Source organism: Cricetulus griseus, chromosome 2 (assembly GCF_003668045.3).
Source record: "Cricetulus griseus strain 17A/GY chromosome 2, alternate assembly CriGri-PICRH-1.0, whole genome shotgun sequence".
NCBI lineage: Eukaryota > Metazoa > Chordata > Mammalia > Rodentia > Cricetidae > Cricetulus > Cricetulus griseus.
In genome coordinates, this window is record NC_048595.1 from 121,846,555 (window position 1) to 121,990,733 (window position 144,179).

At 37.9% G+C, this 144,179-nt stretch overlaps 2 pseudogenes; one reads left to right on the forward strand and one right to left on the reverse strand.

The window, feature by feature from the left end:
• The first annotated feature begins 32,397 nt into the window (after nt 1-32,397).
• Nucleotides 32,398-89,113, forward strand: LOC100754428 (annotated as a pseudogene).
• A 39,106-nt stretch (nt 89,114-128,219) lies between these two features.
• Nucleotides 128,220-129,372, reverse strand: LOC113834374 (annotated as a pseudogene).
• Between the last annotated feature and the right edge of the window lie 14,807 nt (nt 129,373-144,179).

Below are 144,179 nucleotides of genomic sequence, written 5' to 3' on the forward strand. Positions count from 1 at the left end.
CAGTAAAGCATATTAATGATAAATGTCATTTAGCCCAAGGTAGACAAAAATATTTTCATTTCAAACTATAGTCAATAAAATTGCTAATGAGACATTTTACACATTTTCATTTTAATTTGCAAAATGTAGCATGAAGATCCTCCTCACAGCACATCCACTTTGGATTGCTTTTTTTCAATCACTAGATACGTGGTATAGTTCTTTGAAAAATGTTATTGATCTCCAACTCTATGCATTTCAGGATTTCTTTCCCAAAATTCTGATTAATATTTTCAGTTTTGTAATTTACCTTTAATTTCAGAGATGTAATACTTAATGAGATTCTTCTCTCCCCTTGCTAAAATCTCTGTGCTTCAGTTTTGCTGATTTTGATCAACAGAATAAATAGCTCTATTTTAATAGTCATTCAAATTAGAATTCAGAAAGATGTCTGCTGCTCTTTATGCTCTGTCATTCATCTTCTGATGAATATAGGTCAAAACCATCCTGAATCCGTTACCCTCTTGTTTCTCAACTATTGTAGAGGTGTTTACAATTTTAAGTATTATATCTGAATTATTAAGAACATCCTAATGATTTGATCCATGTCCATTAATTTATACAGCCTCACTTTGTCTAATCATTATGTACACTGAAAGAAGTGGTTTGTAGACACAGTATGATGAATTAACTTGGTAAACCCAAAAGGATATGCTATAAGGATATAAGGACATAACTATTATAATTATATAAGTATATAAGGGTATAAGGGTACAAGGATATAAGGGCATAAGGTTATAAGAGTATAAAGGTATAAGGGCAAAAGGATATAAGGATATAATGGAATAAGGATATAAGAATATAATGATGTAAGGATGAAAGGGTAAGTGTTTAGAATACAATTAGAAATCATAACAGATTAGGAAAGTGTTTGTAGCAGGTTCTGTTCTGTCCATTATGTCCACAGGTAATAGGCTAAATTTATGGTACCAGGAATTAATTCTTTATTATTAAGTGGGTTTTATGACCCACTAAATAGTTGTTTAGTTGTCTTCAGGACATGAGTACCATTAAGGCACCTTTAAGGATATCTTGTTATTCTAGTCATTTTTGTGGTTTGTAGACATTACTGCTAGGTAGGACTATCAATTGCTTTTTGCTCTTGGCAACTTGCATAGATCCTACTGGTACTATGAGAGCTGTTCCCCAGGGAGGAGGATTCCATCTCTGTTCTTTTAAGTCAGAAGTGTGTAGTATACTCAGTAATAGGATCTTATCATTAATTTTTCATATGCAACCAAGATGAATGACAATATCCTGTATTGTTTTGGGGTATTCTTGGATTCCTGTGATCAAAATCCTGAAAGGACGATTCTCATATTTGGCACCAGGGTTTTTGTCAAATAATCTGTCTTTTGGGGAAGCATTATCAACATGAGTGTAATAACTTCATTTAATCTGTGTGTATGTGTATACATGTACATTTATATGCATGCAATCTTAAGTACACATAGAATAATAAGATTTCTTATGGCTTTTTAAAACATCCTTAGTGTTATTTATCCTTTCTTTAAGGTTTTACTTGTGTGTGTGTGTGTGTGTGTGTGTGTGTGTGTGTGTGTGTGTGTATGCTCATGCATGTGCGTGTACAAGAATTTGTGTACATGCATGTGAAGAACAGATGTTGACCTAAGGTGTCTCCCTAAATTATGCTTTATCTTACATTTGGAGGTAAAATCTCTCAGTGAACCTGGAACTTATTGATTATTGATTCAACAATACTAGCCAGAGGGAGGGATCCAGAGATTTTGCCTTCTACACCCACCTTGTCTACCACCCACTGAGTGCCAATGTCAAAAGCTTCTGCTTCTGTACTTTGCTTTCCATGTGGGTGGTGGGAAACCAAACTCAGGTCCTTAGCAGAAAACTTTTACTGATTGAGCCATTGCTCCCATTTCCTCAAGTTTTGGTAATGTTTCATCGCTATGGAGTTAACTATTGGAGATGAAGAAAGAAGTGGGGATGTTGGGGAGGCCCGAGGAAAGGCTCTGTGCCTTCTCCTTGGTCACAGGAGTGTTTTTTTTGGGGGGAGATTTCTCAAAACTATACACTTAACAATTTTGTGTTGTGTTTCCATATGTGTTATATTTCCATAAAAATGTAATAGAAGCAGCTTTGTTTGTATTTCTTTACTCTCTCAACACGGTACATTATCTTTGTGCTTTGCTTCACTGCCAAATGTCTGCAAGGAATAAATAATCTATGCCTGTTGTCTCTCTTGTGTTTTTCATTCCACTCCTTCCCAGCCCATTACAATCTAGCATCTGCCTTACTGCTCTGGAAGTGCTTTTGCCAAAGTAGCCAGTGACCTCCTAATTGCTAATTGTCTGTCTCCAGGGCACATTGTACTTGACCTCTCCAAGCCGTCTGACACTGCTGACCACCCCTTATTTGTAATCTACTCCTCCCCTGACCCATTCTCACTCTTTTCCTTTCCCTGGACCATTTCAATTAAGTCTTCCTCCTCCCTTACTTGACCCCCCAAACACTAGTGCTTTCCAGTTCTTCTTGTGGCTGTTATAAAATCAGAACTAAAACCTGCATGCCTGAAGATGAAGTTTCCATATTTCTTTCTTTCTTTCTTTCTTTCTTTCTTTCTTTCTTTCTTTCTTTTTTGGTTTTTCAAGACAGGGTTTCTCTGTGGCTTTGGAGGCTGTCCTGGAACTAGCTGTTGTAGACCAGGCTGGTCTGGAACTCACAGAGATCCACCTGCTTCTGCCTTCCGAGTGCTGGGATTAAAGGCGAACGCCACCACTGCCCAGCGATTTCCATATTTCAAAGATTTTTTTTTACTATAAATGATGTCCACTGTATAAAGTAAGCATATTTCACATACATATAAATTCATATGTCTGGCATTGGACAGTAGGGAAATTTGGTAACTATGAATAAAATTTATGGTTATAGTTTGCTTATGATCTAACAAATAAAGCTTGCCTGGAGATCGGATTGCAAAGTTAGCCACATTAGTTATCAGGCAGTGGTGGCCACACCTTTATTCCCAGAACACAGGAGACAGAGACAGACCCATCTCTGTTAATTCAAAGCCACCCTGGGCCACACAAGATTGAATCTGTCTAAAAGAGAAACAGAGCTCACACAAAGGTGATCCTAGCAGTTAGGATAACATGCCTTTAATCCCAGCACTAAGGAGGTGGAGACAGGAGTGATATGGCTGTATAGAGAAAGGAATATAAGGTGGGAGGAGACAAAAAAGAGATTCAGTAGAAGAGCAGTGCAGTCTGAGGAGCAGTACAGTCTGAAGATTCTGTCTGAGGACACAATTTCCTTTGGTCTGAACATTGGTAGAGGTAAGAACTCTTTAGTGGCTGGCCACTATGTTTTGTTCTTCATCATTAACCCCAATGTCTGACTCTGAGGTTTTATTACTAATATCAGTTATAATTCATTCTACAAAAATTGAATTGGACTTTTTGAGGTAGCACCAATTTTCTAAAACCAAATTTTTGTGTGGGTTTTTTTCTTTTTTTCAGTAGAAGAAAAGTCTCACTTACAGCTGAATTTACAGTCTTCTTGGAAGTCCTGACATTCTTGAATCTCATGTACTATGTCTTTAGAGATGGGCTGCCCAGTAGTATATACAATCACTCAGGAAACTTACCTAAATTCTTCTGCCCCACATCAGGGAAAGTAATACTACTGGCATTAAGTCGGGTCATGAAGTGCACTTAAAATAGTCAAAATCCTATGTAAACCCAAGTCAGATCAAAACTCAGCATGGAAATGGAGATTGTGCACACAACCCCGTCCCTAGCTATAGGGTAAATGGTGGTTTTAGCTGATAGAAAATAGAAAGATGGTTTTAGTTTGCCATATGCTAGTAGAAGACAAGACATCCAAAAATGTATGGGCAGCACAAATCAATCTTGAAAGGTCTTTTTAAAAGGCAAAATGATTCTTATGTGTACTGTCTACAGAAAATAACATTTGGAGGGTTATTAGTGTGTGTGTGTGTGTGTGTGTGTGTGTGTGTGTGTGTGTGTGTGCATTTAGTCAGAGTTTGACATCAGGTATTTTGCTTACTTTCTCTCCAGTTCATCAATATGTTTAATACTGGGTACAGTCATGTCTACCCATGGTTATTAAACTGGATCACAGTCTTGATTCAATACCGGTAATGTGCTTGATGTCTCGGGAAGAAAGAAAATAAAGCAAATTCTTAAAAGAAAAAGGTGAGTGGCATACGAGATTGAGCTTAGGTTCATTGGTAATATACTCAGCATGAAAGGGCCAGAGAAAAGAGGAATTGAAAAACAGTGTAGGATAAGAAAAAATAAAGACTGAGATAGAGAAGGTATACTAAAAGACAGAGTTTTAGAGATTCATATCTGATAAATCAATCTATTTAGTACAGAAACATTTCAGATTTGAGTGTGGGAAGATGGTGTTGGAGCTTAAGAGTTCAAAGCACTTACAGTTGAGAAGATAAACAACAAGAAAGGAGAACTATGTGTGCACAGACACTTTTTAAGTACAAATGTCAGAAACAAGAGACTGTTATTTATTACTCTCGTTTTCATAAGATTTATCTCTGCTGTTGAGTTAATATATCTACACTTTTGGGGTCACAGGTTATTAATGTGATGAAAGCACTTGGTACCACAAAAGTGTAAATACTTCTGGTAAAAAAATCCCTTTAACCAATCATATCTTGTGCAAAGCAGGTCAGTTAGTAATAAATACTTAAACAGCAGAAACATATGGAAGCAGCATATAGCTTTCACAACAAGTTTTATACATGTATAACCTAACAAAACAGTTCATAAAGTAGAGTGGGAAGAAATTATCATCTTGTTTTAATATGTAAGACTTAGGCAAGACTAATCTAAACTAATAAATTAATAAAACAGGAGCGGTTCATGAACTCACGTTGCTCCACTTTGTCTAATCTTCAGCACATTCTATAAATTGATGGAGATAATGGGACAGCAGTATCAGTGCCTTTAATATTATATCAATAATTGTTTGCTAAGTATGATTTGAGCTTAGAATGTACTTTTCCTATTAATGCTCCGCTTTGCAGGATGTAGTTTCTTACTGGCATTTCTTGGTATCTTTTCATTCTTTCCTTCTCTCTGCATGTGTGAAGTACATGTCTATGCATATGAGCTCATATATAGACATAGGCTATAGGGGAAAAGAGGCTGTATCTTTATTCTGAAGGGGTTCCAGTGTCATGCCAAGCATGTCTTTGCCATATAGCCCCAACAAGTGTGTAAAAAGCAGAAGCATCCCTAATCTCTAAACATTAATTGCTCATTGGCAAAGTTTAGACTGAACAAAACAGTTTGTTTCCATAAGTGTTGTCTAAAAATTCATGCATGTGTAGAATCCGTGTTTTCAATTATAAATGATGACTGTGAACCTGGAGAACAAGATAAAAAAAAACACCTGGAAGTTTCTGAGTTCTGTTGTAGATTAATACATATTTCATTTCATAACAGAATCTAACAAAAGAGTATCTACTACCACTGTATTTCTTTAAAATGTGCAATCATATGAACACTAATGTATAATATTTGACTGAACATGTTTGAGATTTATGAAGGCCTCATCAGGTTTCTTATCTCGTATGTTTATAGTTTTTCTCTTTAATTAAATGTCTGATTTCATTTTCAAGACAACATACATTTCTTCTCAATCAACACGTGGATTCACTAGAATTGGACTTCGAAATGGAAATTTCTTTCATTCAGCACAATCAGAGAAGATCATTAAGACTTTGCATGGTTCTAAATGGAGAAGAAAATCAAAAATTTTCCAAGTTTATGATTATGTTTTAGACTCAACAGTGGGGCCCACAAGTTTTTAACTCTACTACTTAATTCAATTCTGCTCCTGCTTACTGTCTAAAGTCTTTCTTTTTTTCAGCCCATTCTCCATGTTGCTATCTGATGATTTCCTCTGTCTCTCAATGGCATTCTGGATAACATTCATATTTCAATGTCTCCCCTTTACTTTCATCTCCTCTTAGGATTCTATTAATGCTTCTCCAGGCACAGTAGCCAGTGATTTAATACACCTTTATTTTTTACTTGATTATTTCTGTTGAAATTCATTTTATTTTTTACCTTCTCATAATAACATCATTGTAATTGTGCAGATGATCTTGGCATACCTCACTCGTTAGCTAATTCATCTGAAAGAACACAGGTGTCTTGAATTCAGGAAGCTGAGTCCCTTTACATAAGCTTAAGATGGTATTTGGAGAATACACCTCTAATGACACTGTGCCACTAACTAAGAACAAAGCTGTCACATTATTGATAGAGTCTGATTGTTGATCACTCTGGATTAACAAAATTCTAATTCACACTTTGGATGCCCAAAGAATGAGTACAATGTTTCTTTTGTTGAAAGGACTTTAAAAAATGACTGGGGAAAAATAGCCAATGTTCTTATTTTTACACTTTGTTCAAAATTAGCAGGGTATAAATGTGGTGTAAAGGCCAGCCTTGGCTTTATAGTGGAGAAGAGACAACCTGAGTGAAGTTTCCCAAAAGTCCCTTTTATCAGCTTATAGGTCTTCCTTCCAAGGTAATTGCCAAATCCCGATACTGAAGTGAGCACCTAATCGCTCCAATAGAAACCCACGAGGAGGAGATGAGTGTAGATTTTCTAAAACAGATGATGCATCTTCTCAAGCTTACCCATTTGTAAGCTTATAACCTACCCCACAGACACATAGGCAGTATTGAGGAACACAGAGCAATAATAAACACGAAAGTTTATGGAGTCACCTTCTCAAGACCAAATTTGAGAAACAGAGGTAGATGCTCTCTTCATGCCCTTTCCTTTCCTATCATGCCTCTCTCATTTTTGCCCATTTCTGAACACACAAATTGTAAAGGACAAATGAGAAGAGTAGAATGTTGACATTGGGGTTTTCTCTTTAGGACTACCCTTTGATACTATGGCTAAATCACATATATTATCCATGCAAGGATGTTTTCTGAGCATCAACCTCACTAACTCTACAGGCATGCAAGCCATATAAAAAGCACATGTGCTAATAATCTTAAGGAGCACTTGTAGACTGAAGTACCCATGATAACCCTTGTAGCAGAGGACACCAGAACCATTCCACTTTTGTTCTGAACTAGAATGAACTGTTAGAGACAGAGTTTAGAAATCTGGCTTTTTCTTATAAAGAAGACAGTGGGGAAACAACCTCTGTTTCACTCTAGCACTGAACCAAATCTTTTCCTCAAATATCCACTTGTTTTAGTTGTTTGGGGTTCTGCTTCATCGTGTTGTTGCATAGGTACACATTGGAGATTGTTATCATCCACATTGTTTTATTAAGCTAATTGATGATAGTAACCATACAATATGAATATAAAAAAGAAATTCATATAAAAATGAACAGCAATGTCTGATTAACATGGTGGAAAATGTGTTTCAAATGATGAATTTAAACATCATAATTAGTGAAGGGCTCTAACAGGTCTAAGCATGGCAAACATGGTGCTAGCAGACCTGCTTTCCTTCCTTCCTTCCATGTTCCTTGCTAAACCATTGGATTTCTCTATTTAGCACTTCCACATTCCTAAAGCTGGTCATCAAAGGCTATTCCCTTATTTGGCCTCTTCCTTATGCCTGACTCATTCCTGAGGCTGACCAAGGTCCAGCTATCAGAATTTCCTATTTGTCTACAATGACTAACATGCTCAATCAGAACCTACCAACTCATCCTAGCTTACCCTGACACAGACTTCCCCCTTTTTCCCTTTACATGTCACTCCTGAAAAGCCATTTGACTGCTGTTTCTGTCTGATTGAAATGCAGCCCCCTTGTCTCTCTATTTTGCTTAACAAAGAATCTCTGTTTTTGGAAATTGAGTTTTCCTCTGAGTTTGAGTGTGTGCTGTGCCTAATCCAGGGTCCAGAAGGGAGCACCCAGTGGTATGTGGGTCCCTTCACTAGAGTGGTTTAAAAAGACACAGTAACTATGACAACTATGAACAATCTCATTTATAGGTGAATATTAGAAGGCAAAATAAGAATTCTGATAAGGCCTTGGAAAGTTACAAAAATAATTCAGAAAACAAAAAATATTTAGAAGTGTTTTGTTAAATGATTCAGAGATTTTTTCTTTGAAAATATATTTATTCAATAACTCACACTTTTTTCTGAAATTGGAAAACAGTAAATATCTAATATAACTGGGTGACATACACTTTTTCTAGAGAGACTTCACACCTTTACTAATGAAACCCCAATTCTGTCTAATATTTCTGAACACATACTAGGTCTTTTAACTTCTTCCTTGTGAGTTACATGTTTCCTGGACTTCATTTCAGTTGCTTGGCTGTAAATTAAGTAAAACTTGGAATAATTTCATATTTATATTCATGGTACTCTGAGTATCTTATCAATAAACCCTTATTTAAGCTGTCTTGGGCTTAACAGGACAGCTCGTTTCATGGAATTAAAGTCTATCAGTGTCATCTCATGAGCTGAAAAGCTAATAGTCGATTTGGACTTGTGCATTTCTTGCTTCAGTCTAACGTGTTTCCTTCAGGATTCTGTAATCTGTCTTGTAAAGTGTATAAATGTATCTTCTTTCACTGATTATCCTGCTTCAGAGGATTTTAACAACACATTCACATTCTCCAAATTTTGGGAAACATGTTTTATACTTCTTTCCCTTTCCTATTATTGTGACATAGAGTCTCATTACTTTTCTATTTGTTTCCAGTGTAGTAATTTTACTACTTTTGTAGATAATTCCGTCTTTCAATTTCACAGAAATTGTTTTGAACTTCAGGGTTGTTTTAGAAGCAGCAGTTGGTCCGTTTTCAAGTCTTTTGATGGCTTGATCTGAAAACAAAAGTGGGCATGCTCTGTATTTTCTGGGGGCAAATGTATACTTACATTTTATAACAGTATTTCTGCCTTTGATTTACAATATTTTGTTTTTAGTGACTTTACTTGGTATCTCTGCAATTCCATGTTGAGCTAAAGGCTAAATGGATACAATTTTTGCAGCAACTTCTCAAATGTGTTTCTAATCTGCATGCAGCAGCACCTCTCCATTAAGCAGATCTTCCAATTTTATATTCTTTACTCAAAGCTCATTATTTTGCATTTACCAGTGGTGAACTACATTTGCCATATATTAGTGTAGACACTTAGGTGTTCTCCACTATGATGCATGCCCTAGAATGTTGCTCTGGCTTGCTTTTCTAGTCATTTAAAAATGATCTGCAAAAACGCAGGTTAAAGGTAAACCTCTCTGTCCTGGTTTATCTATTTTTTTTCAAATAAAGATAAATTATGAAGAAACTTAACAGTAGGAAAAGAAATAATAAGGGGTAGACTTATTGCCTTGTCCCTAGCTTTCACATCAACTCCACTGTAATAATAACAGAAGCTACCTAAAGGTCTCAAATGAATGAATATGACTTTCTCATAGCTCCCACCCAATAAATGTGATCTGTGTTTCACTGCCTCTGTGCTTCAGCTGAGACATATTCATCGGTTTCACTGAATGGGCTCACAGGTAGCCTTACACTGATTGGAGTAGTGTGAAAAGCACTGATAATATGATTAACTGATTCAAATACAATTACTGGAATCATATATGAATGAAAAGGCATTTATGAATTTTGAGTTGATAATTCTAATTTATTCAGATAAATTGGTAAATACAATAGTAAAATTCTGTAGAGTGAGTACTATAATCATGGCTATTTGTTGCTATTATATTCTAGTATAACCAGGGAACCAGAATTCGCTCAATCTTCCATATCAATGATCTTCCTGGCAGAATTATTCCCACAAAATGAATGAATGGATTGTCCAGACAGCTTTCTTTGTTTTATATGTATTTACCAGACTTACAAGTGTAGGGGAAGCTGTAGCTATGCCTACTTAGGGGCTGGCTACAGGTGTGCCTGACCACGCTTGTGAGGGCGTGGTCAGAGTGACGTAGTGTGACTGCGTTTGCTCTTTCGATTTCACTTTGGTACTTGCTGTACAGACTGCTGCCACGCCGGCTGGCTACAGCTTCCCCTACATAGAAGCGCTGCCTTTAAAATGGAATTGGAGAATATTTCTTAGGACCAAGGATTTAAGTATTAGGATCTAAAAGTAAAGAGATTGTCTTAGATTGGGATTCTCTTAGATTTGCATTCTGAATCTTGGAGATAATCCCAGGAAACAAACAAACAAAAAAAGGGAGGACCAAAGAGATAGCTCAGAGGGTGAAGGGATTGCTGCATGGGTATGAGAACCAGTATTCAGATCCTCAGAACTACACAAAAATACAACATCAAGGCAATGCTCAGTGTTGACTTCTGGCATACATATACACGTGCACACACAAACACAGAAGAGGGAAAGCTTTATATTCATTTTTGTCATGTAATAGAGAAGATTTTCCTGGACTAGTCTCAGAAACTGGGCTCTTTTAGGTGAAATACATCACAGTTGAGTAGGAAAATGGTAATTTCAAAGAAGAGTAAAGTCCATTAATTATAGCTTTGCATATTGAAAGCCTTGGTGTTCTCATGCCTTTCAGTGATGTTTCTTCTTTCCTTAAGGAGAGCTGTATGATAATGGACAGAAGAAGAAGATAAAAGTTCCTGCTGCATGCTAGTGTTAGCATTCCCAGATGATTGACATGTGGTCGATGGAAATTTATGCTGGTTCTGAGATATTAAGACATTTAGAAGGAATGAGAGCTGAGTTTTATTAAAAGCTTGGTAAGTACTTGTCAGATGATGTAAAGAAGGAGAGGGAATTATAGAACAAGGGGATATCTGCAACTGACCACAGTTTTATCTTTGTTTTGTTTTCTACTTTGGAACTTTGATTTTGTTAAATCACATAATGCAATAACTAAGTGGCAATTGTCCGTATATCAGTTGTAGCCAGCTTCCTCCTGCTGTGAGCATACCTGTGGTAATCAGCATGTAAAGAGACAATCTTTACTTTGGCTCATGGTTTCAGAGGTATGAGTTCATAATCAATTGATTCTGTTTCTTTAAGGTAACACAGTGCTTTATAGTAGGTATATGATGATGAAAAAAATGCCCCCAATCAAAAGTGCAAGAGGTTCCCACAGTTCCCTTCAAAATCAAACTCTAATAACCTGGGACTAGGCCCTACCTGGGAAGGGTCCTAGTACCTCTTACTAATGCCAAACTGGAGGTCAAGCTTTACCACATAGGCTTTGGGTTCAAGATGCAAACTTACAATTTTCCTCTCAATATGTCTTGAGTAGCCTCCTTATTGTTCTTTTTGTGAGAAGAGTGGTTTTGTTTGTTTGTTTTATCTTGGATAGACTTTGGAAAGCACACTGCAATCCTTGTATTTTAGCTTAAAAATACATGGACAAGGTCAACAACCAAAATACTCTACAGGGTGGATATACAAAGTCAGGCATAAAAAATATTCTGTAATTTGGAAAGCCAAATTAAAAAAATCACTTACTAAACTGATAAGATTTCTGCCATGTATTATATTTTATTCCATAACAAAACCAAAATCAAACACTCAAACACAATATTCAATGGACTCAAAGATTTATCTCATTTTATGCAACTAGGTTTTGTACAGTTTAACTTAATCAAAGTAATTATATTTAAGAGAAGCTTAAGGCACAGATACTAAACACGTGGTATATATGATATAATTCTTTATTCACTTTCATAAGGCAGACTTAGTAACTCAAAATCAGATTTCTTCCCAAGCAGTGAAAAACCAATATGCAAGGGCTGACTCCAGGAACCTGCTATTATTTCCTTTTTTCCAAGTGGAATCTTTATTGGATTATAACCAGAATTGAACCAAAGTCACTTTTTTTTCTCCCAAGTGCCATCACTATAAACAACTCTTTTAATGCTGAGAAGAAAAACTCTAGACATCCCTAAGAATGATAATGTGAGGTGCATGGGTTGTAAATGGAGCTCTCTTAACAATGTGATAAGAAATATAGTTGAAGAAATTCTATTGCTTCTGGTATTTCAGACACTGATTACTTAATTTCCTTCAAAACCTGACATGGGTTTAATATCAGTTGCGGAAGTTTTAAAGTGATGACTATGAAATGACTAGGTTTGCATTAAATAATAAATAAAATTTCAAGTCAAAGTACCCTAAGTACATCCAAACAACTTTGTGAATGGAATCTAAAATATAGGCAGATGCATTAAAATGCTGCGGCCATGTCCACTAAGCCACTGCTAGACAGTATTTTCCAGCATCATTTTGAAGCTACTTAATGCAGACTATGTTGAAAAGCTGTTATTTGGCTTTTTCGAAAGTACCCAGTAAATAACCTTCAGTCCAATTGTGTTTTCCCTCAAGATAAAAATGTTAGGCCTTTAAGATTTACAATGGTGTTCTTCTGACTGAATATCAAAGTATACAAAATTCCTTTTCATTTTCATAAACCAGTAAGTACTTGATGGCAGATATATGTAGAATGGATAACTATGATGAGAAACAAGACACAGGGCAAGAAGAAAAGTTCTCAGCTTTATATCAAGGTTCTGTTACAGAGGATATAAATATAAAGGGTTGAAAACAATTATGTATTTTTACTCATTCTGACTTGAAGATCTCATCCTTTAAATTCAGCATGCATGTGCCAGGAACCCAATGACTGGGCATGGCCACTCCCTCAGTCTTTAGACCTGGCACAAAGCAGCTTAATCAACCCCCAGCCATTTGTCCACACAGGAATAAGACCTCAAAGTACACTGTTTCATTAGGGGTGGTGACTTTAGGTAAGTCAGGTGACAGGATTTGGAACTAACATGTAAAGGAAGTGAATTGTTCTAAAAACAAAACTTTCTTGTCTTATCTAATACATACATACAGTTTGATGCGAAACTATGTTTACATCACAGTGTGGCAGGGACTGCTCCATCTGTGAATCAATATGTATTTAATACTGGAGTCAGATATACCACATAATGAAGCACACACTTGAGAATTCCCTTGATCTGTGGTCCAATAAATGGATTCACTTGCTCAAAAGCTCCAATCCTTTCTGTTTTACTCATTTTATGTCTTCAGTCCTGATAGTTAAAGACAATCCAGTACCAGATTTCCTGAAGTAAACATTAAGAGTTAGACAGAGGATTGATAGCCCTGCACACTCAGACATTCTTGGGAGGAGATGTAAGGTCATATCCGATCCAATGTGCAACCCAACCAAAATGGAAGAGAAAAAATCCTTATGTCTGCCTCCTTCAAGCTTCATGGGTTCAACTTGTTTTTCATACAGTCATGTATGTTGAACATGTAAGAAGTAAAGAATGAATAGGGATAGAGCTTCAAATACAACTTACTAGGAAATGACTTCAATGTTTTTGAGAAATGGTTTTAATCTTATTTGAAAGAGTAGAGCGATTCCAACTAAATACTGTATGCCAGACATCACACACACTTGATCATGTATCATTTATTCCATTTATTAGGTCATGTACCAAGTTCTTGATCTGAATATATTGAGAATTAGAAAACAAAGCAAGACAATTGTAAGAGTGTATTGTGCTTCTTTCTGGTGCATTTTATGCAAATTTCTTGTGAGAATTCACAGCATGTTGACTAGCACTTATCTTGTAAACATCCAATCTGTGTCTATGATGTCCTAGGTGAAGGTTTATAAAAACAAGAAGAGATTTTACAACACTCTGAGGCTTCTGAACTAAGACATCCTTCACTACTTGGAAGCCATTATAATGTTAGTATACTGGTCTTCAATAGATAAAGAGTAATGGACATGACACAGACACCAGGCACTGACACCATTACAGTTAGGCAACTTAGAACTTCACAGCAAACATCCAGATGGGTCTAGCATTCAAGGAGAGAGTCTGTTTCCTCTGTGTTAGCTTCTCAAGGCTGCTGTTCCAAACAAGGTCACTGTCTACAGTAATGGGAGCAGTTGGGAATCTCTTCCATTCTCTTGCCTGAAGGTCAGCAGCCATATTGTCTAATAATGCTGGATTTCCAATTGAGAATGATAGAAAATCTATCAAATATCCAAAAACAAAGGGCATGACTGAATCATGGAAAATGTAGGTGACAGAGTTGCCTTAATCCATGAGGGTGTGTATGTTAATTTTCTATAACTGAACTCTTCATCAAAGTGTCCTGTAATGGGAAGAGTGAAATATTTGGTTCATTAGAAAGAGGGGAAAGATGAGCAGCGCATGATTTCCTTTTGAAATGAGAAAAAACTACAAAAATGAAAAGGGTTTTCTTGAATAATAAATCCAAGTACTATCTTTCCAATATAGGAATGAAATCCACCAGCCAAGATTCTTTCTACTCTTGGAAATTAATGAAACACAAGTTACCCACTTCATCGTTATGCACTTTGAACTATTTCCCCACATTTTCATTGAAGTAATCTTACATTATGAACAGGGCACCAACCAACAGACTAAAATAACTGGTGATGAGTGTTCTTTCATATTCTTGGCAGGCCACATGCTGATCTAGCAGCCACGCATATTTTCTGGTTTCCCAGGCATTGATTAACAAATATTACTTGATTATAAACCCTCCATTGTTTCATAACAAAAATTTACACAATAGAAAACAATCCCTCTTAAACATAGTGCTGAACTTGAGTAAGATGTCTGTATCAATTTTTTCAGCCACATCACACAGTGTGTGTGTGTGTGTGTGTGTGTGTGTGTGTGTGTGTGTGTGTGTGTGTGTGTTTGCGTGTTCCTGCTTGGTGAAATACTTAAAATAAATATCCGAGTACTAAGTGACTTGTTTTTCCTTATTTGATATATATAAACTATGTTACAATTAATTATGTACACCGTGTTAAGACATTCCACTTATAGGCTCAGAGACAAGGGTCTTCATAACAGCACTAAGTAATTCCATTTTGCAGTATGAGGAGCTTTAGTAATGTTCAAAAAATTGGAAAATATACCCTTTTGATCTTTGTTCCTTATTTAAAGACAGAAATCAGATACTAGGAATGGATTTCTCTTCAAATAGTTGATGTCTTCTTGAGGAGGATATGATTAAACAGAATATGCTAGTTGTAACAGGACAACAAAAGAAGTGAAAATTTCTTTGCTGACTTTCTTCTAGCATCTCTAAGCTGTTTGCCTTGGGATTTAGAAATTGAAAGAACAAGTTGCTGACCCTAAAACTGATCAGTCACACTAGTTATTTTGGCAATTCCAGCATTAAAATGAAACATGTGCCAGAGACCGGGTACACATTTCTGGATAGGCATTTTGTATTGCTTATTTTAATTGACAGTTCAGCATTGGGCATCAGCACAGACATTTAAAAAATAAAAGGAATTACTAGGTGCATGGAAGTTCTATAACTGGAGATGTAGAAAGAAAAATAGCTTTCTCTGATATTACAGCATGTTTCTGAGAGTCTCTCATTTGAAATCATCCTTTGGATGCTTCCATTTATTTAGAAAATATTTATTAATAGAACATCATTAGCAAATGTGGTGATAAGCAATAAAGTTTTGCTTATGTTCACATCATTCTTTAGTGGATACTATAGTTTGCCAGTAAAATCTTGTTGCTAGGCATTTGGAGCCCCAAGGAGAAATATCAAGCCTTCTCTTTTTCTTTTTCAAATAAGCTACTGAAAGTTCCTGAGCATAGTCATAAGAATGCTTCTAAATAGTAAAAATGAAAGCATCAGCTTAAGATGGCAGATCTGTCTCTCAAACTCTATTGTAGTTTGGTAGATGAGTGCTCAGCCTCTCTCAGCTCAGCAGGAATAGATCATCTGAGGACAGTGGGAAGGCATCCATCTGTAAGTATAGAAAGAGGGCTCATGAGAAACCAGACCCACCAGCACCTTGGTCCTGGAGCCTTAGCATCTGGAACTGCGGGGGAATAAATTTCTGCTCAAAATACCCAGTCCGTGATAGTTTATCATGGCAATTCCAGCAAAGTGGGAGGAACGAAATATGGTGACTATGTTCTTGAAGTCATAAATTGCAGTAAAATCCATGCTTTCTGAGACTCTGAGTTCCAAAGTAAGTGACATATACTATGAGAAAACAGAAAGTCATTTACTGTATGACAAAGTGATAAATGTTATGAAAAAAAGTTGAGTTAGTGGCTCAGCAGGTCTTCACACAGAGGGTGAGAGGGCTCAGTAGGACAGTGGGGATATTATGCTTAAGAAGGTACCTGTGATTGAGTACTGATGATGACAATGTGGATGTCAGTCAGAAGTGATTATTTTCATCTCCATCATTAGTGCCTCAGATATGAGAAATAAAAGAAAAATGATTTCAATCAACTGTTTCTTTTCAGCTTTAAAGATTTATCCTCAAAAACAACAACAACAAAAAACAACAAAAAAAGATTTATCCTCACTTTTACACTTTGGGTTAGATGTTACTGACTTCATTCTTGTTTTATTAAAAAAAGCCACACATAAACCCAATTATTTATTTAAATTAGCATATCTGTATATGTGCATTGTTTGATCAATGGAAAAACACAATTTATAACGATAAGTCAGTGAATCAATGTACCATTTTTATACTGGTGATTCCATAAAATGTTAACAGGATTAAACCATGTTATGGTATTAAAACTCATTACCTAAGTTTTTTTTAGCACATCTAATAAAACTAGCTAAGATTATTAACACATCTTAGCCATTGAGGCACAATAAGACATCCCTGAAGTTCTTGTGGTGATATGATATGGACATAAACAAACCTTCTGTACTTCCATCACATTAAAAGTACAGGTCAGGTAACACTTGCCATCATAATAATATCTGTTTTCCATACTCACTGCATTATACTTGGTACTTTTATTTTAATGTGTCCTATTATTTATAAAAACATATTCTTATATAATATACTGTGCCTAAACCCTGAGCAGTTTCAAATATTTCACTTGTATCACCTTTCTTGATCATACAAACAGTTCACTGTAGAGCCATCGACCTATAGAAAGGTTGATGTATAGTGCACTTGATGTTTACACAATAAAATTGTCTCACTGCACACTTCTCAGAATGGAGACACATCACTAAGAGACATTGACTGTATCCTCACACATACATAATTTCTATAGGGAAATATACACTTGTGGATAACTACTGTTCAAGTGGGGACACCCTCTTCAAGTTGGATATAACCTTTTCATCTTCTACTCTTACTTTGTCACATTATTACAGAATGCAGAGGTGAACAATAAGAAAGAATTTGGGTTTTGGAGTCCCAGAAGTCAGTTCTCACACCCCTCTGCTCTAGACTACTTTATGATTCCACACCCAAAACCTGTATTCAGACCTCAACACCATTACTCACTCATTTGCCAGAACATTGAGTAATATCTCTTTATAGGCTATTTTCTCACCTCCGAAGTAAAGGTCCCAGTGGTTGCTATTTTTAGCTAATTTTCCAATGACCATAAATTTTCCTGTCCCAATATATTCACTTCTTCAAAGTGACCTTGCTAATACTCTCCAAGAGAGGTGTAATCCCTTTGGATCTGACTGGTCCTGTGACACCAGACAGAAATAAGAAAGGCAAGAAAGGCAATAGCACAATAAATAGTTGTTATGACTTTATGACTCTGGTTTGCAGCTTTAGACAGATGGTTATTATTTAGCACTTTGCATAAAATTGGTTTTGATAATTAAATATACTAATGCAGGGCTGGCAAGGAAACTCAGTGTGTAAATGTACATGTTGCCAAGTCTGTTAATATAGGGTCAATCCTTGGAACTCATATACTAAATGTAAAGGACTGTAGTGACTGACATAAACATTTTAGGAGTAAATAACCACTCTCTTATTGGATTTAAGGCCCACTCCATGAGATAGAATCCATGACACTGTTTGGGTGGCCAAGAATTCCAGACTAGATAGGTCATAAGCCTGGGGGTGGGGAACAAAATACTTCTGCTCTGCTGAAGGAATGTAGTAACAAAATGAATCCTCCTGACATTCTGATACACCCATAGATCATTGCCTTACTCCAGGCGTTATAATGAGATGTGAGATTCTATCTCAAAAAATATTATGGGACATTTCCTTTGTATGTTCAGAAAAAGGCTGTATCCAGGGACTAGGTGAAGATGCTCCAAATGATATGACAGACTTTGTAGATTCCCCCATGGAAGGCCTCACCCTCTCTGGGGAGCAGAAAGGGGTTGAGAGAGGGGGTCAGTGGGGACAGGGGAGGAGGGAAGGAAGGGAGAGAGAACTGGGATTGACATGTAAAGGAAGCTTGTTTCTAATTTAAAATTGGTCTAATTACAATTATAAAAATTAAAAAGATTCATACCTGTGGAACACTGTTTCATTGCTGGTGGGAGTACAAGCTTGTACAGTTACTTTGAAAATCAGTATGACAGTTTCTCAGAACACTGGGAATCAGTATTCCTCAAGATCCAGATAGACCATTCTTGGGCAGTACCCAAAGGATGTTACATTCTACCACAAGGACACTGGCTCATTTATGTTCAAGAAACACACACACCACACACACCACACAACACACACACACACACACACACATGCACACACACACACACACACACACAAAACTGCAAAATTGAAAGCCTTAATATACAAGCAAAAGATCAATAAGAAAAAAATATTGCTTATATAGTAAAGACTCCAGTCAATTGAGCTCTCATTGATTAGCACATTGGTTTTTTATTTTGTTTATTTATTTATTTATTTATTTTTGGTCAGCAGAAGATCAGCCAGGCCAGGCTCCGATCTCACACTAACATGGTTGCCTTCACTGTTACTGCTTTCTGAAATCTTGAGAGTTCATTCCACTAATTGGCACATGACTCTCTGATATTGATCACTACAATTAATCTCATATCTTTATCCTTCTTTTGAGCCTTTTGAAATCAAATTAAACTTGAACTATTATATTATTTGCCATTAATGTTGTAGTTTGAGTAAGCACAAAGTTGGAAGATATGGATGCCTATGTCTCCTCAGTAAAAATTTCCTGGCCCCACATTGTAGGGCAACCATTTTAAGTTCAAAGGGAGCTATGCTTCTGCAAAGGACAGTGTGGGGTTAATCAACTGTGAGTATCCACATGTATGTGCAAATGCTCACACTAATCCATACAAACTTGACAGGTCAACAGCCTTCCCCTGAAGACAGATGCTGCTTCCTTTCCATAGTTCTGTGTCTGAGGTCTTTACCCTGGAATCTGCTCATGCTTGGTGGGAAATTGGGCTTAATGACAGGACAACACATAAACAAAAGCAGAAAGAAAAGAAATGGAGTCCCAGAGCTGACAAAATGAATGTAAACTAAGTCTGAAACCACACAGCATGGAAATTTTCCCATGTAGCATATGCCCAGTTTTATTTCTACAATAAGCACAACAATTTCTATCTACTGGAAAATTCATGTTCCAGTAGTCGGAGAATATTGATGGAGAATACTGGCCATTGCTACATTTGAAGTCAAGCACTTTCACTCTGCCTTGTAGGGAGTAAATCCTATAGTTCTTTCCCCTTTAAAACCAAAGCATTTCCATAAGGAAAAGATATTCCTGAATTTCTCAGTTCTGTAGCAATAAAATGAAATTTTATCTTTTGTCAGAGGTAATGCTCCCCTCCTCCATTGCTGCTGTAATTTCAACCATTTGAACATTAGACAGACATAAATTATCTACAAGCCTAAAAAAAAAATCTTTGATTAACAAGCCACAGAATTGCAGGTATTAAAATTGCCCCCCAGAGGGAGCCCGTATCGTTCCATGAATGCATTAGACATCTACTTTGAATTACAAAGAAAAATTAATTAAAAAGTATATGTTTATATGTAATGTGTGTCCCCCCGACTTAATTCTAAAAATTACATATATGCAGAATCTCATAAAAATGAAATTGTTAGCTGCATATTTTATTTAAGCAATCTGAGTAAAAAGATGAAAGCAGGTGCTACTTAATGTTTCCTTCATGGGAGCTTCCTTGGTGACCCAAGAGTTCAGAATGGATTTTAGTACACTGTGCCCACTGGAGACTTCTGCATTACTAAAACTCTTGTTTTGTCATCATTGCTTCAGAAAGTAGTAATGGTGAAGGTTACAAGGTTACTGTGAGTGGGAGCCTGGCCTGGCTATTCTTTGAGCTGGCCAAACAAAAACACCATGTGCTAATCAGTGAAAACTCTGTTGACTGGACTCCTCACTACGTAAGCGACTATTGTTCCTGGAGTGTGGTATCCAGCTTGGATGCCACATTGGTTTCTATTTGTCATCCAAGCCACAGCTAGCTCACAAAGCAGTGATTTGAGACTGCTGTGAGCAGCTCTGCTTCCATTCTAGCTGTGAGATTCTGAATTATTTTAGTCATGTCCTCAGAGGTTGTGCAGAGCTGGTGGTGAGAGGAGGATTCAGCAGGCTCCATTATGAAGGGATCATAGATGCTGGAAAATGCAGGCAGCCTCAGGTCTGATCTTTTAGATGGCATGGCCCTCATATCCCTAGATATACAACAGTCTAGAGACAAAAAGGTTCTGACATCCAACACTTCCCCATATCTTGTTTATTCCATAGATAATTCATTTCATTAGCTTTTATGCCGTTTTTGTCCCTCCCTGTTCCCCCCTTTGGTTACCATGGAAACAATTTCCCTGGTAGGGGAGGAGCCTAATGGCACCTAGGAGTGTGAAGTAAAGTCAATTTATATCATGGTTTGTGAAATATTGAGAGTTTGTAATGGTTGTTATTGCCACATATGGTAAATCAATCTCTCTCTAGAGCAAATTTCTAAATATTGATATGAGTGCAGGAGTGATGGAATTACAGACAGTCATGCATTTCAGGAACTTGCTTGGCTGCCTTGAAGATCTCTGTTTTGCTTGCTTGAATAGAAAATAAAGTATGAAAGAAAAATATTGTATTTTAGTCTATTTCAAGCTATGCCAAAGTAGCAACTAATCTCTAAAATAAAGTATATGGTTGTTTTAATAATGCAAACTAAGAGGCCTTATTTCATCACTTAGCTTACATAGATGTGTTTATTCATGCATAGCTCTTTACACACACCTTATGCATAGCTCATGTGCTATACCATCTTCTTTCTTGGTACCATCATTCCCACTTTAAAACAGCTCGGCAACTGTGCTAATCCAGAACATGCAGGCTTTAAACACTTGTCACAATACGTGTGCTTCACACAATTATCAAGGTGATTACATTTCCAGGTTTTAAAATAGCCTGGTTTTGTCCCTCTTGTCGAAACTCAAATTTGTTTATTTGGTTTCACTTGCAGCTCATTCTGTTCTCTGTTTTCTCTCCAAGAGCTGTGAATGATGAGACGACAAAATATTGGGTTATTTGTGCACTTGAAAACAGATGCCACCTGAATGGTGACAGGTATTTTTAAGTAAAATCTTCTGTGTTCTCTTAACACTTGCATTTAAAATATTTCAGGCCTTGGGCATATATATTCTTGTTCATTTCCCACTGAAATGAGTTACTTACTGTATGTGGAAAGAGCAGGTGTGAGGGGATTGGGACAATAGAGTTAGAACTATTGGGAGAGTGTGGCTGATTCAACTGATGCAGTCTAAGGAATGACAGGGAATCTCAAGTTTGTTTCTGAAGGACTACCATACTACCACATTGCCCTTATTTTGCTGTGTTTAATGAGTTGATCTACAATGGATTCCTACTAAAAATGTAATTTGGAAACATAATTGCTGTAACACTAGGAAATCTTTTTTTCAGACTTTAGACTTTCATGTTTTTTAGTTCCTTTTTAAAATTATTTTCACATTTCAAACTCAGTTCTGCCTCCCTCCTCTTCTCCCCCCTCCACATCTCCCATCCCACCTCCCATAGCCTCCTCAGAGAGGATAAGGCCTACCTTTGGGAGTTACCAAAGTCTTGGATACCAAGTTGAGGCCGGACCAAGCCCCTTCCCCATGAATATGGATAGGCAAGGTATCCCACCATATGTAATGGACTCCAAAAGCCCATGTTCCCAGAATATGTCCTGGTCCCACTGCTAGGCCCTAAGCAGATCAAGCCACATAACTGTCACCCACATTCAGAGGGCCTAGTTTGGTCCCATGCAGGTTCCCCAGGTGTCAGTCAAGAGTCTGTGAACTACCCTAGCTCAGGTCAGTTGTCTCCATAATTTTCCCCATCATGATCTCTCTTTTCTCTCTTCAAATGAACTCCAGGAGCTAAGCCCAGTGCTTGATTGTGGGTCACTGCATCTGCTTCTTTCAGTTACTGGATGACCATTCTATGATGGGATTTAGGGTGGTCACTAATTTGTTTATAGGGGCATGCCAGTTCTGACATCCTCTCCACTGTTGCTAGAAGTCTTAGCTGGGGTCATCCTTGTTGATTCCTAGGAGTTTCCCTAACACCAGGTTTCTCCCTAACCTTATAATTGTTCCCTCTATCAAGATATCTCTTTCATTGTTCTCCCTCTCAGTCCCTCCACCAACTCAGCAATCTTGATCTCTCATGTTGGCATCCCCCACCCCTTCCTTCTATCCCTGCCCCAGTTTTCCCAAGAGATATTAACTATTTCCCCTTCCTGGAGCCCTTCTTGTATGTCCCTCTTAGGGCCCTCCTTTTTACCTAGTTTCTCTGGGGCTGTGGATTGTAGCCTGTTTATCCTTTGCTTTATGTCTAATATCCACTTATGAGTAAGTATATACTGTATTTGTCTTTCTGGGTCTGGGCTCCCTCCCTCACGATGGTTTTTTTCTAGATCCATCCATTTGCCTGAAATGTCAACATGTCATTTTTTCCTGCTGAGTAATACTCCATTAACACTAGGGAATCTTGTCAAGTCTGCAGAGATGCTTAGTTCAACATGTGCCACCTCACCACCCTGGGGAAGAAAATTTCTGCCTAGAGAATGTCTCAAGCTGGTGCATAACACAGACCACATTGTAGCCACACTGAGCAATAGGATCTGCCTTGGTGTCCCAGATTGGTTCTTATGAAACTGGAAGATAATTGATCTGCTTCTTCCTGAGAAACACATACTGTGTGAACTTCTCCAGTACAGATGGATTTCCAGCCCTGTCCTTCACAGAGTTTTCAATTCCTATTATAAAAACAAAAAAGCTACTTGCTCCATTGACCTTCACTGTGTGCCTATTTTCCCTGTTTGTGTTAATAAAATATATATTTAATGCATAACTTCTTTAATTTACTCTTCATAATTGACAAGCTTGTGGGCTTGGGTCTTGGTTGGGCAGCCACATAGCACTAAAGTTCCAATCTGGAGACAAAGGCAAGAAATATGTTGTTGTCTTGTGTCTCTTCTCTGACACAACACAGGCCGTCTGGGAAACTCCAGGAGATCTAGGACATTTGTTCAGATATCTCCAGTGAACCCATGTTAGGATCTGCTGAGATGAAAACATAGTTACTATTGCTTTATATATTATTACTGCTTTAAATTTATCCTGTGAAACCAGGATGTTTCCTCTTCAGTACTTTAGTGAATGTTATGTATGTCAGACAACAATTAAAGAAGCCAATTTAGGGATTATGAAGCCTGAAAGTTTATTGAAGGATTGTAGGTGATCCTCAATCTTTCTTTTCCTTCCTTCTTTCCTTCCTTCCTTTCTTTCTTTCTTCCTATCTTCCTTCCTTCCTTTCTTTCTTTGTATTTCCTCACTTTTCTTTTCTTTTTTTTAAGGAATGACACATTTTTTATTCTGTTGATGGCAAGGTAAGTGGAAATTAATGGCCTGGATTACTGGAACTTGAGCCCAGATCTGGGGGAGAGTAGGGCTACTGAGCAAGGACCTGGATGGTATTGGCCACAGCCCAACCTTCAATACTCTCTCTACAGAGCATCATCTGAAAAGGGTCCACCCCATAGGCTTCCTGGCTTTTCAGGACTGGATGGTGGCATTCAAGAAATTCCTGAAAAGGACAGGATGATGGTAGTCAGGAAGCTTGGGGTACTGTATGGCTAAGTGATTCACTATATGGGCAAGGTGCACGCTTATCTCATATTCACATATTCTCATATTGCCACAGCTAATTCATGTATTTCAAGGTAATGGACATCTTTCCAGGCTTCTGTTGTTTGGAACATGGTGTGCCCATATATATGGGACCATGTACAAGAGAACTAGCATCCCTGGACTCCTTTTAGTTATCACCCACTGACAACAACTTGGAGTCTGTCTCTGGGACCAGAAAACTGCACAGGCCATGGTACATGTCTGCAATAGAAGGTCCAGTATTGAACAGATGTCATGAGAACACAGCACTTCTCACCACAGCCCCCATGAACATCAGCTACCATAGTGGACATTGCTGGCATCCCCTCTCTGAAGTTCAGAGAATTTCAAGTACTTCAGTATATCAAGAGCAAGGAGAGGAAAAGGTGACCAAATGTGAGAGACATTGAGGATTTCCTCGCTTTTCAATTGAGCAGGAAAAATTGTAAATGATCTAATGTTCTCTATGGTGTTTTTGTTCTTACTGTTAATTGTGGGTTTTTTTTGGGGGGGCTGTGATTTTTATCAGAGGAAGGTGAAAATCATGAGAGGAGAAAGAGATGTTCAGAAGCCTGAATATGGTAAAGTCTTCCAGTTTGTTCAAGCATGGAGTACAGACTCTGTGGATGCAAAGACTCTCTCCCAAGGAGGGGAGAGATGCTTCATTTTTAAACAGTTTTAGTTCTGGAGTCTGACGGTGAGTGGTTATAATGAGTTCACCAGACCCAAGATAAATGATAAATAGGTGTTTACTGGGGATGAACTTCCACAAGTAACTGTAAGTAACTGTCATGGCATTCATGCTCCAAAGATGCAGACCCTGCCTCTCTGATGCTCTCTGCAACGCCAAAACAGGGATTCCATCATCTGTTCCTCTACCTTAAATGTATCACCTCTGAGCCTGAAACCATGATCAAAGGGCTTTGTCCACTGTTACAGGTTCACAGGCAAGATGTTGCTACAGGAGTCTTGGTGACCTATATCTGCATCACTTTATGTGAATCCTCTATCTTGGACATCTGTCAGCACTGGTTAGATGAAGCAGCAGAGATCTGACTTTATTTTACAGAAAGAGGGACAGAAATAACCTTGCTATGGTAGTGAGAGGAGGAACATTGTTTTGAAAGGTGGTAAAAAGATAAAAGTGTAGGTAGAATTTAGTGTCTTGTATAGAGAAAGGAGTTTAGATTACAAACAAAAAGAATCCAAGACAAGAAGCAGGCTAATCCGGGCATGTAGACTAACAGTATTGCAGTCGGCTGTGTAGATGTGATGTTGAAGCCTCAAAAGCATCCTTACAGTTGTATTGCTTGGGGTGTGGTGTGTGACTCAGAGGAAGACCAAAAATAAAGTTGTCAAGCAGAGAGGCCAAGGCTGCACCTTGGTTTTCACAATGTGTTCTCATAATTAGATTGGATCAGATTTTTAAATATACATTTTAGGTTTACACATTATGAAATAATGCTGAACGAGTTCCCATACCTATTACCCTATTTTCCTCATGATAACATCTTACAAAACTGTAGAATAGTATTCTAACCTAGACATCAGCATTGGAAGAGTCAAGGTACTGCACACTTCTAGCACATGAAGCAGATCAGGTTGTCATTTTATAGACATATTCACTCCTTCCCATCTCTATTCCTTTTATACCCATATGATGTCAGTCAGTTCCCTGTTGCTATAATTTCAGTACAAGAATGCTACATAATGAAATTATACAGTGGGGATGCCTTGAGAGCTGCCTTTTGCCTGTCAGCATAACTTTACATAACTTCATCAAAGTTACTAGGTATAGTGGCCATCATTCCCTTTTACTGTCACATACTAATTCTTTGTATGTATGCACTTACAGACTCATTCCTCATTGGTTAATTTCCACTAAAGTGAATTTAGTCTAGTTCCTGTTTGGGGAAATTTTGAATTACTGATCAAAGTAATTCACATTTTACAAGTAAGCTTCTATCAACTTTTGCATAGGAAAATTGTTAGGTTTTACAATAGCTACATCTTGAGATTTTAAAGAAACTGTTAAACTATTTTTCAAGTGGCTGCATCATTTTCTTTCCTAGTAGTTATGTCAGAGTGATTCAGTTTCTGTGGATCCCCACCATCTTCTTGTGTCTATGATTTTATATTTTAGCAGTTATGGTATTACATTAATAAATGTCTGTTCACCCCAGATAAGGCATTGATGATAGATCAAAGTAAGAATTCAGCCAAAGTTCAACTCGGTGAACTGATTAAGTTATTGCACTTACTACCAAGTATGGTTGAGGTCGTACTTCCAAGAGTATTTGTGACCCCCCAAATAGCGATCAGTTGACTCACTATTGTGTCCCACCCTACTGTGTATCAAGAGTTCACAGAAAGTGTAATATGTAGCTCTACTTTCAGTTAGCTTTCAACTTCCTGTATATTCTATTATCTGAGATCATTTGCAGCTAGCAACAGCAGTAAGAATAAGCAATGACCAGAATCCCAAATAAGATCCAATGATTCTCTTTCCCTCTTTTATTAGGGAATGACAGTAACTCCATTTTCATTACTGCAGGCCACCCATTACTATATTACTCAGTTTATTATGTTACCATGGCTACTGGTCAATGTTATATCTACTCCAAGATGGCAATAAGATGATTTTGTTATGCCAAGGGGGGTGTAGTACAATAGATATGTAATAATGTTGCATGGCTTTAATTTGTTTTCCCTACTGGATAATGATGTTGGTCATCTTAGCATGTGCTAATTTGAGCTAAATATTTCTTCCTTCATTCATCTTCTAACTTGTTTATTTTTACTGATGAGTTTTAATATTCACTAAATACTAGTGTGTTATCACATATATAACTTTCAAATATTTTCTCCTACTGGGTAACTTACCTTTTTATTCATTTAATATCCACACCTTTGTTGCTAATATGTGCAAACACAGTTGGATTTTGTATTTTTATCAGGTGTTATTTGAAGTTAGAAAAGTTAATACTTTAATTTTAGGGCATCATACAAAGTAATGGGTTTCATTATTGCATATATACTGAAATATATGTTTCATAATACCTTGATTTTAACCCTATGTTTTCTAGTATGCTAATTATTGATTTGCTTATCAATCTGAAAAAATGAGCTTATCTTAGTTACGAAGAGCTACCTTATCTCTCATCCTATGAAGGTGTTATGCTTTTATATTTTGCATTTTAAAATTTGGATGAGAAGTATAATTTCAGGAGTACTTTGCTTGTGTGAGTATCTGATTGTTCCAGTTTAAGTTAAAAGTTCACCTTTTCTCCAAAGGATTGGCATTTTTATCAATACTCAGGTGGGAATATTTGTGAAGGCCATGGATCTTTAATCTATTCCACTGATTTATCTGCACTCTCACTTCCTACACCATATAGTTTTGACTACTGTAGCAATATAAGTCTTGAAATCAGATAGACTTTTTTTTTCTCTTTTACAAAATTGTATTATTTCCTATTCTAGTTTCTATACCTCTGATATATATGTTAGGAAGATTCTGGTTGTGTTTTTGCTGGGTTTTGTTAGGAATTGTATTAAACCTATATGATTCTCATCCAAAGTTAATGTGTATCTCTCAATTGATTTAAATCTTTAAAAAATTGTTTTATCCTTTTTCCTGCTGTTCCCCATGGGCAGACAGGACTTCTCCTGTCTCCCTCTTCTCTTGTGTCCTTTCTCTATCTCTGTGTCTCTTTATCTCTTTTCTTTTTCCTTCCCCCTTCCATTTCTAATAAAACTCACTTAAAAATTGTTTTATCACATATAATTACATATTTTAATTATGGAAGTTATACATATTTTATGCATTATATTTAATTGTTATAATTATTTTAATAATTACAAATGTATGTTTTACATTTTTCTTTCCACATTTCATAACTCTCATACACAAAATAATTTTTATCATGTAACATTTGAATATGCTAAATTTCTTGCTAAACTCCAGTTTCTTTATATATTCCTTTGAATTGTCTACATAGACATTCACATTATACAAATAGTAAGAAATGTCATCATTGTCAATTTCTTTTATTGCTTTATTTGCTAGAATTTTCAGTATTATCTTTTAAAAATGTTAGTGGCAAAACAACAGTTACTCTGTAGGTGACCAGAATTGGAAAGCAATAAATGTCCAATCGTAACCATAATACTAAGGATAATTTTTTGAAATACTATTTGTCACATTAAAGATGTTTTCTTCTAGTCCTCCTACTTGGATTTTGTTTCTATCAAGAACTGGCATCAGGCTTTATCAAATGCTTTTACTGCCTAAATTGATGTAATCACACAATTTTTCTGTTACCGTCTCTTAATATAGTAGATAATGATTTATTTTCAACTACTAAACTGCCTTTAGTAGTCTTTGAAATTACACTCATATGATCACAATTCTTATTTTTTTAAGCTAATAATTTTAAATAGCTTTTTTGTTTGTTTGTTTTCTGAGACATGGTTTCTCTGTGTAGCTTTGGAGCCTTTCCATGGCATAATAAGATGCAATATGACTAGGCACAAAGCCACATATCAAGGCTGGATGAGGCAACCCAGTAAGAGGAAAACAGCCCCATGAGTAAGTAAAAAGTCCAAAACTCCTGCACTCCCACTGTTAGGAGTCAAACAAAAACTCCAACCTAAACAACTACAGCATGTATGCAGATGGTCTAGTGTAGACCCATGAAAGCTCCAAGGTTTCTGCTTCAGTCCCTGTGAGCCTTGCTTAGTTGATCCTCTGAACCTTGTTTTCCAGGTGTTCTCTATTCCTTTGGCTCTTGCAATCCTTCTTCCCCTTCTGCAGGATTGGCCCAGCTTTGACTAAGGTTTGGATGTGGGTCTCTGTATATGATCCCATCAGTTGTTGAATGAAGCCCCTGTGATGATGATTGGACTACTGTCTGATCTACAAATAGAGCAGACTATCATTGATAGTCATTCCATTCACTTTTTTCTTGCCAGTCATGCTTGGTTCTGTCCTAGGTCTTTGGGCCATCCATCCTATGATTCCTGGCCTTTTAGCCAGTGTCAGGCATGGGATCCCTGTCATAGCATGAGCCTCATGTTTTATCAGTTATTGGGAAGCCAGGCCCACAAGTTCTGAGCCACCATTTCCCCAGCAAATCTTGCAGGAAGGTAGATTGTGGGTCATAGGTTTTCTGACTGGGTTGGTGTCCCATTCCCACCAATGGAGAGTCTAGCCTGGTTACAGAAAATGGCAATTTCAGGATGCATATCCTCCTTTATTAGAAGTTCTTGTTAGGGTCGTGGTCATAGATCCCTGGAAGTTTCCATTGCACTAAGTTTCCACATCACCCTTAAATAGCCACCTATTAGAGTTGTAGATCTCCAAACTCTATCTATTTCTTTCCCATCTGATTCCCTTGGTTTCTCATGCCCACCTTCCCCCAGTCCACCCACAAAATCTATTATATTTACCTTTCCCATTAATACACATGTGATTTCCCTTAGTCCTCTCCTCTTTATCTAACTTTCCTCTTATGTTTCTCTTAAAAACACATTCACATTGTCTGATAAGTTTGGGTATGCTGTGCAATCATTTTCACTGAAATATATGAAGTCTTTGATTACTTATTTCTGTCTTTGTAGCACAAATAATAAAAACCCAGAGAAAAATACTGGGGTTCAAGCTAAAGATCAGAAAAGCAAAGCAACCATCCTACTAGAGAGGTCTTACCTCTACCAAAACTTAGACCAAAGGGGGAGGTTATCCTGTCCTTAGCATGAATACAGACTGCAATGCTCTCCACCAAATCTCATACTGCCCTGAGACTACACTGAGCTCTTGCCTGGTATTCCTCTCTAGTACTGAGACTAAATGTGTGTCGTTCCAATGGCTGGGATCAAAAGTGTGAGCTCTGTTTCTCTTTTAGACTGATTCACACTCATGTAGCACAGAATGGACTTGAACTCACAGAGATCCATCTGTGTCTGTCTCCGGAGTGCTGAGATTAAAGGTGTGGCCACCACTGTCTGTCCTGTATGGCTAACTAGTGGCTTAGGTGTTTTTGTGGCTAAATATTGGCTTAGCTCTTAACTAGGTATGTGGCTTAGCTTTGCACTCTGATCTTCAGGCAAGCTTCATTTGTTAGATCACTACAGTCTTGACCCAGTAGTTATTCAATAGAGAGTTGTTAAGTTTCCATGAGTTTATGGGCTTTCTGCTGTTTCTGTTATTGTTGAAATCCAGCTTTAATCCATGGTGGTCTGATAGGATGCAGGGGGCTATTTTAATTTTCTTGTGTCTGTTGAGACTTATTTTGTGATGGCTTTTATGGTCAATTTTGGAGAAAATTCAGAGAGGTGCTGAGAAGAAGGTATTTTCTTTTGTTTTTGGGTGAAAGGTTCTTTAGGTATCTGTTAGGTCCATTTGGTTCATAACACCTCTTAGCTCCAGTATTTCTCTGATTAGTTTTTTGTCTGTATGTCTTGTCCATTTGTGAGAGTGGGGTATTAAAATCTCCTACTCTCAATGTTTAAGGGTGAATGTGTTCTTTAGGATTTACTAATATTTCCTTTAATAAATCTCAAGCATGGTTGTGCTTGAGCTTTGAGCAGGGATGTTAAGAATTGAAATGTTATCTTATTGGATTTTTCCTTTGATGAGTACTTCCCTGTCTCTTTGAATGATTTGGTTTGAAGTCTATTTTGTTACATATTAGAATGGCTACAAGAACTTGTTTCTTAGGTTCATTTGCTTGGAAAATATTTTCCCAACCCTTTACTCTGAGGTAATGTCTTTCTCTGATGTTGAGGTGTGTTTCTAATATTCAGCAGAAGGATGGATCCTGTTTTCACATCCATTCTGTTAGTCTTTGTCTTTTTACTAGGGAATTGATCCAATCAAGACTGAGAGCTATCAATGACCAAAGAACGTTAACTTCTGTTATTTTATTGTTGCTTTTGTTGGTGTGTGTGTGTGTGTGTGTGTGTGTGTGTGTGTGTGTGTACACGATCATGTGCACATGCATGTGTGCTCTCACTTCCTTTCTTTTGGTTTTGCTGGTGTGAGATTATTTCCTGTGTTTTCATGGGTGTAGTTTACTTCCCTGGACTGGAAATTTCCTTCTAGTACCTTTTGTAGGGCTACATAGATATTGTTGAAATTTGATTTTATCATGAAATATTTTATCTGACTATGGTTATTGAAAGTTTTGCTGGATATAGTTGTAGTGTCTGTAAGACATTTGTCCAGGACCTTTTGGATTTTTAGAGCCTCCACTGAGAACTCCAGAGTAATTTTGATTAGTCTACCTTTATATATTACTTGCTCTTTTTATCTTGCAACTTTTAATAGTCTTTCCTTGTTCTGTATGTTTAGTGTTTTGAATATTATGTGGGGAGGGGGCTTTTCTTTCTGAGCCAATCTATGCGGTGTTTTCTATGCTTCTTGTACTTTTGGAGGAATCTACTTGATTAGGTTAGGAAAAATGTTCTATTCTATGATCTTTTGGAAAATGTTTTCTGTGCCTTCAACTTGGGTTTCTTCTCTTTATTGTATCCCTATTATTCTTAGTTTGGTCTTTCCATGGTATCCCAACTTTTCTCTGTGCTTTGTGTTAAGATTTATTTTATTTAACATTTTTTTGACTGATGTATCTATTTCTTTAATAGTATCTTCAATGCCTGAGATTCTCTTCTCCATCTCTTGTGTTCTGTTTGGGGTTCTTGCATATGTAATTCCTGTTTGCTTACTTAGATTTTCAATTTCCAGAGTTCCCTTAATTTATGTTCTTTATTGTTTGTATTTCCATTTTGAGGTCTCAAACAGTTTTATTTCTTTCCTTCAACTGCATTAGTTTGTGCTTTCTTGGTTTTCTTTGAAGGATTTACTAATTTTTCCTTAGTTTTTTGCTGGTCTTTTCCTCAATTTATTTAAGGCATTTCTTTCTTTCTTCTTTAAGGACCTCTATCATTAAGTTGATTTTAAACCCCCTTTTCTGTTCTTCAGTTGTGTTGGAATATTTATGACTTGCTTTAGTAGGATAGCTGATATTTGGTGGTAACATATTGCCCTGGCTGCTGTTATGCTCGTATAGGGGCATCTAAGCATTTTGGTTTAGGGTGATTATAGATCTAGTTGCTGATTTCTGGATTTTTCTTTGATAGATGGGTATTTTGCTCCTCAATTTCTGTTCCCTCTTTGGTCTTTTGACTTGTGTGGCCTGTGGTTGAGCAGAGGGTCTCTATCCAATTTGGACTTCTGGTGGCCATCATGGTCTCTTGTCAAACAGGGGGTCTCAGCCCAAGTTTGTGAAAGGAGTTCTGGTGGACTGCTTTGCTGTTGATACAGCAGAAAAGTTGCAGGCTGGATTTCTGGTTCCTGTGTGGCCTCTATCATGGAATGTCAGCATGAAGTGGGAGCTGGGATTTGGCAATGAGGAGGGAAGTGGGACTGGCAATTGGGGTCACAGCTCTTCTGGTAAGCATGGCCTGTGGTTGTACAGGGGGTCTTTGCCTGAGAGATCTGAGTGGGGGTGTCTGTGGGCTAGCAACCCACCTGGTCTTTTCGCAGGTGTGGCCTGTGGTTGAGCAGGGGTGTCTGCCCGAGGAAGGAAAGAGTGTGGATGGAGTACATGAGTGACTGGCTTGTCTGGTCTTCTTGCAGTCATGATCTGTGGTTTTAATTTTCCTTTAGACATTAAGTAGTTTCTCCTTTTTCTTGTCATTTTTGAGAGTTTTAAAATTAGGACTTAAATTTCTTCTAAGTTATCTGGATAAGCAAATTGTGTATTTCATATTGTGGGAAACTGTTTCTCATTGTTTTAGGAACTCATCCTACCTCATCTAAGTTGTCAAATTCATGTCTTGGGGGTGAGCATAGGGTTTCCTGTAACACTTTTTCAATCTTCTGGTTTAGGATGGTATTTCCAATTTCATTTGTGATATTAGCAACTTATTTTATGTCTTTTTTTTTGTCTTTTTCCCCTTTTTGTCCTGTGAGAACATTGTTAAAATTCTAGGTTTTTCCAATACAGTCAGCTTTTATTTTTTTTAAAAAGGTTCTTTATTGTACATACATGAAAGTTTATGTGTTAGTACCATCTATTTCTGCTTCTGTATTTATTATTTGAACCACTGTTCTTGCTTTGTGCTAAGTTGAATCTTACATTTTTGATTTAAGAGTTTTTTAAATGTACAAATTTAGAGTGTTTCATTTCTCTCCTAGTCTTGCTTTATTTAAATGCATTTGTTTCTTCAGTTTCTCATGTAACTACTCTCTTTGACCAGTGGATTTAAAGTAGTGTTGTTTCCAAATTTTAGGGATTTTCTTGTTATGGGTATATTACTAGTCTCCAGCTTGAGGTCTGGTATCACATAACAAACTTTGTAACATCTCAACAATTCCAATCCTGAGTTTTGTTTTATAGACCATATTCTGCTCTTATTTGGCATATATCTTGTGGGCATCTGAAAAGAGAATGCATTGTTACATCACATAGTTATTCTATGAACACAGATTTCCTCCTTGTAGTTGCTCATGTATTTATTCTGTATACTTTCTGTTTTTAATCTGTTTATTTTATCAGTTGTCAAGAAAGTAGTATTGAAATCTCCAAGTGTAACTGATGAGATGTTCGTGTCTCTGCCATGTAAAGTAAAAGTCCAGATTTTGCCAAGAGGTTACATCAATATCTATTACACTAATATCTAAGTTCCTTGGCTGCTCTTGGGTAGATGGAGTAGTTCTGCTTTTCTAAGTGGTCCCACTGATATGGTATTGGGAGTGGCCTGTTGATGGTATAATTTCAGGATATTCTGTCTTCTCCAGCAACGCTGTTGAAACCAGGAGTATTTGGAAGAGTCTTTCCTTTTTTTTTTGCCACAGTGAGTATAGAAGTTCCAATCGGGTGGATTTGTCTTCAACATTATCTTGTTGGAGGTTGCTTTGTAATACACTTGATTTCAAGGTGCATTATATAGATATAGTATTGATATAAATTGATCATTAGAATTGAATTGAAGATCCAGAGAAGAAAGGTCCACAAGCATAAAGACACCCAATTTTGACACAGAAACTACAAAACAAAAATACACACTGAAAAAAAGGAACACATCTTCAGTGAATGGTAGTAGTCAAATTGAATAGCTACATGTAGAAGAATGAAAATAGACTCACTACCCTGAGCAAAACTCAACTCTAAATGGATCAAAGACCTTCCCATAATGAATATCCTAAACCTGATAAGAAAAATGTAGGGAATCCATTGGCATAGTAAAGGACTAATTGAAAGGGAAACAAACAGCATAGAAATAAAAACCCACAATTAATAAGACTTCACAAAATAGAAAAACACTTGCACGCCAAAGAACACCATCATTTGGGCAAAGTGGTAACCTATAGAGTGGGAAAATATGTTTATGAATTATTCACCTGACAGAGGATTATTATTTATAATATATAAAAAACTAAAAACTAGAACATCAAGAAACCAAACAGTTAAAAATGGGATACAATACAAAGCTTCTCTTTCTATTTTTGTGAGGAATGAATGGGGATTTTTATTGGAAGTGCATTTAGTCTGTGAATAGCTTTTGTTGGAATGTTCATATTTCACAATGTTAATTCTACCAAACCACGAGAATCTTATGCCTTCCCATTTTCCAGTCTTTTTCTCTTTCTTTAGAAGTTTAAACCTTTCATTGTAAATGTCCTTCACTTCATTGGTCATGTTTGTTTGTAGATATTTTATTTTCTTTGAGGCTATTGTGTATGGGAGCATCATAACCCACACCCCAAAGAAATAAACAGAAAAAGACGTAACTAGACTATGAGGGTTAATGAGGAAGGGATTAGAGGAGGGACCTTGAAGAGAATGATAAAATATGGAATATGGAGAGACGGTTTTAAGAGAAGAATAATGTAGGGAATATGAAGAGAACAGTTAACTAAAGATCTTTGGAAAAGCCATATGGAAATCTACAACTTTAGAAGCTTTCCTAAAATATGTACATACATGAAAAGCATATAATGGTGTCTCTATATAACAACGGAGATAATTACCCTCCTAGATATCTTATGCCACCAAAAACCTCCTGCTGAGTCACTGATCAAAGCAGAGCCTTGGGAGATTCCCTGCAAACACCAGAGGTTATTGTTAAGGCTACTGGTTACTCATCGCAAGCTGATGGTAAGGTACTATTACTAAAGACACCATTTACTCATGTTCTTGAACATGGAGAAATCAAGCTGTTGCCCAACTAAAAGCTTCACCCATACTGACCTGCATACATGATGTTTGACAGTACTTTTCACACTACCAAAAGAGAAAATGAATCATTAACCTGACTATGCTACAAACCATGACCTATAACAGCAACCGGCCCACAAGAAATATTAGTGCAATAGTGATGCAGATATTACAGGAGTAACCAATCACTTTTTGATTGGATTTAAGGTCCATTCCATGAGACAGATCTGTTTCAAAACTCCTAAACCAGCCAAGTACCTGAGATTTGCTAACTCAGGTACCCTAGGTAAAACATAATACTGTTACTCTTCTAAAGGAGCACAGTAACAAAATAATTCCTAATGACAACTGCTGTATCTATACAGCAGAGCATCACTTAGCTCTTTTTTAAATTTTATTTTATTTAAATTAGTAACAAGCTTGCTTCACATGTCAATCCCAGCTCCCTCTCGCTCCCCTCCGCTCCAGTCCCACACTAGCCTCCCCCAACCCCCATCCCATCCCCCTTTCTTACTCAGGGAGGTTGAGGCCCTCAATGGGGAAATCTCCGAAGTCTGTCATATCATTCCAGGCAAGGCCTAGGCCCTCCCCCACGTGTCCAGGCTGAGAGAGCATCCCTACATGTGAAATGGGCTCCCAAAATCCATTCGTGTGCCAGGGATAGATACTGATCTACTACCCAAGGCCCCATAGATTGCTGAGGCCTCCTCACTGACATCCACATTCAGGGGATCCGGATCTGTCCCATGCTGGCCTCTCAGCTACCAGTCTGGGGACCATGAGCTCCCCCTTGTTCAGGTCAGCTGTTTCTGTGGGTTTCATCAGCCTGCTCTTGACCCCTTTGCTCATCACCTCTCTCTCTCCCTGCAACTGGGTTCTAGGAGTTCAGTTCAGTGTTTAGCTGTGGGTGTCTGCCTCTGCTTCAATCAGCCACTGGATGAAGGCTCTAGGATGGCATATAAGGCAATCATCAATATCATTATAGGGGAAGGACATTTAAGGTAGCCTCTCCACTATTGACAGTTGATGTAGAGAAAATTATTCTTAAAGTAGATATCAATTAACACAGAAAACTGCAATTGGTATTATGTGGAGAATGGGAGACTGAAGCATCAATCTTAAATGGGATATCTTTATCAAATTCCTCTCCTCAGAGTTCAAAAATATAAGTAGAAGAGGAGACAGAAAGATAGCAAAAGCCAGAGGTGGCAGATGATTCCATGGAAACAGTATATTCAGACACAATACTGTCACTGCAGAGCAGGGCCCATGCCCAAGAGTAGGTGTCCAAAACAAAGCAGGCTCCATGTTTTGTTCCCATGCTTTTTGTTATGATTATTCTCTTACTTATTTTTATGTGTTCATATATTTTTTCTTGTTTGTTTTGTTTTGAGAGAGAGGGTTGAAAATTGAGAACATACAGTCAGGGAGGATCAAGGAAAAATTGCTAGAGGGGGAAGAACAAGATCAAAATATATGAAAAAGAATTTAATAAAATGGTATTTTAAGACTTGAGCATAGATGATACCCAGAAGAGCTTAACACCTCTAATAGTTTATAACCTAAAGTAGATATTCAGTATGTTTTCTTAAGTGTTATTAATATATGACTTTGCCTTGTAATAATTTGCAACTTTTGTTGATGTCATTTAAAATAATCAGTAATTTAAGGCAAGATGTATGTGTTCAGAACAATCAAGGCACCTGTGTTCATAGAGACTGACATGAAGGTATAGCATAAGTACATGCTGGGAAAATGTGTGTTTTAGGATGCTCTACACACTGGGACAGCAGCCTTTACAGTGGGGATTTAAGCCCAGATTGTATTCTTATGGAAGTAAAGAAATAGATGGCTTAATTTCTTCATAATTTTCATTGAGGGATTGGTGTCAAGGCAGTTTTTCTGGAAAGTACCTTTGGCATATTTGTTCCCTACAATCTACTGTTGTCTTCTAGACTCATCATTTCTTTCAACTATGAGGAGTAATTATTCACTTAAAAAACCATACCATTGCATTAGAGCTTCCATTGGTGTGTACAAAATAAAAATTCAACAATTATGTTACATTAAATTAAATTAACTCTAGTAGCTGTAATTTCCCTTTTAAAAAGCATAACTGCATATTGGGCATGAAAGAATGCCATGTGAAGGTCATTATTTTCTCTGATGGTTTAATTATTTAATGTTTTGATTCCCATAAGAATTAGGATGCTCAAATATATTTTCACATGATTATAACCTTTCCTGTCAAGCACAGTTGTTTGGTATAGCTGGACTTTTTTTCTGACAGTGGATTTCTATATTAATAACTTGTCTATCTCAACTGAACCACTAAAATGTAATCAGTGCCTTAGAGTCACACAACAATGTGGTTACTATCAACACCAACTGATCAATGCTCATTGCACAGACAAATGGCTTACATGATATTGGCTATAGAAAGTTTAAAATGTGCATATTTTATGAGTATTAGCTAAGACTCAGTTCATGCTCTGATTATCTTGTAATCAGTAACGTTCACTGTTTTTCCATATCATAAGCATAGTTTGAATTCAGGTGAATACACACATTGTACTTGGGATGCATTTTTCTTGCCCTGTGGTTTGAATATATTGAGACATAATTCGTAATAAGGTTGTTACTCTTTTTTTGGGGGGGGAGTACTTCATTTATCTGGACTTTTGTATTTGGTTTGAATAGTCCCAGTGTTGGATGCCTTCAATTACAAGAACTAAATACTGCCAAGAACCACTGAAGTTATAATTAGAAATGATTTTCCATGGCCTGTGTCACTGCTCATATCAACATCTTCATTAACTTTGCCAGTTTGTTTGAATAATGAGAATAAAAACTACTGTAGTCAGGCAATCTGGGTCGTGACACTGCTTTCTAAACTTGGGACATTTATCTATTGTTTTTCCCATTTAGTCTTCTCATTTGTAAATCAGGGATCATATGACTTAAAAGTGACCAAGTTTTCAATTTATTTTATTCATCAGGTTACAATATGTAAATCAGTAATACACTACTGCATCTTTAGGTTTGAAGCATTAAAACTTATTTTTGATGTAAGGATTGCCACTTACCTTCTACAAACATAACAACATGAAGGAAGGATGGTTTCATGCACATCATATCTATGATGCAATGCCTAAAGGATATCTGTGATATTCAACTTGAACCAGCTGTTTCCACAGGTCTCCAGAAGTGAGAATTCAGCAGTCCCTTAAAGCAAGCCTTCTTTCGGGCACAAAGAATTCTGCATGTCATTAGGTCAGTGAGGAAGACTTCCTACCCATTTAAGTTGTATAAACTTAAATCATTTGGAAGTAAGTTTAGTTTCATGTGGAGAAAATCTGTTAAGTTTTCCTTTTAACTGTGTGTGTGTGTGTGTGTGTGTGTGTGTGTGTGTGTGTGTGTGTGTGTTTGAGAGAGTTATTGAGACTAACATCTAATTATTTTATTTTATGTATTTCCCCTATTATGCATGAGAACTTTGTGCTAGTTTGTTAAAGTAGAATGGGTGTCATCTCAGTTTGGGGGACAAAGTATACTTTACAGGTACTCTAGGGAGAAAAGTATAACACTGATTAGTTATGTTGACTGGCATCTATGCTGGATTTATGAAGACTTTTCTGCAGGGAATTCTGCATTATATCCATGCTTACTATGTTCTGCAATGACAAAGGGATAACAGTAAAATCTCACTTTCCTGATATGTATTGTATTTGTTTGCTCATGTGGTGACCATGCTTTGAACATATCTCTGGCTGAGAGGGCAGAAACAATATGGTGAAGAAAATTTCAATAGAATCAACAATTGTTTTTTCCTGGTAACAAGTCTGACATTGCTCAGGTGCTAAAACAAACACCTCATCTACTCTCTTTTGATATGATGAGGTGTATTTTAGGAACAAAAAGAGGAAGGGATCAGATCTGAAAGGTACAGTGATGAACATCTTCAGGATAGCAGGATAGTCTGCACCCAATAGCTGCTTTATAGAATTACTTTTCAATTCTCAGATTACATTCACAAATATGAAAGAAAATATGTATTATGTTCAAGTGTATAAAACTACAGTGGTACAAAATACAAAACTTAGTAGCATCATCCTAGATGAGGAAATCTCAAATTTGGGGTTTCTTCAACCCCTTGGTCACAGTCACAAGAATCGGAAAGAATGCCCCACTGTTCATGTAAGCCTGTTTGGGGTCCGAAAATCACAGAATGGGCATCTCCATGGCCTGTAAATTCTAAAGGCAAGGAATCATAGTTTAGCTGGAGTATCATGGTGTTCTTAGACAATTAGATACCTAATAACCACCTGGAAACCTTGCAATGACTCACTTTCCTATTCTCATCCACAGAGAGGTAAAGTTAGTATTCCAGATGTGAAGTCCAATCTCTATGAAGCTCATAGTTATTACGATAAATCTTTCCGCCACTGGCTTGAGTCCTGCCTGCCACATGGGTGGCCAAAATAATAACCAGAGACTTATATCAGATACAAATGCTGCTTGGCCAATGACTAGAATTTCTCATCTGCTAGCTCAGTCTTAATTATCATAAATCTATAAATTTTATAAGACTTATCTTATTGGATGCCAGTAGCAAGCATCCTATCTTGCCAGGCTCACATGGTGACTCGTACGGGGAAGAGAGAGGGGGCCCACTTCTTCTCTTCCTTGTTTAATTATGAGTCTCCTTGCTATGTCACTTCCTGCCTGGATCACCCCTTCTTTACTACATTTCCCAGAGTCCCCCTAGACTACTAGTCCCGCCTAACTTGCTGCCTCATTGGCCAAACAGTACTTTATTTATCATCCAATATGACAAACACATACATAGAAGCACTTCCCCCATCACATAGTGATGCCAGTGACTTTGGTCTATGAACCACACTTCAGAGCAGGTGAGGTTCAAGTGCGCAGAATTTTGGGAACCATCTATCTTACCCAAAGAAAACCTTCCTCCATTAAAAAGCAAGAAAGGGGAGCAGTATAAAGAGGAACATTAAACACTGGCTCCTGGGTCCTTCCAGGTAATCTTTGAGGCAATCTTTGAGAAAGAAATCACTGTCCTGCTACTCTTGGGATGCTCCAAGCAGGCACCGTAGATTGGTGATTATAGAGGGCCGAGGTCTGTTTCTTACAGAGATCAGTGCTGGAAAACCAAGATCAAGGTGTCTGAGGACTCTGTCTTGTGAGTGGCTACTTTCTGGTTCATAGAGCAGTACTGCTCAGGAATCCTCACCCGGCAGAAGGATAAGCATCTTTGACCATGAAGGATCTTTCTTCCACCTAAAATTACTCTCCAAATGCCTACCAGTGCTGGTGAGACTTGGTATATTAGTTTCTTGTCTTTGTTTTCTGAGACAAAATATTGTTACAAAAGAAACTTAGAGACAACAGTTACATAGGCTCATAATTAGAGAATACATTTAACCATGGTAGTGAAAGAATAGGAGTGGTGAAGGAGGTAGCTGATTTCACATCCTCAATCAAACCAATAGAGTTGAAAGCCTGTGAACAGCAAAATTTCTCCTTGTTATTTGTTCTCAGGCTCCAGTTCATGGAGTGATACCACTCATATTTGGGGTCTCTTCCCATGTATAATCAAGATAATCCCTTGTGGACTTCCCCAGAAATTTGGTTTTGTTCTGACTCCAAATTTCATTAAGTTGACAAAATTAATCATTGTTCTATGTTTTTGCATAAGAATGGTGAAATTGCAAGCACTGGAACACAGATATATTGTTCACCCCAAATGTCAGCTGTATTTCTGGTGCTTCTAACTACTGTTGTATCTAGTGCCCACATCAGAGCCCCATTAGAATAAGTCCAGAGACTTTTAGGTTTAAATTTCCATAACATGGTATAGTATACAGGCATTGTGGATCTTTATAGTTTTTGAATTGGCAAATAAATAATTCAGAAATTTTCAAATAAAGACTTTGAGGAAAGATGGAGTTTGTAAATATTTCTTGAGAGCAACAAACATGTTCACCAGTAAACTGTAAACACATAAAGCAAGCTTCAGAATCTGCTATATACTCCATAAATAATTCTTGAAGAAATAAAGGTAATAGATGGAAAGATGGATGTACTGATGTTGTGAAAAAAAAAACATTGCTATAAAACTTGATTTTAGGGAATGAAAATAAGGTGGAACAGCTATGAGAGCATGCTGTTAGTTCCTAGCACCAGGATCAGGCCACAAACCTCTAGTAAAGCTATCTCTTTGGTACCCAATTTTTCCCTTCTGGTCTCTGCATGAACATATAATTGTGTACACTTGACACATATACACAATTGAAGGTAAATAAATCTTTACAAATCTTTTGATTCCCTACTTTATAATGACATTATCTGCTTATGCCTGTTGCTTTTGTCTTCCTTCCTTAAAACTGGGTGTGCTGATGGAATGCTGGACCATGCCTGTGCTAGTCAAGGTGGGAATGACAGAGACATAAGTTAAAACAGTTTTTCTAATTGTAATCTGTTTAAATTTAATTTTATTTATTACTAAGGTATAGTGCAAGGGCAGTTAGTTCCTTGGATGCATTGCAGAAGCCTCATGTGAGCACAGTACATTTAGAAGGTTCTTCATATTATCTTCTATCAGAAGATGTACTATCAGAGAAGAAGGCCCCATTCTTGGATTAGACAGACTGCCTTAACACACTGGAGTTATTCCTTTCATGCTCCTCTAAATATCATACCATGAAATTGGTCCTATTTCTGAGTTACATGAATTATCACCTACTCTTTGATGTCTAATGTTAATCTGTACATCCTGATTTTTACCTCCTTGAAGTCCTAACTTTCAACATATTCATACATGATAGGATTCACTTGAAATCTTTTTAGTAACATGTACTAGTTATATATAACATTACGTTTAATTTTTAGATGTTCTTATGTGTGTATAATGATTTTAGTAATTTTAACCTACAATTACTATCCCCTTCTTCACCAGGTGATACACTTCCTCTTCTCAAGTAGTCCTTCTTCTACTCTGCAAGTTTCTGTGTGGTGTGTGTGTGTGTGTGTGTGTGTGTGTGTGTGTGTGTGTGTGTGTGGAGAGAGAGAGAGAGAGAGAGAGAGAGAGAGAGAGAGAGAGAGAGAGAGAGCATGATTCCAATTAGCATTAATTACAGGAACTTGTGGGGAGGAGCATGGACTGTTGTTCTATTATATCCATTCAGAGAAATCTGGCAGTCACTAATGTGGTCTTGGTCCAACATTTTTATTTATCTAATGAGCTAATCATAATGAGAATATGTTCAACTGTGTTTTCCAGGGTGTATCATTCTTATTCAAGATTTGTTAATGTTGTCACACATGATTTCAGGAGCCACTCTCTCTTATACATTATGCATAAAATAAATAAATATCCACAAGTTGATACTGATACATGTAAATAATAAAACAAATAAAGGAGAAAATAAAGCATTCTTCTCAAGTAGAAACTGAATAAATTAACAAAAATAGAAATGAAGGAAACTGAAAATTTGCCAACAATTAACTATTCTAGTAACAATTACAGTAGGATGTTTGAGGAGAAATATTGTTTGCATGGCCTTAGTGTGTCTCCCCTCAATTTGTAAATTGCTGCAAGAAAAGAAGTTACTATGGAGAAAACTACAAGATATAATATTGCCAAATAAGCAAAATGAATATGGTTATTTCATTAGAATAACTGAAAGCTGCTCATCACCTTTACTACACTATTACAAAACTTGAATATTCTTTAATTATTGTGTCATATCATCTGGGAAAATCCTACAGTTAGATGGCAGTTCAGAAAATTTCTGCCTGGTATTATTTGATGTATTAAATCATGAAAAACAATGAATGACTGACCCAATCTGTATACAGGAAGACAAGAATTGTCACAGAAGTAAAAGGAAGACCAAGAAAGGACTAGGATGTAACTCAGTTATAGAGTGGTATAGCATTTCACATGAAAATTTCTGGGTTCTGGATTTGAACTTTAGCAAGACAAAAAGGCATAAGAAGAAAGAGATACAACAATTCAGTGCAGAACAAAAGAAAGAAAATTATTATAAAAACCAATAAAATTTGAATATTTAATAGGTTGTAGTTGTCAATAAGTAATATGCCTATATTGATAATTAATAGTGAAAACCACATTGTTATTAAGCAAGATGTTATAGAAAATTAAGTAAAAGATAGGTTAAAAGCCTATATTATTTCAGATAAGTCAATATTTATTTCACACTAATTCACTTTAGCTAAGGAATGCATAGTATCAGCCTTAGCGCCACCTCACCCACAGACCAAATTCTTAGCACAAAGAAGATTTTTTTTTTTTTTTTTGCCACAGAGGGACAAAAAGGGCATGGAATAGGAGACAAAGACAGGAGACAGGGGACAAAGAAGAAGGGGGATAGAAGAACTAAGAGAGGGCAGGGTTATTTGTCCTGGTGGTGAGTGGGGAGACTATAAACTACTGCCTCTGGATAGAGGAGACAGATGTGCCCTGTAGGCAAATGGTGGTTTATAAAAGCAAAAGGAAAAACCGGGTGTTAGGAGGATGAGGTGTTCAACTTTAATTGGGAATGTTAATTAGGTGAGCCAAAGGAGGCTTTTGATTGCTGGACTGCAATACTTTGATAGCTTCATGGTCAGCTAAGGAGGAGGAAGTAGCCAAAAAAGGGAATAGATCTTGGAGGATAGCTTTAGGCATGTAGTCTAACAGTTCTTACCAAGGTGGAGGCAATGGCGTACAAGGGAAAGTCCTACCACAGCCATATTTGCCAAGTTTGTGCTGGCTAGAGCCCCTTCAAAATGATAGTGTCTTAAGATAAAAGTCAACACGGAGTAAACAGATAATAAAGTCTAGTCTGCCTTCGATAATGTACCTTCTGTCTCCTCAGCGTGCCTTGCCATGCCACACTTAGTAATGGACTCTTGGGTTGAACATACGTGACCTTTGCCCAGAATTAGAGTTCTGTGTAAATTTTAGAAGGCTATTATTAGCAGGTGGTCCTCCTCCAACAATGCTTGGATAAATTGAACTGTAGTTTCGTTGTCTTCAGTCACAGCAAGTAATAAAACTCACTGTCCATCCAATATCTAGTATGAGAGATAGCTTGTTCTTCTCTGAATTTAGATATAGAATCCTAGGAAGCTGGCTTAGAGATAGTTAAGGGTGTACATGGAAGGCCATATTTCTCTGTTCTTCTGGACCTCTTAGACAGCACTATTGCCTTGATAGATAAGAAAAAAATGTTTTCAAAAAGAGTGAAAAGTTTTGACATTTAAGATTTATATCTAAAGCAGACTCAGGGAATAGAAGTTAAAATAGGATAGTGCCAGAAAACTAATTTAACAGCAGTAGACAAAAAACAGCCATAGAGGACAAGCTCAGCTTCCAGGGAGGGTTAGTAATAGCATGTTTTCATAGCTCTGAGAATAAGACCTATATATTTTAGGACATGTGTGGAAGAGCGAAGATCATTGAATTTGCTGGTGATACTGAAACTGAAGTTGGAAAATAATAAGATGAAATATTATCAGATTGAAAAGGATTTGAATCACAGGTAATTAAGCCAGAAGATGCCAAACACAATCCAGGCATATAGATACAAACTAATAATATAGGATCAAGCAGCCAATTATGCAGAACATACACCCAGGGAAGGATTTGGAGGATATTGTGGGAAAATCTGTAAAACCAATTGCACAGAGCACAAGTGAATTAGGAAAAGCAACCTGGATTCACCAGGATATCTTGTCAAGGAGGAAGAAGACAAGAACAGAAAGTGGAGTTACACCTATGTTAGGTATTCTCTTGAGTTCTATGTGAATATAGTGTCCAGCCTTCAACTAAACAGAAAATGAAAGCAACTAGGCTTGGGAATAGAGGATGTGGTAAAGGGAAACATTTAATTGGGAAGCAATTTACATTTAATTTCACTGGGAAATGAGGGTTTTGATAGAAGAGATTTTGAAAATTGGGTGTTATCCAGGAAAGTCCTGATATACAGAAAATGATGAACACATTATTGTTTATATGTATACACTGTTGTAGTGAGAACTCAAATGTCCTTTAAAGAGTACAACTAAGCATGTCCTATTCTTTTCTTTCTTTTTTTTTTTCACTGTTGTGAAGGCAAGATTACAGAAAGGCAAAATTCAGCCCCAGGGTTGATACTGTGGAACCAGAGCTGAACCATTTAATGCAAGAAAATTCTCCAAGTAAAGCTGGTGAAGTAAAAGTGCAAATGAGTTGAAGTGACACTTAAACTTATTTTTGGTGAAGGTGGCAATTAAAAAGCATTGCTAAAAAAAGAAAATCACAGTGAATGGAAAGTGATAATGTGTTTTAAATGGCCAGTTTTGACATGCAAAGTTTTCCAAATTGCAACATCTTCCTGTTTGAACTAGGATGTATCTGTATAAACAAACCTTGAAGTTTCCCATTTATTTATATTTGTGTGTCTTGCTGTTCTGATTCTGCTGCAGGGAACATGGATCACTTTAATGAAAGTACAACGGATGCCAATTTTACATAGCCCAATGTAGCATTCTGCTCAACTTGGTTTACTAGATTCACGATGTATGAGGACGTATGGCGTTCTGGCTGGCACACAGAGTAAAATATGAACATGGACAATTTTCCTGGTGACTTAGGATTAAAGAATAATTTTCATTTGAAATATGCAGAGAAATAGAGCAAAGTATTGAGCCTTGTTTATCCTTTGCTACTTCTGAGTGGTTATCTCACTTCTCCACTTTATTTTGCATGATAAAGAATCACAGGAATTTCTCCCTGGAAGGGACTTTAAGAATCATCTAGCAAAATCCTCTTAAATTTCAGATAAGGAAAATTAGAAAGAGGGGTTAAGAAATGTACCAAAACCTTCAAAAAGTACCTAAAAGAAGGCTTAGGATTAGACTCGATTCCTATTTCATCACTTTAACATTCAGAGTTGTAGGCTGCTAAAATGGTAAGACAATATGGTTGAGTTTTTGTAATTATGCTTAATTATCTCTGTTTTTGTCCATGCTTTCATTTTCAAATCTATATTTTCATTTTTCAGTGTAAGAAACCAAGATCATTTGCACAATTATAGAATATGATCTGGGTGGGGATATGAGGGCACTCCAGAAGAACAGAAAATATCTGGGACAGCAAAAACAACAGCTGCCCTCAGCTGCAAAGGGATGTATCAGGCCTGGAGAAACCTAATGTCCTTCAGCATACCCACGGACATCAGGAACACATGGACTAGTAGACCAACTAGTTTGTGACTACTTATATTACAACAATGCAATACTACTTTGACCAGTTTGTCTTCTTCGGTTTTCCATCTTCTTGGATGAGATGGATTTACCAATTAGACAAAGTCTTTAACCAGTTATGAATATAACACAGAGTCATCTTTATGACACTAATGATGGGGAAGAGAGTGTACATGACCTTGGAATATGGTCAAATTTACCTTAAGGTATTTTTTTAGCAGGGTGTTTAATTAAAAAGCAATAACCTATTTCAAAATAAAGCTAGTATATTCCTTCAAATATTTTAGGGGCTAGGTTCAAAAAGGGTCTCCATTTAGAGACAGCCTATAAGAAATGAGCAATAAACCATTAAAATATAATTATGCTTAGCACATAAAATGCTCAGATTGCTAGAGAATTTCATGACCTTAGGGTCAAATGAATGAAAGACTTGTGGTTTTCATAAAAATATATCTAGTAGATGGAAATCTAGAAATTAATGTACCTTACAGAGAGTGAAATATTCTTAGATATTCCTCTTTGGAAAATGTTTACTTTATACATCCTTCAGTATTCTCTCAGTTGTCCTAAATATGTAACTTTATAGTATTTTTTTAAATGGCCACAAATTCTCTAGATATAAATATTGGCACAGCATAGTAACACATGTAAATTCACATTGTTATTTTCTGTTGGATGTCTTTTCCTAGAGAGACATGAATAGATGTCTCTTCTTTCCAGAGGGTATTTATGACATCCCAAGAAATTATTCCACCTTTTCTAGCATCATGAATCAATGAATTTATTTGGGGTTATTTATAGGAATATGAGTGACTCAGGAAACTACACTGCAAAACATGTCCACCGCTGGGTGACAGTTCTTAAGTCTATATCCCCTGAGTTAACTGTTATCTTACCAATTCTACCTAAGAGAGTTTCCTTTTTCCAAATATACATATATATATATATATAATATATATTATATATATATATATGTCATTAAATGTCAATGTCATTAAAGCTTAGTACAACTTTTACTATTCAAATAAACCTAACATTAGGTTGTATATCCAAAGCAAAAAAAAAAAAAAAAAAAAGAGTAGAAGGTATAAACAATGTTTCATTATTTGACTCTACAGTACAGATGCCAAAATCTAGGCCTGACTCTCTCTGAACTTTATCCTTAAAATAAAGTGAATTCAGTAAATTATTCTTAGAAGTGGAGCTTACCAAAATTTCCTGTATTCGAAGTGACATTTGAAAGATAAACATATTGTACACATTATTATATACAAATAGTTAATAGACAGTTTGGAGTATGTTTACTATGAAGTACATGAGAGTAGGACTGGTAACTTATTCTGTAATAATAGGCAAGTCTGTTAAAAGTTATGTAAAATGTTTGGTTCTATGTATTTTCTAAGTAACATGTGAAAAATTTAAATATATGCTATATGAAGTTCTGAAGGAAACACTTTTGTTTTCCTTTGTTTCTATTTCAAGAATTCAGAAACCAACCATTGTTAGACTCAAGTTCTATCAACCACAGAGCTTTATTGGTTTCCTTGGTAGTTTTGGTTTTCTATTTTGTTCTGAAGAGGTGATGTTTTGATATTGACTAGGGGAGATTGCTGTCCATTTGCATGTAGCTAGATTCGACTACATAGTCTATACTGTTTAATTAAACCCATAAGTATTTTTGTAGTTTTAATTAAACAGTATTTAATAAGAAGATTAGAAATTATCACTTGACTATGTGACTATAAAGTTTCTCTGTGTTTATATACAATATTTAGTATAGAGTATGTCTTTATTTCTGGGGTTAGTATCATTATATCTTATGAAAAAACAGTATCTTTAAAGAGCTAAATATCTAAATTTCCATTTTAATTAAGAATAATGAATATACATAACAGACATTTGGATAGCACCGCACAGATGCTTAGATAGTCTGTTACCAAGTGGATTACTAATGTGGAAGAATGAATTTGAAGACACTGAAGGTGCTGGAGTGCCTTACTGCATTTATACTTTAGCAATAGTCAAAGATTTTTGGAATTTTATATTGATATATAAAAGATAATGTGATATATACATTTTTTTTTTATTTAAAGCTTAATCAACCATCCATCTCCAGGACCATTAGTTGTAGGACTCCACTGAGTCTCTGATTACTGGGTAAATGCTGAAAGTAAGTAGCAGATGGGCTTTAAGTGAAGAATATAATTTAAGCCTCATATGTGTTTTAAAATATGTATCAGGCACACAAAGTGAGTGCTTAATGATTAGGGATATTCAAACTGATAAGGAAGAAAAGAGATGATGAAACTTCCTGCCACTAACTTTCCCTGATCTAGGCACCTCACACATTTCACTCCATATTACTTTTACTAGAAACGACCAAACCAAATATAGCCCACAAAAATAATAGTTTTGCTTCACTTACTTCGCCTACAGTGCCAGGGGGATAGATTTAATGATCTATGGGTCTTTTCAGTCTCTCTAATATTTGTGATATGGCAACTGTCAATGTTGAACAAGAAATTGCTGAAATAGCACAACTTCTGGAAATGGATAATATCTCATAGGACAAGAGCCCAGAAATGGAGAGCACAGACACACACTGGCTAAAACTCATCTCACCAGGTTGCCAACTTCACTCTTTAGCTAATAAAAACAACCAACTTTAAGAATATGACCTGTCACTATGGCAATACCAGCCTTTTTCAGAATTTCTCTATGAACTATTGTGCAGGTCAATGAAATAGATGATTCCTTATTCTCTGTATTTTCTGTTTGGCTTTTTGCTAGCACCTGACCATTCGGTCATTATACGTTTTGTCTCAAAAAGTTGGGCCAATTGTGTTAGGACTTGGTATCACTGTGACTGTTTTTATTTACAAAACTTTGATTTTTGTGATAACAAGGAATTAAACTAAACCATACTCAAGTTCTGACAAATTATGTAATTAAAATCTAATCTCTTATATTCCAACACTGAGTCTGAATTACTAGTTGTTAATGATTGCTTTTCTCCCTGTGGTGCTGAATACCAAACTTGGGTTTGATACAGGTTCAACAAGTGATTGGCCACTGTGCTTCATCCCAGGCTCTCTAGTTAAATCTAAAAGGGTGAATCTGAAGTGTCAGGGCAGATAGCACACAGGTGAGAGAAACATTATTTCCTCACTTCTACTTTAGATATTTGAAATTTTTATGCTGTAAGAGAGACAAACATTGAAATCATGTAGCCACGCAAAAGAAGGTTTTCCTATGTATTCTAGTGCCAAGTGTTCAGTGCCTATCAAGGAGAAAGGATTCTGACCCTCAGTTAAGGCTCAAGAAATTCAAACCTGATATAAAAAAAGCACCACTTAGGAGGGGAGGTGTCTATGAAGGTTCAGTAACTTGATCAGTCCCTTATTGATTAAGATGATAAATAAATGACCACCTTGATTTTTCTTTGTAATATTTGTTACCCACGGGAAGTGTTATGAGAATGTTAAAGGTCAAGGCGGGGGAAAAAGCTGCTTAAAAACTCAGCAGAAACCCATTTATTAGTATAATTGGATACCAACTTAAAATAACACCCAAAAAATCTGTGATTATTGTGATCAAAATATAAAATGGCACATTTTATTTGATAAGTAAACCCAAAGAAATAACCAAAAAGGAGTTAAAGAACCACAAAACATTATAAAAAGTTAAATCTTGTAGGTGTATTTGAACACAAAATCTGTGCAACAAAAAAGAAGTAACTGTAATCATAAAGATATACTAGGAAACACCCAAGGAAAACACAAGGAACAAAAATGATGGAAAATGTATGTAAGACATACTAGAAACATGTAAAAGGATATTTGTGACATATCAAAAAGGCAGGAAAGAGGATACAATATTTGAAAAGACAATTATAAAAATATTATTTATCAAATAAGTCAACTCACAAATTCAAGAGGAAATATGTACCCAAGAAGAATAAATATAAATATACCACATATAACCATAAAAATACTGAAAAATGATGAGAAATCAAAAAATTAAAATAAGTTAGGCAGTGATTCTTTTTTTGTCATCCTGATTTCTCTTCGTTATTTTTTGATGCTTTAGTAGAAGTCACCAGTGAACTATGGGCACTGCATTTTTTTTTAATGCAAGGTTTCTCTATGTAGCCCAGGCTGGCCTCAAATTCCCAATTTTCCTGCCTTGTTTCACCCCCAAGGTTTAAAGAGAAATCTGGCATTAGGAAAATGTCCAGAAATCTATAAGAAGGACACCAGCTAACAATCTAAACAACAGTGGAGAGGCTACCTTAAATGCTGTACCCTGATAATGAGATTGATGACTACCTCATATGCCCAAGAGCCTTCATCCAGTAGTTGATGGAAGCAGAAGTAGACACCCACAGCAGAAGTAGACACCCAAAGAAGTAGACCAGAACTTCTGGAATCCAGTTGTAGAGAGGGAGGAGTGATGAGTAAAGGGGTCAATACCAGGCTGGAGAAACCCACAGAAACAGCTGACCTGAACAAGGGGGAACTCATGGACCACATACTGATAACTGGGAAACCAGCACAGGACTGATCCTGATCCCCTGAACATGGGTGTCAGTTAGGCCTGGTCAATCTATGGGGCCTCTGGCAGTGGATCATTATTTATCCCTAGTACATGAATGGACTTAGGGAGCTTATTCCACATAGAGGGATACTCTCTCAGCCTAGACACATGGGGGAGGGCAACCTACCAAGTAAGCGTCCCTCACTCTACGTCACCCTGACCATGCCCTTGCAGGCATGGTCAGGCACACCTGTAGCCAGCCATAAGCAGGCGTGGCTACAGCATCTCTTATGTTGTACTTTCATTTCAACCACATTACAGTATTCTCCTTTCTTAAAGGCATTCCCCTTAAAAATGGCCATTTACTATTTTCCTGGTTTCCATGTATACTATATGTTAAATACACAAAAGTCTTGAAACAGGGACAGTCATACAAGAAAGAGCCTGTGACATCTATCTTTTGCAGCTTTGGGTGACTACTGTTAGTCCTGTAATTTTTCAAGTCCCATCAATTTACCAGCAAACTTTATGGATAGCCCTACTGACATTTTTGTGGTGGCTTGGATGAAAATGGCTCCCATAGGCTCATACATTAAAATTATTTATTCATAATTGTTGGACTATTTGAATATGATTAGGAGGTGTGGTCTTGTTGGAGGAGGTGTGTCACAGGGGCAAGGGTTTTGAGGTTTCAAAAGCCAACATCATTCCCAGTTAACTTTCTCTCTACCTTGTGCTTATAGATCATGTGTAAGCTGTTAGCTACTACTCCATAGCCATGCCTTCTTACATGTTGCCATTCTCCCTACTATGATGGTCATGGACTCCAATCCCCTGGAACCATTGATCCTAAATTAAATGCTTTCTTTTAGAAGTTGCCTTGGTCATGGCACTTTGTTATGGCAATAAAAAACTAGCTAAGACATTTTTCCAAGTAGTCACATTGTCAAACTACCTTCTAAATATCAATGCTCATATTGATAGATTTGTGCTGTTTCCAACTTTGGCTAGAGAAGCTTATTATAGTTGTAGTGATTAATGCAGAGACAAATTACTATTTGAAGTACTGAGAATAAACAATTGTGAGTTCTCAGCCGTAGTTTAGACATCTATATAAACCTCCTCCTGCTAGGTTCAGGAAATATAATGGAGGAGCAGGCAGAAATAATAAAAGAGCTGGAGGATGGACAGGAGTGATATGAAAAGCTAGTCTTAGGGCCTGAGATGGCTGATGGACACATGGACTTACAGAAACTGTCGTTACCTATACAAGACATGCTCAAGATCCAGCCAGTTAGAGATTCTACCATGAAGTATGGAAAGATTCCTGAGGCCCTACTTCTGACTGAGGAGTTTTTGGCAGTTACTGGCTGCTGGGGAAGATAGTCATCTTTCTTTAGTTGTGGGACACTTATACTTTCCCTGCTTCCCAGTGAAAGAAGCTATACTCATGTTGAAGGTAGTAAAACTGAACTCAGTGTTCTATATAAATAAAAGAGGAATAATAAATATTATAAGAAGAATACATGAAGTTGGGAGGGAGATATAATGAAGGAGTTGTAGGGGGAAGTGTAGAGTGGATATGCTCAACATAACATTGTATACATGACATGTATAAATTATCAAAACTGGAATAAAATAAGATTTAAAAATGAGTGGCAAACTAAAATATACCATAAAAATTCTACAATGGTGCTAAAATATTGACATCTTTCAGTCAAACATATCCTGGTTGATTAATGGCTAGATAGACCTTCTGCCTGAATATAGGAGCTCTGGCTCAGGCATAAAAAATATTGTAAATAGAAACAGAATCCCATAGAAATTATATAACAAACAAATAATTAAAAGACAATTATGTGAAAAATTTTAAGAATGGAACCTTAAGATGTCTAAAATATACACAAAATTTAAAAGCATGGCAATAATATAAAATGTGATAATATAGACAGATACATACATATGCCAAATTCTTATATAAACCAACCTCATTTTAGGCAAAGATTCATCTCAAAATTTTAAAAGCATAAAAACTCAGAATATTTTCTGGTATCAGTAAACTTGATCTGAAATGATAGGAAAAACCTAAAATACCCATATTGTAGAGATTATGGAAATTAAGAGCAACAACTGGTATGGCAGGAGAATTCTCAGTGAATGATAGAAAATCTTCTTATAGAAGTGCTAAGATAGACAAGCTGAGATTTGTCCGCAGCAGCTGCTCTGTCATTGGAAGGAAATGCATGGTTTTATATCTGAACAGTACGAAGGATGGATATGGCAACATCTGTATACTCAGAAAGTTGGAAAAAATACATCCAAAAAATGAAGGGCATAAAGTCAGCACCCAAGTAGATAAAATAGAAAACAAGTAGAAAAAATATGACCACAGCACAAATGAATAACAGACCTGATACATTCATGGCAGGGTTTATCAAGAAGAAAAGAAGCTACATTCTCAGGAATTAAAACAGACATTACAGCAAGTTTTTCAGATCTTAAGAAAATATAGAATAACTTTATTCCAAGAAATCTGGAGATTTAAATTAAAGATAAAAATTCCCAGGAGAGTAAAATTTACCAAAATGAGCACAAGAAATAACCAAATTCAAAATACTTTAATTAATAGAATCCCTAAATAAAAACATTAGCAGAAAGAAAATTCTAGATGATTTGATTAGTTCATCCTTTCAACGTTGGGTTAAGGGATAAATGAAGCTCCTAACAGCAGCTATTTCAGAGCCACAGAGACAATTTCCTAGATTAAATTAGGAGGTCAATGTAATCATAATGCCACAACCTGAAAGGTCAATGAAATCTATGAAATCACATTTCCAGCTCATTTCTGAATGTGGACATAAAATTCCTAAATCACATTAGTAAATTTAACCCCAAACATGTAGACTGAATAATAGATGACGTTCTAGTTAAACTCATTTCAGTGTGTAAGATTGATTAACAGTTAAAACTCAGCCATTATAAAATACCATGTTAGTGAAGCTACAGAAAAACAAACAGTATGTTCATTAAATGCAGCAAAATAGTTGGTAAAATTTACTAGTTAATAAATTTAACAATATATTAGAAATAAAAGCAGTAATTTATTTATTTATTTATTTTGAGACGGGGTTTCTCTGTAGCTCTGGAGGTTGTCCTGGAACTCACTTTGTAGATCAGGCTAGCCTTGAACTCAGAGATCTACATGTCTCTGCCTCACAAGTGCTGGGATCAAAGACTTGCACCACCACTACCTGGCTACAAAAGGAGTAATTTCTTAATCATATACAAGATGTCTACCAAACCAAGAAAAAAAAACTTCAGCATATATTACATCTGAAGCTGCCCTGAGGCTCACTTAATTACCTTTGCTTATTCTTTATACCCTTCCATCTTAAAGCTTGTAGGTTGAGAGCATCCTCATTATCTGGACATGTGATAGCTAGCAAATATTGGTTGCCAATTTGACACATTTTGGAAGAGACAGCCTCAACTGAGCAATTGCCTCCATGGGATAGGCTCATAGACATGTTTGTAGAACATTTTCTTGGTTAATGATAGATGTGGGAAGTCTGAGTTTACTGTGGGCAGTGCCATTCCTGGGCCGGTGGTACTGGGTTCCATTAGAAAATAGGCTGTGATGGTTACATATAATATTTTACATGTATATTATATAGTGTATATATGTGTATGTGTAATAAATAGCTTTCTACTTGGACTTAAGACCTGCTCAAAAAAGGGAAAATCATGCATGATACTGTAAACCTAATCAACTAGTGAAGTTATGGATCTTGGAGGAAAAACTAATAATCCCTTTACTAAACCAATATCATATTTAACTATCCTCTAAATATTTGTCTTTGTACACAGAGACTAATGTAGCCCTCAACCCTATTTGGGTAAATTTCTATTTGCAGACAGAAGCCATTAAAGAAAATCACAGCCAATCAACTGTGGAACCCATTTCCAAAGGATACATCTACAAAACAACCCTGTACCTAAGGCTCAGGGAACATTGTGTAAGATGGCATAGGAAGGCTGTAAGGGACAGAGTTTGCTGTGAGACTGTGTCTACTGGTAATGTCAGAAGCTACACCCATTAAAATTTCACCAACATGATTGCCTAAATGTGAGCTGAACAAGGACAACAATATCAGACATGCCAAAGTGCACAGGGAAAGACCATGAAGGGGGAAAACACTACACAAAGAACTATGGCCAACTAAGAAATACTTAGAGTGGGAGGAACAGTCTTCCCCAGGGAAGAAAGAGCACAGCAACTGATTATACAGTACCAAATATTTAGTCCTGAAAACATACACATATAAGTAAAAACATATGTATACAAGTAAACAATACAGACTGAACAGGTTATATCTAGGAATATATATGCATATGCATATAGCAATAATTGATGAAGAAAAGAGGCTTTGAAATTCAAGGAGGAAGAAGGGCTATGTGGGAGGGCTTGAGAGAGGAAAATGAAGGAGGAAAAATTAAAATCAAACCTAAAAATTCTTTACTATTTTTACAAAGTTCAAGATTTTTCAAAATGAAGCTAATTTTCTATTTATTTTAATTGTTTAATTTACTTTTTAGATTATGACACAAGTATATAATTTCCACCTGCCCTTTCCTGTTTCCAAAATCTCCCAAGTTTCATATCAATTCAGCACAAACTAGAGTTATTTTGAGGCAGGGAGGCTCAGTTGGTAAAATGCTCCTACTACAATGCCTGTGAACAAGCCTGCGGTGCACCTTCTTGATAGAAGGTTAATGTGTGAGGACCCAGCTCAGTTTAGGTGGTGCCACCCCTGGACTAGTGGTCCTGGGTTCTATAAAAAAAGCAGGCTGAGCAAGCCATGGGAACAAGTCAGTAAGCAGCACTTCTCCAGGGCTTATGAATCAGCTCCTGTTTCCAAGTTCCTCAGTGATAGACTGTTACCTATGAAAGAAACAAGTCCTTTCCTCCCCAAGTTGCTTTTGGTTACAGTGTTTTGTTGTATTGATAGAAACCCTGACTAAGACACAAGCTCAGTAAGCCATGGGAAGCAAGCCTGTGAACAGTGCTGCCATGACCTCTCTGCTTCTGTCTTGCCTCCAGGTTTTGATCTTGAGTTCCTGCCTTGGCTTACTTGATTACGGGCTGTAGTCTTCAAGCAGAATCTTACAAATCTCACAGCCCTTGTGGGCATGGTGTTTATTGCACAAATAGAAATAAATCTAGGGCAGGGGGGTTGTTGATGGAGTAGAATTCCATGTCCTCTTCCTAACATATTTTCAGCTGAAGAATTCCACAGTTCATTCTCACCTTGCAGGAAGGACTTCTTTACATGGAATTAATTCATAACTGTACAGGACATTTTAATAATTGAAATGAGACAAGAGAAAGAGATGCTATTTGCAAAGGCTGGGAAACAACAAGTGAGACATAACATCTCAGGACAATCCAATGACAGATGAAGCTAAGGACTTGATAAGCTATTAAAATTATTATGAGGACTTAGTAAAGCTGCTATGTCCAAGTTTAATGTATAAAAATAGGATGTGTTTTATGTGTTTGAAATAAGCAATAATACTTGTGAAATTTAAAATGATACTTAGGAAAGATTAAGGAAAACATTTTCTTGGCTAAAACTTATAAAACACCATTGAAAGAAGAGGAAAATGTTAAAACAATGAAAACTTGCAGTGCTGTACATTCAGAAGTCTTAGAGCACAGTGGCTCAAAACATGGTGATTATTTCTTTTCCAAGGACCTGTGCTGAACAGTCTCCTTCCTTCCTCAACTTACATGGAAAGGATGTACTGGAAGTTTAGGACACGCTATTTTCTTCTAAATAAATGGAGCTTATAAACTAACTTCATACCCTTTACTAGTTGAAAGGCAGCCTGGAAAAAAGTAGCTTCTATCCAGACTGCCATAAATGAGCTTTAATTCACTTTTCGTACACTAATGGAAGAAGGGAGAAGTGGTTTTGGCAGATAAGTGGTAGACTTTCACCATTTGTGAATAGTACAGTGGCTTTTCAGCCAACCACTGTAGACTGTTATGAAGGGTGTATAGAACTCAGTTGTGGTGCTATCGGCTTTACAGCAAGCCTGCCATCCATGCAATCCTTATCATCCTTAATTCTCTGGAACACGCAAAGAATTCTCCAGCATTGAGTTTTAGTTTCCTCATAGACTTTCTCCCTTCCTCCCCACAATGGTGTCAGTCATGAGTTGAACAAATCATGAGCTAATATTAAAGTACAGTAGAATTTCCTTAATAAAATAGTAAGGTAAATATCTTTGTGCTCAAAAATTTTCTATAATGTGACTAAATACTCTAATATAGGTGACTGCAAACACCAAAATTCCTCTATTGGTTTTACTTTAGTTAACACAGACTTTATTGTGAAATAACCATTGAATATTAACTATAGCAACCCAGAAGGCCAGTGGGGTGCTTTTAATGAGTTCACATGCAGAGATAATAATTGGATGGAGATTATGAACTCAATCTATTTACTGGTTAAAGTTAGGTTCTCTTGGTAATAACAATAACTCCAAATAACTTCACCTTTTGTAATATAGAATTTTGTTTACTTTTATAACCCCCAAAATGTCTGCACCATGTTTCAGGGGTGTGTCTAGTGCTTACAGTATCACAGGAAACATGTTCAAACTCTGATAATCCTTAAAGGTAGATAGAAAGGAACAAGGGGGATAAATGAACGAAGTGTTCTCATATTCAAAATGGCTTAGGATTCCTGTGGAGTTAACTTGGGCTTCATGAGATACTGACACAAAATACATCTATTGAGATAACAGTACAAATGAGGTTACTCTCAACTTCCTTTCATTTTTCTTCTCTTGTGTGAGTAATAAAACCCAGGCTACATTTTCTAACCATTTGTTCAACCAGGTCATGTCTCCCTTTAAGAACTGGTGTGTCCCCCAGGTCTGGGTCCCTAACTCAACACCCATGCTCACCTGCATGACTCTTGTTGAACTTGGTGAGTCACAAAAGAGAAACAAAGGAGACATGAAAGTGTGTTAGAGGGTGCAGCAAATAGCTGGGTTAATAAAGTGTGATAAGAATGAATTATGTAAATTTATGAAATTATTAGATGGCTCTGCTGGTAAAGGTACTTGTTACTGAGCATTTGATAAACTAAGTCTGTTTCTCAGAATCCATATTAGAGAATAAAAGAACCAATTCCTCAGAGCTGTTCATTGATATCTACATGCCACAGTGGCATACAGATAAGTACATGTGCACACATACATAATCTTTTAAATTGTAAAGAAAAGAAGAGAGAGGGGACATTTCCCTTTGCCTGGAAGGAAGAAATAAATTTGTCTTCGAGGACACAGAGCCAAAGAGCATACCTGTGACACATGAGCTTTGCTAATTACCATATAAAATCATATCTAATCACACCTACAAAACTATGGAATTTACCTATTCTGACATAAAATCAGTGTGTTACCATTTCTTTATATCTTTATTTCTTTATGGAAGCTCTCTTGTCAAGAAAAACTTGTTTTGGGCAAAACTCCGTGACTTTTTAATAAAGGACTCAACTGTTGTGCCCAGAGTCAGGACCCCCAAAGATCAGCAAGAGACCAGATCTGAAGCAAAAGCAAAGAGCCATTTTTATTATTCCAGCATGTTGGGTCCGACCATCCTTCACAAAGACAAGATGGCTACAATCCAGTGAAGGAGATGGGGGTCTTCTTTTAAGCCTCACTGAGGGTAATGTCTAAGGAAATGCAATTTTATTGTGATTAAAAAGATATCCATAGTAATTAAAAAGAAAAGACAGAAATAGGGGAAATCCCCAGCAAAGAAAGATACCTAATGACTCCCTTTGATACCATTTATTTTTTTATTTTTAAAAGAATTTTATTTTATATAGCAATCCAAGATCCCTCTCCCACCTGTCCTCTAGTTCTACCCACCTTCTTCCCACCTGCCTCAAATGATGTGACAGACTTTGTTGTTTCCCCATGCAAGTGGCAATCATATTAGTACATTCTTATTGGCTGGGGCTAGTCAGGGACTCATCAGGGCTGCTGTTATGGGGTTTCCTGCCCAGTTCTGCAACCTCCTTGACCCAAATGAACACTCAGATGCTATATTAATTATGAAACTGTTGGCTGGTGGCTTGGGTTTCTTATTGGCCATTTCTGTCTTAATTATTAACCCACAACTACTAATTTACATATTTCTACATGGTCTTATCCTACTGGAGAACACCTGACTCGAATCCTCTCTTCCAGAATTCACATGACCACTCCTACCCTTACCAGAATTCTCTTCATCTGATAGTCCACCTATCTTTCTTGCCTGGCCACTAGCCAAACAGTGCTTTATTCATCAACCAATAAGAAAAACATATATAAAGAAGGACATCTCCATTTTTTCTGCAGGCATGGACAAGTCCCAGGCCCTGCCCTTGAGCTGCTATGGAGGCTGGCTAAGTCCTGGTTCTGACCTAGCACTGCATGTTCCTTGGGGCTGTTGGAGACTGATTGTCCTTTATTCTTGACTTTTCATCAAAACTGCTTGTTCAGTGTCAGAAACTGAATTGAGGCCTGGTTTCTGAGAGAAGAGTGGGCAGCCTATTATGGCATCTGCTCGGTCCTTTCATCAGCCATGAACACAGTACGAGTGTTGAAATCATATTTCCCTGCAACTGCACTGGCTAATATATGTGTAAGGCAAATGTGAAAAGTGCATATATTTTAGCCTGGTATACAGTGATGTATAACAGATCTGCTGTTAAGAGATAAAGGAAAATGACCAGGAATTCAACCGTCTCTCTTTATTGGAGAGAACACTGGGTTTCTTCCAATTAGTTATTCAAGAATGACAGCAAAAAGAGTGCGTTGGACAGGAATTCCAGGGTTTGTTTCAGCCTAATATTGATACTGGTAAAACTGCCTTGTCCTCATGGGTACTTAGTCTCACTAATAAAAGAATTAGATACCAGATTCAAATGGAAACTCAAGGATAGTTACAATCTAATTTTATAAAGTTTAAAAAGGAAAACCACAGGGAAGGCAAATTCTAAAGCTTTAGAGTTTCCTGGAGGAGAACAGAGGAAAGGAGGAAGAGAAAAGCCATGTCACTGAAAGAAAGCTGACATGGAGATTAGTGTTACTGTCTGTATAATGTCTGGTCCTGGGTCTCTACATTTGTTCCCACCTGCTGCAGAAGGAAGCTTTTCTGATGTTGAAGGAAGGAATTGACACCTGAACCATTAGAAGCCATTTTATTGTTACATTTCTTTAGTAGAACAGTAGCAATTGGTTTTACCCTAGGTCCTTTGGCCATCTAGTCTCAGATTCTTAATCACCCAAGCAGTGCTGGGTATGGGTTCCATTTTGTGGAATGGGCCTTAAATCAAATCAGATATTGTTTGATTAATCGTGAAAGCTTTGTGTCATTATTGTACTAATGCATCTTACAGTAGAATTATATCACTTTCCCTTGTCCCTTTCCTCCCTCTAGCCCCAACTCTCAAATCAATAGCCTAGTTTTTTTTAATAATATTGCTATGTTCACATTTGTTTGTGTATGTATGCAAAGCTATATAAATATAACCTGTTGAGCCGATTTTGACTAGTTTTTATTGGATAACCAATAAAGGTATGCATCCCTGGGAGACACTAATTCTCCTAGCCTCTCTTTACAGGAAATGGAGACCATCACAGGAAACCACAACTAGACACAATGCAGAATAGAGTCCACCCCCAGTGGATATGTCTACATCACAGCTCCCTCATCTATGGATTGGGGAACATGCAGAAGAGGTGGCAGAAGGATTGTAAGAGACAGAATACCAGGACATCAGCTGTGACACCCTTTCCCCTAGAAATGGTTGCACGAAGGAGTCCTAAACAATAGCAATATCAAAAGACATGCTAATGTGGAAACTCAACAATTTCCCAGGGTCCTGACCCTACACAAAGCACCAAGAGCAACTCCTGACTTCTGGGATAGAATTAGATTCTACCTTTTCATTGAACAGTTTTGCAAGATAATCCTAAGCTTCTATCATGTTTTGGTTCAGAAACTTCACTCATTCATTACATTTAGTCTACACTAAAGGAAAGATTAACTTAAGAGCAATTTTTTAAATGAATGAGAACCAAAGAATTTGTAGATATGCATTTATTTAATACAGTATTTTGCGCATGCCCACTATGTTACATAATTTAAAATATGTCACCTGTTTTGAAAACGGTTTGAATGATGCATGCTGGAAAGAACCTCTGTTCTCCCTAGAAATCCTAATCTCTTTCTTGAGCTTGTCAGGTTTCCTGAGTGTCCCAGAAATGGTCTATGAAATTACAGGCAAATCTTCCCAAGGATTAGCCCCTGGACATCTCTGCAGTGACTGCATTCTGACCATGTGCTTAGCTTTGATCAATTAAAATCAGCATTCTTCTCTGTGTAGGGTGTGAAGATGACTGAGAAAGGGCTTTCCCCTTTCCTTCTCTTATAAACTGTTGCCAACTTGGACTCACTTTTATAGGGTAGAACGTGCCTTTTAAAACATTGGTTTAACAAAAGCTATTTAATTGTAGCAGCCCCCCCCCACCCCCAACATTCTTTGTGGCTTTCTCTCCCCATTAACCAGTGCCTTCGGCAGTTACTTAGAAGAACTAAATTGAGTTCCTTTTGTTATTAGCTGTGGTTTGAGTCAGCTTACTGCTTCTAAAACAATTACAGAAGGAAACTATTATTTTAAATAGAAATTTGAGTATATTTAGGAGAAATTGAACCATGTATTTTCTTCCGGCTGCCCTTGCTTTCCAATTTCATTTTAAAAACTGAAAAAGACTGCAAGGAAAGGGGGTGGGCAGAGGGAGAAAAGGGACTGACAGGAAGTAAAAGCAAGTGGGAGATAAGCATGGCAAGATGGGGAGACAAAGCCCTAAATGGAGCCTGAAAATGCTCAGATACAGGGGGATGACACTTCAAATTTTATAGTCCATGCAGTTAAATTATTCCATTTTCTTGAGATTTCTGAAATGATAGGATTTGTGCTGACACACTATGCCAATCCACATTAGCCTAAAAGATCAGCTTTCAATGGCTCTATCCTCAAAACATGAAATGTGTTCTGTGACTATTCCTGGGGAGATGGTGCAAGATAATGAAATCTTTGTTTGGATCTGGGTGTTTGCCCCAGATATGTCACCTGTGGTTTTGATTCCCAGTTCTTTCAAAAATAAAAGCTATGCTTCATCTAAACCATAAAATGTGCTTTTTTTGACCCACTTCATATCTAGCTCATTGGTTCTCCACATCTCCATGTATGATTCTAGCTTTTGAATGCTATTGATTATGTCCCTTGAGTCATGAATAGTTTAGAAAAATTCCTATGTAAGCAATGCCTATGAAGAAACCATGCTTTGTTTTTTTGTCTTTGTAATTGAAAAATGATACCTGTACAAATACTTGAAAACTATGAAACTTTCAAAATCTGTATCTCATATACTAATGAAATAAAGGCACTTAGCACATATGCTACTTCGAACATCTATCATTTCTTTGTTAGAAAATACACAAAATCCCTCCTTTCCAGCTATTGTTAGTTCCATGACACATTATTGCTGACAGTGAGATCACTGTCCTGTGTGACAGAACACCGGAAGTCACCCTTACCTGTCTGTAACATGGGGGCTGCTGACTCACCTCCCAGATCCTGTTTGTGCTCCATCCTCACCAATCTGAAAACAATTGCTTTACTCTTTGCTTTTGTGAGTCAGGATTCTTGGTTGTTTTAATAACATCTCTTCCAGTTCAAGCAAATTTGCATTCTTTGGGAAGTAGGTATACTACAATTACTGGTGAATATTTTAGAGTTCCATTTATTTCAGAAGATAAAAAGGCAACAGTGTCATTAGCACCATATTTATGACAGAATTTAAACCACCACAGTGGCATCTCTATCACATTTTAATCCCAGTTCATTTAATCATTTTATAAGGTAAAAACCCAACCTTGAATAAGTAAAATCAAACTGTCATTTCACAAACACATTTCATGACATGTGTCAAGAACACAGAATATGTTTTTTCACAAGGTCAAAATTTTTGGAATATGGTAAATTCAGAAGATAGGAAAGATAGAACTGCTTTCTTTGATAACTCGGGACATGGAAAACACAAATTATTATATCACACAGTTAATTTTAACACCAATTTTCAAATTACACACTACAAAATAGTATGTATATCTCTTTATATGTGTATATGAAGAGACTGAATAAGGCTGAAAATTTTAGAAATACAGAGAAGCAATAAAGTTAATACAAATCAAAATGGAGTCCATACCAAAAAGATAAAAAACAAACTCAGCTAGAAGTCTTGCCAAAAAAGCTGTAGTAACTGTTGTAGAGGCACAGGGTCAGAAATAACCTTTACAATTGAGCCTAGCTGTAGTGGTGAAAGGACAGGAGCAGGTGCAGATAAGCCAATGAGTAGATGAATCAATAGCAGGTCCAGATGGGGCCAACAGGAGGGCAAGAAGAGGCAGTTGGAGGAGGATATATCACCAGCAGGGACCAAGATGACCTAAAGCCCAGGAGAGAGTCAAGAGTTCTCTATCAGTCTTTGGGGCACACCCCAGATGGTCAGATGACAGACTGATGGAGATCATCACCAACACAGTGCTACTACGTGTGTTGTTACTCTCCTGAATAGGATGTCTTGAGATTGTAGGGATATTTGGGTGTATTAAAATCATGTCATGAAAACCTATCCCAAGAATGTATAAGGCACACCAGTCTAAGGGAAGGCTGTCCTTCCTTAGCTGGACCCCATGAAGAGGTGTGGTGTCCAGAAGATAACACTACTCATGGCTCCATCATATGCACTGTTATCCTTCATCCTCAAAAGGGAGTCAAAAGCCACTTGTACAATCCAGTAGCTTAGTACAAGGGACAGCTTGATCTAAGTAACTCTAGTGTCAAATGTGAAGATAGCCAAAAGGAATGCTCCTCTGAGAGCCACTGTGGGTTAGTGATTTCTAAGTGTAACTTTACTTGCAATACCTGAATATCAAAAGCTTCCAGCAGCCCAACCCCCAAGTATCATGACATTATTCTTTCTCCAGTCTCTGCCATCATGCTCAAAGCTCTGCCCCCATTTTGTTTGCTACCATCAAAGGAAAATTATACCTCTGGTGCCTCTGATTACTAGAGATCCAAAAAAGAGTGTGTTTAGCTGAATTTGTAGATTTTATTGTGCTTTCTGGTAACTTAACCCCACATATATGATTAAAATGATTTGTGAATGCTACATGGGCTTATTTTCTTGATTTTCTGTTATGGGGAATCTAGGTCTAAGTAGAGATCAAGGTACCTAAGGCACAAATTGTGAATATTTTTCTGGATTTCCACAGCAGACATTGCTAAACATGATCTCACTGTAGTTAGTACAGTGAGTCATTCCCGGAGAAGAGATTGGTCATTCTGAGGTGCTAGTTAATGTTAATTATTGGGTAGCTAGTGAGTGACACAGCTACCTAATGTGCACGTATGGATGACAAAAGCAATTGACATGTGTTCTTCACAACACCATCATATTAGATGGTGAAGGTCAGTGTATCAGGTTAGTGAATCCTGTATCATACGGAAATTAATTATTACATGCCAGTTCAGGTGGACAAATACTATAAGGAAGTTGATAAGGTAAAGATAAGTTATACAAACTATTATTATAATTTATTTCTCAGAATAGAATTGGAAAATACTTCTGTGCTGGAACTCTGACATTTGGTAAATTATGTAACTCTTCAAGCTGGAAGGGTTACCTTCATCCCACTACCCCAGTCATTCCAGGATATATCATTGACCATGGGATTTCTCAGGTATGTACAATAGGCCTTATCTTCAATCTAGCATTAAGCCCCAGTGCCATCACTGCTCTCTTCATTGTCTTGCTATTTTGATATTGACAGGATTTACACTGTGTATGATTATATCAGCTTGTGTAGAAAATAGAACTTGCAAATGTAACATAAATTGGTGGTGAATACAGAGTTTTCAATCAATTTTCATCTGGATATGAAGCAAAATTCTCCTTTCCAGTTTTCACAGTGACCAGCACACTCTTTTAAGATAGTTAAGATACATAATACGTTACTGTCCACACTTGATGAGGCAGTATGGAATTAAAGGCAATAAGCTTAGTGTGATTCGCCATTAATGTGATATCAGAAGGCAGATATTCCAAATCATACATGCAAGAAACTGACTTTGTTATAGAAAGGAAAGAACATGAATACACACACACACACACACACACACACACACACACACACACACACACAGAAGGTTTTAAAGGATTGGGGTAGAAGTCAGTGTCTCTAATTCCAATGTGTAGTAATTGCAATATATTTTAGCAAATCCTTAGCCAAATCAGTCTCAAATATAAATGTATTCTGTGAAGGGTTAGGGGTAAAATTTCTTTCATGGTAATGCTGTCCTTCCAGGTTGGAGAGGTATAGAATGATCTACAAGCTCAACCAAGAAAAGATGCAGGAGTTTGGGGCCAGAGATGTTTTCAGAGACTAAATGCCATGTCTTCTCCTCTTCTGTGGATAGAAATTAGGGAGTAGAAAGAGAATCTGTGGAGTGTGGATAGGCTCTGCATGTTAAGAGCCAGGAAGATTTGGGTGCCACTTAAATTAGCTTTGGTCTTTCCTATAGAGGTTTTCAGTGAGGAGAGTACAACCTAAAAATTTTTGTCAAACCAACATAAGCTAGACTGAGTCATCTTGGAAGAAGGAAACTCAATTTAGAAAATGCCTTCATCATCTTGACCTGCAGGCAGGGTAGTGTGGGTATTTTCTTGATTAATGATTGGCATACGAGGCCCAGTCTACTGTACTAGCCTTAGGCAGATGGTCCTGGGTCATATAAGAAAGTAGACTGGCCAAGCCATATGGAGGAAGCCAGAAAGCAGCATTTCCCCATGGCCTCTGCTTTTGTTTCTGTCTCCAAGCTCCTGCTCTGGTTCATTCCTCATTTGATGGACTGTGACTAGGATATGTAGGCCAAATAAACCCTTTGCTATTCAACTTTCTTTAGTTCATGGTCTTTTTTTCACAGCACCAGGAAGCAAACTAAGACACAGCTGATCAAGAATAACTTTTACATTTTTCTGTATAATATTTATTGCCATGGATAAGCCATGCTTCTAATAGTTCATTGAGGGAGGGGGAAGGTAAGACAATAATGATATAAACAAACAGCTTTCAGTCGTCACAACTTCCAGAAGTCTTACTGTATATTCAAAATGGATACTTAAATAATTATAGATTTTATATTCCATTTATATAAATATAGATATTTAACTAAATCTAGAGCAAAAATGATTTTTAATTATGAACACAGGCTATGTGGTACCCTTTTAATAGACATTGAACATTGCAGAATATAACTATTCTTCAAATATAAGAAATAATTGCTGTTTTATTTGGAGCATTGCTTAAAGGTTTTTGCCATTTAGACAATCATGTCACTTATAACAGTGCCACTGCTGACATTTGACTCACTCATGTCCATCTCAGTCTGCACAGGAGACTCTGGAAACCAGTGTCTGGTGCCCATATCTTCTGTTGTGGCTATGGAATGTATTCACACAATCAAATATTATACATCCCTTTTATGACACATAATGTGACTAATGACTCTTAGCATGCAAAGTGATAGACATACAAATTTTATAGCTTTTAAGGAAGTATCAGGAAACATTGTTATGAAAAGCTATGTTGCAGAGGCTGCTGTTTACTCAGCTGAATACAGTTTTCTCCCTGCTCTCCAAGCACTGAGATCAGCTCCATGTTCCAGCATCCCTCATGGGTAGCTGTTGCCTCGTGACAGTTTTATTCAGCAGGAAGTCAGTGGAAATGATGTACAAGTCCAGACCTCGGACATGGAAATCAACCTCATGTACACCCTCTGGCTGATGGAGTGGGGACTATAACCAGGAGAGTCCAAGAAGGTAAGTGTGGAACAATTCAGAGATTGATTCTTTTGGTTTTTATAGGAAGATCAGAAGAGAAAAATCTTGTGCTCATTCGTACTAACTCAGTGTTGTCAATCAAAGAAGGAACACAGCTTTTATTGCTTTTATGTAATCCTGGGCACATCAATGGATAAATTGTTCAAATTCCAGAAACCTTGAGTTTCAGGTCCTGGCCCCTCTTTAGCATATGATGATGTCATGAATGCCTTATATTTTGTTGCAGTTTATGAGTTACATGCCAGCTGGCCTCTGACTCTCTTTGCTAATACAGAAAATATCTAGTATTTCAACTTTTTCAATTCCAACATTTTAGAAAATAAAATTAAAACATACAATATAGTAACAGTTTTTTAAAAGAATTATAACACTGAGATTTCCTCTTGATGCATGCTCAATATTATAATTCTTATTAAAAGCTTTTACTATATGGTGTAATTTCAATTTTATTTTCCAGCCTACAATCCACAACCCAGGGGAAACTAGAATACTCTTCCAGAAACAGATGAAAGAAATTTGCAGAAATCCACAACCAACCAATGGGCCAAGCTCCTGGAGTACAATCGAAGTGAAGGAGGATCGATAATACAAAGGAGTCAAGACCATGATGGGGAAACCCACAGCATTAGCTGACCTGAGTCAGTGATGTCTCACTGGCTCAGTTCTGACAAATTGGGAACCTGAATAAGACCAAACTGGACTCCCTAAATACAGGTGACAATGGTGTGATTGGGAAAATATATTCGGCCACTGGCAGTGGGTCTAAGATCAAACACTAATGCACAAACTGACTTAGTGGAGTCTGTGCTATATGGAGAGAAACCTTGCTCAACTTAGACACAGGAGTGTGGGGAATGGAGAGATGCCTTGGTCCTGCCTCAAGGAGACGATAGGACAGACTTAATAGACTTCCTAGGAGAGACCTCACCCTCTCCGAGGACCAGATGGGAGGTGGAGGGGAAGGGGAGAGAAGTGGGAGGAGAGGAGGGAGGGGAACTTGAATTGGAACTTAAAAAATAAATTAATAAAAAATGTCTTTAAAATAATTACAATAAAAGTGATCAACATATTTTATAAAAGGAAACATTTAGACCCATTAAGTCACTTCCATAAAAATGAGCCAGATTATTAAGGTATGAAAAATATATCTATATCCTACTATGGAAATTAAGGTATTGGGATGGCAGATTATACTGTGTCAAGAATGCTACCTTGGCTTGAAACACTGTGTAATAATAAAGTTTACTAATAAAGAAAATTTTATTTTTTAAAGTTCAGATCCTTTTGGTTTCTTCATTTTAATTTTGTGCATAACTTGGCAACTTGTAGGATAAGCAACTCTTTGAAGAAGTAGGATTCTCAAGATCTTGAAAGAATAATAAAAATGATACTGTACCAATCATGAACACTCTATAATAAAGGTTGAATTTACACCTCAAAAAGAGTCACCATCAGAACACTTTTAGTGAAAAGTCCTTGCAACCTTGATTCTTCACAGTTGTTTCATTCCCTAAAGTTTGCTGCAGTGAGAAGGAAGCTTTGGTGGCAGTAAATCTGGAAGGGAGCAGCCATAACTTCTCTGTGTGCAAAGTTGGCATGTCCACATTGACATTCATTGCTTTTGACGGGAGGGCATTCGGTAGCTGTTTTCCCAGCCCAGCTCTGATTCATCATTGTCATCGTGGTCACCTGGATGTGTGCAGCTCCTCTAATTGCTCCTGTGTAAAGGAACTATCGGCCACTCTGTAATGCTGCACAGTCATCTCTGGGAGTTTTGGTTTATAGGATAGAATTGTTTTCCTGCACAGTTCAAAAGCTGTTCTCAGTTAATTGCTTTCTTGAGTAGCAAAAATGCTGATAGTTTTATCTATGACTGATTCAGTCTGTCTGACCTCTTTCTTACTAGCACCTTCCACATTTTTCAACCATCAAGACTTAAGCTCGAAGAAGGAAACATAAACTGAGGATTAGCACACTTATGGTGTGGTGGGTATAAACAATTTCATCTTCACTGAAGGCAATGGATATTTTAAATTATTCCTTTTGTTTTTGACAAGATAACAAAACCACAGCATTTGCCTCTTCCTTATTCTCTCCTCAAACCTTCCCATATACCTCCTCTTACTCTCTTTAAAATCCATGACCTCTCTTCTATCAATCATTATTACACACACACACACACACACACACACACACACACACACACACACACACACACACCACTTCCTACACTCAGATACTTCAGGTGTCTCTTTTTTGGGGCTGCACAGTCTAAAAGCTCAGAGTTTATGTGGTCCAGGGTGGATGGAGGGCTCCCATGCTATCTCTTGGGATTCCATTCATCCCATTCCTGATATGCTGGATTAGAGGTAACACTCATAAATACCTTCTCATGTCTTCTAGCTGAACTTAGTAGTTGACCACAGTGACCACTGAAGGCTAAAGGGAAAAGTCTTTTCACCCCTAGACTCAAAAATGCCAATATTTGAGATGTATTTGACTAAAAAAGCTGAAATTACTGTACGGATGATAAGAACTGTTAAATGAGTTCTTTGAATCATAGTTTTGATTAGTATTTGCAGAGGTAAAGAAGGAAGTCTTCAAATTTATCAAATGAAATAACAGATGTCTACTTGACATTACACATGAGTAATGCCAGAATTCTGCTGGAATAATGTAGAGACTTAAAATATGATAGCTGCTTTTGTGACTCTAACTAGTTAATTAGGAGACTTAGACCAGGAATGGACTATTTCTTAAATGCTTTATTAAATTGTTTGGCTTTTTATCATTTTAAATGTGTAGTGTTTATTTAACATAATACTGCGAATGACTACTTACTGATAGCTTCTATAAGGGTGAGCTATTTGTGTAGAAATAAAAAGAAGTTGTTTATTAGGGATGGAAAAAGGACCATAGCCTCTCAGACAGAGAAATAGCTAGTTCACCCTCCAACAGGGGAAGGATTAAAAGTGGCAAGTGATGGTATCCACAGATAAACTCGAGCTCCATGCTGAGCTCAGAGACAACTAAGTTCTGGAGGACAGGCTACCATGGAGTGCTAAAGAAAATGTTCATTAATCTTTAATTGTAGAGCAGAAGTTATTGTTTTCCAAACTTCAATTTTCCCCTTGGTAGCTCTACAGATTGAACCTAAGCTTTTGTGCATGCAAGCATTCTACAACCAACCATGCTAAAGCCCTATCCTTTGCTCCACTTAAAAACATTTACAAAAATTCATTCTTTGAGAATTTCTTATATGCATACAATATTATACAAGTATATATACACCCCATTTCTACCCTTCAATTGTCCCCTCATCCTGTCCAATATATCTCATTCCCAGCTTCATGTCACTGTCCTCTTTCTCTCCCCTTCCTCCTCTATCTGCTTCTTCCTCTTCCTCCTCCCTCTCTTCTCCTTCTCCTCTCTCTCCTTCACCACCTTTTCTTCTAAATAACAGAGTGAATGTAATTAGTGTGCCTATATTGCATGGGTGAAACAGGACTCACTAACTTGCCCAGACTAACCATGAATTTCTGATGTGCCTAGCTCAGCCTTCTGTGAAGCTGGAGCTGGATCCAGATGATCATTTCTTCTGAACACCTCACCCAATACTGCACGTTAGAGATGCAATTAGAAGAGGTGACCACTGATTGACCACACTGATCCTGGTGAAGAAAACTAAGGGTCCTAAAATTACAGATTCAAAAAGAAGTTCTTCTATTAGTGCTAGCACTCTATAGCTCTCAAATACAGCAAAATGCTTTTTAGAAAACATTGTTCCCATGTGCTACACAATAACCTGAGACACGGCTGAGGTTCTGTTAGGCCAGAAGCCTTAATGCACTATGTTAACATTAAGGTGGAAGCTCTTAACAACAGCATGAAATAGTATAAGGTCCTTATTTAACATCTTCTATTTTCCCAGTGAATCATTTGTGATAAAAGAACAAAAATCAGGTCACCTGAAGGAAATTATTGAATCCTAAAAAAGGAGCCACTTAGCAAGCATGTATTATCACTATTTAATGAAAATTAATAAAGTGTAAGAGTTTTCAGCATTTCTCCTAGTCCATGCAAATGGAACCAGTGCTCATTTGCAATGGGATTTGTATTATCTTTGGGGGTTTATTCAGATAGGAAAAGTGTGAGCTGTAGAAGAGCTTGTACCCACCCTCATTGGACATGAAATTGGGAAGACAGGGCCTCCTAATTTAGTTGCATAGTAAACTGAGGCATCATCAAAGACATTTTCTTTCACATCTTTGCACTTCAGCTTTCTGTGTTTGAAATGAAATATTTTGGTGAGATTGTTAATTCTTTATTTGTCACCATTGTTCACATTCACAACTCAATGATGGTATGGAAACTTTTTCTGGAAAACTAAATAAACACGTTGTTAACCAAATCATGTCCCATTGAACCCACTGTGACCATGTTTAAAACAGGGAAGTTAAAATGATAATGATGACTAAGTGAAGGCCAAAGGATAGGGCCAGATATAGTATTGTTTTTGTCCTTGTGAAGAGTGGGATGGTAAGGATAGGCACAGAGCAAATATTAAGAAACAGCTTTAGAAATGTGGCATCTGCAAGCCAAAGAAAAAGGCTCCTGAACACATCAACTCTGCAAGCATGCTGATCTTGTTTTCCAAGCCTCCAGAACTATGAGAATATAAGTCATGATTGTAACTTCCCCAGTGTTAGTGGTTTACTATTGACCCTTTTAGCAAATATGAAATATAGACAGAGGCATTTACACACAAGGTTTTGTGTCTTATATAAACTTCATCTAACCTTGAGTTAACTTTCAAGATCTTGGTCTTTTAAAGCAGAATCTTTTATTTCTCTAAAAAGTATTGGTCATGTGAACAGGCACTAGTAACATTTGGATTCATGTTCCATATGCATTCTTGGGAAATTCACTACAAAGGGGTCAAGACTGGGCTGGAGAAACCCACAGAAACAGCTGACCTGAAAAAGGGGGAGCTCATGGACCCTACACTGATAGCTGGAAAACCAGCATGGGACTGTTCCAGACCCCCTGAAGGAGGAAGTCAGTTTTCAGGTCTGGACAAATTATGGGGTCACTGGTAGTGGATCAGTATTTACCCCTAGTACACAACTGAACTTTGGGAGCCCTTTCCACATAGAGGGATACTCTCTCAGCCTAGACACACTGGGGAGGGTATAGGCCCTGCTCCAAATGATATGACATTTTTTCTTTACTCTGTACATTTGTGGAAGGCCTCACCCACCCTGTGGACCACAAAGGGATTGGGGTTGGTGTGGGGCAGGGGAGCAGGGGAGGGGGAGGGAACTGAGATTGACATGTAAAAGAAACTTGTTTCTAATTTAAATAAAAAAGGAAAAAAAAGAAGAAAAAATACAAACAAACAAACAAACAAAATCATCCCAGTGTATAACTCTGGCTGGTTTTATCTACTTTGCAGCAGAGTAGCTTTGAATCTGGGATAGTATCCCAACTTCTGCCTTGTGGGTATTGGAATTACAGCATCCATGCCTGGTACTCTTGGAGGTTGGAAGAGAGCATTTGATTTCCTGTTTACTCATCTGTGAGCCACAATATGGGTAATAAGAACTGAACCCAGGACCTCTGCAAGAGCAGCAAGTGCTTTTCACCACTGAACCATATCTCCAGTCCTGTGAATTTTTTATGTATGAAGGTTTAATAGAAAATGGATGAACACAAGTTAGATTAACAAAAATGTAGAGAATAATTCTTTAAAATTATGCATATCTTAGGCTAATTCGCCTATTCATTCTGTCTCTTACATATATATTAGATATTTTATGAAGAATACATTAACATTTTAGAATAAGCTAGAAACTTTCTTCTTCACATAGTTTGAAGTTGTATATATCAGAAAATGGTTTTAAAGACAAATGCTAATGATTGGATAAAATGCCAATGATTATATATTTTATGTTTTTTAAAACTTACACACCTAGAATATTTTATACATTGAAAAACTACATAACCAGTAAATAAAATGATTCAAGGTACATGTAACACAGACTACAAACCAGTAGCAAAGGATAACATACTCTTCTGGCAGTCAATAGCACTATGTGAGGTTTGTAGGAAGCTATCACAAAGACAACAGAGTATGCTATAGCACACAGGCCTTGTGTTCAAGTGATGGGTTTAAGCATCCCTCAAACATCGCACAAGGACATACTATGTATCACTTGCAAATATGATTCAGTTTGGCCTGGTAAGTCCTCACTGTGGCCATGATATTCTCATGAAGTATGGCACAATAGCAAAAGCAAAGTTCTCTCAAGGCTCTGTACAAAGTTTACCCTTAGAGAGAGGTTCAATTTCTTTCATGACAGCAATGCCTGGTAACTGACATGGATTGAATACATGATAAAGAAAGGCTATACCCTGAGAATTATCTCTGACAGAGATTACCCTGATCAGACAGCTATTTAACCCCTGACTATATCATTCTGATGACACAGGCCCAATCTTGTTATATGTGTTATAAGATTGCTCTCAGAATACTCAGACAGATAGTGTCTCTGTCTAGTTTTTGGCACAAATCAGACTAAAGAAAGATGGCAATCCTGGGAAAACTGGCTAATTAGGAACATCTGAAGTCCTTGATCAAGAGACTTGGCCTTAGAACTAGTAAGCAAGGCTCTTTAATGGTTGCATATCAACAACTAGGTTGTGTCTCCATTTACTCTTAAATCACAAATTTCCAAGAAAGACCTTTCTATCTTGCTTCTGATAGACTATGTGAATAGGCTAAAGTAAACAGAAGGTTCTGGCAGAAGCACTTGGCTCAGTGATGGGCATAAGACATGAAGAAGAGATCAGTCATGTCTAGGGAGTGCTGAAACAGTCCTGACTTCTCAAGAAAAAAAAAAGCCACCCCTCCAAGGTAAAGGGAACCCAATTAGAAGTAGGCCAACATAACATATGGAGATGAGGGACAGGAGAAGACTAAGTCTCTGGGAACTTTTGATCACTGGTTTCTAAATATAGCATAATTTCATGACCTAAAGGACCTTGAAGACATTATCCCCCACCCAAAAACATGCATAGTTTGATTCTATTTGAGCCAGAATTTGTATTCATTATAACCAGAATATTTTAAATAATGGTTATAAAATATCTTTACAATTATTTACTTATTTGAAGGCTTTCTTCTCCAAAGTTGCTTTTTTAAGAAGTTATATGTTTTTATCAGTTTATTATCTGACTAGATTATACTCTTGCTGTCAGTTGTATTTATATAGTATCTATTCAATCAAATTTTAGTAAACATTTACCTCTTATGTTGTTAACAATAGATGAAACATGGCCCTTAGACATTGGGGACAGACACTGTGTTACCTGATTTCCAGAAGCATTTGTTTGAAAATAAAATGTTAGATTAAGGGCATATATAGGTATTTATTGGTCTTTTTTCTTTCTCTTAAAAGGGTATTTCTTTTAAATCACTGGCTCTGTAAGGGAGGATAGATTATCAAAGGGGCCCTTATGACAGGAAGTGGTTAGAAAGGAGTTTTCTATATGTAAACATGGGATCTTGTCTCTATTTATTTGCTAAGCTTCAGTTTCCTTATCTTTAAAGTGATACATACTTGTAGAACTGTCATTAGTATAAAACTAGGAAATGTGATACACAGTATTCCTTAAGCAATAACTTGGAAAATGCTTGTTTAATAATAAAATGGGTTTAGAACCCTGATACTGGTAAATAACAGACCTAAGATTTAGACCAGGCCCTTTATACTTGTGTCATTTCTTATATATGCTTACACCTTCTCATTTGCACTTCCTCAGTATCTCATGAAAGTATAGACACAACACTATAATCCCTCTTACTGTATTAAAACGACAAAATTAACTCTACGTGTCTGTCTTTAACACATTGTAAGTTGAACATACTAGACAGGAGGGTCTATAGCTGACTGTGGGTATTGATCTCAATAGAAGAGTCAACAGCAGACTTTAAGGTTGGAGCCAAACTAGTCAACATGTATTATAATATTAGTGTGTGAAGATGCAGTCAGAAGCAAGGTCTGAATGTCTAGAATGAATATACTACTCAGGTGGTGAGGTTCAACCTGATGAGGAAGAACTCTTAGATTTCATGAAATCGAGCATTGCTATAAGGTAACAGATTGTATATTCATAGCCAAACCCCCAAATACACTAGACTGAAACACATACTCTATCTTAATCAACAAACAAAGTCCAAGAACATAAACAAGACCCACTCACTCGACATAGCTACTTTTTTTTTAATCACCCTCAGGTTCTTTATTGATTTAAATCCTTAAAAACATTAGCAACTCACTACATACTGCTTAACTGTCTTTAAACCCTTAAAAACATTAGCACCTCACTACACACTGCTTAACTGCCAAAGCCACAGTTCTTCACATCTCACAAAGCCAAGGGATCTCCCCTACCACCCACAATCATTAATGTAGGATGCTAAGAAGAAGGAGAGTTTCTTTTATCATAAAGCAAAAGCTCATTTGTTCCTGCTGAATCTCCATCAAGATATCCACACATGGTGGTTTCCTGAATGCACCACAAGAGAATGTATAATCGAAAGCCCTATACACTACACCATCCAAATCCAAGAACATTTCTCAAAGGAAGGCAGGCTTTAGACTTTGGGAATGTTTTTAATTACTTATGTGCCTCATTCAAGCCTTGGCTCTTACAGTCTGGGTAAACTGCCAATTTATAATTGTGGTTTAGCCACTGTTCCCTGTCCCTGATGCAGGTAGACTTTTAATGGCCTTTGAGGTAAAGATAATTGGCTATTTGCATGCTTCTAAATGTATCAGCTAAAAAGGTACTTCAAGAAATAAACCCAGTGTGTCTTAGAGTGAATGCATTATGGATGCAGATTAACCATCATGTGGGTACACATTAATGAAACCTGGAATGCCTTGACCTGTGATATGCCCAGTGAATGTACTATCGTTGAGACTCTTCCAACTAACAACAGCAACAAAAGTTAGATGGACCTAATTTGACTATCAGTGTGCAAAGTTGAGAAAGGCAGAACAGTGAGCCTGACACCTACATGTCCTTCCACTGAAGAATGAGAACTTCAAATAAGCTTTGGGCAATGATTTAGAAGGGGGAAATGCAAATGCAAGAGGATTAAATTAGCTATCCCTACATATTGATTAACAGCTTTTCAGCCCATCAGTCATACTTTAATTTCTATGTGTGGTGTGTTTAACGTGAGCTCCCAATCCACCTGATTAGATTACCTCACCACCCATAAAAGAATCAGCAGCTAGGGCTTAAAACTGTAATTAGAATCAGGCAGTAATTTGTGCTGGGAGGGTTTTGGGTGGTTGTGGGGGCAAACCCTCTTGCCCCTTCTGTTTCAGTTTTCTCTATAGATGATGAATAATAATTACATTGCAGCCAATTACCTCTGAGATAATAGACAGTATATATATGACAGGAAAATCTGAGATTTTAGATACTCTGCTTCCATAAAGGGGTCACTAATATACAGGAAATAAGCTTATTGTTCACAGTCTCTAATTTTAATGGAACTAGCGACTCATAAGAGATGAATCCTGTCTTAAATGCCCCAAATATTCTCACGCTGTTTTTCTATTGCTGATTTTTCAAGGTTAGAGTAAGATGCAAAACCATCTCTACTATAAAATATAAGCAGGTTTTTAAAATTTCTACCATTAAAATAACATAAATGACTTTAAGTTTAGGATTTAAATATCTAAATTTACAAAATAAATTTATAATTTCTTTTATTTTTCTATTGTTTCTAAAATATGTTTTCTATGGAACTTTAATAAGGACTATATTTTGTTGGTTTTATTATAAAATTTAGTCACAGGAAAGAGCCACTATTTCCATCTTTGTTTAAAGTACTTAGTGTTACTTCATTGCCAAAACAGTCTTCTTGAAAAAATTTAGTATTTTTCAATGAGCTATGTTATGTTATAAAATACGTTGTGATCCTGTTTTAAGATATGACTTGAAGTAATAAATTTACTATTTTAAGGCAAACATCCAAATTTAACTTAAAGTGTGTGATAGTATATTTGAGTGTTATATATAATGAAATTGGAAAACAATGTAAGTGAACGTAATGAAAAGATTTAGTCATTTAAGATGTGGTTTTATCCATTGAACTAAGTCAGGAAGTTCATACATCCCATGCCCAAGGTACAGGAAAGCTGAAGAGTGCCCTTCATGACACTGAAACGGAAGTTGCTGTGTGAGTCTCAGTGCAGGCACACTTGAGTGAGAGCACACCCACAGGCCAAAGCCATGTCAGAAGTGCCAAGGCTATTCAGTCTCAAAGCAAATACATTGCCCCCCAGTTACATCACCTCTCTTTCTGCAGGCTTTGGTACTGAAACTCATCTTTCCTGTGTCTTCCAGGACCATAATCCATCTGCATACTCAGTCTTAACCGAGATATCACAGGATCCTGTGTCTTTTACATGATCTTGTATCTCTATACTCATCTGTATAGAGTGCCTGCTTCTAAAAGTCTAGTTGATTTCATTCCTTCTTTATCACACATACTGATGCTTTAGTTCTTCCATGCTTTGTACAGTGATGAACATCCATCTTGGTATAGTAGAAAGTGCCTTGGCTAAGGCTTTTATAATTGACAGTTACTAACATAGAATTTAATATTTCTGGGTCTCAGGTCTATGATATGTAAATGAGGAGTAGCCTGAAAGGGTCTCAAGCTCTCATCCTTGTACAATCCTTTATACACAAATAGCTTAACATTTTCATAATGTCTTGCTCAGCAGCAATTTCACGTATGGATGCTCTGTCTCTAATTAGACAGCTAGGTTTCCAGGAGCAAGCACTAGAACTTCTTTTCTGTTGAGTCACTTTTTTTTCTAGCACTTGTTTGAATGTATTATAGATATTCAATAGCTGTTCATTGATCAGTTTACAGAAACCAACTAGGGAAGATTTTCTTTACATATCATTGCTACCACCATTATTGTTAGTGTGGAAGTAGATATACAAAACATGTTTTCAGGAAATTAATAGGTTCAAAATTACAATAATGAAAATGAGTCCAAACCTCATATGTCACCTGATGGTCACCTAGGTTGGCAATTTGCTCCATCTTAATAATTTGTAGCAATAATTCAAAGAATAGGTAAAGAAAATACTCTGAGGGAGTGAAAATCTAGTAGTTACTTTTTTATTTTCTGTGGCTGGGTGAAGTACTGGTGGACATTGAGACTGGATTACTCCAATGGGCTTTCCCCAAGAGGTCTGCAGACTATTATAATCTTTCTATATGCACACAGGCAAAACTATTAAAGAGTAAGTATAAATAATAAAAATATCTAAAAATACCATTACGGACTGGTACCACCCTCCACTAAACATGTCATATAAAAATTCTGACATTCATTTTTAGGGTAGAGTTGAATTTCTGTCAAACAGCAAAAAGGGACACAGAGAGTAAAACATGTAAGAAAGATTTTTTTCCTGAGGAGGATTTTGCCATAACATGAACTAAAACCAAAAAATAGAAGAGAACGTTGGCTTCCATAGGACAACCATATGTGAGAAATTATCCCATCACACCTGCTAGTAAATGCAAAAGAGAGTAGAATTAAAGGTATTGATCATCTCAAAACTGAAGTCATTCTGTTGTCAACACATCTTGCAAATGGGTAGCATTTTAGAACTAGAGTTCTCAGTATTATTTTGTTTCTTCTTTCAAGAATGTTTATTAAATTGTCCAGCCTGGTTAAAAATAAACACTCAAGTGATGGAAACAATCACCAGATCTTGTAGACGATAATAGGAAAATGGCTTGGCCATAGAAACTGAATAGCCAACATTTTGTCCTCCATGTACTTCATATTTACTTGTGGGACACATGTACATAAATAATTTTATAAAAGAGAATACATAATATGCTATAATGGAGTACAATGAATCTGGATTTAGCTTAGGATGAGACATGAACAAACTAAAATATCATTAAAACTGTGATGCCTGAGGTTTCCCTTGAAAACTAAGGACATTTTGGTATAAAAGTAGAAGGATTAAACCCTTCCCACCCCCAAGCTGCAGAATTCCTGAAGGATGTGGAACTCAGGCACATGGAAGAATTAGACAATACAAGTGATACATATTTGTGTTTGCTGAGGTTCTGTGTGTTAAGTTCCCATCACTGGGAAAAGGATGATGCAAATTAACTTGAGGAAGAGCCACTTTTGTTCCTAGTTTGGAGGTTCCATCCCAAGATCCCTGAGCTTTGCCACTCTGAGCCTTTGGATGCATAGCAGTCAGAGGAAGAGCATGAAGCAGAGGAACTGGCTCAAGAATCCTGGAAGTTAGAAAGCAAAGAAGTTAAAGGCTTGGTGTTCCAAGTATCATTTTAAATGCATACCCCTATCAACCTCAGTGCCTCTACTGGTTCCTACATCCTAAAGTTTCTGCCAACTACCATCAGATCCCCAGGAAAGTGGTGATAGCCATCTTATGTACTCTTCTATTATTTACTGGAAAATGTTAAGAAATGTTCTGTAGATGCCTGAGCCCACTGATAGTATTGAATACAATGCATGTTTTATATAAACACATACTTCTGAACAAAGTGTGTATATTTGGTACAGTAAGAGATTAACAACTATTACCTACAAAAATTAGAAACATAACAAATTAATAAAAGTTAGTTGAAGCTCCACATAAGTTAATTGTTCATGGAATTTTACACTTAATGTTATCAGATTACAGGACGAGGGAGAACCAAACCATGGAAACTAAGACCATGAGTAAGGAAAAATTACCAGACTACCCTGGAGTGAGCTAAAATTCATCCTCTGTGAACTGAGAAGCATCTACCAACACCAGCATCCTGCTGAGATTAGAATCATTCTATGTACACAAGGTGCCTTGAACATCTAGGAAACAGCTGTTTAGCTTCCTACTTTTGTCTTCAAAAACCTATGTTTGCTTTTCCTAAATAACATATGGAAAGAAGAACTTGACATAACATTCTTAAGGAAAAAATATGTATTTTGCTCAAATGTTAGCATGGGAAAATCTTTCCACACTTGGTTATTAGTGATTTGTTGTGAAACAATAGGCTACTGGAATATGGGAAGGAAATATTGAAGTGATTGTTCATTAACACGGGCTCATAAAGCTTTTCTATGAACTGAAATCTATATTAGTTTGTTTCTTATGGAAACTAAACATCTTTCGGGAGGTTGTGGATATAGACCACAGTAGAACACTTGCCTAGCAAGTAAGAGGACACAACTAAATCCCAGCATTGCACCATAAACAAAAGAAAAATAGAAATAATTCTTTGATCCTGATTTGCTTAGTACATGGTGCTTATGAACTAAACTCACAGCAGACAGAGCAGTAGTAGCAAAACAGTCAAACCAACAAGGAAGAGAGACTGTTGTTCATGCAGGTATACCAGAAATCCCCATAAAATCTGTCTCAAGGTCCCAATTAAAATTTGAAGCTGTGTGTATCATCCTCATAGGAAAGAGAAAGAAATCAGGTCATTTCTGGTTAAATAAATGGAATCTGGAAAACTAAGAGGTGCCTTTGAAGATTAGATGACTGTTTTCATGGCAATGCCAGTTTTATCGTGATGAGTGAGGTCTGGGTTGCCCTCATGCACACAATTGACAAAGACTGAATCTCTTTAATCTCTCTTATTTTCTGAAGCTTTGCTTTTAGGCAGGAGATTCCAGGAACTCACATGCATGCCTTTTGCTCAACATATATGAATAAATTATACACATACATATATTCTGCTTGACATATAGTATTTAATGTTATGTATGTTGTTGGATGTTTTTACTCCTTTGACTTTTTGGAGGCCTACTACCCAGCTCCCAAATAAATCACATTTGGGACTTATTATTAGTTAGGATAGCTTATTTTTTATTTTATTTTATTTTATTTATTTTATTATAGTTAGGATTATTTATTTTTTATTAGAAACAAGCTTCTTTTACATGTCAATCGCAGTTCACTCTCCTTCCTCTCCTCCCTGTCCCCCCATCCCAACCCCTATCTGTTACGATAAATCTTTCCGCCAAAAGCTGCCTTAGCCCCACCGCCATGTGTGAGCTTTACACCAGCTGCCCACCCGAGTTAGGCCCAAATGAATACACAGAAACTTGTATTAGGTTCAAAGCTGCTTGGCCAATGACTAGGATTCCTCATCTGTTAGTTCAGTCTTAATTATAATAAATCTATATATTTTATAAGGCTTATCTTATCAGATGCCTTATTGGCGTCCCTCCTTGCCGGTGGATAACATTGTGCCACTGGAGCAGGAGCAGAGGGGAAAAGAGGCACACTTCCTGTTTCTCCTTCTTTAAATATGAGTCTCCTTGCTATGTCATTTCCTGCCTGGATCACCACTTCTCTACTACATTTCCAGCATCCTCTTTGACTCCTAGTCCTGTCTAACTTGCTGTCTCATTGGCCAAACAGTATTTTATTTAACAATCAATAAGATAAACATACACAGAAGTACTTCCCCCATCATCTCCTCTTTTCTGTCTAAAATAAAAGAAGGATAACTTATCTTTTATAATAACTGAAGAAAACTATAACCATAACTATCTGTCTTCAACTCTATCAAAGACCACAGAAGGATATTATATAAACTTTAGAATTGACAGAGACATCTCGCTACCTGGACAGTCACCCAAAGTTCCTCTGTAATGTTGGAGCATCCATCTTCAGCCCATAGGCCACAGTGTGCCTGGCACACTTCTCCATTTCAACAGGAACCCTTCTCCTATCTGCTCCCCAGGGAGGGTGCAGCCTTCCATGGGGGATCTTCAAAGTCTGTCATATCATTTGGAGCAGGTCCTAAATCCTCTCCTGTGTGTCTAGGCTGAGAGAGTAGCTCTCAGAGAGGGCTCCCAAAGTCCATTCATATACTAGGGGTAAATACTGATCCATTAGCTCAAGCCCCATAGATTGCCCAGACCTCCAAACTGACATTTTCACTCAGGGGTTCTAGAATAGTCTATGCTCGTTTCCCAGCTATCCGTCTGGAGTCCATTAGCAACCCCTTGTTCAGGTCAGCTGTGTTGCCCAACCTATTAATTTGGCTTGTTTTCTTTTATTTTTTTGTTTCATTTTACATTCCAACCAAAGTTACCCCTCCAACCCTTCCTTGTGCCCCCACCCCATCTTCCCCCCTCAGATCCCTCAAATTTCCAGTAAGCTAGCTCATGTACCAGGGAAAATCCTGGTCCTACTGCCAGGGGCCCCTCAGATAGTCCAAGCTACACAACTGTCTCCCACATGGAGAGGGCCTCGTTTTGTCACATGGAGAATACACAACTGTTGGTCCAGAGTTCATGAGTTTTCAGGAGTTTGGTTCAGCTGTCTTAACTTAAATTATCACTCTGTCTTTGGCCTCCTGGATTTTATCTTTCTCTATTCCTGTATACCTTTTCTTTCCTTCTTATTCCATGTCTAGCTATGTAGCCAAGTGGCTGGGTGGCTTACCCTTGAAGACTTCCTCCTTCCTTCCTCGTTCCCATATCTCCTCTGCCCAAGATTTCTCCTCATATTTATCCTTTCTACCTGACAGCCCTACCTATTTCTTTCTCCTACCTCATTGTTGGCCATTCAGTTCTTTACTAGAACATCAGGCGTTTAAGACAATCACAGTAACATAGCTTCACAGAGTTAAACAAATGCAACAAAACACCTTAAAATAATATTCTACCACATTTAGTGTCATCTAACTTAAAGCAAAAATCAATTATGTGTACATGATAGATCAATATTTGACTTTCTTCTGAATTATAATATCAATTTACTGAACTTGGCATGAGATTCTAAAGCTGCCTTTTACTCTCTCTCTCTCTCTCTCTCTCTCTCTCTCTCTCTCTCTCTGTCTGTCTCTTTCTCTCTCTCTCCCTGTGTGTGTGTGTGGTGACACTGGGATGCATCTATTTATATTCTGTTCTAGATTTCTTGCTGTTGCTGTGGTAAGGATTTTCCCATATCAATTATCAACTAAGAGAATACCTTAGAGACATGACCATGGGCAATTCTTCAGTTGAGATTCCCTTTTCTCAGGTGACTCTGTACTACCACAGAAAAGATTTTCCTCACCCAGCAACACCAGTCATGTACATATACTTGTGAGGGAGCAAGCTTGTGAGTCTTTTTACCTGGGCTGTAATATTGATGGGCCAAATCTTTGGTGGATTTTATGGGAATAATCAAAGCCAGTGAATTTCAAGCTAGTGAAAGCCTTTCAACAGCTAGCAAGTGGTTCTCTTTGCCAACATGGTACCTAGCAGACACACATTAAGTGCATCAAACACTTGATGCTCGACTTCTCTTTAAAACTGTTGAAATGGGCTGGAGAGATTATAAATAACTAAGAATTTAAACTGATCTTGCAAAGGACCATAGTTCAGTTCCCATCATCAGTGCTGAATATCTTACTATTTCCTGTAACTTCTGTCCTTCAAAGGCACCTTCACTCATGCACACATACCCATATGAACTCTCTCTCTCTAATAAAAATATCTTAAAAAGTTAAAGAGGTTAACAGAAGCATATGGTAGAGAAGTGAGGATCCAAATCCTCAGGGTGGTTGATGAGCATAGCCTAACACAAGCTCAGGACTGACTGGATCTTTTTCTTCTCTATGTTAAGCATTTTGAGACCCATTTGCACATGACAGTTTTGCATCCTTTCAACACAGTTCTCACCTCCCTAAAAATTGTAACAACAATGGCCCATGAAAAAAAGACATTTTCACAAAATGTGCTTTTAAGACAGTGTCTGTTCAGTTCTTGAAAAGGAATTACTGAAGTCTATGTGGGCAGTTTGAAAGGGTTATATGCAGGAAACTACTCTGTGAGATAGGATTCTGGCAATTAATACCAAGGATGTTCCAAGGGAAAGAAACCATGATCCCTTAAGCTCCTGTTGCTTCATTTATGGCTTGTTAGACTTTCTGGAAAGAAATAGGATAGTTTGAGATCATGAGCACAGAAAATGCTGGAGTTGAGGATAGAGCAATATTGACTACTTTGCCTCTCCTTCTTTGTATCCCTGGCATTTCAATTCCATTGATGTCAAGAGCTTAGGGACCAAGTGAGTGCACTGACTGTGGTTAAAGGCATCAGAAGATTTATGAACAATCTTTTCCATTACTTGTATGGTACTGAGTTGTTGGCAATACAATGGCATGAACACTAAGGGTTTGAAAACATACAACTCTGTTCTCCATTTATTTGCTCTCTAGTTAAATGATGATGGTCAAGGCTTAAAGTCAATGGAACAACTTTGACTTTTCTCCTGAAGCACTAGAGCTGTCTATTTAGAGAAGCTTACAGAAGTGCATCATGGGATACAGTATCTCTCTGAACACCATATGAAGGTATTCTAAGTACTTTCCACTTTTACTCATAAAATTTGATCAAAACCATGACAAAAATGCAACTTTTGTGTTTTGATTTCAAGTGTGTCTTTAAAGGAGCCTCTGAAGATGGTTAAGAGACCTAACCTTAGATACTTCTAATAAGTGCCCCCAAAGGGCAACGTGAGAGCACTGTGTCTAGGGAAAATCTGCTTAAAAGTATAGAAAGGAAGAATAACTATTGAATAGGATATTTAGAATGAAAAACTGGACACAAACTGTGCTATCCTCTTTGAAATAATATATAAAGCACAGGAATGTGGATGACCCTGTATAGCAAAAGCTGACTGATAGGCCTTCTCACTGAAGATAATGAAACCCCCACTGTGAGTGCTTGTCAAGACCTCTTTGAAAACTGCATTTCTTTTGCACACCCTCAAGCACAATCATGTATCCTGGCCCCATCTGACACTGTTCTGGTCTTCTAGGAAATGCTGGAGATGACTATTTTTATATAACATCACCTATCCCCAGTATCAGTGTGGAGCTCAGCAAGACAGAGCTGTCACTTTTTCTCAGTGTTGCTGTTGAGACTATAGAGGATTAGAGAATTTCCTGGAGCCAATCTTGGTAATCTCTTCTATAGGATTATCTCACTGTTGGGTTCCCTGCCATATATTTGTTTCTAAAAAGAAATAACTGATTTCAAATTCCTAAATATGGAGGTAACGTTTGTTTACTGTGCAGTTAACATCATTGATAACTTTGTGTGTGTGTGTGTCTCTCTCGCTCTCTCTCTCTCTCTCTCTGTGTGTGTGTGTGTGTGTGTGTGTGTGTGTGTGTGTGTGTGTATGTGTGTGTTGGGGGAGGTGGTAAATGCTTATAGCCTATTCCATGACAAATCTCTAAAATTAAAAAAACTAATTTTTTAGAAACTATAATTACTTTAATTACAGGATAATTATATAAATAATGCATTTGAATGTAGGTTTCAGTTTTCTTTGTTTTCTAAATATTATCATCTTTCACTGTTTTCAGACATGTAAACAGGAAACATTTGAGTTTAGATGAAGAGCAGGTGAACTGCCTGTGATACACGGAGAGACAATCAAAAGATGATTAGGCTATTGAAAATTGCCTAACTAGGTGCTAATTTTTAAGTGAGCAGGTGTAGTTAGTCATTATAACTTTAAAATGAAAATATATTTGAATTAAACCAACCCTCCAACATTAAAATAACATTAGAGGTCTAACTAGTACTAACTCTATCCAGCAAAGGCACAGAAGAGGGTAATGAAAAGATGAAGCAGGAGGAGAGGGCTGTAGGTTTGTAAAGAAATGTTGAATTGGTGTCACAACATTTTATTGACTTTCTGGAACCATGGCTTAAAGATCATTAGCATATTAAAAATATTAGTGCTGCATTTGTAGATCAAGGATGATTAGTTTTGCACAGAAATGAATGGTAGAAGATCAGAACAACCTTACAATTACTAAGGACTGAAGCCAATCGTTGTTTAATTCTCAGTTCAGGTGTTTTATTTACTGTCACAGAAGTACACTGATGTACTCAGTTCTTCCAATAGAAAAACAGATTCTGAATCAAACAGTGTCGCAAGATTGTGACTGAAGCAGAGACATTACATTTCAAGGTGGCATGGCACACCTAATGCTCCCTTAACTCACAGACAGCTGCACCTGAAATAGAAAGAATGATTTTCATTAAAAATTAATGCAACTAAATAAAATAAAGCAATATAGCATTTGCTGTGGGACTGTTGTAGATCCATTAAACAATGTGAAAAAAATCTAAACACTTTTCTAAGGATCCAGGTGATGGAACATTTAGCAGTTTAATAAATTTGTCTTTACTGCACAAAATTATACTTCAGTGTCAGGAAAGAGTTTAAAAGCTCTTGAAAAAGGAAAATACACTACCTTAAATTCAAATGTATAATAAATGAATCCACATGAACTTGTACAGATTATTGGAGTAGGTGTGTGGTATGGTATGGTACACTCAGATTCCAGCTAAGTCTAATAAGCCTTCAAATGTTCATTCGACTCCCATATTCCGTCTCTTAGAGATTATGCATTTATCACTTTCCTTCTGCCTTTGAACTACTTAGACTTTTTTCTGACAGCACTAACATCATCTAGGCATCCTAACTGCTTCAATAATTGTCACAATTTTTATATTAGTGTTTTGAGATTTTTTTAGATGTATACAATGTGTTTTGACCATACCCACCTCCATACTATCTCTCTCTAATTCCCCTTAGAACCCCACGTATCTTTTTTAACTTCATACCTTTAGTCATTATTATCATTAAAACACCATGTCCAATTATTAGCACTGATAATGTGTGCATGAGTTTGAGACCATACACTGGAACGTGGGCAACCTACCAACAGACACATCGCCAAAGAAAATTGCTCTCTTTGCCTCAGCAGCCTTTTAGTGTCAATAGATTTTCTGCTATTGGTGCTGCTGCAGGAACCCACCCATTATCCTTGATGAAAGTTTGATGAGCTTGATGCTATGTAGTTCTTGGACAAGCAATTGCAGCTGCTATGGATTCATGTGGGCAATTGCAATATCATGTCCAGAATAGAGCATGCCATAGGTCTCTACCTATCTTCTGGCTCTTACTTTATTTTTGTCACTTTTCCTATGGTGTTTCCTAATCTCACATGGAAGAGGTTGCTGTGGATGACCCAACTATGGTTGAAAACTCACAATAGCACTACAGAAAAGATTTTATGTCTGCTACTGTCAAGGAGGTCAAACTCCATGCCATAGGAAGACCATAGGGAATTGTGGGAGAACCAACTATTGTTCTTTCTCTAAATGGTAAAGTTGTCAAACTGATTTCTAAGTACCTAAACTTGTGTCTACAAATTTGGGCTTCATAGTGTTGGTGAGAGAAATTTTTTTTTCTAGTTTGTAAGGTTAATGCAGAGACTCAAAACTGGTACAAATTCTGAGAAGAAATGACTCTGAGTGTCCATAACAATTGAATTATTTTGTGGAACTTCTTGAGGACTAGTCTATGACTGGTCTCAACAGGGTGCAATGACAGTGAATAAAAATTGTTATGGGCGAATGTTTCAAATGCCTTTTCCCCTATAGTTGAAGAAGAGAGTTTGCTGGAACCAACACTGGTACTAAAATTTCTAACATATTATCTAAGGCTGAAAAAATATAGTAGTAAGGCATAAGTTTTCATTAGGCTAAAATTACTTGTCATGGTCATAAATACATCAAATAATTCATAGAAGTGTTGTGCTTTTTATCCTAAAAATTATCCAAGTGATATGAATAGACATGTCCCCTTAAGTTTATTCATACTACCACACATGATACATGCTTAAATATATATCTAGTAAAATCTAAGTGATCATAGGTGGAGTAGGGAAGGGAGGACCTGGCAGGAAAGGAGATTGGGTAAGAATGGATTAGAATGTCATTGCAGAAGCAATGAGGAACACCAGAATGTGTCTTAATAAGTGACATGGTCAGATATATTAGGAATGTTACTGGGTGGTAGAGAGGATGGTGGGGAGTCAGCCTAGAAGCTGTGTGTCCTGGACACTCCAATGCATGGATGGAGAGCTGCATAGCATTATGACCTACATTGTGGCTTCTCCTGCCAGATGGAACACTGAGCTTCAAGGATTGCCAGCCAGGCCACAGACCAGAGGAGCTGGACACAAATACCAGGGGCCAGTATGAGGTATAAAGCAGGCTCTCTGGCTAACTAAGACAAAGTTAATAGAAGGCCTTCCCAAGAAAGCTCTTAGTCTTGTTGATGATCCAAGGAATCACATAGAGAACCAAGAAGAACGTGTTCTAGACGTCATCTCTGATGCCCGTCTCTGGTACTGCACTGAGGATATCCCCAAGAGAGAGACCTACTTCCCAGTCATTGTGAACAGCCTCAACAGCTGTGTAAGAGTCAAAGATTCTCAAGGACCCTGCTCTGGCAAGGCGGATGTCTGCCCAGAACTACTCTTTGAGCCACCATCAGCAATCAAGGTCCAAGGTATTAGTGGCACCATACTGAGTACCAAGGACCCTCTGGCCACCATTGCCTCCAGAGAGGAAGTGGAAGCCACCAAAAATCATGTTCTCGAAACCTTCTATCCCACATCTCCTACCATTGATCTTCAGGAATGCCATGTTTGTCATGTGAAATGACACAGGATTCCTGGATGACTGTCTTTACCCCCATTCCCACACTTTGTATTTCCTGGAGAAGGCCAATTTATGGCCATGCCGCTTTCTTCCAAAACAGCTAAGGGCCAAGATGCTCCTAATTGCTTTTGGGAATGCCCTGGCTTGGGCTAGGCTCCTCTATGAGAACGCCACCAAGGTCTTGGAACAGCCCATAGTCATGACGGCCATGTTTTTCAGTTCCTCGTGTTGCAGTTGAACTCTACAGATTTGGCCTCTAGTGAGGGCATCGAGAATTTGGTATGGATAGACTCAGACCAGCACCTTTACCAGCATTTCTGGTGTCGCCCCGTCATCAAAAATAAGGTGGTGGTGCAACTTGTGCCCTTTCATTTCCAGCCAGAGACGTGCAGGAAGTTTTCAGCTCTGTACTTACATGGTGCTGTGTGAACTTCTGGGCCTGATACCCTATCTTCTTGCCTCTGAAGAGCTTGCATCCTAGGGAGGTGGAGCCTCCCTCTCGATCTGGTGGTCTTGATGGCAATAAAGAATCTTTGTATTGCAAAAAAAAAAAAAAAGAAAAAAAAAAGAAAAATCTAAGTGCTCATAATTCCCAAACTCAACCAAAGCCTGTTTGTGATATATCTCGATCTTATGTAGATAGTATAAAAGAATTACAAATAGACAACTGGTACCAATGGAAATGCTCCTCCCCAGAGAAGGAATTTTACTTTTTTCCATGAGTACATTTGTTTTATCACTTCTTTTATACTCTCTATTTCTAATATCTTTTTTTGTTGTTTTTTAGAGACAGCGTTTCTCTGTGTACCTTTGGAGACTGTCCATAACTTGCTCTGTAGACCAGGATGGCCTTGAACTCGTGGAGATCTGCATTCCCTCAGCCTCCTGAGGGCTGGGAGTAAAGGTGTGCACCACCACCACCTGGCCAATTCTAATATCTTTTTTTTTCTTTTTTTATTAAATTATTAATATTTTCACATATACTTTCCCTCTCCCTCTCCCTCCCCACCCCCATTCCTTCTCCCCCACCTCCAACCTACCCCCCACCCCATCCACCCGCCACTCCCCAGGCAGGGTAGGGCCCCCAACCAGGGTTCCACCAAGTCCACCAAATCTTCCTGTGCTGGGCCTAGGCCCCTCCCCATGTGTTCAGAGACAGAGCGAATCCCTTCAAGTGGGATGGGCTCTCGAAGTCCCTCCCACCCACCAGGGCAAAACGCCAGTCCACCTCCCTCTGGAGTCATTCATGATTTCTAGTTTCCTTGGGGTAGAGGATTATAGGCTGGTAAACCTTTGCTCTATGTCTAAAAATCCCAGGAGTGCAGGGGCCTCCCCATTGGCATCCATGATCAGGGGGCTGGATTAGTCCTGTACTGTCCTCCCAAAGAGCATCTGGGGTCGATATGCTTTCCCTTTTTCAGGCCAACTGTTTCTGTGGGTTTCTCCAACCAGGTACAGACCCCTTCGTTCTTCATTCCTCCCTCTCTTCAACTGAGTTCCAGATTTCAGCTCAGTGTATTTCTGTGGATGTCTGTCTCTGCTCTCATCAGCCACTGGATGAGGACTCTAGAATAGCATAGAGAGTATTCATCAATCTCATTCTAGGGGAAGGGTTTCTAGGCCAACTTCTCCTCCACTGCCCAGACTGTCAGATCGTGTCATCCTTATAGGTCTCTGGAGATCTTCCTAGTTCCAGATCTCTTCTCGGACCTATAGTGGCTCCCTCTGATATGGTATCTCTCATCCTGCTCTCTCTCCTCTATTCTTCCCCCAACTCAATATATCTGCTCCTCCATTTCTTCTCCTCTACTCTTCATCTTGTGCTCTTATTGTGGCAGCACCCACTTCCCTACCCTCATGCTCTCAATTAGCTCGGGAGTTCATGCCATTTCCCATTCCTGGGGTCCATTTATCCCTTAGAGTCATTCATGATTTCTAGTTTCCTTGGGGTAGAGGATTATAGGCTGGTAAACCTTTGCTCTATGTCTAAAAATCATATATGAGTGAGTACATACCATGTTTGTCTTTTTGTGATTGGGTTACCTCACTCAGGATGGTTTCTTCTAGTTCCATCCATTTGCCTGCGAATTTCAAGATTCCATTGCTTTTTTCTGCTGAGTAGTACTCCATTGTATAAATGTACCACATTTTCTCTTTCCATTCTTCAGTTGAGGGGCATCTAGGTTGCTTCCAGGTTCTGGCTATTACAAACAATGCTGCTATGAACATGGTTGAACATATGTCCTTGTTGTATGGACATGCAGTATTTGGGTATATACCCAAGAGAGGAATGGCTGGATCTTGAGGTAGATTGATTCCCATTTTTCTGAGCAACCGCCATACTGATTTCCAAAGTGGTCTTACAAGTTCACACTCCCACCAGCAATGGAGGAGTGTTCCTTCTTCTCCACAACCTCTCCAGCATAGGTTGTCATTGGTATTTTTGATTTTAGCCATTCTGACAGGTGTGAGGTGGTATCTCAGAGTTGTTTTGAGTTGCATTTCTCTGATGGCCAAGGATTTTGAACACTTTCTTAAGTGTCTTTCAGCCATTTCAGATTCCTCTGTTGAAAAATCTCTGTTTAGTTCTGCACCCCACTTTTTAATTTCATTGTTTGGTGTTTTGGTGGCTAGCTTCTTGAGCTCCTTGTATATTTTGGAAATCAGACCTCTGTCAGATGTGGGGCTGGTGAAGATCTTTTCCCATTCTGTGGGTGGTCGTTTTGTCTTACTGACTGTGTCCTTTGCCTTACAGAAGCTTCTCAGTTTCAAGAGGTCCCATTTATTAATTGCAGACCTCAGTGTCTGTGCTTCTGGCGTGATGTTCAGGAATCGTTCTCCTGTGCCAATTTGTTCAAGGGTTGTTCCCACTTTCTCTTCTAAAAGATTCAGTGTGGCTGGGTTTATGGAGAGATCTTTGATCCATTTGCACTTAAGTTTCGTGCATGGTGACAAGTATGGATCTATCTGCAATTTTCTGCATGTTCGAATCCAATTGTGCCAGCACCATTTGTTGAAGATGCTATCTTTTTTCCATTGTATGGATTTAGCACCTTTGTCAAAAATAAGGTGTTCGTAGGTGCGTGGGTTAATATCTGGGTCTTCAATTCGATTCCATTGGTCTATCTGTCTATTCTTGTGCCAATACCAAGCTGTTTTCAGAACTATGGCTCTATAGTAGACCTTGAAGTCAGGGATGGTGATGCCTCCAGAGGATCTTTTATTGTAAAGAGTTGTTTTGGCTATCCTGGGTTTTTTATTTTTCCATATAAAGTTGAGTATTGTTCTTTCAATGTCTGTGAAAAACTGTGTTGGGATTTTGATGGGGATTGCATTGAATCTGTAGATTGCTTTTGGTAGATTGCCATTTTTACTATGTTAATTCTGCCTATCCAAGAGCATGGGAGATCTTTCCATTTTCTGGTATCTTCTTTAATTTCTTTCTTTAAAGTCTCAAAGTTCTTATTGTACAGGTCTTTCACTTTTTTGGTTAGTGTTACCCCCAGATATTTATGTTGCTTGTGGATATTGTGAAAGGTGATGTTTCCATGATTTCTTTCTCATTGAGTTTATCATCTGTATACAGTAGGGCTACAGATTTATTTAAGTTAATTTTGTATCCTGCTACCTTGCTGAAGGTGTTTATCAGCTGTAGGAGTTTCCTGGTAGAGTTTTTCGGGTCACTTATGTAGACTATCATGTCATCTGCAAATAGTGAAAGTTTGACTTCGTCCTTTCCAATTTGTATCCCTTTGATATCCTGATCTTGTCTTATTGCTCTAGCTAGAACTTCAAGAACAATATTGAAGAGATATGGAGAGAGTGGACATCCTTGTCTTGTTCCTGATTTTAGAGGAAATGCTTTGAGTTTCTCTCCATTTAGTTTGATGTTGGCTATTGGTTTGGTGTATATCGCATTTATCATGTTTAGATATGTTCCTGTTATTCCTGTTCTCTCCAAGATCTTTATCATGAAGGGATGTTGGATTTTGTCAAAGGCCTTTTCAGCATCTAGTGAGATGATCATGTGGTTTTTCTTTTTCAGTTTGTTTATATGGTGGATTACATTGATGGTTTTTCGTATATTGAACCATCCTTGCATCCCTGGGATGAAGCCCACTTGATCGTGGTGGATGATTTTTCTGATATGTTCTTGGATTCGATTAGCCAATATTTTATTGAGTATTTTAGCATCAATGTTCATGAGAGATATTGGTCTGTAGTTCTCTTTCTTAGTCTTATCTTTGTGTGGCTTGGGTATCAAAGTGATTGTAGCCTCATAGAAGGAGTTTGGCAATATCCCATCTGCTTCTATTGTGCGGAACAGTTTGAGGAGTATTGGTATCAGCTCTTGTTTGAATTTCTGGTAGAATTCTGCAGTGAAGCCATCTGGTCCTGGGCTTTTTTTGGTTGGGAGGCTTTTGATGACTGCTTCTATTTCATTAGGGGTTATGGGTCGATTTAAATTGTTTATCTGATCTTGATTTAATTTTGGTAAGTGATATTTATCCAGGAAACTGTCCATTTCCATTAGATTTTCGAATTTTGTGGAGTACAGATTTTCAAAGTATGACCTAAAGATTCTCTGGATTTCCACAGTGTCCGTTGTTATATCCCCCTTTTCGTTTCTGATTTTGTTAATTAGTGTGCTCTCTCTCTGCCTTTTGGTTAGTTTGGCTAGAGGTTTGTCTATCTTGTTGATCTTCTCAAAGAACCAACTCTTTGTTTCATTGATTCTTTGTAATGTTTTCCTAGTTTCTACTTTATTGATTTGAGCTCTCAGGTTGATTATTTCCTGGCGTCTACTCCTCCTTGGTGAGTTTGCTTCTTTTTGCTCTAGTTCTTTCAGTTGTTCTGTCAGTTCTCTAATGTGACTTTTCTCTACTTTCTTCATGTGGGCACTTAGTGCTATGAACTTCCCTCTTAGGACTGCTTTCAGAGTGTCCCATAAATTTGGGTATGTTGTGTCTGCATTTTCATTAGAATCTAGGAAGTCTTTAATTTGTTTTTTTATTTCTTCCTCAACCCAGGAATGGTGCAATTGGGTGTTATTCATTTTCCAAAAGTTTGCAGGTTTTCTGCCATTTGTATTGTTGCTGAATTCTAGCTTTAATGCATGGTGGTCTGATAAGATACAGGGGGTTATTTCAATTCTTTTGTAACTATGGAGGTTTGCTTTGTTGCCTACTATGTGGTCAATTTTAGAGAAGGTGCCATGTGGTGCTGAGAAGAAGGTATATTCTTTTGAGTTTGGATGGAATGCTCTATAGATATCCGTTAACCCCAGTTGGGCCATGACTTCTTTCAGATCCTCTGTTTCTTTGTTAAGTTTTTGTCTGGTGGTCCTGTCTAGTGGTGTAAGGGGGGTGTTGAAGTCTCCTACTATAAGTGTGTGTGTTTTATGTGTGGTTTGAGCTTTAGTAATGTTTCTTTCACAAATGTGGGTGCCTTCGTATTTGGAGCATAGATGTTCAGGATTGAGATTTCATCTTGATGGACTTTTCCTGTGATGAGTATGAAATGCCCTTCTTCATCTCTTTTGATTGATTTTAGTTTAAAGTCCATTTTGTTAGATATTAGGATTGCTACACCTGCTTGTTTCTTGAGGCCATTTGATTGGAAAATCTTTTCCCATCCTTTTACTCTGAGGTATCGCCTGTCTTTGAAGTTGAGGTGTGTTTCTTGTAAACAGCAGAAAGATGGATTCTGTCTTCGTATCCATTCTGTTAGCCTATATCTTTTTACGGGTAAGTTAAGGCCATTGACATTTAGGGATATTAATGTCCATTGTTCGTTGGTTCTTGCTTGGTTTGGATTTATTGTTGGTGGTGTCATTGTGTGTGGATTTTGCTCTCCTGCTTCTTTTTGTGTTTGGCAATATTAGATTATCTATTGCCTGTGTTTTTGTGCATGTAGTTATGTTCCTTGAGTTGGAGTTTTCCTTCCAGAACCTTCTGTAGTGCTGGATTTGTGGATATGTATTGTTTAAATCTGTTTTTGTCATGGAAAATCTTGTTTTCTCCATCTATAGTGATTGAAAGTTTTGCTGGGTACAGTAGTCTGGGTTGACATCCATGCTCCCTTAGTGCTTGTAGTGTATCTATCCAAGACCTTCTGGCTTTCATAGTTTCCATTGAGAAGTCGGGTGTGATTCTGATTGGTTTGCCTTTATATGTTACTTGGCCTTTTTCCTTTGCAGCTCTTAATATTTTCTCTTTATTCTGTAGATTTGGAGTTTTGATTATTATGTGTCGGGGGGACTTCTTTTTGTGGTCCAGTCTGTTTGGTGTCCTATAAGCTTCTTGTACTTTCATAGGCATATCTTTCTGTAGGTTGGGGAAGTTTTCTTCTATGATTTTGTTGAATATGTTTTCTGTACCTTTGAGCAGTGTTTCTTCACCTTCTTCTACACCTATTATTCTTAGGTTTGGTCTTTTCACGGTGTCCCATATTTCCTGTATATTTTGTGTTAGGGATTTGTTGGTCTTGAGGTTTTCTTTGGTTGATGAATGTATATCCTCTAGCGAGTCTTCAATAGCTGAGATTCTCTCTTCTGTCTCTTGAATTCTATTAGTTATACTCACATCTTTAGATCCTGATCGTTTATCCAACCTTTCCATTTCCAGCATCGCTTCATTCTGTGTTTTCTTTAATGTGTCTAATTCAGCTTTCATGTTTTGAACTGTTTCAAGAGCTTCCTTCACTTGTTTGGTTGTTTTATCTTGGGTTTCTTTAGCTTCTTTAAGAGATTTGTTTATTTCTTGAATATTTTGGTTTGTCTTTTCCTCCATATCGTGTAATTTTTTGCTTACTTTTTCTTCTATTTCTTTAAGGGATTTTCTTGTTTCCTCTTTGAAGGTCTCTATCATCTTGCTCAGATAATTTTTGAGGTCCATCTCTTCTTCATGCACTGTGTTGGGCTTTTCAGATCTTGCTGGAGTGGAGTCCCTAGATTCTGGTGGTGTCATATTGGTCTTTCTGTTGTTGAGCGGGTTCTTATTCTGTCTTCTTCCCATATCTTTTTCCAGTGAGTGCAGGTAGGATCTCTCTATCTCCTCTTGTTACTCTGTAGTGTGTGTGGGCCAGGAATTCAATGTCCGAAGCTCTGGATGGTTTTGCCTCTCCTCGTAGCCTCCTCACTCTGATGGTGTTAGGCCTCTTGGTGGATCGGTCGCCGGGAATGGAATGAAGAATGGCCTGTACCCAGATTCGGGGAGCTCCTCCCTGCCTGGGCGTGTCTGTTTCAAGCAGGGACAAGCCTGGAGGGATCTGGGTGAATGGCACTTAGGACAAGAATTGGGTAAAAGCAGGGGGTGGCTCACCTGGTCTGCGATGAGTCCACGGAAAGGGAAGGAAGAGTGTCCTGACCCAAGCCAGATTCAGGAAGCTCCACCCTGCCTGGGCGTGTCTGTTTCAAGCAGGGAGGAGCCTGGAGGGATCTGGGTGGATGGCGCTTAGGACAAGAATTGGGTAAAAGCAGGGGGTGGCTCACCTGGTCTGCGGTGAGTCCACGGAAAGGGAAGGAAGAGTGTCCTGAACCAAGCCAGATTCAGGAAGCTCCACCCTGCCTGGGCGTGTCTGTTTCAAGCAGGGATGAGCCTGGAGGGATCTGGGTGGATGGCGCTTAGGACAAGAATTGGGTAAAAGCAGGGGGTGGCTCACCTGGTCTGCGGTGAGTCCACGGAAAGGGAAGGAAGAGTGTCCTGAACCAAGCCAGATTCAGGAAGCTCCACCCTGCCTGGGCGTGTCTGTTTCAAGCAGGGACGAGCCTGGAGGGATCTGGGTGGATGGCGCTTAGGACAAGAATTGGGTAAAAGCAGGGGGTGGCTCACCTGGTCTGCGGTGAGTCCACGGAAAGGGCCAATTCTAATATCTTAAGGCATAGTTTAAACTCTACCTTCCCTTTTCTTACTTCTTCCAAGATTAGTTCATTGTGGGGATTCTCATATCTTAATTCATTAAATGGAATTCCTGAATATTAATTGAAGTAGAAAATTCAAACATTTATAAATTTTTACTTTAGTTATGTGGTCAGAGGCATGTCTGGAATTTTCATTTAACACTAGACATTAAAGGGAATCATTCTTGCTTATTTCTTAACACATACTGATCATTAGTGGGTTTTTAATAAAGAAAAGAAACTACAGTTTATGCCTCAGGGTTTCTATTGCTTTGAAGAGACATCATGACCACAGCAACTCATAAAAAAAAAAACATTTAATTGGGGCTGGCTCATGCTCAGAGTCCCATTATTATCACAGTGGGAAGAATGGTGATTTGTAGGCAGACATGTTACTGGGTAGGTAGCTGAGAGTTCTACAGATCTGGAGACAACACACTTGCCAGACTAGAGCATCTGAGACCTCAAGGCCTGCTCTCAGTGATATTCTTCCACCAACAAGGCCACATCTCCCAATAGTTAGAGTCTCTGTGAGCCTGTGGGGATATTTTCATTCAAACTACCTCAGTTTAGAAGTGGAACAGGTAAATGCTAAATTATTGGTGACTTTAAATTAGGAGGAAAATCCACTGAGAAATCCTCCCTGATAACAGGCAAGTGACAAATATATGAATCTCTTTTGTATTATCTGATATTACATCCTTCCCCTCCCTTCTCTCCTCCCAATTCCCCCACTACTGCTTCCCATCTGCCCCAGATCCATTAATACTCAAGTCCCCTTAAGAAAGGGGCAGACCTCCCAGAGATATCAACCAAACATGGAATATCATGTTCCAATAAGACTAGGTATAACTCCTCATACTAAGGTTGGGCAAGGCAACCAAGTAGAAGGAAAAGAGTCACAAAAGCAGGCAAAAGAATCAGAGACATCTCTCCAGGCTTGTCCCTGTTTGAAACAGACACGCCCAGGCAGGGAGGGGCTCCCTGAATCTGGGTACAGGCCACTCTTCCTTCCCTTTCCGCCGACTCATCACAGACCAGGTGAGCGACCCCCTGCTTTTACCCAACTTCTGTCCTAAGTGCCATTCACCCAGATCCCTCCAGGCTTGTCCCTGCTTGAAACAGACACACCCAGGCAGGGAGGAGCTCCCTGAATCTGGGTACAGGCCACTCTTCCTTCCATTCCCGGCGACCGATCCGCCAGGAGGTGAGTTATCCACCACTCTTACCCAACTCCCTATCAAAGGCCCATCCATCCCGATCTCCCTGGGCCTGCTCCTGCTTGGGGTAGACCTGCCCAGGCAGTGAGGATCCCACAGAGCCTGGAAACATCCCACTCTTACTTCCTGTCCTGCCCCCACACACCCGATCCCTATGGAGGCCTAACTCCTTCAGAGCGAGGAGACTACGAGGAGAAGCAAGACAATCCAGAGCTTCGGACATTGAATTCCTGGCCCACACACACACGACAGAGTAACAAGAGGAGATAGAGAGATCCTACCTGCACTCACTGGAAAAAGATATAGGAAGAAGACAGAATAAAAACTCGCTCAACAACAGAAAGACCAATATGACACCACCAGAATCTAGGGACTCCACTCCAGCAAGATCTGAAAAGCCCAACACAGAGCATGAAGAAGAGATGGACCTCAAAAATTATCTCAGCAAGATGATAGAGACCTTCAAAGAGGAAACAAGAAAATCCCTTAAAGAAATAGAAGAAAAAGCAAGCAAAAAATTACACGAAATGGAGGAAAAGACAAACCAAAAAATTCAAGAAATAAACAAATCTCTTAAAGAATCTAAAGAAACCCAAGATAAAACAACCAAACAAGTGAAGGAAGCTCTTGAAACAGTTCAAAGCATGAAAACTGAATTAGACACAATAAAGAAAACACAGAATGAGGCGATGCTGGAAATGGAAAGACTGGATAAATGATCAGGATCTAAAGACATGAGTATAACTAATAGAATTCAAGAGACAGAAGAGAGAATCTCAGCTATTGAAGACTCGATAGAGGATATACATTCATCAACCAAAGAAAACCTCAAGTCCAACAAATCCCTAACACAAAATATCCAGGAAATATGGGACACCGTGAAAAGACCAAACCTAAGAATAATAGGTGTAGAAGAAGGTGAAGAAACACTGCTCAAAGGTACAGAAAACATATTCAACAAAATCATAGAAGAAAACTTCCCCAACCTACAGAAAGATATGCCTATGAAAGTACAAGAAGCTTATAGGACACCAAACAGACTGGACCACAAAAAGAAGTCCCCCCGACACATAATAATCAAAACTCCAAATCTACAGAATAAAGAAAATATTAAGAGCAGCAAAGGAAAAAGGACAAGTAACATATAAAGGCAAACCAATTAGAATCACACCCGACTTCTCAATGGAAACTCTGAAAGCCAGAAGGTCTTGGATAGATACCCTACAAGCACTAAGGGAGCATGGATGTCAACCCAGACTACTGTACCCAGCAAAACTTTCAATCATTATAGATGGAGAAAACAAGATATTCCATGACAAAAACAGATTTAAACAATACATATCCACAAATCCAGCACTACAGAAGGTTCTGGAAGGAAAACTCCAACCCAAGGAACATAACTACATGCACAAAAACACAGGCAATAGATAATCTAATTTTGCCAAACACAAAAAGAAGCAGGAGGGCAAAATCCACACACAATGACACCACCAACAATAAATCCAAAACAAACAAGAACCAACGAACAATGGACATTAATATCCCTAAATATCAATGGTCTTAACTTACCCATAAAAAGATATAGGCTAACAGAATGGATACGAAGACAGAATCCATCCTTCTGCTGTTTACAAGAAACACACCTCAACTTCAAAGACAGGCGATACCTCAGAGTAAAAGGATGGGAAAAGATTTTCCAATCAAATGGCCTCAAGAAACAAGCTGGTGTAGCAATCCTAATATCTAACAAATTGGACTTTAAACTAAAATCAATCAAAAGAGATGAAGAAGGGCATTTCATACTCATCACAGGAAAAGTCCATCAAGATGAAATCTCAATCCTGAACATCTATGCTCCAAATACGAAGGCACCCACATTTGTGAAAGAAACATTACTAAAGCTCAAACCACACATAAAACCACACACACTTATAGTAGGAGACTTCAACACCCCCCTTACGCCACTAGACAGGACCACCAGACAGAAACTTAACAAAGAAACAAAGGACCTGAAAGAAGTTATGACCCAACTGGGGTTAACGGATATCTATAGAGCATTCCATCCAAACTCAAAAGAATATACCTTCTTCTCAGCACCACATGGCACCTTCTCTAAAATTGACCACATAGTAGGCAACAAAGCAAACCTCCATAGTTACAAAAGAATTGAAATAACCCCCTGTATCTTATCAGACCACCATGCATTAAAGCTAGAATTCAGCAACAATACAAATGGCAGAAAACCTGCAAACTTTTGGAAAATGAATAACACCCAATTGCACCATTCCTGGGTTGAGGAAGAAATAAAAAACCAAATTAAAGACTTCCTAGAATCTAATGAGAATGCAGACACAACATACCCAAACTTATGGGACACTCTGAAAGCATTGCTAAGAGAGAAGTTCATAGCAATAAGTGCCCACATGAAGAAAGTAGAGAAAAGTCACATTAGAGAACTGACAGAACAACTGAAAGAACTACAGCAAAAAGAAGCAAACTCACCAAGGAGGAGTAGATGCCAGGAAATAATCAACCTGAGAGCTGAAATCAATAAAGTAGAAACTAGGAAAACAGTACAAAGAATCAATGAAACAAAGAGTTGGTTCTTTGAGAAGATCAACAAGATAGACAAACCTCTAGCCAAACTAACCAAAAGGCAGAGAGAGAGCACACTAATTAACAAAATCAGAAACGAAAAGGGGGATATAACAACGGACACTGTGGAAATCCAGAGAATCTTTAGGTCATACTTTGAAAATCTGTACTCCACAAAATTCGAAAATCTAATGGAAATGGACAGTTTCCTGGATAAATATCACTTACCAAAATTAAATCAAGATCAGATAAACAGTTTAAATCGACCCATAACCCCTAATGAAATAGAAGCAGTCATCAAAAGCCTCCCAACCAAAAAAAGCCCAGGACCAGATGGCTTCACTGCAGAATTCTACCAGAAATTCAAACAAGAGCTGATACCAGTACTCCTCAAACTGTTCTGCACAATAGAAGCAGATGGGATATTGCCAAACTCTTTCTACGAGGCTACAATCACTTTGATACCCAAGCCACACAAAGATAAGACTAAGAAAGAGAACTACAGACTGATATCCCTCATGAACATTATTGCTAAAATACTCAATAAAATATTGGCTAATCGAATCCAAGAACATATCAGAAAAATCATCCACCACGATCAAATAGGCTTCATCCCAGGGATGTAAGGATGGTTCAACATACAAAAAACCATTAATGTAATCCACCATACAAACAAACTGAAAAAGAAAAACCACAGGATCATCTCACTAGATGCTAAAAAAGCCTTTGACAAAATCCAACATCCCTTCATGATAAAGATCTTGGAGAGAACAGGAATAACAGGAACATATCTAAACATGATCAACACAATATACACCAAACCAATAGCCACCATCAAACTAAATGGAGAGAAACTCGAAGCTTTTCCTCTAAAATCAGGAACAAGACAAGGATGTCCACTCTCTCATACCTTTTCAATATTGTACTTGAAGTTCTAGCTAGAGCAATAAGACAAGAACAGGGGATAAAAGGGATACAAATTGGAAAGGAGGAAGTCAAACTTTCACTATTTGCAGATGACATGATAGTCTACATAAGTGACCAGAAAAACTCAACCAGGAAACTCCTACAGCTGATTAACACCTCCAGCAAGGTAGCAGGATACAAAATTAACTCAAAAAAATCTGTAGCCCTACTGTATACAGATGATAAACTCAATGAGAAAGAAATCATGGAAACATCACCTTTCACAATATCCACAAGCAACATAAAATATCTGGGGGTAACACTAACCAAAAAAGTGAAAGACCTGTACAATAAGAACTTTGAGACTTTAAAGAAAGAAATTAAAGAAGATACCAGAAAGTGGAAAGATCTCCCATGCTCTTGGATAGGCAGAATTAACATAGTAAAAATGGCAATCCTACCAAAAGCAATCTACAGATTCAACGCAATCCCCATCAAAATCCCAACACAGTTTTTCACAGACATTGAAAGAACAATACTCAACTTTATATGGAAAAATAAAAAACCCAGGATAGCCAAAACAACTCTTTACAATAAAAGATCTTCTGGAGGCATCACCATCCCTGACTTCAAGCTCTACTATAGAGCCATAGTTCTGAAAACAGCTTGGTATTGGCACAAGAATAGACAGATAGACCAATGGAATCGAATTGAAGACCCAGATATTAACCCACACACCTACAAACACCTTATTTTTGACAAAGGTGCTAAATCCATACAATGGAAAAAAGATAGCATCTTCAACAAATGGTGCTGTCACAATTGGATTCGGACTTGCAGAAAATTGCAGATTGATCCATACCTGTCACCATGCACGAAACTTAAGTGCAAATGGATCAAAGATCTCTTCATAAATCCAGCCACACTGAATCTTCTAGAAGAGAAAGTGGGAATAACCCTTGAACAAATTGGCACAGGAGAACGATTCCTGAACATCACGCCAGAAGCACAGACACTGAGGTCTGCAATCAATAAATGGGACCTCCTGAAACTGAGAAGCTTCTGTAAGGCAAAGGACACAGTCAGTAAGACAAAACGACCACCCACAGAATGGGAAAAGATCTTCACCAGCCCCACATCTGACAGAGGACTGATTTCCAAAATATACTCAGGATGACTTTTTCTAGTTTCATCCATTTGTTTGCAAAATTCATGATGTTATTTTTTAACAGCTATGTAATACTCTGTTTTGTAAATGTATCACATTTTCTTTATCCATTCTTCTGTTGAGAGACATATACATTGGTTCCAGTTCATGGCCATTATGAATAAAGCTGCTATGGACATAGATGAGCAAGTGTCCTTGTGATATGATTGAATATTCTTTGGGTATATACCAAGAGTGGTATTGTTGTTTCTTGAGGTAGATTGATTCACCATTTTCTGAGAAGCCTTTATATTTATTTCAAAAATGGCTGTACAAGTTTGCACTACTATGAGAAATGGAGGAGTGTGCCAAAATATGATGCTTTTTGACAGACTTTGAGGTTCCATCAACAAATCAGATCAGTTTAACAGAAAACTACAAAGTAGACAGTTTGCTTGGCCTCTGTACCTCCATTTATATTATATTTTCTTCTGTGCAGCTCTCATTCAATTGGGATAAGTGGAGTAATTTTGTTAAAAAAAAAAGAAACCAAAACCCTAGCTTCTTTATTTAAGCTTAATGAGGACTTCCCTTGGAACTATGTCATATTTATATTTCCTAAGAGGATATGATTTTTTTCCTCACAAACATCTGTTTACTAGCAGAACTGCTGAAATTTCTCCTTTTGGGGAGCTCATGGACCCCAGACTGACCACTGGGAAACCAGCATAGCTCTGTTCCAGACCTCCTGAATGTGGGTGTTAGGGAGGAGGCCTTGGAAATCTATGGGGTCACTGGTAGTAGATCAATATTTATCCCTAGCTTACAAATGGACTTTGGGAACCCATTCCATATAGAGCTATACTTTCTCAGTATAGACACACAGGGGAGGGCCTAGGCCTTGCTCCAAAGGATATGACAGACTCTGAAGATTCCCCCATGGAAGGCCTCACCCTCCCTGGGGAGCAGAAAGGGTATGGGATAGGGAGTAATGGGGGGCTGGGGAGGAGGAGAGGGAGAGGGAACTGGGGTTGACATGTAAAACAATCTCATTTCTAATTTAAATTAAAATTGGAAAAAATTAAAAAAGAAATTCCTCCTTTCTTAGCTTATGTTAATTATCTTATTTCATTTTATTTGTGCTTTTATTTACAAGATGTCTTACAGGTTAAAGTATCAGGATTTATCTATACAATCCTCGTATCAGTTGTTACCTTGTCCTATAGGGTGACTATATTTTGGCACCAATAGAGCCATTGTTATAAACTAGGTAGAAATAAGGTGGGCCTCTAAAACCTGCAATTCCAGTGGTTGGGAAGCTGAAGCAGGAAGTTATCTTTGAGTTCAAGGGCACTCTGGACTACATAATGAATTTCTGGATATCCTGCACTACAGAAGGGGACTCTCGTTTTAAAAAACAACAAAAAATAGAATTAGGTTTTGTTAGGTTCATATATGAATTTTCTTATAATTAGCTTTTCATTTTTATTGAAATTTTGAGGAATCATCTGAAAGATGGTACTAAGCAAAAATTTTGAAAATCATTTCTCTCTTTCCTTTCTTTTTACAAGTTTAAATATTCTCATTAAGTTGTCTCAGAAACTCTTCAAAATATACAGGGCCTACAGGGCGTTGGTGGCACATGCCTTTAATCCCAGCACTTGGGAGGCAGAGGCAGGGGGATCTCTGTGAGTTCAAGGCCAGCCTGGTCTCCAGAGCGAGTGCCAGGATAGGCTCCAAATCTACACATATATATATATATCTGTATTCCATTAAAAATTCAAATTTAAGCAATATCTATCTACAAAGCCAGTCCTAAAGAAAGGGCTAAAAAATCCCTGTAATTTAAGGACATTAACTACACATATGAAAACACAGAGAATAAATAATCTCACACCAATAAAACAAAAAGAAGCACACACATATACATACACATATACATATACATATACCTATACCTATACCTATACCTATACCTATACATATACATATACATATACATATACATACACACTACCACCACCAGCAGAGGCAGAAACACCAGCATCTTCACCACCATTGCCACCACCAACACCACCAACAAAAACACTGTCAACAAAAACAAGTATCAATAATTGTTGTTCATTGATATCTCTAAATATAAATGATCTCAATTTCTCCACAAAAAGACATGAAGTAACAGAATGATTGAGAAAACAGTCCATCCTTTTGTTTCATCCAACAAACACACCGCAAGGTCAAGGATAGATATTACTTTTGGGTAAAGTTTAAAAAAGATATACCAAACAAAAGGACATAAGAAGCAAGCTGCTATAGCCATTTTAATATCTAACAAAATAGACTTCAAAACCAAAACTAATCAAAAGAGAAGGGGAAGGATACTACATACCCATCAAAGGAAAAATCCTCCAAGATAACATTTCAGTTCTTAACATCTATCCCCCCCCAAAACAGGTACAACCTAGTTTGTAAAAGAAACTCTGCTACAGCTTAAATCTCATATTGCCCCTCACAAACTGACAGTGGAAGACACTAATATCACACTGTCAACAATGGACAAGTCATCCTGAAAAAAAATCTAAACAGAGAAATACTGAAGATAACAGATATTATTAACCAAATGGACCTAACAAATGTTTATAGAACATCTCACTCAAACACAAAAGAATATACCTTCTTCTCAGATCCTCTCAGAACTTTCTCAAAAATTGATCACATACTCATTGTGGTAGTTTGAATGTAACTGGCCCCTATAAGCTCATATGGAGTGGCACTATTTGGAGGTGTAACTTTGTTAGAGTATGTATGACTGTGTTGGAGGAAGTATGACACTGGGGGTGGGCTTTGAGGTCTCATATATGATCAAGATGCACCCAGTCTTACAGTTCATTTCCTGTTGCCTTGGATCAAGATGTAGAATTCGCAGCAACTTTTCCAGCACCATGTCTGCATGAAGGCTGGCAACTAACAGCCACCACCCTCCCTATCATGATGAAAATGGACTAAACCTCTGAAACTGTAAGCCACTACCTCAATTAAATGTTTTCCTTTATAAAAGTTGCTGTAGTCATGGTGTCTCTTCACAGCAATAGAAACTCTAACTATAATACTTGGTCACACAGCAAGTTTCGACAGATACTGGAAAATTGAAATAACTCCCTGTATCCTATCAGATCACCATGGATTAAAGCTGAATATCAACAAGAGAAACAGAAAGTTTTAAAACCCATGAAAACTTAACAATTCTACTGAATAAAAAATGGGTCAAGACAGAAATAAAGAAAACTTAAAACTTTCTAGAATCAATGAAAATGAATACATAGCATACCCAAACTTATGGAATACAAAGAGAATAGTGTTAATAGGAAAGATCTTAGCATTATGTGTTTGCATAAAATAAAAAAAACTGGAGAGTTCTCATACTAACAACATAACAACACATCAGAGAACTCTTGAACAAAAAGGAGTAAACATGCCCAAGAGAAGTAGAGAGCAAAATATCAAGTTCAGGCCTAAAAACAATAAAATAGAAACAAAGAGAACAATACAAAGAGTCGATGAAGCAAAGAGCTATTTCCTTGAGAAAATCCATAAGATAGACAAACCCTTAGCCAAACTAACTAAAAGATAGAGTATCCAAATTAATAAAATCAGAAATGAAGAGAGGAACATAGCCTATATTCTACCAAATTGGAAAATCTGTAAGAAATGGATGATTTTCTCAATAGATCTCACTTTCTAAACTTAAATGAATATCAGATAAACAATTTAAATAGACCTATTACCCCTGGTGAATTAATTAGAAGCAGTAAATAAAAGTCTCCTACTCTCACTAAAAAAGGCCCAGGGGCAGAATTTTAAGGTAGAATTCTACCAGACATTCAAAGAGTTAATACCTCAAACTATTCCACAGAATAAAACAAAAGGAACATTTGCAATTCATTTTATAAGGCAACAATTACTCCTATACCCAAATCACATAAAGACTCAACAAAGAAAGAGAATTACAGACCAATTTCCCTTATGGACTTAGAAGCAAAAATACTCAATAAAATACTTGCAAACCAAATCCAAGAAAACGTCAAAATATCATCTACAAATATCAAATTTGCCCCTTCCCACAAGTGCAGGGAAGGTCCAAAATATAAAAAGCAGTAAATGTAATCCAAGACTAGCCAGTTGGACAAGAAACTGCTCTTTCCTGGACTGTTTGACTGTATGCTGTATAAAATAGACATGCAGGTCCCACAGTAACTGCTAAACTTGACAAAACAAGATGGGATAGTCCCTCAGACTCCCTGCTTCATGGAAGAGTCTTCCAGACATTCTGCAGGACACAGAGAAGAAGGACTGAAAAACTGCCAATGCAGGCAGGACAATTTCAAATTTACTGCTTCGCTGAGAAGTCTTTCAGATATTCTAGCCCTGTGGGCTGAAGAGAGATGCCCCAGCATTACAGAAGAACTTTGAATGACTGTCCAGACAGCGAGATGTCTCTTTCAATCCTAGAGTTTATATGTTATCATTCTGAGGTTTCTGATGGAGTTGAAGACAGAGAGTTATGGCTATAGTTTTCCTTAGTTATGATAAAAGGTAAATTGCATATAAAACTTTAGACACACAAAGATAGGATAGGTAATATAATATTTTCTTTAAATTTTGCCAAATGTTAATAGTCTAAATATTGTTAACTATAGTTCATACTTGATAATTGTTTTGTTACAAATAATTTTACTATGCTAAAATTAAAATCCCTTCTTTTTATTTATAAAGAAAAGAGGGGATGATGGGGGGATGCTATTCTGTATATATGTTTCTTTTATTGGTTGATGAATAAAACACTGATTGCCCAGTAGCCAGGCAGGAAGTATAGGTGGGGCTACCAGACGAGGAGAATTCTGGAGGAGAGGATGCAGAGAGAGGCCAGGAAGATAGGGCACTCTGGGCATTCTCTGGTAAGATAAGGCCATGTAGAAATACATAGATTAATAGTTATGGGTTAATAATTAAGAGAGAGCTAGCCAGTAAGGAGCCTAAGCCATTGACCAAACAGTTTATAATTATTATAAGCCTGTGTTTATTTGGGGCTGAAGGGTGACCAGACTTGGCTGGATAGAAATTGTGTCACCCGAAACAGAATGTTTATAAAGATGCAATTTAACAAGGGGGCCATGTTTTAAACACAGAACTTGGCAGCTCCAGCCATGTGGTTCTGGCTTTACAGTCAAGGACAGAAGAAAGGGGTCATGGAATTGTTGCCCACTACTAAGGAAAGCTGCAGAGGCCAAGCATATGTCAAGGGTGTTTCTGCATGGAGGCCCAGAATGGCCACTGTGTGAAGCTGTGAAGGTGAAGCCTGGATTGCCCTGGAGACTCCAAAATGTTGGAGATGCCAGAGTCATTAGATACCTGACAGGGAGAGCTGTTAGCAGGGAGTGAAGCCAGTCCAAGAGAAAGAAATGTGTTGCTGTTAACAAAGCTGAAAGGAGTTGGAGATCTCAAGAGTTTTTTGACATCAGACATGGTGATACAGAGTTTTCAGTTTGCCCAGAGGTTTTAAGTCTTGCATGATACAGCATTTTATTACAATGCCCCTTTCCCTCTCTTTTGGAATGGTAATGTGAATTTTGTGCTCCTATATGTTGGAAATAAGTGAACTGTACTTTTTTATTTTAGAGGGGATTAAAGTTAAGAGATTACATGATTCTCAGAGTAGACTTTGAACTTTTAAACATTGTTGAGACTGTGATAGACTATGGGAACTTTTGAAGTTAGACTGAATGAATTTTGCATTATGGTTTGACTATATGGCCTATGGGGCCAGGGAATGGAATGTGATGCTTTGAATCTATATGACCCCCATAGACTCATATGTTTGAATATTTGGCCCATAGGGAATGGCAATATTAGGAGGTATGGACTTGTTGGAGTAGGTGTGGCTTTGTTGGAGGAAGTGTGTCACAGTAGGGGCTGTTTTGGAGGTCTCATATGCTCAAGCTATTCCCAGTTTCGTAGACAGTTCACTTCCTGCTGCCTACAGATCAAGATGTGGAACTCTCCTTCTCCAGCACCATGTCTGCCTGCAGGCCAATATGTTTCTCATCGTGAGGATAATGGACTAAACTTCTGAAACAGTAATCCAGATCCAAATAAAGGTTTGCCTTATAAGAGTTACTATGGTCATCATGTCTCTTTTTAGCAATAAGGCCCTAACTAAGAGTCTTTAGTTACCATGATCAGAGAAGTGTATCTGCAGTACATTTCTTCAAAAACAAATGTGGATAGACACTGTATTATATTAATTCTCATATGAATCTTTGGATTATGGGGATGGAAAGAAGGCTCAGTGGTTAAGAACACTGACTGCAGTTCCAAAGGACCTGAGTTCCATTTCCAGCACTTAGATAGCAGCTCACAACTATTTGTAACTGCAATTCCATGCTATCCAATACCCTCTTCTGCTGTCTTCAGGCAACAGGCATGCAGGTTGTAAACAAATTACATACAGGCAAAACATCTGGATAAAATAAAAAATTAAAAAATGATTTTCAAAAAATATGCAAATTAAACAGCATAAACTAATGTTCTTTAGATGGAGGAAATTTGACATTCTATTGTATACTGTAACAGTGAGATTGGTGTGCTACCAATCTGTGTCTGCCTCTTTCAGATACAAAGCCTTATTCAGGAAACTCATTTGTCACCAGTTAAGGGTGTTTGTTATCAAAAGTCACCATACTCCTATTGAGTTTTTCATATAGATGAGTGTTTCCATAGCCATTGGTAAATACCCTGTGGGGTATGGGCTATAGCAGAGCATAAAGAAGAAGTTACTTAATTTGCTACATAGCTGATATACAAGGACAGGCAATGATCCTTACAGAGTGATAGTTGTGTTTATTTGCTGTGTTGTACTTTGTTTAATTATAGGCATTATGCACTATGGATACTGTGAGGAGAGTGACATATTTTTGGCATAGCTTTTCTTTCCCTCTTTTCAAGGGTTCTTCCTAGAGTCAAAAGCATACTATAATTAATGCCACCAAGTACCTCTCTACACTGCAACACAAGTCATTTGTAACGAATGTGAAATTGCTCAAATTCTCATAAATATAAAAATGAAAGAGATCAGTCTTGAACAGAGCTCCATGAGGTACGTTTATGCATTTATTGACAAACTCATTTTGGAGTGCCTGTGCAGCCACATTGAAGACGGCATTTCCCTCCAAGCACTTTGATCTTACCGTGCTCAGAATGGGTCCATTTCTCCATGGTGTTCTCCTTGAACATTATGGAAGTGGCACTACAATAATGCCCATCAATGTGATGTGTAATATAGATGTTATTGCACATAATAGAAAGCATCCATTGGGCATAATGGAATTTTGTTGCCTGCATGCTGGCACCAAACACATATAAATGTACTTTAATGTATTTCCTCTTAAAGGGCCAGTGTAGCCTTAGCCTTTATGTTTTCTGTAAGGTTTGGTGAGCAGCTCTCTTTTAGTAACTGCCTTCTATATCTACCCCGGAACCCCTAATAGCTCTAATTATAAACTGCACACTTTTCCCTTCCTTCCTTGTTGTTCTTTGCCATTGCTTCACTCATAGACATTTAAACAGTAGAAGCTCTTTATAGTTCATTAAACACTTTAAGTTGTTATTGTAAAGTTTTATCCTTTCCCTATGTTTCCAAGTCATTTCCCACTGTTGTTGCATGAAGTCATGCAACACAATTCAATAGGAGTCATCAGACATGCACACTTTTATGAATAACTAGCAGGCTAACAGAAAGCTACACATGAGTCACAGTCTGACTGAATACTAAGTTTCATAGTGCATTTGCCACAGGATGCTTAGACTTTCATTTTTTTTAAAAGAAAATATTGCATGTTTCTTTCTAAAGTAGTAATTTTTCTTCTTAAATACAAACACCAGCAAAAAGAATATTAGTTCAGATGATGACATGATACAGCATCAGAAATGTGAATGTTGCAAAGTTAAAAATTTTTTTATAATATTGCTGTAGCAGGAGATGCAGTAGTTGCTCCAAAAAATGATCCACTAGGAAGTTGCAATAGTATAATGAAAGAGATTTGTTGGCATGCATATTACTAAGGAATGTGAAGGAGACAATAATGGGAATAGAAGGAGGACATGTCCTTATTTCTTTTGAACTAGCCACACTGGTACTGCTCTTTCTTGAAGTTCTGATGGAGAAGGCTTTGTGTCACCTGCTGTGCTGGAAGACTACATGGATTAGGGTTATTTATATTCATTTCTAAAAACAATTAGAACCATCCAGTGAGATGGTTAAAAGTTTGTTTTTATTTTTTATGTCTATCTATCATCTATCTATCTACGTATTTGTCTATCTATCTATTTATTTAGTTTTGGAGCTCCAACCATTGAAAAAATCCTCCTCAATCATATCCATGTTAGCTTATAAGGAAAGACTAATTTATTTAAATCAGTACATGGTCCTTGCTTAGAACATGGCTTTTCAGTAGAGATGAATGCAAATTCCCAAGAAACTCCAAATGGGAGGAACTGTGCATAAAAAGGTATCTTCCAATTAATACTGCATTTCCTAATGATGATTGCTTTAAGAGCCTGGAGTCATGTCACCTTCTCCAGAAGTAGAACATTTTATGTCCTAGGAGTTTTAAGGTTCTGTCTTGAGATGACTTACAGAAAGCAAGCCCCTCTCAGGATCTACTCTTGTAATAGCCCCCAAAACATGCAATGTGTGTCTATTTCCTTCCAATTCCCCATGCATCTTCCTGCACACTTTACTTACTGCCTATCTTACCTGAAAATTTCATGAATTTGTCTCAGAATTTCTATTTATAAAATGATAAAGTTGTATCTAAGTTGTAGTAATGGAAAAAAGTCAAGTAATATTTTTAAAATATTAAGTCACTGTGAACCATAAAATGCTGCATAAAATAGGATTAAATTAGGATGATTAAAATAGGAAACATGTTTCCCTCTGTGCTACAGAATTATTATCTCACATGCTTTAAAATAAGAGAAACACTGAGCAGACCCAAAGGATCTATTTAAGTATTAAATATGAATTTTGGGCAAAATGGGACTTCATGACTTCTTCCACATCATAATGTTTAATTAATTTTTGTTTTGTTGCTTATTTTCTCTCTTCCCCTACTTTAACATGATCATAATGAGGGAGTATTTTTTTCTTAGTGCTTTGGTGGTTTGAATTAAAATGGCTCCCAAGGGACCATAGGAAGTTGTACTATTAGGAGGTGTGGCCTTGTTGGAGGAAACATGTCACTGGGATGGGCTTTGAGTTTTCAGATTCTCAGGCCAAGCCCGGTGTTACTCTCTCTTCCTGCTGCCTGTGGATGTGCATGTAGAACTCTCAGGAACCTCTCCAGTACAATGCCTGCCTGCATGCTGCCATGATAAGAATGGACTAAGCCTCTGAACTGTAAGCCAGCTTCAATTAAATATTTTCCTTTATAAGAGTTGTCATGGTCAAGGTGCCTCCTCAAAAACAAACAAACAAACAAACAAACAAACAAACAAAAACCCCAGAAATTCCAACTAAGGCAGTGATATATAATAGAAAGTTTAACCCAATAACCTATACTGTAAATATTTGCTGAATAATCCAAAATGTATTATAATATTCAGTAGTGTTTTTTATTTTAAGTTAACATTCATTTATTGAGTGTGTAAGTGTTTTTGTTTATTCATGTGCATACATACTTAACTGTCAGGGTACACTTGTGAAGGGTAGAAGACTGAAACGGTTCTCATACCATCAACATGATCCCAGGGATCAAATTCAGACTGTCAGGTTTGGAGATAAGCTCCTTCACCTTCCACACCGTGTCTCAGATATTTCAGTAGGCTTTAAAAGGGAAGATATTCATGGGCAAGATAGTAAGAATGTTTAAGGAAAATTTTACAGGCCAGAAGCATGACAACTGTGGAGCACCTGGAGATCACACTTCACATACCATCATGAGATATTCAAGATCAAATATAGTGAATATTTCACATTAGTATGTAATCATTTCACAAAAAGAGAAAATTACAAGTGAGTTTGCATCTTTAATATGAGAGTTATGAGGGTGTTTATACAGATTACTTATATTTTTCGTGTTTAATATCATAATTAAAATTCATGTAATGAGCCTTTGCTATAATAAAAGGAAATTTCACTGTGAAACAAATGACTAGTGACAGAGAGAGAGAGAGAGAGAGAGAGAGAGAGAGAGAGAGAGAGAGAGGGACACACACACACAGAGGACACAGAGATAGAGAGACAGAGAGAGGGAGAGGGAGAGAGAGAGGCTGAGATATTTCAGCTCCCAAAGTCCAAACAAAGAATACAGAAAGTTCAAAATATGCCATGCTGAATTAGAGAAATTACTGAATCCTCACTAAGTAATTAATATTGAATGAAAAGAAAGCTACAAATACATAGATATTCCTTGACTATCATTACAAAGATGAAATGCACTATTGCACTGGAAGATTTTCATTATTGTCTACTCGTTTGTTCTCCTACAGACTAAGAAATAATAGATGGACAAAAATATTATATGATCACAGAAAATAGGATATTAAACTAAAGCTGGATTTTCCTTGAGGTTACTGTAAAACAGAGAACCTACTTTCTTTATGAAAAAAATACTATGTGTAAAATACCACGGAAGTGGACAACAATGAGGAGCTACAAGTGTCAGCTTTTCTCTTTTTATTTAAATTAGAAAGTGTTATTTTACATATCAGTCCCAGTTCTCTCTCCTGCCCATCCTCCCATGCCCCCCTACCAACTCCCCATCCCTTTCTCTTCTGCACCACAGGGAGGGTGAGGCCTTCCATTGGGGATCATCAAGGTCTGACACATCATTTGGGGCAGGACCTAGCTCCCCCCGCTGTGTCTAGGTTGAGAGAGTAACCCTCTATGTGAATGGGCTTCTAAAGTCCATTTACACACTAGGAATAAATATTGTTCCACGACAGAAGCTCCATAGACTTCCCAGGCCTCCTAACTGACACCAATGTTCAGGGGGCCTGGTTAGGTCCTATACTAGTTTCCTACCTGTCAGACTGGGGTCCATTAGCTCCCCCTTGTTCAGGTCAGCTGTTTTCAGCTTTTCTCTTTTAACTCAAGGTTCTGTGACTACCTTTATGTCTACTCACTCCCATTCTCTTATTGTCTTTCAAGGCAACATCTCTTCCCCATTTTTCTCCCTCTGGTCTCCATTTACTCTGGCTCCAGGAAATGAAAGGGAAGAAGCTGTCTTGCAGTGTGTCTGATCTTCATTTTCATACCCCTCTTTCCTTTAAAAAGATTATGCAGAGAAAGCAGAGGTAACAAACCAGGTCTGTGCTGGCAGGTCTGCCTTGCCTGGTGAAGTAAGTGAAAGCTAAAGTGGATGGCTCATTTGGCAATGCCCAAAACAGTTTCAGGTTCAAGAGCTTGCCATCATCATCTGCAGTCCAAATTATTTTCTCTGTATTTCCATTAAAATGATTTATTTTTCTTATTCATTCTAAATAACCAACATACTAGACTAAAAAGACACTCATAAATTAATCACTTTGATCCCATCAATATTGGGAACATGTTGCTGGCCCAACTTTTATAAATAATGCCTCTATTTTGATGTACTAATATTACTTATAAATCCAAATAATCACCATCATGTGGTTATATTTATTGAAGTAGATTATCAAAATGCAAAGCATGGTCTCTCCATTAACTCTTTCACATTAATGAATTGCTATTTAGTAAATTACTATTTCCCAGCACTGAAAGGAAGGGAGCCAGTGGTCTGAATGCTTTTCCAGAGTGCTTATTAATAAACACCCAAGGCATGTATTAAAATTTTAGTATGGAAAGGTCTTTGGGAAAGTCCATACAGAGGGGCCTGAGGTTTTCAGAAATCTGGCTTAACCCTTTCTTGACTGCTGGTAAACGCTATTTCATACTGCTGGTAAATGCTATTTCAGTTTGCCTATCACCTTACTTTGCACGTTGCTACTTAGGATAGTTTTGTGATGGCTGATAGAACTAAAGCTTTCTAGTTACATTATTTTCTGAGAAACATTACATAATCATTTGAAATTTTATTCTAAAATATCCTAAATATCCTACTTTTACTCAAATTTAAGTATATTAGGAACAGCAAAAGATAGGAGGGATTTATTTTTAAAAGTATATGGGATAAAATTTTCTTTTTGAAACTTCTTTTTTTCTCTCCATTTTTATTTAAATTATAAAGAACAGTATTTTACATGTCAATCCCAGTTCCCTCTCCCTCCCCTCCTACCCTGCCCCTCCCAACTAACAACCTACCTATCCCATACACTTACTACTCCCCAGAGAGGGTGAAGCCTTCCATAGGGGGTCTTCAGAGTCTGTCATGTCCTTTGGGATAGGACCTAGGCCCACCCCCTTGTGTCTAGGCTCAAGGAGTATCCCTCTAACTGGAATGGGCTCCCAAAGTCTATTACTATGCTAGGGATAAGTACTGATCTAGTACTAAAGGCCCTGTAGATTTTTGAGGTCTCCTCACTGACACCCATGTTCATGGGGTCTGGATCAGTCCCATGCTAATTTCCCAGTTATCAGTCTGGAAACCAACAGTACCCCTTGTTCAGGTCAGTTGTTTCTGTGGGTTTCACCAGCCTGTTCTTGACCCCTTTGCTCATCACTCCTCTTTCTCTACAAATGGATTCCAGTTCAGTTCAGAGTTTAGCTGTGGGTATCTGCTTCCACTTCCACCAGCTGCTGGGTGAAGGTTATGAGATGGCATATAAGTCAGTCTTCTATCTCATTATCAGGGGAGGGTATTTAAGGTAGCCTCTCCTCTGTTGCTTAGATTGTAAGTTGGTGTCATCGTTGTAGATCTACAGATATTTCCCTAGACCCCGATTTCTCTTTAAACTTATAATGGCTCCCTGTATTATGATATCTCTTATCTTGTTCTCTATTCTTGCCCCAACTCAAACTTCCTGCTCCCTCATGTTCTCCTCATTCCTCCTCTTCTCCCCTTCTCATTCTCCTAGCTTCCTCTTCCCTCCCCTCATGTTCCCAGTGTGCTCAGGAAATCTTGTCCCTTTCCCCTTCTCTGGGGGACCATGTATGTCTCTCTAAGTGTCCTCCTTGTTTCCTAGCTTCTCTGGCAGTATGGATTGTGGGCTGGTAATCCTTTGCTCTATGTCTAAGATCCATTTATGAGTACGTAATACCCTGTTTGTCTTTTTGTGATTGGGTTGCCTTGCTCAGAATGGTTTATTCTAGTTCCATCCATTTGCCTGGGAATTTCAAGATTCCATTGTTTTTTTCCCCCTGCTGAGTAGTACTTCATTGTGTAAATGTACCACATTTTCTCTATCCATTCTTCAGTTGAGGGGCATCTAGGTTGCTTCCAGGTTCTGGCTGTTTCATATAATGCTGCTATGAACATAGATGAACAGATGTCCTTGTTGTATGAATGTACTTATTTTGGGTGTATGCCTAAAAGTAGAATTGCTTGGTCTTGTGGTAGACTGATTCCCATTTTCCTGAGGAATCACCATACTGATTTCCAAAGGGGCTGTACGAGACGGCACTTCCACCAGCAGTGGAGAAATGTTCCCCTTTCTCCACATCATCTCAAGCACAAATTGTCATTGGTGTTTTTGATTTTAGCCATTCTGGATAGTGTAAAATGGTATCTCAGAGTTGTTTTGATTTGCATTTCCCTGCTGGCTAAGGATGTTGAACACTTTATGTGTCTTTCAGCCATTTTATATTCCTCTATTGAGAATTGTCTATTTAGTTCTGTACCCCAGTTTTTAATTGGATTATTTGGTGTTTTGGAGACTAGCTTCTTGATTTCTTTGTAAATTTTGGATATCAGCCCTCTCTTGGATGTGGGGTTGGTGAATATCTTTTCCCATTCTGTGGGCTGCCGTTGTGTCTTGCTGACTGTCTCCTTTGCCTTACAGAATCTTCTCAGTTTCAGGAAGTCCAATTTATTAATTGTTGATCTCAGTGTCTGTGCTAATGGTGTAATGTTCAGGAAGAGGTCTCCTTTACCAATTCATTCAAGGGTATTTTCCACTTTCTCTTTTAATGGGTTCAGTTTGGCTGGATTTATGTTGAGGTCTGTGACTCTTTGACACCCACATTCAGAGGGTTTGGTTCAGTCCAGTGCTGGTTCCCCAGATTTATGACAGGGGTCCTTGCACTCTCACTAGGTCAGGTCAGCTGGTTCTGTCACTTTCTCCAGCACAGTCTTGACTCCTTTGCTCATTTCCCTTCCCTCTCTACATCTGGATTCCAGGAGTATGGTTAAGTGCTTAGCTGTGGGTACCTGATTCTTCTTTCATCAGCTACTGGATGAAATATCTAGGATGGCAATTAAGGTAGTCATCAATCTCACTGTAGGGGAAGGGCATTAAGGGTAGCCTCTCCACTACTGCCTAGATTTTTAGTTGTGGTCATCATTGTGGATCTCTGAACATTTCTCTAGTGAAAGATTTCTCTTTATACCTTTACTGTCTCCTTCTATTAAGGCATCTTTTTTTATTCTCTCCTGTATTCTTCATCTGTCTGTCTTCCTGATCCTTCTTATTCTTACCCCTCCTCTTCTCCCCTTTTCTTTTTCCTACCCCTCTTCCCCCATGCTCAAAATTTTCTCAGGAGTTCTTCTCCCTTTCCCCTTATTTGGTGGACCATGTATTTTTCTCTTACCTTCCTCCTTGTTTCCTAGTTTCTCTGGAGGTGTGGATTACAGGCTGGTAATCCTTTGCTCTAAGTCTAATATCCATACATCAGTGAGTACATATCATGCTTGTCTTTCTGTGATTGGGTTACCTTACTCAGGATAAGAGGAAAGTTCATAGCACTAAGTGCCCACATGAAGGAACTGGAGAAGAGTCGCACTAGAGAATTAACAGTACAACTGAAATGTCTAGAACAAAAAGAAGCAAACACACCCTGTGGTAGTAGACAAAAGAAAATAATCAAATTGAGGGCTGAAATCAATAAAGTAGAAACAAAGAAAACAATACAAAGAATCAATATAAATAAACTGTTGGTTCTTGGAGAAAATAAACAAGATAGACAACCTTTATTCAAACTAACAAAAAGACAGAAAGAAAACATGTAAATTAACAAAATCTGAAAGGAAAAGGAGTGCATAACAATGGACACTGAGGAAATCCAGAGAATCTTCAGGTCATACTTTGAAAACCTGTCATCTAATAAATTTGAAAATTTAAAGGAAGTGTACCATTTTCTGGAGAGATAGCATTTACCAAAATTAAATCTAGAACAGATAAGCAATTAAAATATCACTATAGTCCCTAATGAAATTGAAGCAGACATCAACAGTCTGCCAACACAAAACAACCCAGGGCCAGATATTTACAGTGCAGAATTTTACCAAAATTTCAAAGAAGATTTAATAACAATACTCCTCAAAGTGTTCTACACAATACAAGCAGTAAGGTCATTGACAAACTCTTTTTAAAAGGTTACAACTACATTGGTACCCAAGCCACACAAACACCCAACTAAGAAAGGGAACTATAAACCAATATCACTCATGAACTTTGATGTAAAAATACTAAATAAAATACTGGCAAATCGGATCCAAGAACACATCAAAAAATCATCCACCGTGATCCAGTAGGCTCCATTCCAAGGATGCTGGAATGGTTCATCTTATGAAAATCCATCAATGAAATTACCATATAAACAAACTAAAAAGGAAAAACCACATAATCATCTCACTAGCTGCTGAAAAAGGCTTTGACAAAATCTAGCACCCATGGAAAATGCCCTCAAGAGATCAGGGATGCGGGAACATACCTAAACATAATAAAAGAAATATACTGCAAACAGATGTCTTTTTATAAGTGGATGTATTGCATACTTCTTTATAAAAAATCAGGTAGCTATAGGTTTGTGTATTTATGTTTGGCTCTTTAAATTCAATTCCATTAAAGAATGTGTCTATTTTAATATGAGTACAATGCTAGTGCTATTTATTTTACTATAGCTCTATAGTACAATTTGAGGTCTAGGATGGTGATTCCTCCAGCAGTTGTGCTATTATTCACATTTTTTAGCTGCCCTGGGTTTTTCTGTGTTTCTGAATGCAGATGAAAATGGAGAATAATTGATGGATAATTCAGTTTTTTGATGGCAGTCATGACTAAAGTAAAGATGGAAAAACTTACTGGATTCATTTTGAAACAAACTAGAAATGTCCCACTATTTCCTGGCTTTTCAGATTAAATAAGAAAAGCATAATGTCTGTGTATTTTTGAAGTGAGTGAGATTTTCAAGAAGAAAATTATCTCATTGTTACTAGTTTATTTCTTAGAGTTATTTTCTCTCATCAGCAGACCATTGTCCAGTGAGTAGAATTTTGAACAAGTGAAGCTTCTTGCCTATCCATGTGAATACACCTGTGCTACCTGCCTATTCTTATCTGAAGGAAGGATGGCACAAAATTCAACCAGTTATCAATATTTATTGTCTGCTGTGGTAATTTATCCTTAGAGCACATAAAAGATCTAAGGAAATAAAAGCAAAAGTTTACTGTATAGTTGAAAGACTTAAAAGTATCATCGTTCATAACATACACTTGACAAAAGTAAACAGTGGCTGCCACCAATAGTGTAAACATTGAAGCTGAGTAGTCCTGAATGATAACCCTCCCAGTCTTAGAGGTAGACTTGACATTTCATACATGGAGAGGTTTCAAACTCTGTTCTTTCTCACCTCTAAATAGCATGGGGTTATCTAATGTAAAATTCATAGTATTTGACATAAAATCAAGGTATACCAAGAGTCTAAAGAAATAAAACATACACTATTTTATTTATTAATAAAATAAAATATAATATAATAATATGAAACAAAAAACATTGCTTCAAAGCTGGACAAAGCAAACCAACAGAAGGAAAAGAGCCCCAAGATAAGTCACAAGAGTCAGAGACCCACTCAATCACACATTTAGGAGTACCATAAAATTACAGCAATTACAGGGGTCAGATTCCTGTTGGCCCTGTTCTTGCTGCTTCAGTCTTTATGAGTTTATATGAGCTTGGTTCATAGATTTAGAGGGTCTTGTTCTCCTTATGTATCCTGTCCCCTCTGACTCTTACACTCATTCTGCCTCCTCTTCTATGGGATTTCCAGAGCACTGAGGAGAGAGAATTGTTGGAGACATTCCATTTAGAACCATGTGTTCCAAGATCTCCCTCTCTGTGTAATGTCTGGCTAATGAGTCAATTGGTTCTATTTACTGTGGGAATAAGCCTCTCTGATAATGGCTGATAAAGGTAATGATCTATGAATCTAGCAGAATATCATTATGAGACTTCTATTTTTACTTTATTTAGGCCAATATTATTTTGTTTTATACTAGCTCTCTGCACTATCTAGTTTCTGATTCTAGGGACCTAAGCAGTATGGTGTATGGGTTCTATCATGTGTTTTTGGGCTTTATGTTGATTCAGACATTGATTGGTTACTCCCCCAAACTTTGTGCCACCATTTCCTTAGCATATTTTCAGGCAGAACAGATTGTGTATCAAAGATTTTGCGACTGGGTTGGTGCTTACATTTCTCCTTTGGTAGCCTATGGAGTACCTTCACTACAAAAGATACTAGAATATAGGGGTGAAGGTTCTATGTAGGCAGTATCTCACCCTTTCCTTGTTCAATGAATTGTGTTGGTATTGTTTTCAGCAATTGGGTCTTACTGTCAGCTTGTAGAGAACAACTTATTGTCTTAGCAACAGCATGGGTTGTTGTCAATTTCCTGGGACTCCTTAGGCCAACAACTCAATTGAACGTAACTGAAAATTTCGTTTGCTGACAGAATATGTCCAGTTAGGACTCTATATCCTTCTTAATTTGGAAACTTCAATAGAATTGACTTCATACATTTTAGGAATGGTCCACTGCAGTAGTTTCCTGCCTTATGGCTTTACTGCTGTGAAAAGACACCACGACAATGGCAACTCTTACAAAGGAAAACATTTAATTGGGACTGGCTCACAATTTCATAGATTTAGTCCAGTATCTTCATGGTGGGAAGCATGGTGGCATTCAGTCAGGCATGGTGATGGAGAGGTAGCTAAGAGTTCTTTATATGGATCTACAGGCAACATAAAGAGAATCAGACATACTAGGAATGTCTTTAGCTTCTGCGAAAAGCCCACCTCCAGTGATACATTTACTCCAACAACACTACATCTACCAATAGTGCCATTCCACATGAGCCTATGGAACTATTTTTATTCAAACTACAAAGTTACAGTCCTTAGTCCCCTTAGGTTTATAGTTATATTATCTCATAATGCAAAATGCATTTAATCCAAATTCAAAAGTCCCCATCGACTATCACAGTATTAAAAATGCTAAAAGTCCAAAGTTCAAAGTCTCTTCTAAGACTCATGAAATTTCTTAACTGTAATCCTATGAAAAATCAAAATGAAAAAGCAGAACACAAACTCCCATCATACAGCTTTTCAGGATATACATTAGCTTTATAAAAGGGAGCAAAATGAGCATAGTAAGGAAATACTGGGCCAAAACAAGATTAAAAAAAAAATCAGCAGGGCAAAAATCTCCATGTCTGATGTCAAAATGTGCTTCAGATCTTCAACTCTTTCATCTTTGTTGACAGCAACACATTTCTTTCTCTTGGGCTGGTTAGCAGCTCTCCTTGACAGGTATCTCATGGTTCTGTCATCCCCAATATCTTGGGGTCTCCAAGGTAATGCAGGCTAAACCATTACAGCTTCAAACAATGACCTTTCTAGATGTAGTGACACCCCTGACACCTGCCCAGCCTCAGTGGCTTTCCTTGGTCAAGCAAAGATTCTCCAACCCCTTTCTTCTATTGTTAAGTCTAAAGCCAGAATCACATGACTGACCCTGCCAAGTTCTGCTGCTTGCTAGGGCTGGAACATGACCCTCCTGATCAATTACATCTTCATCAGATTTCTGTTTTTGATGTTTACTTTCACTGCTTAAACTTGCCTGTCCTAGAACTCTCTATTTATATCAGGCTGGCCTTGAGCTCTGGAATTCACTTGTCTCTTCTTTACCAGTGTTGGGATTAAAGGTGTGTGCCACCATGCCTTGCCCAAAGTTTTTCTTTAATTCCTTTTAACAACTTGGAGGCTTAGCTGGGTGGGGTCTGTCACTGAGGTCACTGTTCCCTTTAGTCCATTTAACATCAGCCTTTTCTTCAAACTGTTTATTTCCTTGAACACAGGATTTAGTGTCATTCCACTTCCTCATGCCCCATGTCTCCTTGACATGTACATTTTGTATTTTTTCTTGCTCATCGTGCTCCTTTTCATTAAAGATTTTCATAAGAGTGAGCACTAACAATCACATGGCAGAGTCAGTTCTAGTCTTTTTGAAATCTTCTCCTCTGCCAGTACTGTAAATCTAACTCTTCAATTTAGCCTCAGTTAGACTTTTTTAGACAAGGGCAAAGTACAGTCACATTCTTCTCCAAAATATCACAAGAACAGTCTTTAGGCCATATATTATAATTCTCTTCTGAAACCTCTTGAGTCAAGCCCTGACAATAAAAATTACCCTCAGAATCATACTCTTTCATGTTCCTTCTGGTATGGTTGATTAAGCACTTTTTAAATCATCCCACTGCCTTCCTATCCCAATGTCCTAAGTTCTACATTCCTCCTAATAAAAACATCATCTGGCCTATCATAGCAGTGCTTTAGTGCCTTGTATCAACTTCTGTCTTAGGGTTTTATTGCTGTGAAGAGACACCATGAACATGGCAACTTTTAAAATGGAAAACATTTAATTGGAGCTGCTTTATGTATTTCATAGGGTTAGTCCATTATTGTCATGGCAGAAAGCATGGGGACATGCAAACATGGTGCTAGAGAAGTATCTGAAACTTCTACATTTAGATCTGCAGGCAGTAGCAAGAGACTCACACATACTACGCATGGCTTGAACTTCTGAGACCTCAAAGCCCACACCCAGTGACATACTTTCTCCAACAAGGCCACACCTCTCAGCAGTGCCATTCCTTAAAAGCCTATGGAGCCATTTTTATTCAAACACCCACAGTTTCCACACTACCCCTCAATTTTAGTAGTTTCTCTATACAGTCTCTCCCTCAATTCTATATTCTCTCCTGCTCTTCACCTGTTCCTTCCATTTCTGTTCTCTTACCTCCAGTCCACCTATAAAATCTATTATATTTTCCTCTCCCAAGGAGATCCATGTTTCTGGCCTAGTCCCTTTATACCTAAACTCTCTGGGTCTAAGGATTGTAGTTTAGTTATCATTTATTTGATAGCTAGTATTTATATGTATGAATATATTGCATCTTTATATTTTTGGGACTGGGGCACCTTACTCAGGATGTTTTTTTCTAGTTTCAACTGTTTGCCTGAAAATTGTATGACATCATTATTTAGCTGCTAAGTAACACTCTACTGTGTACATGTACCACAGTTCCTTTACTCATTACTCTGTTGAGGAACATACACATTGTTTCAAGTTTCTGGCTATTATGAATACCACAGCAATGGAGATGGTTGAACAAGTGTCCTTTTGGTATGAAGAAGCATCCTTGTGTATATGCCCAAGAGTGGTATAGCTGGATCATGAGGTAGATTGATTCCCAAATTTCTGAAGAAATAACATATTGATTTTCATGGTCTTTTACTTGCTTTATTAGAGTTACCACAAGTTATTTCATATTTGAGGCTATTATGAAAGTTGTTGTTTCCCTGACTTGTTTTTCAGTCCACTTGTAAGGCTTTATTGTGAGTTCATTTTATATCCAGACACGTTACTGAAAGTATCCATCAGCTGTAGGATTTCCCTAGTAGATTTTTTAGGTTTGCTTATGTATACTATTTTACCATCTGCAAATAATGGTACTTACTCTTACAGTTCTTAGTCACTTGGATTCCTTCAGTTGCTTATTGCTCTAGGTAAGAAGACTTCAAGGACTATATTGAATAGGTATGGCAAGAATTGACAACCTTGTCTTGTTCCCGGTTTTAAGTGGAACTGCTTTAAGTTTCTTCCCATTTAACTTGATGTTAACTATCAGATTGTTATATTCTGCCTTTCTTATATTTATGTCCCTTTTCTCCCTAAACTCTCTTGGACTTTCATTATGAAGGAGTGCTAGATTTTGTCAAATGCCTTTTCTACATTTAATGAGATGATGTGGCTTCTGTCTTTCAGCAGTTTCTTGATATGTTATATTATATTTATTAATTTAAGTACATTGAACCATCCCTGAATCTCTGGGATGAAGTCTATTTGATCATAATAAATGGTCTTTTTGTGTTTTCTTAAATTTAGTTCGAAGCTATTTTGAGTAGTTTCCATCTTTGTTCCTCAGGGAATTTGGTCTGCAATTCCCTTTCTTGTTTGTTTTTTGTGTATTTTACTTATCAGAGTAACTGTAACCTCATAAAATTAACTGGCTAATGTTCCTCCATTTTCCATTTTATTCTATTCTGTCTTATTTTCTAAAGATTTTATTCATGTTGGCAAGATTAATTTAATTACTTTTTTAATTCATGTGTATCTGTGTATGCACTTTTTTATACAAGTACCCTCAGAGGCCAGAAAAGGAGTCAGATCTCCTGGATCTGGAATTAGAGGCAAATATAAACTGACTGACCTGGGTGCTGTGACCCAACTATCAGTCCTCTGAAAGAGCAAGTGCTCTAAACTGCTAAGCAATTTTCATCTCTTCAGCCATGCACTCTGCCACAATTTGGTCCCCCTTTGACCCAACCCCAACCCCAAATCTCAAATCTGAGTCTGTATTGGTGTGGTCCTGTCTCCACATCCTCATCACTGGGATTAAGACTATTCAACTCATCTGGGTTGTGGTGGTGCATGCCTTTAATCCCAGCACTTGGAAGGTAAAGGCACACAGATATCTATGAGTTCAAAGCTGGCCTGGTCTACAGAGATAGTTCCAGTAGAGATGGGGCTATTACATGGAGAATTCGTGTCTTGAAAAACCAAACCAACCAAACAAACAAACAAACAGAAAAACAAAAAAGACTAGGCTGGGGAAACCCACAGAAACAGCTGACCTAAACAAGGGGAAGTTCATGGACCCCATACTGACAGCTTGAAAACCAGAATAGGACTGAACTAGGCCCCCTGAATGTGGGTGTCAGTTAGGAGGCCTGGGCAGTCTATGGTGCCTCTGGTAGTGGTACAGCATTTATCCCTACCTAGTGTAGGATTGGATATTGGGTGCCCATTCCTCATAGAGGGATACTGTCTCAGTGTAGACACATGGGGAAGGGCCTAGGCCCTGCCCCAAATGATGTGACAGACTTTGATGACTCCCCCATGGAAGGCCTCACCCTTTCTATGGAGCAGAAGAGGGATGGGATGGGAGTTGGTGGGGGAGCTTGAGAGGATGGGAGGGAGAGGGAACTGGGATTGATATATAAAATAAGATTGTTTATAATTTAAATTTAAAAATGGAGAAAAACAAGAAAAAAAAGAAAATTAATCCACTCATTTTTCTAGAGATTTGAAGTTGGGTTCTCCTGATTTGCAGAACTGAATCGTTTTCTGGTCTTCTTTAGATTATAATTTTACAAGTTTTTTTTTCAGACAATAAACTTCAAAATTCTCTCCCGATAGTATCATATGCAACTATCAATCTTAGTATGAAAAAATTAAAGTATTTGATAAACAGTTATTTTAACATGGTCTTTGTACTTCATAATTCTCATACAATGAAGCAAAAGTGAGGAGTGGTAAGTTTAGTTATAGTACAGGCAAGACTTCTAAATTTTGCATACTGTTGACACAAGAACAAGAACAAGTCTTTGTTGAGACTTTCCAATGAAACAATATCACATCAGTCACCATTACTGAGTTAAACAGAATTCATTTTCCTTTCTGAGAAATGCAATTCTTCCTACTTCTTTTCTAAGCAAAAATTGTCATGATTTTCAAAGGCATCCTGTCTTAGTCTCAGCAATAGAACATTGACTAAGATACTTGCCTACCACCCATGGTATAGGCATACCTCAGTTATGCAGTGCAAATGTCTCCAATGAATATGTCCCCCAATACAGTTTGGGCTTTGAGGTCTTCTATGCTTAAGCTAGGCAACTCTTATAAAGGAAACTTTTAATTGGGGTGACTTACAGTTTCACAGGTTTAATCCATTTTCTTCATGGTAGTAAGCAGAAAGAAATGGTGCTGTAGAAGGAGCTGAAAGTTCTACACCTTGAAACACAGGCAGCAGAAGCAACTCTGTGCCACTTAGGTCTAGCTTGAGCATGGGCGACCTCAAATCCCACCCCCACAGTGATACAGTTCCTCCAATATGGCCATAACTACTCCAATAAAACAACACCTCCTAAAAGGTCCACTCCATATGGGGACCATTTTCTTTCAAACCACCACAGCAAGGCTGTTTATACAATGTGTGGGTTCACATTATCTTACTGCTAATAATTCTTGGGCACTCTACTTGCTTCATAATGTCATTTTCCAAAGGCAATGTAATATTCCATTTTTATGGGGTCTCTCTTCCCAAGACAGCATTCCATAGCTCATAGTAACAGAGCTATTTTAGGCTCTGTTCCTAGACATGATGGGTACCTACTTTAACTGTGAATAGGAAGTTTAGTGGTCACCCTTGAATGTTCCACGTTGACCTCTGTCTTCAACAAAGAGAGATGGCACAAAGCCTCCCACAAAATATTTTTCTATAAAATCTAATCCCCATCTTTCCTGCACATAGGCATACAGCAGGTATAGGACCATCATGGAAATATGATGTAGCACCCAAATTCCCAAGAAGAGAGAGTGAGAAGTATAGAATCCATACCAGGGAGGCAGCTAGGAAACAGCCTCATGAGGCAGCATCAGGATCACATGGTCCACTTCATCACTGGGCTTACAAAACATCAAATAACACAAGTAGATTAAAAAATAGAAATGTTAAGATTTCTGTAACATAGCAATACAGGGGCTATGGAAATGATTTAATTGGTAAAGTGCTTGTTGTCCAAGTGTGAGGGCCTGAGTCTGGATCACAAGCACCCATGTTAGAGCAGGGTATGATGGCATGCACTTGTTACACTAGTGATGAAAGGGAGCAGATACAGGAAGATCCTGGGGACTCATTGAAGCAGCAAAATCCAAGTTCAATGAGAGATACTTTCAAAAAATAAGGTGCAGGGTGATAAAGGAGGTCACAATTCTCTATTGAACACAAACTATGCCCTACATGTGAACTACCATATACACACACACTATACACACACACGCACACAAACAGACATGCACGCACACACACATTAAAAAGATAAAATAGTGGAGTATGGTGATGCAAGATTGTAATCCCTGTTCTCCTGTGGCAAAATTTAAAGGCCTGCCTGGGCTACCTAGTGAGACCATGTCTTTAAACAGAAAACCTGTTTATAAATGGAAATGACAGCACGTTGATCTCCAAGCAAGACTATTTCTCAGGACTGGAGTGTGCCAAGAAATTAGTCTGGGTGACAGGGACACAATACAGCCAGGCCTTCAGAATTCTTTTAGCTTTAAATGAACTGGCTTTAAATGAAACCTTTAGTCTTTTAAAAATTGTATCTCATGTGTTTTGTTAGCTATTTTTTTTTTTTTTTACTAAATCACCATGTTGTTTTGACATTTAGAAGACATTAACACTTTCAAGTGGCTTTGATGAGATGGGTCTGCTGACTTTCGTTACTTCATCATATCATAGTATTATGGTAAAGACATGTATTTTACTTTCATGCATTTCTTAGTGATCCCATTATTATACTGTAATTATTCCTTCAAGACAGAAACCAAGTTCCACAACTCAGTAAGGGACTACTTTACTTCATCTAGAACAATGAATTTTCAGCATATGACTGTCAACTGTGAACTGAATACTCCTCAAGGGGCCCACTATAGCATCTGTAGTCCCATTTTTAAATTTTGTTTAGGAAAGTCAGTCTCTCCCTCCAGTCCCCCCCTCAACACACATACTTCTTTAACTTTAGTTCTTGTCAACATGAATCTTGCTTGCTGTAGTGTCTCTATCTTCACAAATGGCTAAATGTATTATATAATTATACAATTGTACTGGGTTCAAATTGTTCTGATTTTATGGAAAACATCTACTTTTAAATAGATGAATTAAAACTGTAAAAATTTTAAGAGAGATTTAATTATTTGAAACTTGATCATGAATGCTAAAATTTTTAAATAGTACCAAATAAGTATAGTCATTTTTATTGAACATTGTGCTGTATCTGTCTGACATCATTTGCAGCTTACCCCATTAGATGCTTACAATTCATCTTGCAGCATTGAAAAGTATTACTGTTTTAATTTCATTGAAAAGGAAACTGAGACACAGCAGAGCTAAACAATCTGCTTGAAAAAATAAGGGAGGTGCAGTTTCTTCAATACTCAATTTGTTTTCATCTATCCTGCTAGGTTTTTGGTACCAAATGTCCTGCATTTGAAAAAATATTATGAATTCTACTGATGTTGGTTATATATTTGTGTGTTTGAAGTTTTGATACATTGTGTTTCTGTGAGATGGAAAAAAGTTATAGAAACAGGGTTTGGATAGAGGAAGTTCTTTCACACACAGCCTCTGGTTTTCAGTTTTATGTCATTTATTGGAGAATATTGATGAATTTGGCATGTGGGTTGATGACATGGCTTTCAAGAAAACCTACTCTAGAATTTTTTTGCTACTTTTGGATTGCATCATAAAAGTATCTATGAAAAAAAATCTCCACACCAGTGTTATTTGGATACAGCTGTGCTAACAACTAAAATCTACTGTATCTTTCATCATCCATTGAGTATGCATGAATCTTAACGATGTGAGTTGGACCTGCTAAATTGGGTAAGCTAAATTCAATCTTTCTATCCAATTTCTAAGGGCTTATTCAGTGCTGGATCCAAAGTACCTCGCTGGCTAGTGAAAGTCTGGTCCCTTATGTCGCCTCATTATCAAAACCATCCCGCTAATTGATCAGTTCCAACATTGTTCTCTATACTTTATTGCCACCATCAGCACAATCATCAAGAGGGATGCCACATCCCTCCAGTGGCATCAATTTCACAAAAAACAGGGTTATTTTGTGGTTGTTGTTGTTTTGTGGCCATTTCAAAAAGCTCAAGAGCATTTGAGCCCCCTCACTGATATAATTCAGTATGAGTTCAGAGGAAGAAACTCTAGTGAAGAAAGCATCAGTCCTAATAGCAATTGAACTAGCACAAAATGTCTTACCTATGCCTGGAGTGATCAAAAAGTTAACAAACCTCTCTAGATGTAGTAGAGGTATTTCATCTACTCCTTCCAATTTCTCAGTCTGTTCCTTACAGCTTCCTTACAGCTGTGTGAGACATCAGGGTTTCCCTCCACCTGCATTGTAGTAATGGTTGGATAAATCTCAGGAGGTAGGAGAATGTGTATTTAGTATTTATTTATGTGCAAACCAACTCTTATCCCTTATTCAGTGATCAGTAGCTGTCACCCATTCACCAATGCCCACCAAACTTGGCAAACTGCTTCGCATTGATACAGTGTTTTGGGTCCTCTGAATCAGTCTTGAGTATCTTCATATGCTTCACAACTTTCACAGCCTGTTCACTCCAAAGTGTTCATTTATCTGCAGCCAAATCTCAGAGGCCTGGAGGTGCTAGGCCAGCATCAGACTCCATTATCAGCGAGCTAAGCTGTTGAGTGCTATCCTTAACCTGTTTCATTTGCCTAGAGTAAATACTCTGACCTTAAATTTTCAACAAGTCAATAGCATCCTCATCTAGAGCTCAGATGGCCTTAAGGTCCTTCTCATCCTTGGTTTTCTTCTAGTTGGCACCTAGGTAATCTGCCATTTTAGGAGCACAAGTGCCTCGGTGCCTCAGTGCCTCAGTTTTTACACAGCCCTTTCCTTGATTCCAGTGTCAGTGGTTTATTTAATACTATTTTAAAGAAAGATGATTTTCACAGATGATTGGGTAATACAAGGCTCATTTCATTGTGTACTTGGATGTGTTTGTCTATAAATTTAGTCGTCAAAATATAATGTAGCTTTAAATCATACACAAAGTTAAAGAAGCATCTAAAAGACTATTCCATCTGAAAAAGATAATCTTTGTACATGTTTTAGGAATAACGACATTAGACATTTGGCCGTAATTCTCTTCATAAGCATTTATGAAGCCTCCCTTGCTGATGGATAAGAAGCACTGATTCTAAAGATATCTTTGAAACAGACCTCAAAGACAATATCAATTCAGGCTGCAGGGCAGGCAGTTGTAATATTTATGTTGCAAAGTTAACTTGGGATATGTTTATTGTATTCTGTTTTGTTTAATTAATTCTCTGATTAGTTCTACAATTTTATATGCATTTTCTGAAATATTTGACTTTCTAGACCTGAGATTATAATGTTTCCTCAGTAATTATTAAGTACTTGGTATATTGAAAGGGTAAATGACTTGGGGCATATTGTTTATTTTTAGCTGTAAACTTCTGAGAAAAAGAAGGTATAGGGATGTTCTCTCACCTGCCCCACTCTGTATAAAAACTGACCTCAAATCCCCATGAGAAAGGATCTCTGTATACCACAAAGAGAAGAACATATTAGCACTGAATGCTGTCAATCAGTTCAGAAGTAGAAACAAGCTAACATAAGCCCTATGTTTCCTTATTTTCTTTCCACAAATCTCCTGATCACTGTCTATGTTTTCAACACATATATTTTTATTGAACATAATTTTTCATACAATATATTCTAATCTCCTTTCCCTCTCTCCCAATTCCTCCAAATCTTCCCACCTTCCCATTCACCCAACTCTATTGTCTCTCTTTCCCTTCCTCCTTCCCTCCCTCCCTTTCTTTCTCCCATTCTTTCTTTCTCCTTAGAAGATAAACAACATGAAGGATCCATCTCTATGTTTTGAGGGGTGAAAATGTTTTTGAAATTTGAGTCTAAAGCATTCTCCTGCACAATATCGTTCCTCCACAACACTGGCAGAAAAAAAAAGATAAACAACAACATAAAAAGAATACCAGAATTAAAAAATAAAATAAAGACAAAGCACAAGAACACACACACACACACACACACACACACACACACACACACACACACAAGAGAGCTGGGCATCAGGGGTGCACACCTTTAATCCCAGCACTCAGGAGGCAGAGGCAGGCATATCTCTGTGAGTTTAAGGCCAGCCTGGTCTACAGAGCCAGTGCCAGGATAGGCTCCAGAACACACACACATTAAAAATCCTGAAAACCCAAAATTGGAAACCATAATATGCAAGCCAAAGTAAAACAAAACAAAACAAATGCCCAAACAAAATTAATGAACCCTGTGAGATCCCATTGGAGAAAACTAATTTTTCCTTCTGAATTGAGATAGCTTCTGGGATAGGGATGGGAGACTTTTTTCACTTCCCCCTGTCAGCACAAGGCCCCATGTTGCTTAAACATGTACCATTATTGTGCATGCTGCCACAGGCTATGTGTGTTCCTATGTGTGTCAGTCCTTTTGTGTCTGGAAGACAATGTTTTTTTGTTGTCATCCATTTTCTCTGGCTCTAAGGATCCTTCTGTGTCCTTTTCTGCATAACTCTGTGAGTCCTGAGGGGAGGTATTTGTTGTAGACATCCCAGCTAGCATGGAGTGTGCTCCAAGGTCTTTCATTCTCTATACATTGTCCAGTTGTGGGTCTCCATGTTAGTTCCCATCTACTGCAGGATGAAGCTTCTCTGATCGCAGACAGAAAGAGAAGACCAGATTTACAGGAATAGCAGAATGCCATCAGGAGTCATTTGATTGCTATGTTCCTTTATTAGAACAGTAGTATTTGGCTTTACCCTAGGCCCATAGCTATAATTTATTTTGTCTAGAACAAATCCTATTATCTTGCCATTTCTTTTTCTGTTTGTTTGTTTTTTCGAGACAAGGTTTTCTGTATTGCTTTGGAGGTTGTCCTGGAGCTCCCTCTGTAGACCAGGCTGGCCTCAAACTCAGAGACACATCTGCCTGCCTCTGCCTCCCAAGTGCTGGGATTAAAGGCATGCACCACCAATGCCCAGCTTTTATGTTGCCATTTATTTACAAATTATGCTCTTTTTTTGTCCAAATTGTATGTTTGATTTCTTCTCTGTTACTTCTTCCAATTTTCATGACTAAGGTATATGAAAATTAACATATTAATCATTAAGTACTATTATTTTACCTCATGTTGATTTTAAAGGTGAAACAAACATCCCATATGTCTTATTCATTTTCTGTTGTTAAAAAAGAATATCCAAGCCTGGTTAATTTACAAGGAAAAAGTTAAGTAGTTAACATTCTGGCAACTACATCTGGCTAAGACCTCATATTAATTCATAGCAGGAAAACATAGCTGTCCAAAAAGCTAAAATGGGGAAAGAAAAAGAGCAGTGGATATTTTATAACAGCTTGTCAACCCATTCTCACCACAATCATATTAATCTCTTTTAGAAACCCAACCCTCAACACCTCTCAACAGGAGGATACTGCACACAATTCTGAGCATAAGTTTTGGTAAGGACAGACCCCGGCCCATTTCTTCTTTGTTTCACCATCATGAAACAGGTAAATAGAGTTTTAAATAATTTCATGGCCCAAGATTTTGAATTCTGCAATTGACATGTCTGGACCAAATATGTCCTCTAATATCTTGGCAAAATATATTTTATTCTCAATATTGGTGGATTAATTAATGTTTTCCTGCTTAGTTGTATGTTAGTTTCTCTGTAAGTGTGGGCCTTTCTTCAGTGGTCCATTGATGGGGGAAGTACTTCTGTGTTTGTTTATCTTATTGATTGTTAAATAAAATACTGTTTGGCCAATGAAATGGCAAGTTAGACAGGACTAGGAGTCAGAGAGGATTCTGGGAAGTGTAATAGAGAAGTGATGATCCAGGCAGGAAGTGACATAGCAAGGAGAATCATATTTAATCGAAGGAGAAACAGGAAGGGCCCTTTTTTTCCTTCGGTTCCTGCTCCAGCGGCACAATGTGATCCAAGGAGGGACACCAATAAGGCATCCGAAAAGATAAGTCTTATAAAATATATAGGTTTATGATAGTTAAGACTGAGCTAACAGATGAGAATCCTAGTCATTGGCCAAGCAGCATTGAACCTAATACAAGTTTCTGTGTATTCATTTGGGCCTAACTCGGGCAGGCGGCTGGCATAAAGCTCACACGTGGCGGTGGGGCTCAGGCAGCTTTTGATGGAAAGATTTATCATAACAGTCCATGTTTTCATACACAAACACTGAAATCCAATAAATCTTGCTGAAATGGTGCCTACTGCTTCACACTCATTCCCCCCAGACTCAACTTACCCTGTGACAGCTTATTTAGAGAAACTTCCTTGAATAAAATTCTCAATTCCCACCTGTTGCCACACAAGTTTATACCTTCTTCTAATTACTTCCTCTGGATCCTGTGTTTAGCCGATTTATCCCACTGGACACATTTGCTGAATTTCTTATATTGCTCCCCAAATAGATTATTAGCTAATGGGGGGGGGCAGAAACTGTAGTTTCTATAGAAGAATGTCCAGCATTTAAAAAAGATGTTAAATATTTGATAGACTCTGAAATGTAGATCAGAAAAGGCAGTGGGTCTTAATATTATCCTTAGCCACACCTTATGTGGGCCCCACACTGCTTATGCTTTCTTTCTAGTCTTGTCTTCTCAATTTCCTCACACAGAGTGGCATACATAGGCATTATTGTTTTCATTTGTCCATTTTTTGGCTGGATCTTGCTAACCTCCAAAATATATTGGTTGGTACATTTTTCTTTTATTTTTTTGTGGTTGCCTGTACCCTTTCCACAGTGCTATTTCCCAAAATGTTAACAAGAAAAAATTATAGATCACATTGTAAACATGAATAGAGGGAGTCATTGGTTTAAAGAGAAATCTGGCACGAGGGAGATTTCCAGAGATCTACAAGGATGACCCCAACTGGCAATCTAAGCAATAGTGGGGAGGCTACTTTAAATACCCTTCCTCGATAATGAGATTGATGGCTACCTTATATGCCATTGTAGAGCCTTCATCCAGTGGTTGATGGAAGCAGAGGCAGACACCCACAGCTAAACACTGAACTGAGCTCCTGGAACCCAGTTGCAGAGACGGACAAGTGATGAGCAATGGGGTCATGACTGGGCTGGTGAAACCCACAGAAACAGCTGACCTGAACAAGGGGGAGCTCAGGGACCCTAGACTGATGGTTGAGAAGTCAGCATGGGACTGATCCAGATCCCTTGAACATGGTTGTCAGTGAGGAGGCCTAGACAATCTATGAGGCCTCGGGTAGTAGACGAGTAATTTATCCCTGGCACACAAATGGACTTTGGGAGCCCATTCCACATGGAGGGATGCTCTGTCTGTCTGGACACATGGGGGAGGGCCTAGTCCCTGCCTGGGATGATATGACAGACTTTGGAGATCCCCCATGGAGGGCTTCTACCTCCCTGGGGAGCAGAGGGGTGATGGGATGAGGGCTTGTGGGGGGTTGGTTGTGGGGGGGGCAGGGAAGGGGGAGGGAGCTGAGATTGACATGTGAAGTAAGCTTGTGACTAATTTAAAAAATAAAAAAGAAAAAAAGAAATTAATGAAACAAACAAACAAAAATGATCAGGAAATACCGTGTAGCACTGTCCCTTCTGATTTTAGTAGATATTTGAGAGTTTCATATATGTTTTATACATAGCCAAATAATTTCAAATATTAACAGGTAAACTTTGTTTTCCTAACCCTGCATTTTCCCCATCAAGACCAATCTGAGATGTACCAATATTTTTGGATGTGTGGTCTTTCACTTGTACCTCATTAACTTACCAAGGCTACATTCTTAAAGAATCTGTCTCTCCTCCTCCCAACAGCTAAAAATTTCCAATTGCTCTGTGACTAGGGGTGGATTTCTTACCCTACTCCCTGCTCCACATTGGATTTGGTCAGGCTTGGACTTGCACAGGTTTTATCAATGCTGCCCTAACCACTGTGAGTTCATATGTGCAGCTGTCCTGTTGTGTTTAGAACACATTGCTCCCCTGTGTTCATTAACTGCCTCTGGCTCTTACACTCTTTCCACTCACTTTTCCACAGTGATCTCTGAGCCCTGGGAGGAGAGGGTATGTAGCAGGCTTCCTTGGACTGCCAGCCACAAATCATGACATGGAGACTTAGTATTAATTATGAATGTTCAGCCTTATCTTAGGCTTGTTTCCAATTAGCTTTTTTTCTAACTTTAACTAACCTGTTTCTTTTTGTTTTGACATGATATTTTTTAGTTTTAAAACATTTTTTTCTTATTTTAAATACAAATCCCAGTTCACACTCTCTCCCCACCTCACACTCTCCCCACCTCCATTCTCCCCACTTTCCCCCACTGCATCCCATCCACTCCTCAGAGAGGGTAAGGCGTCCCATGGCAAGTCAATGAAGTCTGGCACATATCACTTTAAGGCAGGACAAGGCCCTCCGACCATATCTAGGTTGAGCAAGGTATTCCTCTAAAGAGAATGGGCTTCAAAAAGCCAGTTCAGGCACTAAAGATTAATACTGGTCCTACTGCCAGTGGCCTTACAGAATGCCCAAACCATACAACTATCACCCACATTCAGAGGGCCCAGTTTGGTCCCATACAGATTTTCCAGCTGTCAGTTTGGAGTCATAGAATTCCCACTAGCTCAGGACAGCTGTTTCTGTGGGTATCCCCAAAAATAATAGTCTTGACCCCTTTACTCATATTATTGTTCCTTCCTCTCTTTGAGTGGGTTCTGGGAGCTCTGCCCAGTGTTTAGCTGTGGATCTCCAAATCTGCCTCCATTGGTTGCTGGATGAAGGCTCTATGAAGATAATTAAGGTAGTCATAAATGTGATTACAGGGGAAGGTTCCAAGAGTGTGGCCCACCATGTCCTCCAAGCCCTGGAGGGGCTTAAAATGGTGGGAAAGGACCAAAATGGGGGCTGCATTCTAACACCTCGGGGACAGAGAGCTGAACAGGATTGCTGGACAGGTGGCAGCTGCCAACAAGAAGCATTAGAACAAAGGATGCTGAGTTAATGAATTGCACCATTCATAAAAAAATGAGAGAACTAGATGGTGGAGATGGGGGAAGGACTTAGAGGGAGAGCAAGGAAATCTTGATTGAGGGAGTCATTATGGGGTTAGTGAGAAACTGGGCACTAAGGAAATTCTTGGAATTGACAAAGATGTTCTCAACTAAGATCCTAAGCATTAGTGGAGAGCATATCTGAATTGTCCTTCCCCTGTAAGCAGATTGATGACTACCTTAGCTGTCATCATAGAACCTTCAACCAGCAACTGATGGAGGCAAATGCAGATATCCACAAATTAACCCATTTCTATCAACCTATGTACTGCCCTGAGGCTCCTTTACCTCATCTACTTATTATCTACACTGCTTTCCTGTTTCCTGTGTCTGGTTCTCTGACCTCCAGCTGGCCCATGTCTGCCTAGTCCCTCGTAGGTTGCCTCCTGACTGGTTCCCCCTTTCTCTCTACTCACTAGCCCCACCTATCCCTACTCTGCCTAGCTATTGACCATTCAGGTTTTTATTAGACCAATAAGGTGCCTTAGGCAGGCAAGGTAAAGCAACAACACATCTTTACATAGTTAAACAAATGCAGCATAAACAAAGGCAACACATCTTTACAAGGTTTAATAAATATTCTGTAGCACAAACAAATGTAACACATTTTTATTCAGTTAAACATTCTATTCCACTATAGGGGTAGAGTATATATGCAATATAGATTTGTTTTTTACAGTCTCTTCTCTTCATTTTGGCCAGTTGTGGGTCTCTGTGTTAAGCACCATATACTATAAATAGAACTTCTCAGATGTGGGTTGATAGATGCATTAATCTATATGTATAATGATAGTTCATTAGGAGTTGGTTCAATACTATGTACATATCTGAAAATAATGGTAGTAGATTCTCCCATAGGACCTATGGCCTATCTCAGGCATAGTTTTGTCATAAGCAAATGATGCAACACTGGGAGTTTCATCTTGGAGCATGAGACTTCATTTCAATAAGAAAGTGGTTGGTTGGTCCCTCCCCAAATGTTTGTACCACAATTGTACATTGGAAATGTCTTGCCAGGATATCCATTATTGTAGTTTGCAGGGCTCACAGCTGTGTATAACCGATTATTGCTTTTAGCGTGTATAGCACCTTCTAACACCATGAATTTTAGCCAGAAAGTATAAAGCATCTAGTTAGGTATGAGGCTGATTCCTCTGTGTTTTATGAATCAGTTATATAGTATCTTTCATTACACTACATCACGGCAACAATGCCTTACTAGACAACATACACTAAGAAAAAAATGCTTAGCACCAAGAACAGGTTGTTTAGTTTGGAGTTATTGCCAGAGACGTCCCACAGATCCTGAAACATTACATGTATTGTTAATACCATTGGTTACCCTTTGTCCCTTTTAAAGCATTAGAAGATGTTACATATTGGAAGGTCTGTAAAGGTCTACAGCTGATATGCAAGCCATGTAAATTACATATCACACCCAAATTTGCCTCAGATTATTTGACCATAAATCAGTAGGTAGGTGCAGTTTCTCATTATCTGAGGTTTTTGCTTCACATCAAAGAAATCGTGTTCTTTGTCAGTGCCACCACTGACAGGGTCTATGTACATACAGTTTGCACAGATAGGCTAAAAAGTAAAACTTTATTGTTGCCATTTAGGTTCTCCTTTTCAATTTTTCCTCTAATTTCTCATTGACAAATATTATCTCAATTGAACCTTAAAATCACTACAGAATACATTTGCTACAAATAGCATGGGTATCAAATTTAGAATACTATGAAGAATCTGTAAATCATGGTAATTATCATGAATATGTTAAATGCTTTTCTTGCATTGTAGCATGCCTTAACATAAATCTTACATTTATTTTCCTAAGTACATCAGTTAGTTACAAGTCATTTAATGATATAGAATATAGTCAACCTTACTTATTAAGGTTTTTGTTTAATTATGTTCAAGGTTGTTTTGAATATAGCTACCATATCAGTCCTATTCTAGCTGCTCAGGTAGCCTTTGTAAATTGGAGTGTGGTCGCCTATTTGTTGCTCACAGTGTCTATAGTACACAGCACTTTAAATTTAATATATTTGCAATTCCCCTTTGTATTTTTATTAAACTCTCTACTTATTCTCCCATTCTTCTCTGACTGACAGATTCATTTCTCTTGTATGTGTTTCTGCTGCTAATATCTGTAATTCAATAGTCAGAGAAACTAGAAATTAGTTTGTTCCCTTTTTATTGGCAGAATGTATTTACTTCTACTTTCATTTTACTTTAAGTTAAAGGAGAACACACTTTCTAGATGGCTTATTTGCAGTGTAATATTGAGTTTTAAAATTACAATTAATACAGGTGCTCACCTGCTAATCATACACACATGTCAATTTAAGGTCATTTCACATTCTTCTTGTTGGCTGGTCTTTTTGTAGCATTCAAATGCAGATCAATGTTTTTCTTCCTCTGTTTTGCTATTTATTTGAGAAATATTTAGGTTTTATGAACATGTGAAAGAATTTTGAAATTAAAATTGGATTGCAATTTTATAATCAATCAAGTATTGCAATGTAATGTTGGTGCCCTTATAGATGCATCCCCCCTCCTTTTGGAGATATAAATCCATTAGGTGTCCCGAGTAAGGGAAGATGCTTTCGTTTGGATTGTTCTCGTTCTGATTGTTCTTTAGGAATTCTTGCCATGCCACATATTCATCTTTGTATAGTTAACGTGTCCTCTGCTATCTAAACTGTTCTTGGCTTTTTATCTTTCCTGGTTAGAAATAATTCTTATTGACAAGGTGAGAACCTGATTGGGTATTTCAAGGCCTTGCTTTGTGTGGGAACTGTCATTTTTCCTTACCAGCCTTCTTTGAGAGGCAGAGCTTTCCTTCAGAACTGAGGAAGGAAAGCTAGGACAGCTTTCTGTGCATCATGGCAGAGCTCTCAGAGTCAGAAAGTTTATTAAATTTGAACAGTCATTACTGATGAAGGTAGGAACACAAATACTTTGACTGTTCTAAGTTCTAAGTCTCACATATAAACACTCAGCTACGTTTATTGTCTCAGCTGCATCATGCCAGATATTATACCAAGAATACAGTTAGCTAGATATTCCAAATGCATTTTTTTTGTTTTTGTCACGTCACTCAGACACTTCTTAATATATGTACCACAAAGGTTAGCCAGCTTTCCTTCCTTCTCATCTCACCCTTCACTCTCAGAGACCACTCTTTGTTGGTCAGCTTACCTTAAACTCTCTGTGTATGGAAGCCTGAACCTGGACTGCCTAAATGCTCAGTATTGAGATACCATGTGTGGCAACTGCCAGGCCACCTCCTTTCTATAACTCACAGCATCCCCATCAGTTCCCACCCGACATTTTCTCCTACTTAAAAACCTTGGTTTGACATCTCCAATCAATGATTTTAATTTTCTTTCTTTGGTGGATATTTACACATTAAGTTACTCTTGCTACGATTTCATTGTATTTGTTTTCTTATCTTATCCTTATGGCCTTCTGCAGAACCATTAGATTACAGAACCTCAAGGACCGAATCGAATCATCTTTCATTTTTTTAAAAATCTTTAAGACCTTTCATGGTATAACAATTCTGCTTCTCTTCTCCTCTTTTAAATCACTAAAGGAGAAGATACAAATATTTTCCTTCTAGGGAAGTTGTGGAAAGCATTTTTTTCAGTGGCTAATGATTTGTACTTTGGACTTAATGGTCCATCTAAATTTATTAACTAATAGCAGGAAGAAAGGAGAGCTCCAGTGGTAAGCTGGAAGGGATAAACAAGAATAAGGGAAAATACTTCTTCTAAGGCATAAGCTAGAGAAGGGGACCAAGGAGTAACAGGGTCTGTGTTAGAGAAACCAAAGGCAGATAGGAAGCAGACTGATCCAAATGGGAAGTCTCAGGCACAGCTGTGAAGGTGACATAGTAAAAAGCCTCCAGCAGAGGTTATCGTCTTTGGCTCAGGAAATGCTGTAACATACAAACCATACTCACTGAAACTTTTTAGTGGAGCAGACATTCTTGCCTCTACCAAGGGAGGATATTTGACCTTGATAACACCAGACATCCATGAGCTGTCATTCCAATTTCTTTTGCCCTTTTAGGCAATGAATGACTTCCATGTGAAACAGGATTTTGTCATAAGTCACCTATATACCATCTCTGAGGTTTTTCTATCAACCCAGGTTTCAAATTATATCTGCATATCTATTTAAGTGTCAGAGACATTTTGAAATTAGTAAATCCCAAGTTAGTCTCTCTGCTCTTTCCCTACTTACACGACATCAGGATCCATATACTTTAAACCACACATGCAGAAGTCATTCCAGACATACTTATTTGTGTGGCATAACCCAAAAAATTAACAAAGAATTTATATAAGTAAAAGCATAGTTAAAGAAACTACCAATAACATGGTAGTATGTCTAAAATGAGGGCAATAGGAAACTAGAGCCTATTCCTGGGCCTGATAGGGATGGGAGTATATGAAGGGGAGTGGTAGAGAAGGCAGTGAGAGGTGTGAGGATGTAAGTACATGTACATATGGCTTCCAACTAATGACTGTAGCCAGCTCTCAGCACAGTGTGAGGATGTTGGCAGAAACAATCTCCCATAGTGACTCACTCTGGCTCTTCAGAGCCCCTGTACTGTTCTCAAAGACATAGAAGAAAAGGAACAACATAATCCTGTTGATGTAACCTTAGAGAGTGTCCTAGCATATATAGCAGTTTAGGAAAGGACAAAGAGTAATCCAGGCAGAAGAAAAAACAGAGTAATTATAGTCAAATATATTTCAAACCCCTATGTTGTTTATTGATTGTTTCATGGGAGTGTGTCTCTAACTTCTCTACAACTCTCAGCCTTTTCTTAAATAAAAATCATAGGAACATTTTTAAGAATAATAAGCACTTTACAAAGAAGAGCTTAGTGAAGGAGTTACCCAGAAACTTCTGAATTGGAATATGTACAGGCTGGTTTTGTGAGTTGACTTGACACAAGCTAGAGTCCTGAGAAAGGAAGGAGCTGCAGTTGAGGAAATGCCTCCATGAGAACAACTGTAAGGCATTTTCTCAATTAGTGATCATTGTGGGAGGGTCCAGCCCATTTTGGGTGAAGCCACCTACGGACTGGTGATCCTGGGTTCTATAAAAGGTGGGTTGAGCAAGCCAGGAAAAGCAAGGTAGCAGCCTACCTCCATGGACGACGCATTAGTTAGGATCCTGCCCTGTGTGAGTTCCTGTCCTGACATCCTTTAGTGATGAGAACCAATGTGGAAGTATAAGCCAAATAAGCCCTTTCCTCCATACCTTGCTTTTTGCCATGGTGTTTCCCTAAGTAACCCTAACTAAGACAAAAGAGTAGCTGATGACTTCCATACTTTCTTCGTACACATTCAGAGTAATTGCCTTCATTTCTCCTATACTCAGAAGCCAACATTCTTTCTGGCTTGTTCAGTTCCTTGTGAGCATGAAGCATTTCTTGAAGACACCCTCTGCAGTACTTGTTCACTCACACACTGACACATAATCAAATGTTTTACTTTGGTTCCATTATGTTTTCATCAAAATACTTTGAAGGGAAAAATGATTGACAGTACCAAGTTAATTCAGTTGAGGACAAACAATCTTCAAAGCATAGTTGCCTCTCCCTGAGCTGGCTCAACAGTTTGCAATATTGAATTCATAAATTGAGTTACTTCTGTCTCTGACCGACTTTCCTTAGAAGTAGATATTATTCTCTTTCTTTTTACATAATCAATTATGGATTAAAGTAGGCAACATGGGTTGTTTGCTACAGATCAATTTCTGTATAAAACCACAAAAGGGGGAATCATAAAGAAGAGTGTGAAGATTTTCTGCTAAATAAAGGCTCTGCTAAGAAAATCTAAAAACACTTCTGCCTTTGGCTCCCAGAAAACTGCATTTTTCTTCCTGTAAGTTGCTGTGGAAATTAAAACCCATGATGCCACCCAGCTTAATTTTTGAAAGATGATTTTATTTATTTATTTATTTATTTATTTATTTGTGTGTGTGTGTGTGTATGTGTGTGTGTGTGTGTGTGTGTGTACATGTGTGTGCTTGAGCAACCTTCCATGGCATGTTTTCAGAGAGGATGACTTCAGGGAGGTGTTTTTCTCTTGTCACCATGGAAACAAGGTATTAAATGCACTCACAATTTATATTGAAATTTCCTTCGCCCTCTGAGCCATCTCTCTGGACAGTCTTCCAAGTGCTTGTCACCCTGACAATACACCTGGGATAACCAACTTATAAGAGGAAAGATTCATTTTGGCTGTTAATTTAAGAGCTTTCCATCCATAGGAGTTTGGCCCTACTGCTTTGGGCACATGGCATGGAGATACATTGTACCAAGGAGCAGGTAACCACCTCATGGAAATTGGTCACAGAGAGAGCAATTTGTTTTTTTATATGAAGATGCCCCTCTCCCTAAAATCATTAAGTTCTCAATCTATAAATAGATTAATGCATACATACGTAATTAGCCTTCATGACCAACCACCTTCCAAAGGTCTCACCTATGACCACTGCTGAACTGGGAACCAAAAACTTTAACACATGAGCTTCAGGGAGCTGTTTCAGCTTTAAACTATGATGTTTGCCTACAAATTCTCTGATAGCACTCTTAGTTCAACACATGAAATCTAAATCACATTACTTTAAATACAAACTAGGTTTTAGTGACTTACTTCAAAGAAGTAGAATGACAGCAAAAAATAATAGAGATCACCCCTGTTATTTCCCAGTCTAAACTCACAAGAGGGGCTTTGTCTCTGCTGGGGACACAGCTGTTGGGATTGGTAGTTTTCCATGTGCGAAGTCTGTTTCTGTGGATGTTGATGTGCTTATCACACCAAGTCAAGACAGAGAGAAACTGTAGGTGCCTGCTCAGTCCTATTGCTGCTCACATATGGAGTGTATTTTTGATAAATTCAGCTTCATTATTGATTGACAACAATCATATAAGGGACTTTAACTGAAATTTGGTCCCATGATGGAGTGAACTGGCAGAACTATAAGGTTCTATTGTTGAGAGGGATGCTATTGTTTTATACTACCAATATCTGTTATGCAGCATCAGCCCCTATGGCATTGTCTCTCACATCCTCATACTCCTAACACCTACCTCAATAATGTTACTCCCTATGTGTCTATGGGGTGCATTTTTATTCAAACCACTACACCAACTTTGATTTTTGTGAGATGATTGGAACTTTGAATAAACACTAGTTATCTGTGATATTTTCTTGACATAAGACTGTTGACATTTGAATTGGAGAAAATAACAATGGAGTACAAGAATTTCATTCAGAGGCAAGTCAAAGTCAACAGCCAGTTTCACAAAAGTTGCAGGATTCTGTGTTACCTCTATGCAACATATATCTAGTTTTCCAACTTCCTTATGACTTTATGCAAGCCTAATTTCCCATCCTATAGAGTCTTTTGGAAGAACAGAATCCACAGGCCCAGGGACAGTCCTCACCAGTCAGAAGAACAGCCTAGCAGCTCTACTGGAGGCCAGGCTGGTCCTAGGTACCCCAGAGGAAGACTTGGGCTTTCCTGAAGGCCAGACAGAATTTAGAAACTCAAAAAGTCTTCATCTTTCCCAGCTCCACCAAGATGATATCACAATTTGTAAAATTTATGTTCCAAATACAATGGTAACCACATTTGTATATGAAACACTACTAAAGCTTAAATCACATCTCAAACACCACACTTTAACAGTGTGAGTCTTCAATACCCTACATACACCAATGGACAGGTCATACAGTTAGAAACCAAACAGAAATAGCAGAACTAATTGATGTTATGACTTAATTGGGCCTAAAAGACATCTGTAGAATGTTATACCCAAACATCAAAGAATATACCCTCTTCTCAGCACCTCAAGGAAACTTCTCCAAAATTGACATGTACTTGGTTGTAAAGCAAATCTTTTTTCCTCCATTTTTATTTAAATTACAAACAAGATTGTTTTACATGTCAATCCCAGTTCCCTCTCCTTCCCCTCCTCCCCTCCCCCTACCTATCCCATAACATTTCTGCTCCCCAGGGAGGGTGAGGTCTTCCATGGGGGGGGCTTCAGCATCTGTCATATCCTTTGGGATAGGGCCTAGGCCCTCCCCTGTGTGTCTAGGATGAGGGAGTATCTCTCTATGTGAAATGGGTTCTCAAAGTCCATTCCTATGCTATGGATAAGTACTGATAATACTGATAGGAGGCCCCATAAATTTCCCAGGCCTCCTCACTGACACCCATATTCATAGGGTCTGGACCAGTTCCATGCTGGTTTCCCAGTGATCAGTCTGGGGGCCAAGAGCTCCCATTTGTTCAGGTAAGCTGTTTCTGTGGGTTTCACCAGCTTAGTCTTGTTCACTTTGCTCTTTACTCCTCCTTCTCTACAACTGGATTCCATTTCAGTTCAGTATTTAGCTGTGGGTATCTGCTTCTATTTCCATCAGCTGCTGGATGAAGGCTCTAAAATGGCATATAAGTTAGTCTTCAATCTCATTATCAGGGGAGGGCA